Source organism: Mus musculus, chromosome 1, assembly GCF_000001635.26.
Source record: "Mus musculus strain C57BL/6J chromosome 1, GRCm38.p6 C57BL/6J".
In the NCBI taxonomy this organism is placed as follows: Eukaryota; Metazoa; Chordata; class Mammalia; order Rodentia; family Muridae; genus Mus; species Mus musculus.
Window position 1 is genome coordinate 43,744,120 of NC_000067.6, and position 102,040 is coordinate 43,846,159.

The 102,040-nt window shown below is 42.3% G+C and overlaps 1 protein-coding gene and 1 pseudogene across 7 annotated transcripts; one reads left to right on the forward strand and one right to left on the reverse strand.

Moving 5' to 3' along the window:
* Positions 1 to 2,841: 2,841 nt before the first annotated feature.
* On the reverse strand, positions 2,842 to 83,720 carry Uxs1 (UDP-glucuronate decarboxylase 1). Of its 7 annotated transcripts, none has more exons than NR_160749.1 (15): positions 83,496 to 83,720; positions 63,231 to 63,258; positions 61,507 to 61,555; positions 61,234 to 61,277; positions 53,126 to 53,186; positions 46,345 to 46,431; positions 35,946 to 36,050; positions 30,698 to 30,757; positions 27,562 to 27,683; positions 20,771 to 20,890; positions 16,402 to 16,445; positions 12,853 to 12,913; positions 11,580 to 11,637; positions 9,598 to 9,701; positions 2,842 to 6,243 (listed from the first exon to the last, which is right to left on the reverse strand). NR_160749.1 is itself a non-coding variant. In NM_001368288.1 (15 exons), the coding sequence occupies exons 2-15, from the start codon at positions 63,233 to 63,235 to the stop codon at positions 6,112 to 6,114; spliced, it is 1,146 nt and encodes a 381-aa protein (NP_001355217.1). In that variant the 5' UTR covers positions 63,236 to 63,258; positions 83,587 to 83,720; the 3' UTR covers positions 2,842 to 6,111. The 7 variants fall into 7 exon arrangements, 4 of the variants coding, with proteins under 4 accessions (NP_001355217.1, NP_080706.1, NP_001355216.1 ...); NM_001368288.1 differs by having other exon boundaries at positions 46,345 to 46,525; positions 83,587 to 83,720; NM_026430.4 differs by having other exon boundaries at positions 46,345 to 46,525.
* On the forward strand, positions 41,702 to 43,385 carry Gm16103 (predicted gene 16103; annotated as a pseudogene).
* Positions 83,721 to 102,040: the final 18,320 nt, after the last annotated feature.

The window sequence follows — 102,040 nt, forward strand, 5'->3', positions numbered from 1 at the left end:
TAGCATACTAGTATGCAAATATGCATATGAGTGTGGGGCCATCAATCAATGTTGGGTGTCTTATTTGGTTCATTTCCACCTTCTGTGTTTGTTTTTGTTTTGGGTCTTTTTTTTACACAAAATGTCTTGGCAACTTGTTTATTGATGTGATAATACACTATTGTACTGGCTGGTTTTGTGTGTCAACTTGACACAAGTTAGAGTCATCAGAGAGGAAGGAGCCTCAGCTGAGAAAATGCCTCCATGAGATCCAGCTGTAAGGCATTGGCTCAATTAGTAACCAATGGAGGAGGGCTCAGCCTGTTGTAGTGCCATCCCTGGCTGGTGGATATAGGTTCTATAAGAAAGCAGACTAGCAAGCCATGTGAAGCAAGCCAGTAAGCAGCACCCCTCCATGGCTTCTGCATTAGCTCCTGCCTTCAGTTTCCAGCCCTGCTTGAGTTCCTGCCCTGATGGACTGTGATCTGGAAGCGTGAGCTGAATAAACCCTTTCCTCCCAATTTGCTTTTTGGTCACGGTGTATTTGTTGCAGCTACAGAAACTCTTAAGACAGCCATGATCAAGGCAACTTATAGAAGAAAGGGTTTATTTGGAGCTTACAGTGTCAGAGGGTGAGAGGCCATGACCATCATTGTGGGGAACATGGCGGCAGGCAGGCAGGCATGATGCTGAAGCAGGAACACATTTAGTTCTCTCTCTCTCTCTCTCTCTCTCACACACACACACACACACACACACACACACACACACACACACACACACACCTTGAGGCACAAACACAAGGCAGAGAGAGTTAACTGGGAAAGATGTGAGCCCACATCAATCCCAACCCCCAGTAACACGCCTTCACTAACAAGACCATATCTCCTAACCCTTCCCAAAGAGTTCCACCAAGTTTGGGCTAAGTATTCAAGCTTGTAAGCCTATGGGAGCCATTCTGAACCAAGAGCTCACCAATTAGACTGAACTTTGAGCCCCAGAGATCTGCCTGTCTTTGCCTTCATCCCTTACCCCTGTCCCTTCAGCCCAGGAGTTTACAGACATGCACTGCCATGCCAGACTCTTTACATAGAGATTAGAGATCAGGAACTCAGGCCCCTTTCTTTGTGAAACTAGCACTTTATCCTACTAGGCCATCTCCTCAGACCTCTGTATAATGTTCCCGGTTATAGCATATACAACTCTGCATTAGCACCAAACTAAATAACAGTCTTCCTTTCAGAGTAATTCGACAAAGGGAGCTCAAATTTGGATTCTCCACTGCTCTCCCTGTCTCTTCTGTTTACCTGTAGATTGTGGTCTATGGCCTGCCTGTTGTGTCTCTGGTATGTGTCTAATATGTTTCCATATTGTCACTCCCTAGCAAAGGGTCTGCTCTATAGTTATTGAGCAGGAAATACAATACAGGGAAGGGGTGTGGCATTCTTTTTACAGAAATAGTTAACAGAGCTTTACAAGGGAAGAAATTACTTGACTGACCCAGAATAGCATTCAAGACCACACATAGATGTTGTCCAACATACGGTCACACGTTGCTGTCAACATTTATGGTGGATGCTTGTTTTGTTTAAGAATTCTTTCAACCTGTTGGTTGTTTCCAGCAAATGATTAGCACAACACACACATACATTGTTCAGGGTCAGGGATATGGAAGAACACGTGGCTTAACATTAAAGCTATGCATTTAGCTTAAGTTGTAAAAGTGATTACACAAGAAATCCACACATGTAAGACTGGTTACACTGTTTTCTCAAAGGCAAGTTAATCTTAAAGGAGGCTGCATACAAAGTAGGAACATAGATTGAGGATAGTTGTAAGCGGTCTCAAAGGTCCAAGTGGAGCTGCCCAGATAAAACTGGGAAGTTCTGTCTACTTCCCAGCCCATTCTCCTATGATCCTGCCTGCCATGATGGAGCAGATCTACTCTACCAAGCACAATGAACTGAACCCTTTGAAATCCTGAGTCCAAATCAACTTTTTCCTTTAAAGTGCATTTGTCAGATATCTCGGCACAGCAACAGTTTACTAACACACACAGTATTTATCGTTCTGGCTTGTAATTGTTTTAGCAGATAGCAGTGTTTCCTTCTATGCCAAGGCAGAGTAGCATCCCACTGCAGCTGACAGTGCACTGCTCATCCTTCAGCTGTTAACTACACAGAGCTAGGTAACCACCCTTTGGCAACGGTGAACTAGCGAAACACACAGGAATTCCATGTTTAATTTTTTTAAAAGACTTATCACACTCTTTTCTGTAATATAACAGTTCTGCTATTTTACATTTGTGATTTTTCTTTTCTTTTTTCTCTCTCTTTTATTGAGCTGTCTCAAACTCCAGTGCAATGCTAAAGAGGAGGGAAGATGGGTCACTGTACCAGAAGACATCTTTGCTTGGTTCTTGATTTAAAAAAGAGTGCTATTTTTTTTTTCATTAATTATATTTTCTGATTTTGGTAAATGGTCCTATTAGTCAGGATTCTCTAGAGAGCAGAACCAGTAGATTAAACTTATTCATATAAAATATGGATCTTTTTAGATTTGCTTACATAGGATGTTAGGCTAGCTAGCTGCAGGCTGAAATGCTACACAGGTACAGCCAAGTTCAAGAAGCTTAAAGGCTTCCAACCAAGGAAACTGACAGTACAAACTCCAGTCCCACACAGAGTGCTCACAGTCTACCTGCCCCCCAGCCCCTGAGGAGACACTGACACAACCACCTGAGTCCAAACAGCCAAGGAACCTGGACTCCATTGTCCATTTTGTCGTCTTCTCTCTGTAGAAGGAAAGCCTTTGGGTAGGTGTCTCAGCTTTAGTTTAATTGATGCGAAGTGACACCATTACCAAGGTAACTCTTAGAAAACATTTAATAGGGGCTGGCTTACAGTTGCAGAGGTTCAGTCTATTATCATCATGGAGGGAAGCATGGTAGCTTACAGGCAGACATGGTGCTGGAAGAGCCAAGTTCCACATCATGACACCTCCTTGGAGCACCATCTTAAGAAAAAGTTTCCACCCTCTCAGTACCTCAAAAAATGGAGCTGAATGTTGTCACATGAACCTTCAAGCTCCATTCCAGCTCCACCCACTCCACAGCTTAAGTTTCCTGATGAAAAATCTGTATTTTCCTTCCTATAATGTAATTGTAGATGAACATGGCCCCATCTCTATCATGGTAAGTAAGATGCAAACAAGACATGTATGTGGGCTATCCTTGGTGCTGAAAATAGTAAAGTCTCGTTTGCCTTCTGATACTGTGGTATCAAATTTTCAGAATTACAGAATTCTCTAACATCTCATCAAAGGTACCAACCAACCACCAAGAAAGGCTAGGTCAACTAAGCAAGTTATTTTGACAGACACATGGCAAAGTTAACTCGCAATTCTTGTTTCTGAAGAATCTCTAAAGAACCTCCAAACTCCCTACAGTCTTACGAGACAAAACTTGATGGCAATACAGGACTCACCCTAGCTTCTATCAAGGTCACATGACTGAGGACCACCAGGGTCATAATCAAAGATAATGCAATGAAGCTCTACCTGACTAGAAGGCTGGGCTCAGTATTCAGTTCCACAGCTGCAATCCAGTACACTTAGTCTATGGTTTGTACCTTGCTGGAGCCCAAACTGTAGCAATCTCTCCCCTGTAAGCAACAGCAGTGACGTCCCAAAGGAAGCCACTTCCAAAATGCAGCTTCCAGTTGCTATTTCTAAAAAGTTATAGATTCAGTAGTTAATAAACAGTAGGGATTTATTGCTTATAGTTCTGGGAGCTACAAAGTCTAAGATCAAAGTGCTGACAGATTTTGGAGTGTGGAAGGGCCACGTTCTGGTTCACAGATGGTGCTTTCTCAGAGTAGCAATCAATAGAAGGAGCAAGCAAGAGCCAGGAACTACAGAAAGGGTCCCCCTCTGCCTTCATCAGTTTGTACAGATACCTCATCTTTCGTAACACTATTGCACCAAAGAGTAGGTACCTACATGTAGATCCTGCTGGACCACAGCCGCCATCACCTACCTACCTCTCAGCTTCATTTCCCTCTCTGCCTAAGATACTATCATACTTAATTCAAAACTCAGTGTTTTCTACAATGCATTACTCACTTTCTTAGAGGACGTTATACACATCTGTTTCTCTTCTACTACTTTGAAAATACTCTATGGATACCAGAAGAGTGAATCTTATGAAAGAATTCCAGATATTAGTGTGCAATAAGCTAAGGGAATTCTGGGTCTTCAGACTTTTCGATACTCCTAATTATACGTAAAGCTCTGAGCTATTTCTGTCCACATTTTTCTTTGGTCCAAATTTAGCATTACTAATTTCCAAGCAAGCTTCTGCTTTTTTTTTTTTTTTTCTGTAAATGATGTGTCACTCAGTTCAGACCAAAATAACGGGGCCTAAGAGAAAGAGGCTGGGGGTGTAGTTAGTGACCAAGTAAGTGCTTAGCTAGTGTGTATGTTTGTGTAGGTTATTCTTGATTCTTTTTTCTTATATCATGTTCAATCTTTGGTTCAGTTTCAGAATCTTCTGGTAAATTTAGCATGACAGAGTCAGAGCATCTTTGCCTGAATTCTAGAGCCTTTCATAAAATAAATATAAATACACACACACACACCCTATTTTTTTTTTAAAAAGCAGCCCAACATGGTTTTGAAAAATAGACCAAGCTCAGATATTACATGTGCTCCTGTTTCTAGTTACTTCTATCACCTGGTCCACACCTTTATTCCTTGGGCATTTGTAAGGGTTTCTGCTGTTACCATGTAAGGCTAATCTGGTTGGAGATAGACTGCATTTTGTGCATTGTGTTTTCCTCCCATTTATTTTAAGGTACAAAATAAAATCCTAGCACACACCTTGAGAAAGTTCTTAATGAAAATAAAAACTCCTAAAGTTTTCGTTTGACTCAGCAAAACTTGTTTGAATTCTACACCAGAAAAATGGAAGTTTTTGTTCCACCTGGTTTGTGCTGCTACAGGACACAAAACTTAACCCAGGCTGAGTTCTGAAAACTTCACACCACAGTTAATTTGGGCTCCAAGCTCCAAATCCCCAGTGCTGAAGAGACACTGGGATTTGAGACTTCAGAACACTTCATCTTTGGGATTGAGGATGCTCAAATTGCATAGTTCAGGAAAATATTCCCGAGTTAAACAAAATCAATCCTGAAATTTGAAACAGTTGGTTTTAAGTATTTCAGATAAAGACATATACACATGTGTGTATCATATGCACAGATTCAGCCCAGAGAGCACACAGATGGTTCTAACAGTTACATATCAAGTTAAATATGGTATAAACCTGGATGTTCTCAGAATTCCCTTAAACTAAGATCTCAAGTGTTCTTCTCAGCCACCACACATCTGATGTAAAGCAGATGTCAATCTTTGTAGCTCAAAACCCATGTCTGATGAGTTTCAATATTTTATTAAAATAGCATATTTAACCATGGTTAACCAAGAATATGTTAACGTTGTCCCCCCACCCCCACCCCAATATGCAGCACAACACAGTAGTGATTTCAAATATCTTTGATCAAGAACCAACAGGGATGTTTCAAAGTCAAGTTTGCAACTGAAAACTAGACCTTCAGAAAACTCTGAATTAAAAGAGAAAGACAAAGCTTCCCAACTGAGTCCTTTCATCTGTCCCCAACAAACACTGGTGCCCCACCCACCCGACAGTACCTCTAGGATTTTTATTCTTTATGCATAGTGTAACATCTCATTTATAAGTACCCACTTTTATAAATAAAATTGACATTTTCCACCCCATTTAATGTTTCTTTTCAGCTTCACAAAGAAACCAGTAAATAAAACTGTCAATGACAGTTACAGCATACACTCTAACAGAAGATAAAAACCTGAAAATAGCAGAGATGCATCTAGGCTGTTGTACATAACAAAGACAGATTTAAAAGTGCAAGGCAAAGTCTGCAGCTTTCAAGGGAGCGTTTAGGCACATCAGTGTCTTTAAAGCAAGCTTCAGAATAAAATTCCAGTTTGTTCTTCATGACACCTGTTGAAGTCTTTAAAAAATAAAAAAAAAAATCCCACAAAAGTCCACCTCATACGGGTAAAACAGAGTCTCATAACCTAAGGCTAACTAACTCAGCTGTGGCGCGTCCGGCCCTTCTTCACTCTGGCGGGCTTGGGTTTGGGGATGTACTGGTTATTAGCCTGGTACTCTAATTCCTTCCGGAAGTAGTGGATGGCTTTGTTCAATCCTTCCTCCAATGGAACCTGTTGGAGAGAGTAAGAAAAAGGAACAAGGTACCATTAACAAACAGACTTCTTGAAGCCAACAGCAGAGTGCCTAGAGATGAGAGACTTCAGTCAGTTTCCTGCTTCACGAGGACACCGAAAGCCTCACTCTGGACAGAAGTGCATCAAGGCCACTTCAAAGATGCCTAGAGTTAGTTAGAGCTGCTTTTATAACACATACTGCAATTTAGCAAGTGACCTCAAGCCCTTGGAAGTTCCTGAGTCTCCTCTTGCAGGCATGCCTACTACATACAGTTAATTGCAAAGACTGTTTCTGAAGCATATGTAAGTCCACTCTTTGGAGGAAATCCCTCAGGGAAGATGCTCTGAAGAGCCTGTCCTCACTTGCCTCACTGGGCCTCCCCAATGACACACCTGGACTTGTACCAGCAACATAGTTAGGGACATTTAAAGCAATCTTAACCAGGAGCTAGAGACAGGAAACAGAAGTCAATTAGCTACTGAGTTAAAGGCTAAAGAAAAAGCAGTGGAGGGAGGCACTGCCAAGAACTAGAGTAAATTTGCTGGTATGTGTCTGTCTTCATTGTGATGATAGTTTTATAGGTGTCAAAATACATCGAAACACATCATAATGTAAGCTTTAAATATGGGCATTTTGCTATATATTTATTACATGAGACCCTAAAAGCAGAGGGAACATAATTGGACAAATTAATCAAATTAAAAAGCTTCTCTTAGTAAAGTAGATAGTAAGCAGACATAACCTACAGAATGAAAGAAAATACTTGTCAACTACATATCTGGCAAGGGGTTAAAAGTAAGCATTTATGAGAACCCCAATTCAGGAAAAAAAAAAACCAAAACAATAGGTTTAAATAAGCAGTTTTTTAAGGGAAGGCACAGAAATGGTCAACAGGTTTATGAAAATGCTCAGGACCACCAAATATCAGGAGACACACATGAGACCTTTTCACCCAGTTAGGAGGCCTCCTCAGTGAGTTGTCCACACTCACACGCACGCTCACCAAGTATGTTTGCGATGAGCATGTGTCTTTGGATAAGACTAATATATTTCCTATGAATTAAGACTCTTACTACAAAGAATTCAATGACAAACATCTCATATTCTATATCTCCATGTCTTTCAGATGATGTGTAATAAGATACAAGTTCTAAATACACATCCTGGCTATATATACATCTCCAAAACCAGAAGCATTTATTTGTAAATATGTATTGAATATTTTCCAAAAACGTTTTGTTTAAAACACATGCTTTGCTAATAATAGGATAAATGATAAATTCCTTCAAAGAATTAGAGAACTTGAGGCTAGAGAACAACGACGGCTCAGCTGTTGAAGCCATTTGTTGCTCTTGTAGAGAATCCAAATTTGGTTCCCAGCACCTACACAGTAACTCCAGTAGCAAAGAATACAACAATGCCCTCTTCCGGTTTCTGTGCAGGCAAAACACTTACAAACATAAAATGAAAATAAACAGCAAACTAAGGGAACCAGGACCTCTGCTTCTGGGCTTTGCTTTGCTCAGATGGGACTATTAGATTTTCAGTCTGAGCAAACTCAGTTTTATTTTATTTACCCATTTTCTGTCCTTTGCAGATCTCTCAGACTAAGGTATCATACACCAGCACAAGAGTTGAACTAAATGTCTAACATCCCAACAGACTCTGACATTCCTGAGTCTACCTCCTCACATTTACTGTGCCGGGGTTAGCGGAGCTCTGGGCAACATTCTGCCTCCTGATGAGTCCTCTAATGCTCATATAATGACAGCCCTGTCTACCCTAAGTTTATCCTCCATTTAATACATCTCTGCTTCTGTAACAGCTGTCGGAAGAGCTGCCATATGAGGCTACATGCTTGCCCAGAAAAAAATCTCTCTCCAGAGGGTCTCATTAAAGAGCAAACAACCAGACACAAGATGCATCTTGCTCCTGCAACCTAGTTGGCCAGGGAAATTTTCAAAGAAGATAAACCCATAAAGGACACACACATACAGCCTGGTAGATGGGTGTTCAAGGACAGGGGAGGGGCTCTCCACTAACAGATGGAGGAGAGACTGGGGGCTTCAGAATATGAATGCAGTCTGGCAGTGAGAGAGAGTTGGATAGATTTCAGTGTCTAATACAATGACCTAACGCTGTGACCCTCATGTTGTGGTGACCTCAACTATAAAATTATTCCATTGTTACTTTGTAACTATAATTTTTCTACTGTTGTAATATAAATACCTGATATAGGACCCCCTGGGGAGGTGTCTAGACACACAGATTGAGAACTGTTGGCCTAGTAGGTCAGACCATGAAGAGCCTAGCAGTATAGGAGTTCCAGGAAGGTATGGAAGTCCACCTTCCTCCATGTCTTTCAGTCTTCACACTTCCCAGTTGGAGTTCCATCAGCATGGGGACTTTATGACTAGACCACCTTTATTTACATGAAATCTCACCTAATCCATCTCCAGACACTAGGGCCATGCAATTATGCTGCTGAGACCTTCTGATTATCTGCATTTGGAATGTCACCCAGCCAATGACTCTCTTTCCAGGGCAGTGGGATCTTTGGAGGTTATATTTACCCCTGGCTCCTTGCTTCCTATTGCTCGATGTGAGCAGCAACTGCCACAGACTGCAGCTCTGGCTGCCATGCCTCCCCTGCTGTGATGGACTAAGTCCTATGACACTGGGAACCAAAATAACCCTTTTCTCCCTCTGAAGTCGCTTCTCTAAGATATTCTGTTACAGCAATGAGAAAAACAACATATACACCTTAACACTGTGTTTGGAAATTGACGCAAGTCCTAGTTAACAGTAACTTTGAACCTGACCGACTAGGACTACCTGTAAGATAGATAGATAGTCTCAATACAGGAACTGTCTTTATCAGGCTGATCTGTAGATACTACCTTGGTTGTCATAACTGATGTAGGACAGTCCAGTCTACTGAGGATAGCACTGTTTCCTTGGCAGGCTATCATGAGATGTATAGGAAAACTAGCGAGCATGAACCCATGAGCAAATCAGCAGCACTCGTCCATGGTACCTACTTCCAGGTTCCTGTCCTGACTTCCTTCAGTGATAAACTATGACCTGGAAGTGTAAGCCAAATAATCTCCCTTTCCCTCTCCAAGGTGCTTTTGGTCAGAGTATTTTATTGCAGCAACAGAATAAAAAAGGACAATGTGTTTATATAGAGAGGCCACATAGGAGGTCCAAGCCATTTTCACTAACAGAGGATCACATACCACTGAATGGCCTATGGAGAAAACCTCCTAACAAGGGCCAAAGCTTAGGGGACGGACAAGGGGGTAGGGGAATGCCTTTCTCCCTAGGCAGTGGGCCTCCTTCAAACTTACCACAGGTTCCCACCCCAGCATCAGTTTTGCTTTTTTGATGTCTGGTTTTCTTTTCTGTGGGTCATCCTGGGCTTCAGAGAGAAACTGAATTTCACTTCCACTACCTGAGTTATTGAAAAAGAAGAAAAAAAAGAAAGTTTAAAAAAAAAAAAAAAAAAAAGGTAAGGCGAAGCGCATCTAGGGGGCAATGTTTTACCATCTATGACAGGGAAACTAATCTTACCTGTAAGCAAGGTCCCTTGTGGCTCTCAAAGCCACATAGGGCAGTCCTCGAAAACCTAGAGTGTGCCTGCATAGCTATTACTAAGCAACCACATGCAGGCACCAGGCTTGCTTCTGGTCCCACAAGAGCACAAGGGCTTGTGCCGAAGACACACCTCCACCTCAGGTAACAGGTGCACATGTGCCTAAGGGAACATCTACAAACACAAATATATAAATGTGGGCTGTAGCCATATTGGAGATGGATGCTCCAAGTGGGCCACACCTGGGTGTCAAAGGTCTAGGAATTCTCTTTCATGGGGATCAGGTGGCTTATACTGTTCTGTTCTTAATCAACAGCATGCAGATGGTAACTAGGAGCCCATGAAAACCTAGTCACCAATGTTCTAGCCAGAGAAAGCACAGAACCAACTTATGTCACATGAGTTGTCAGCTCTGCTGACACACAGAGATGTCAGCTCTGCGGCTGCATAGACTATGCAAAGGACAGAAAAGCCTGGCTTAGCACCCTGGGGTGGGGGACTAGACCCCAGTGACCACAAAAGAGAGCTACTGAGTGACCACCAGGCAGACCTGCATAAGTTATAACAGCACAGTCACACACACAGAGTCACAAAGCAGCAAGATGGAAATCCTAAGCCGGCTTTAGTGTGCTTGTCACGGTTTTCTAAATTCTGAAGTGCACATGGATCACTGTGCACACTCTGATCCAAAAAACGAGCTCACACCCACAGTGCTATGATACCAAAGCATCTGGCCCATGGTTTCCATCTGGACAGCAGAGGTTTCAAAGGCACAGTGACTGGAGGCACATGGTGAGTGGAGCAAACCTTCTCTCAACAGTGGGAATGCGTAACTGGGAAGCTAGTCTGAATGGGATTACTGGAACCACACAGTGTTTGTTGTGCTTATCTGGCAGAAGGATTATAGCTGTACACAGCTGCTCACCACAGCCCTGAGCCAAGAAGGAAGAGCCCATTCAGCCAAGGGTATCACAGGGTCAAGTCAGAGCAGCCTAAAGCACACGTATCATATAATGGTTCAGGCCAGACTGGCATATCCTGAAATCAAATTTCTGGATTGGAGACCAGGTTTCCCAGAGCTCCGTCAAGCCTGAGTATGAGGCCAGGAAGTACCTTCTTGGCACCTGCAACCCAGGAACCAGGCCAGACCCAGGGATATCCCGCTCCCTGATGGAAACACTGTTCCAATGTCACACAGCCTAATCCAGCCTGGCCAGAGCTAATGTCACTCTCCCCATGCTCCTGAAATCTGGTCGCAACAGGGACAGTGTTTATCACACCTGGAGGTCAAATCTCTGCCCCACACTCCATCAAGACATGCAACTAGACCTGGAAGTCAAACCCATCTCATTTCATCCTCCCTCTAATCGCCAACTCAGAACTGGAAGTGTTCCTCATTAAAATTAATACTCTGGGGCTGGAGAGATGGCTCAGCAGTTAAGAGCACTGACTGTTCTTCCGGAAGTCCCGAGTTCAAATCCCAGCAACCACATGGTGGCTCACAACCACTTGTAATGTGATCGGATGCCCTCTTCTGGTGTGTCTGAAGACAGCTACAGTGTACTTACATATAATAAATAAATAAATAAATAAATAAATAAATAAATAAATCTTTAAAAATAAAATAAAATTAATGTTCTGGTACAATTAATCAGCTTCTACTTTCTAAGGAAGGTGCTACTAACACAGGGTAAATAAATACAGATGAGTTCTTTCAGAGTGGTGTAGCCTACTTACCAACAAGGTTTTTAATTAACTGAGCAAATTCCAGGATTGTGTGTTCTTCTGGATTTCCCTAAAAAGGAAAGGGATTCTCTTATAAATGTCATGACAATGGCAGTACTTCCCTACCTGGACCACATGACTTCAGACACATTTGCTGCATCAACCATCAACTCCCAGACAACCCTGTCTCCAAGTAACTTCACCCCAGCTTTTTGTCCCACTGGCAAATTCTGGAACGGTTTTCATCCTGGCCAGGTACAAACATATACTACCTAAGACCTTCATCTACCTGCTCTGAAGAAGGGCCTTCAGGTAAGGCAGGGTTATTTTAAAAGGGGGCACACACATTGGGTGAGCTTCTAAGACAAGTAACCTTAATCTACCTTTTCTTTCACTTTAGTGATACTCTGTATATCTGGTTTCACAATACTGGCTCTCCTAAGACAACATACTTCCTCTACGAGAACTATGCCAATACCTTCTCCTACAGAGAAAGCTCCTGCAGCAATGGATGATGTCATAGACCAGTGTCCTGGGTGAGCCACAGGAACAGTCTCCATGAGCTTGATGAAGTCAGCTTATTGGGGTGGGATGGGTAAGTAGTTAAGATCTGTTCTGCCTTTTTCCATCACACTTTCTAACAGATGTTGCCTTCAGTTGTGTAGTGCTGAAGAAGGGGAACGCAGGACTTTGCCCACACTAGGCAGGTGCTCCACCATTTCTCTAACCTACTACTCTTACTTCTAGTATACTGCCCTAGCACAGACACAGAAAAGCCTGGGAGCTGTGAACCTTAAATCTGCCCCCCAATCCCCAATTTCCGAGGCTATCCTGGAACCAGGGATCAAAGTTTCAGGAAGGCCCAGGCTTAATTGTAGACACAAAGAAAGGCAAAGGGGCAGAGCAAAGTGATGGAGGGAGACATGGAGAAGGGGCTTTGGGAGGCTCCTTGCAATTTTGTGATTTGAGGGAAGGCAAATTTCTAAGCAGATACAGTTCCTAAATGTTCCTGTACAAAAGCTTCCTAAAAAGAATAAGAGAACATGATGTACAGAGAACCTGTAGGCATAAACAATGAACAGGACTTTTACCATAAGCCTTACCAGGCAGAGGAAGTTCATACACTGCTCATGAATGCCTCACAATTCTCTCCTCTCAGTCTCTTACTCTGCTTTGTTTCACTTGAGTATTTAGCAAATGCCCTACACAAGCTAGTCATGTGCAAGGACAGTCCATCACAAAAGACCCTCCAGCAACTGCAAAGCAGAAGCAAAATGGTACTTACCAAGTTGACAGGACTGCTGACATTGCTGTTCATCAGTGCTACCAGGCCATTCACCAGATCACTGGGGACAAAAAGGAGAGTTAGGTCAGGCCCTGCCCACCAGAGTGCGGGAGTGCTGAGGGCATGGACCAACCCTTCCCAGACAAAACAAAACCCAAATGGAAAACTGAATGTGGAAATAAAAGCCTGTAAATTAAGATGGTGCCTGTAATGCTAGCATGTTCATGGATGGAATGAGTCCTGTAACACTGGGATTTGCTCTTAGTGGGTGTGGTGGGGTGGTGGACACAGGGAGGATGGTAATAGGTTAAATCTACCCTTTCTGTACATTTCTGAAAACAATCAATGACCAACAAAAGTAAGCTAATGTAGTATATATACCCCCAAGATGGCATTTGTAGGGTCTCGATGAAACCTCATGTTTAACATGAACCCACATTAATTCACCGAAACAAAAGTTGTGATTGTTTTATAAAATAAGCTTCACAGAAATGAATGGACTTCAGTATGCAAACTCCATACTGGCAAATCACAGCGACAGCCAAACAAACTGAGCACTGAAATCAATCAAAGCTGCTGCCCCTCCCCCCACCGCCAGCAGCCCGCCCTTCACACAGCCTAGGAAGCTGTCAGGGCATCGGGATGTTTCAGATGAGTTGTGATCGGCTGAGCCATGAGGGTGAAGAGAAGTAAGCAAACTTCCGCTTACCAAGGTTTGGTTCTTAGTTTCAGAAGCGTTAAAGTGTAGCTCTGTTAAAGAAAAGTTACTTCGTAAAAATGACACCTCATTGGGAATGTGAGCGCTTGCTCTACGCCCATGCCCGGCAGCAACGGTTCTGAATGAAGTCCACTTGGAAACCTCTCCCTCTTCCTCCAGCTTTACCACAGGCGAAGGCCACTATGGCTCAGGATGGGCTTCCAAAAGAAAACCCAAGATTGTTTTGTTTTTCTTTTAATTGGAAAAAACTTTTTTTTTTCTTATGTGTCACTTAGTAAGGTTACTTCTGCTTTTCAGTTTTCAACCATGGAAGTTTTATATGAATATGCTTAATGTTCTGTTCTCACAGATCAAGTGCAAACGCAAACCACCATTGACCTTTAGTGATTTTTTTTTTAAAAGAGAAACTGGCAAAAAGTCACTTCATCACCATGGCGTAGTCATTGAACCCACGGCACATTCTTCTGTGTGTCTGTAAGGAGACATTAAAAGCTGCCATTCAGTAGCACCCGAAATGCCTCTTAATGTTAATAGGGTAGGGTCACGTGGCGTTAGAAGATGGCTGTTTCTTAAGCAGTCACCCTCTTTGGGAGAGGAGGGAGGGCCATGCACCTTGTATGTAACAGGTTGGCAACTTTTAAAGTCAAAATTGTGTAAGTCATACTCATTCAGCCTGAAGCTCTTAAAAGTGTCATTTTGACAAAGTGACTTTTAAGAAATATATAACATGCCTTTGTTATGTGAATGAGGACACAACCCAGCTATGAAAGTATCAGACATGTCATGCCAGATGCGAATGCAGGTGACCATGTAGGCCTTAGGTCCCTGTAGTGCTGCTGAGGCAATTGTGGCTCTGGGGACAATTAACCAAGGACAGTAACTACAGATTGAACACTGTACTCTTTTACTGGGAAGTTTAAAAAAAAAAAATCAGTTTTTTAAAAGGGTAGGGGATATGTCAAAAATAGCCAAACTTTGGTCAGTTCTCTACTAAACAGTGTTCATCAGGAAACTGACCTACAATGTGCCTACATCCCGGTGATCTCAGATACCAAGACAATGGCAGCATTGCAGAAAAAGGCTCTGCTGAAAGAGTTCACATCTATGAAGAGGGAAACTACTTACATCCTCTTTCCAAGGTATCAGGTAGGTATAGGAGGTGACCATGCAGATCACAGCTACTAGGTGTGTGAGCTGTGGCCATGAGGCCTGGTGCCAGGTGTTTTGTTCCAGCTGGGATGGTACCCAGCATAGGCATTGCTGAATTCTTAAAGTATTTTAATCATCTACCTTTTTCCCCCACCAAATGTATCTGAGGCCACTTAATTTTGTATGAGAGGCCACTGAAACCAGGAAGGAGACAGGGTTCTACCCAGTGTCCGCCCCGTGCATTACATCCAGTCTTATGGTGGGAGAAGATGAGAAAGTCTGAGGCCCTGAGTTCAAGGTTGAATCTCTGTACTTGAAGACATTAAGATCTCCTTGGAAGTGCATGACTGAGGGGTGGGTGAAGGGGGATGGGATGAAAACACATTGTTATTATTATTATGAAGAGATGGTTCAATACACAGCTACAGAAATGAGCCCCAGTAGATTTCTCCAAGCACACAGTCCAAGCTTTGCCCTCTAAAACAGAAACTGTCCTGAGGGAGGGATAGACAATTTCTCCCTGTGAAACTGTCTCTTGGAATAAGCTAACCTATTGGGCAACACATGATCAGCTAACTTTCACTTCAGGAAATGAACACTGACTGTGGTATGCATTTATTAACAGCTTCTTCTGTATCTCATTTAAGAGTTTGCGTACTTTTTTTTTTTTTTTTTTTTTTTTTTGGTTTTTCGAGACAGGGTTTCTCTGTATAGCCCTGGCTGTCCTGGAACTCACTTTGTAGACCAGGCTGGCCTCAAACTCAGAAATTCGCCTGCTTCTGTCTCCTGAGCGCTGGGATTAAAGGTGCGCACAGAGAAATGTCTACTCTAGTTATTTTAACTTTCGAGAAAAAAATAAAGCAGGATTTCCATTTTTCTAAGTGACTTCTATTATGCTCCTTATCTAATGAGACATGGTCGCTCAGGCTGAGGCTGGAAGTTGCTCAGACCTGCACTGATAGCTAACACCTTACTCTACAGTACCCTGGGAAGGCTCTAAGACACCTGGGGTGGCATTTCCTGGCCAACATACATTTGAGGTATTTGCATTTAAGAGCAAAAGTACATGTGTTAAAATACAGAACTAGGTTTTACAATGACCAAGGATTTGGAAATCTCCATGGAGTTCGTAACAGCTATGTAAATGTGGAAGGTGCTTCAGTGTGGTAAGTGGATATCATTACCAACTGTGCTGACCAACAAAATTCTAGGTAGAATTCCAAAGACAACAATAAAAGTCATCAAGCAAAAGTATTAAGGAATATGAGCCTGCCTCAGCTTCAAGACAGGATCACCATTAAGACACTCTTACCTTATATTCTTAAAGACTTCTCCATGATAAAGAGCTATGTTTTCAAAAGTTGGTCAGACATCTGAACCTGCAGGTTTGATGGGTGACTAATTGGCCTGCAGCATTAATTATTCAAGCTCCCCTCAGTGCTGGATAACTTTTATCTATGCAACACTAGGTGGCAGTAAAAGATTAGCCAGGAATCACAGAAATAGTGGATCAAAATCAACTTTATCTTCTAAACAGAGAAGCAAGAAGTTCCCAATCAAATATTAAAATTGGCTTAGTGCACAGGTGAGCTGTGGAAGTAACCAGCATGTAGAATACACAGTACAATACACAGTTACTGCTGCCTTCTACTCAGAACCAAGGACAATGACAGGAGCCTTACCTTACGTACTGGAATGCCCGTGTCTGAGACCCAGAGCCATAGACCTAGAAGGAAACCAAGAGTTAGACTTGAGAAAAAACACCCTGGCACTATTAGTAGGGCTCCTTGGAATCCCGTGGGTCTGACTTCAGAACCCGTCCTTGAAGAAGCACTGACATGGGCTTACAACAATTTAAGGTTTACAAACCCTCTAACTTTCATACCTCGTCAAAGGAGCTTCTCATTGCATCAGACAGAATCTATCCCAGAAAACCACAAGTGGCCAAAATACAGAGAACTGATCATGGAGTGCTCACCCTCACCATACATCTACAGCACAATTTCTCTACCCAAGGCTCAGGGAACATTATGGACAAGAGGATGGCAGACTTCTGAGAGCCAGAGGAAATCTGCTGTGAGATGAGACTGTGTCTCAAAGAAATGACAAGAAGATACACCCATAGTACTGCAACAGTGTGGCTGCTGAACAAGATCCAGTGACAACATGTTAATAAGGCTTGAAACCTAGAAAAAGAACGACAGGTAACTAACAACTACTCAGAGAGGGACAATTAGTCTTCCCAGGGATGGGCCCCTTAATTAGTTACACAATACCAAGTGATCAGTCAGCTCTGAAATCATATACACATAAGCAACACGGAATGGACTCAGAAAGTGTATTTATGTATTTAAATGTTTGTATGTTTAACAACAATAATAATAATTAATAATAATAACAACAATAAACATAATCAAAGGAAAAGAGGCTATAAATTTAAAAGGGAGTAAAGGGGAATGGGAAATACTGGAGGAAGATGATACAGGAAGGATTGAGGGAAGGGAAAGGAAGGAAATGATATAATTGTATTTTAATTAAATTATTAAGGAAAATGAGAACATTTTGAGCACATCTTATATTCTGTACTTCAGCACTGATACTTACTATGAGTGTGTACACATATATCAAGTTTTTCTTCAAAAGACTGTGTCCAAGAACCGGCTTCTATCCATGTCTTACTGTTTGTCAGGCATGTAAAACCCTGGGAACTGCAATCCTGGACTCTATTTGTGCAACAGACAGACCTTACACACAAATAATGTGACGAATATTCAGTGGAAGCTCTCCAACATGGATGACTATTATAAGTGGTAGAATTCTGCCTAGATAGGCTGGTAAACTGTGGGCCAGACTTGTTCATATTTGTACAGCTGGCTCTGAGGGACTTCCAACATATAGCTAAGATCAAGCTAAGATCCTCTAGATGACTGATAGGATGACAGATTTAGAACAGCCTTGGTCCCTCTAAACCAAGAACTCAGTCAGAGGACCTGAACACTCATAAAAATTCCACCATGGCAGGAATCAGCAGTTAAATCAATTTATAATGGGAAGCAGGTGGTCCTGGTGAGTAGGATAAACTATTTCTTGTGAGACCACCAACCCTTCCTATCTGACTAGGTCTGTCTGCATAACGGTTCAGTCTAGGGCTATACAGTTGTATTTCTACTGCCCTAAAAATACCAATTCCTGAGTACCAGCCACAGCTGGATTTAGTTGATGTGGGGGTGGGGGGGACAAAGCTTACTACTTTCAAGCTCCTGGAATGATTCTGAGGTGTAGCCAAGGCTCAGATCTATGTAGTACACACTCAGAGAGACTCCCAAGTCCCCAGGATTACTATCACAGATATTTCACTTCTGATCTGCAAGATCTTGGTTCAAGACTGAGAATTCACCCAGACTGTCATGCTGTCGAGACGCAATTTAAAATCCTGCTTGCTCTGTTCAACACTGACCATGCATGCCTAGCTCAGAGATGTATGTTTTTAGGTTCTACCTGAGGATGGAAGGCTCACGAGAAAAGGCAAAACAGTACTACATATCGAGATGTCTGCTGACAGGATCCAGAAACTGCCGGAGCAAATCTCAGCAAAGGAGCAATGAGGACAGAGCCTTGAAAGGCACTTACTGCCTTGATGATGAGAGTGAATGTGCCCTCTTGGCTCACAGACCTGCCTGCCTGCCTACGGGGCAGAAGCTACTCCTTGTCCACAGGCCAGGCAGAGTAGGTGCTCAGCTATACTCTTGAGTCTGCACAGCATTACACTCTGGTGTCTACATGGTCCCTCTAGCTGCACTTTACAAGATGAGAGAGATTTAAGGAGATTCTGGAGACTCAAAATTGCTCTCAGGGGATTAAGTGCTGCATATGTTCAGGTCACAGCAATATGGTGACCTAGGAGTCACCAAGATGTCCAGGGAGGAGGGGGCAGCAGGAAATCCAATGGGAGCTGTCTGAATGCACGGCACTGCCCTCTACAGTGTGCATTAAGTACTTAAGCTATAACAGCCTCTGCTAAACCAAGTCAGTCTCTTGTCCTAGTTGGATATTTCTCACAGAAGTCAACAAAAAGCCCTGTTTAGTGAATCCGACCCTCATACCTGCCTCTGTTTCTCATCTCTTTCCAAGCCTTCAAAGCTGTGGGGCCATTTGGCCTCCTTCAGCAAGAATCCTGTTAGGTCAGTCCCATCAGGGCCCTCTTTCCCAAATGTTTCTTCCTCTTTGTTTTTTCTATCCTCTGCCTCCCACTCTGCTCCTTAGCTTTGAGTTTCCACTTGCCCTCTATGCTCAAAGTTGTGCTCGGTCTCCAGCACACTTCTCCCCACACCACCCTGCTGACTTCTAGACAGAACCACCTGACAAGGGAAAGATGATATTTTAACCCAAGAGAAAAAGCACAAGCAATTCATCAGGTCCTTGATGGGCAATACGATTCTTTGGAACAAACAAATGTATAAAACCCTAAAACACTCTAAATGCCTCCATGGGCCTTCTGCCTGGGTGGCTAGGAAAGAGGGATGTCTGACAGGCTATGGATTAAAGGCTTTTGGATGGCGCCAGTGATCTCTCCTTACATCTCTGGGAGAGTCATGCCGGGCCTGAAGACAACACATGAGACATGACCTGTGCCAACAATTTGTGCATTCTTAAGGCTGCCAGCGGACTTGCTTTCCTTCTTAATATGGAGTCCTTGAAACAGCCAAGGCGGCAATAAATTGAAAAGCTTTTTCTTCAAAAGCTGTTAACAGTTTTCTCTGCAAACAAGGTAGCTTTGACCCTGGGTAAGTCACTGTACATGGTGGCTGAGAAGCCATCAGGAATCTCTCCCTCCCCAGTAGAGATCATCTGAACCCCAAATATAGTTAGCCCTCAGTTTCCTTGGGGATTGGTTCCAAAGCACTCCACAGATACCAAACTCTAGGATGGCAACGTCCCTTTTGTAAAATGGTTTAGAATTTGCATATAAATCATGAACATTCTCCATATAGGAAACCAACATCTGTCCATGTTATCACAGGAACCATATTTCCAACACTTTAACTTTGAGCTGGCTAAAAGTATCTAGGAAATCTGTGGGTAGAAGCCAGATGAAGCAAGAGAGGATATGAAAGACAGGTTTACCCAGCAGTTACAACTAAGACCCCTGGCCTCTGTGGCTAACCCGTAAGTCACTTTTCACTTACTGCAACAAAAAAGCAGCCACCACATTACCTGACCATTAATTCAACCAATATTTAGCTTATATTGCCTATGTGCTGGGGCCAGATTAACAGCTATGAATCAAAGGAACAAAGGTCCTTGTTTCCAGAGTTAATGTTGTGCTGGGGTCCTGGAAATTTAGCATTGCACTGGTTCCAAGTGAAATGAAAAGAAAACTATTTGTGGAGTGCAATGGTGCCTTCATAGAGAGTGGTCCAGTTAGTACTGTCTACAGAGAATGGGGAAAATGCCCAGGAAACACTCCCAGAACATGCAAGACAGGAGCTGAAGGAGTCAGGAGTGGGTTGGATAGGGACCTAGGGAAAGGTCTGTGGCATATGCTGTCCCTGAGATGAGGATCTTTGGGTTTCTCCTCTTCAGAAGGTTGGCTCTAGGATAAGCTGAAAGAACATAGCTAAAGAACAAGAATGGGACTACAAAGATAGGACACTATGGTGGCAGGGTGGATCCAGAGCCAGGCCACCAGGAAGAGCTGGTGGAGTCCATAAATGATATGGAAAGACAAGCCAGGTATGACCATAGAGCCTCCATCAAGGGGCAGCAAGGTAGCACTTAGGAGAGGAAAGCAAGCTTGGGATCCACGGGGAATGTGCAAGCAGGCCAGCTGGCACAGGCAGTCCCTGTCCAAGGTGAATGAGACAGGACCCAAGGTTCACTGTAAGGCTATTCCCGCACTGTGTTCCACCCACATGCTTCTCTTCCTTTCATGAAGGTAGCAGAGATACACATGGAAATATGTCACCTGGGAAACATCAAGGCCCTGAAGCAAGTCACCTTTTGTTTACTGGTGTGAAGAAAGGTTACAGGCTGCCTCTGGGCAGTACTCACTGTGAGTGGCTCCCCTTGTAGTGCTTGTAAGATGAAGTTGCTGACCACCCGCCCATCATTCATGTGCATTCTCGGCCCAAAGGTGTTGAAGATCCTTGCCACCCGTACTTCCACACCTTCCTAGAACAGAGAGAAAGCATATGAGGTGCGCTTCTCTGCAGTGTGCAGCGCTCTTCTGCATTTCCAGGCTCCTGCAAGGATGGAGACCAGGATTCTTTCCTCTTTCCAAAGACAAGACTTCTGTTCTGATTCTGTGATGTGCTCATCATAAAGCAACTTGGTGATGCAGAGCTACATCACAGCCAAAGCTGCCTCAGATTCCACTCTGGAAAGGCCAGGAGTATGGGCACTCTGGTGGGGGAAGCTGTAAGACAGTTGTGTGAGGGTAAACTGCTTATATAAATTGTTTCAGGTGCCTATTTTCCCATGTGTGGCCATGCTCTAAGAGTTATTAGAGAATCTTCTATCTGAGAAATCGGTGACAGAAAACAGATATGTGCTTGTTATGCACTTCAAGTTAACAGCCATGATGCATGCCAAAGGTCTGGTTAAGGTGAAAATGGCATTAAACAGCACAGACTTGTCTGTGGTTCCAGGAATCCACCATAGATCTCAGAACCCATCCCCTGGGGATGGCAGGGGATAATGCATTAAAGAGGAGAACAGAGGGAAGAGCAGAGATGCAGCTCTCAGTAGAAGATAACTCAAAAGCTTCCATTTGCATTTAATTGATGAGACAAAGACCCAGAAGAGGATGAACATGGCTTTATTCTCTGAAGAGACTGGAAACCTTCAGAAATTCTACAATACTCAAACAGGCATGCCCAGCAGAGGAAAGCTCAAATCAGATGCTTGTACCCTCTTGTTCTCCCCCTTCTCAGGAACAACATTCCAAAGCATGGCCTTATTATCAACTGACGTCTGTAAACATTTACTGCCTAACGTATAAACAGGCAAGCTTGCTGATTTCTCTATTTGTACCCGAAACCATTAAGCAAGCTAACTGGAATGAACTAAAAACTAAGAGGCCACATGAACTCCTGAAGTAGCTGTAGCTACTGCTCCTACCTCTGCCCACAGCACTCTCATGGCTTCCCAATGGACACTCTCGAGCCCAGATATCACACCAAGATTAGCTACATGGAAAGACATAAACCTGAATCTTTCAGCTGAGATATGTTCTCTTCTTAAACACTGGCATCTTCTGGAATTAGTATGCCCAGCTCTTTCTTCAGTGTCAGCAACCCTTTGCCCTGACACAAAGGCAACGCTGGTTTATCGTGTACAGCTCATGGCATGCATCCTCAACCCTCACAGTGGGATAGAAAAGGTGTAGACGAGAGGCACCAACAAGCTACTTATGGTGGCAGCTGGGCGAGTTTCCATACCAAGCTTGGAAAAAAGGGACAGGATGAAAATTAGGAAAGTGCCCACTAGGGCAGTATCGTATTGAAAGCAGAGCCAATCTCTGAAGGACCTAAGCGCATCCATATGTTGTAGAACATGTGACATCAATCTGCATGGCCAAGCCCTGCAGAGTTTCCATCATGCTGTGGTGCAGGGACTCAGCATGCAAAAGGCCAACCTTCACAGAACTAGTGACTCATTCTTAGCCACAGCTTCATGTCACTGTGTGCTCTGTCCTTCACAGGAACCTTGAGTCACTCACCCAAGACTCTGAGCACTGAGAACAAGAACATCTCAGCATCTCTGAGTCAGGTCAGCATAAAACCAATGAAAAGTTCAGAGGAGAAAGATTGGTATGAACCCCCATGCAGAGAGTACAAGCTCATGGGCATAGTGGGAACACTCCAGGTTCACCCAGCAGTCTCCAGTTATACTTAATTTTCTCTTCTCTTCTTTTTTTTAAAAAAGATTTATTTATTTTATGTATGTGAGTACACTGTAGCTGTACAGATGGTTGTGAACCTTCAAGTAGTTGTTGGGAATTGAATTTTTACAATAATACACTGTAGCTGACTTCAGATGCACCAGAAGAGGGCATCAGATCTCATTACAGATGGCTGTGAGCCACCATGTGGTTGCTGGCATTTGAACTAAGGACCTTTGGAAGAGCAGTCAGTGCTCTTAACCACTGAGCCATCTCGCCAGCCCTATACTTAATTTTCTAAGACTTATGACTCGGTGGAATTTTTGTAGACTTTTGTTTCATATTGCTTTGTCTAGGCATTTGGGGGGGTGCTTACTAGTCTTTTGCTTGTGCATTATGGTTTTCAATTTTGTGTTGATGTTTTTTTCTCTGTGTGTGTGTGTGTGTATGTATGTATGTATGTATGTATGTATGTATGTAGTGTGCATGTATTTGTGTGTGTACATGTGTGTATGAGTGTGTATATATGTATGTGTGGATATGTGTGTGTACGTGTGTGGATATGTGTGTGTACATGTGTGGATATGTGTTTCTTGTGCTTTCACTTTGTTATTTTTCGTTTTTAAAAACCTGGCTGTTTTGTTTTGTTATGTTTTCTAATGAGAAAAAGAAGGCATCGAGCTGAATAAATAGGGAAGAGCTGGGAAGATTTGGAGGAGGAGAAACTATGATCAGAATATATTGTTTAAAAAATTATTTTCAATCTAAACAACAGTGATCATGTACAATGTTTCTCAGTATCTGTTCCCCACCAGAACGACAGGACGATATGGTGGAATCCCACAGCACTCTGGGGAAGATTAATCACAGGCTTGAGGGAGAACAATGGTTGGGACTAGTGTACCACCCACAAGGGTAAGGTGCCATCGGATATCCCATTGCTTCTTTTATAATGGTCAAGTCCTGAGGTAGAGAGTAAAATGGGCTCTCCATTAAGACTGCTCTTAAACATAAGCTATGCCTTGAACAGTGTCCTATTAAGTCATAGATGCTGTGCTTTGATCACTGCTCAATGACAGGAAGTCCTCAAAGGACAGAGGAACGGGTCTACGCAGAAAAGTGTCACTCTCCATTACACAAAGATCGCCTGTCCTGCAGGAGAAGCCTGAGTTATACTGACCTGAAAACTATATACAGTGCTCCCATAAATGGTAGCCCTACTCTGCCATATGTCCAAGTCTTCTTGTACCCTGAAAATGTGTGAATCAATGGGGAAAGGAGGTTGAGTCATCTCATTCTCTGATGCTTCTCACACACCGAGGTCTTGCACTGAGGAGTGCAATTCACTAGGCTGAGGGATGCTCACGTTCATTCTGGAGGGTGGCAGAAAAGCCACATAAGGCTGGGTGAGGCAGCTGTGCTGCAGCTCCCTGACAATCCTCTTCAGCACATCTGCTTTAGTGAAGTGGATCCACTAGCCATGGTTTCAGTTACCCACAGTCAGCCAGAAGTGAGTGTAGCATTGGGAGATAGGAGGCAGCCTGTGCCTATGAGTTTTACCACAGCATATTGCTACAATTGGTCTGTTTGTAACTGCAAATAATCTTTTACTATGCCTAACTTATAAATTAAATTTTAACATAGTTATACATGTTCAGAAAAAGCATAACATATATAGATTCCTGCACTTTTCAGTCAGACATCCCCTGGGGTGTAGAAGTGTATCTCCCTCAAAAATAACAGGGACTACTGCATTAATAAGTAAACTTCTTACGGTTGCTATGTGTCTGGATATGCTGACAGCACTGCAAAGCTAGTAGGGAGGGAATACCACACTGCAGATGCCTATGTGGGGTAGCAGGATGTGGGCAGCAGACACCCTGGGAACAAGGCCAGGGCCAGCAAACACATCAAGCCCTCTAGTGTCATATACATAGCAACTCTTCTTTTTTAAAGTATGCTAATGCCAAAAAGTAAATATGCCCTCAAGGCTACTGCCCCAGGTAACTTCTAAGTTCTCTTTCTGCTCTGTTGGTCTGCGGTTTTATGAATGGTAGCCTGTTATGCAGACTCAGTTCAGAAAGTGGGTGGGCCATGACTTCAGAGGTATACTCACAGAAGGCTAGGAGTACAAACGTGCCCTAAGCCCTGACTAACAGCCCCAGGGCAAACCCCCACATTACAAAGACTCCGTGCCCACAGGCACACAGAAGCACCAACCTACTTCCTCTCTGACAGATCCAAACTATTCATGAAGGGTGCTCTGTTTTGCCCTTCGATCCCCATTAAAAGATGTGCAATGAAATAAAACTTTATGTTGAATATATCTGGGTATTTCACTAATTATGAGAATCTTGAAAGAGAATTGTTAAAAGGCAACATTTTATTTAATAAAAAGGCAATGCAGACTTCTATTTATCTTGTTTACATTTTCATTCCTTACATTAGATTTATTTATTTACACTCCATGTACAGCCCTGAAAAAAGATAATCATTAACAAAAAGGATGCATTCTTGTATGTAAAAATCTGTAGTGACTAAAATAACCAAATCAATACTCTGCTAATATAAACATGACTCAGGATTTTCTAAAAGCATAAATCCTAACAACTAAAATACTTTTCTCTAAAACTACCTGAAAAGGCTTTATATTTAGAACTCAAAATTGATGCTACCATGTAGCAACTTGGTACTAAGCTCTGGCTAAGGAACAACTGATACCTAGAGTAAACAATGCATGGGCTGCTGCTCTGGGCATTGTCAAAAACTGTGCTTACTGCTAGACTTGATGCCCTCGGCTTCAGAGCTATGCCACCTCACTGGATACTTCCTTATTGCAGTGATTTGATTATGGCTTGGTTCAGGGAGTGGCACAATAGGAGGTGTGGCCTTGTTGGAAGAACTGTGTCACTGTGGGGGTGAGCAATGAGACCCTCCTCCTAAACACATGGGAGCCAGTCTTCTCCTAGTAGCCTTCAGATGAAGATGTAGAACTCTCAGCTTCTCCTGCACCATGCTTGCCTGGACACTGCCATGCTCCTGCCTGGGTGATAATGGACTGAACCTCTGAACCTGTAAGCCAGCTCTAGTTAAATGTTGTCCTAGTAAGAGTGCCTCAGTTATGGTGTCTCTTCACAGCAGCAAAACCCTAACTACGACACTTATCCACAGCAGCCTGTCAAGACAGCAGGGCAGAGCATGTTGTATATAGGTATCTCAAGCTCCACTTAGGAGCCAGGAACCTGGGAGCAAGTTTGGAGCCCACTCTCCTTACCTCAAGCATGCTAGGTGGAAGGAGGGAAGACTAAGGAAACCCAGCCTCAGCAAAGCTGAGGCATGCTGCTGTCACTCTAGCCCCAGCTCCCGAGCCTTTGGGTACTTACCCTAAGCATGCAAGGTAACCCCATGTACTATGTCACCTCTAGCCAGCAGCATATCCTGACAGGCAGGACACCATGGTGCCCAGCAGGGCAGGGGGCTTGGTAATCAGGCTATGGGTTCCCTTCTCTACAGGGGTTACCTTACACGCTCAGAGTAAGTGCCCAATGGATTAGGAGGTAGAGCTAGAGTGACAGCAACATACCCCTGTGTGGGGGCCCACTATTTACAACCCGGAGAATAGGGACAGAAAGCTGGAAGCTCACACCATGACTTATGCTACATCTGTAAGAATTCATGTCTACCTCTGGCAGAGAAACAGAGCAGAGAGGTCTAGAGCCTGATACCCACATAAGTTATTTTGCATTAAAAAGCTAAGGAAGCTAAGTGCTCCAGGCCCATCATAAAAAGGGAACTGTAGCTTCATGTCGTACTATCATCCACATAAAAGAATGACTGATGGTCAGAAACAAATAGTCAGGGGCCAAGAGAACTCCCATATTGCCCACAGGCTAGATGTGGGCCTGGCAACATTGCTCCCAGGGTGGGCAGCACATCTATACATAGTTGTCCTAAAGCTACATTCCATGTCCATGGTTATTTTCCTACAAGTCCTGCTTCAATTAAAGAAAGAAGAAAGAAGCAAAGGACGAACAAAGAAAACAAGTTCCTGAGAACCAGAGAGTGCTGGTCCCAAGCACAAATTTAGTGAGAAAAATGGAACAACACAGGGCTTTCACCTGACCAAGCAATCTGCCTTCTACTGCACTCCCTAAGGCAACAGCCCAGAGCTACAATACAAGCCCGTCCCAGAGGTCAGAGGTCAGAGGTCGGAGGTGAGAACTGAATGCCCATCCATCCATCTCCAGCTCAGGTTATGGTAGCGCCAGGCTGGGAACCGTGGCCTCTCGGTCTGTGAGTGAGATGATGCACAAGATAAAACACTCATGGCTGAAGCACCCAGTGTAACTATGATTAATAAAGAAAGCACATAGGAAACAGGGAAATATGTTTAAAAAAAAAAGATAATATGGACCTCAAAGAGGATGATTTCTAAAATCTATCACGGCTAGGGAGGTGGCTAGGTAAGTGCATGCTGTACAAGGATGAAGTCGTCCAGAGCCCCTGGACCAACACAGAAACCAGACGGGCATGGCAGCCCACCTGTACTCTTAGCACACCGCAGGAGGAAACAAGTTCCCAATACCTCCACAAACATGTAATGACCCACACTCAGGAACATAAATACACACATACACGTAATAAATAGATGTTAAAAATTAACCACACCAACTTGGAGGCCTTGCAAAAAGAGGCAGACATTAACTGATGGAGGTTAACTGATGGTGGACAATATGACAGTAGGGAAGCATGCTGTTCCCGACTCTCTCACAGTACTGGAAAAGAGCTCATATCATTTTGAAAACAAGAAGATATGTAGAAATGGCTGGCAATACCATTCATATGTAACTGTAAGCACTAGGTCTTCCCAACAGCCACTGGCAGGTGCCAAGCACTGAAGTTGATTCCTGTACAATAAATGTGCACATCTGTGTACAATGCTCTGTGTATGGACCAATACCTGCTTCATGTAGGCATAGCACATGGTCTCTGCAACACGTTTGCCCTCATCATAGCAGGCTCGGGGTCCTATGGGATTCACATGGCCCCAGTAGTCCTCACTTTGAGGGTGGACCTCAGGATCTATGAGTAAGCAGGAGAAAATAAGACTTAATTTATATTCCCTAACCAGCCCTCACTTTGTTACCAGAAACAATGTTTATTTTTGATGGACCTAGGTAAATGTTGGGAATTGCAGGCTGGTCTCCAGTCAAGCTGAGGTCTGAACCCCGATGGTCATAATTCACCTTCATGACATGGTAGGCGTTCCCTCATGCTCCTGGAACTCTGGCCCCTGCCTAAGTTATCGCCCCTTCCCCCCCAAGCCTCCCACAAGAGAAGCATGGTCAGTAGTCACGTAGGCAATGGCCCAAGCTTCTCACCTTCAGGCTAAACTCCTCCCCAGTTACCTAGCAACAGTAAAGACCATAAAAAGGGCTGTTCAGCCCCACCTCGCTCTCTTACTGCTTACTCTCTTGTCTCCCTCTTACACCTCACTCTCCCCTCTCTTTGTCTCCTCTCCTCTCTTCCTCTTACTCTCTTTCTCTCTACCCTTTCCTTTCTCTCTCTCTCTCTCTCTCTACCTTCTCTCTTCCTCCCTGCATTTCTATAATAAAGCTCTTAAACCATAGAGAGTCTCTGCTCCATCAAGATCCGCTGCATACTCTGATCAGTGTTGGGAACTTCTTCCCTCGTCCCTCTCTCCTATAGCCTCGAGGATCCCCAGGTAGGGCTGCCTTTGGCCACCCCCTGAAGTGTGGGATAGAAGAATGCCCACCCAAGGATGAGTAGAAGGTAGTTAGCAGCCCTCCCACACCTGACTAACCAGAGAATAGAGAAAGCTCTGGCGGGGCGTGGGTCTCTCCCCCTCCCCCTTTCCCCAGGGCCCCCTTTTTAATTTCCACAGGTAAACATTTAAAGATAGAGAGAAATGCCAATGAGGGAAGCTCAGAGCTCCGTGCCCCTCCTTCCTAAGCTCCAGGGCACCTGGTGCTCCTCTACATATATGTATGTGTCCAACCACACTATAAAATATATAAATCTCTTCCAAGAAATGTGGATAAAAACATACAGCAACTCTGTGTTATACATTCACAGCCAATTTACTTGGCACAAGGTTTGACAGCAGACTTGTATGGATAAGGGAGAGGCACATATGTGGTGGACCCTTGGCACATGAATCTGAGGCAGCCAAACCTTCAAGAAGCAGCTATAACTCTGCCGTCGTGTATAGTGCGGAGTCAGGCTGGTGAGTGGAAAATCCCCCAGTAAGAGGGAAGTTACAGGGAGAGAAGAGGTCTAAGGCAAAGACTCCCTAAAAAAAAGAATATTAATGATTTACATGCACAGAGAGATGACCAAGATCAGGCTTTTCCCTAGCTTCTGACAGGTCAGATCCCAAAAGAGACAGGCAGTTATATATTTCTGGCACACAAGAAAGCCAAGCATAAGCAATTCAGTCTTGGCACCATTCTGGGCTGGAATGCCCAGGGAGCCAAGCTTCTCAAAAATCTCCTTCACAAAATTACCTCAGAAAACCACGGAGGTGGGGTCAATGGGGGCTGGGGGTGGGAATACAGAAGTAAAGGCCAGGATTGAGACGCTGACTCCATAACGTATTCACTTTGCGATCACAAGGACCTAAGCTCTATCCCCAAAACCAACAAAAAGAAAGAAGGCTCAGCATAGTGGCGCCCAGTTTGTAACCTCAGCGCTGAGGCGGCAGAGTCTGGAGATTCCTGGGATCTGCTGGCCAGCTGCCCTATCATATTTAGTGAGCTCTAGACACAGGTGAACCAGACTCCAAAGTCACTCTCTGCCCATTACAAATACATGTGCACCTCCCCGCACATGGAAAACCTATATGTATTCATGCTTTTATCAGTGAGCATCTGTATGTGTCCACATACATAAAGGTCTAGTAAAAGTTATCTCAGAAGTCTGGTGTGTCAGTGAGCATCTATAGTCTCAGAACTTGGAAGGCTGAGGCAGGGGACCACAAGTGGAAGCCAACCTAGGTTATATAGCAAACTGGAGGCCAGCCTGTGCTGCATTCAGTTTTAAAAGACAAAATAAAACAAGAAAAAGTTTTCCAATACTTACCCTCCTCATAAGCATTTTGTGATGCTGCAAGGGAAGGCAGATGCTTCACAAAACCCAAATGTTCTAGCAGCACTCATGCAGAAAGTGCCAAACCACAGGAGTCAACTGGACCACCCTCATTACTTAAAACTCCTAAAGACGACAGCTCTTACAGAATATACAAATGAATGCTGACAAGGAAGCAAAGCTGTCACTGGGCCTTTTAGACAGTGAACACGGTGCGGGCTGGGGCACCTGCTTTGCCATTTCAATTGCCAAGAACCTCAAAGAAGAGGCTGTGTTACACTGTCATGGCACTTACAACTAGTTTCTGTACAATTTGTGTTGCTGTATTGTTTTCCTACATGGCAAACTTACTTCAAAAGTGATCTCTTCCAATTTTACATCTCAACATCCTCACTTCCCTTGTCCAGAAGAATAATGTACAAAGAGAAAAAAAGGACATCACGTCAGGGTCTGGCTCCTCACTGTACCCTGCAGCCAGCTGGAGTTTGGATGGTGTACAAACCAAACATGAACTACAAATCCACGCCAAGCTCCTGGGTACTGAATAGCTCGGGAGGCATCATGATGGTGGTGAGTAGGTAAATGTAACCTGGAGTTGACTGGCACTACCTTTCCTGGTTCTTTCAGGATTCTTTCTGTAACAGGTGAGGAAATGAGCACATGTCACTAGCTAGCTCCCAGGTCACCGTGTTCACTGCTCATGCTGAAGAATTGTACCAGCAAAAGGGACAAAAGCAACTTCATGTTGGTAATCTCCGAGATGCTTTCAGAGCAAATAGGAAAAGTCCACCTCTATGGAATCATAAAAACCTCATCATTATTAGATAGTTGACCTGACTCAGGCCTCAGAGTAGCAGTAAAAAAAAGAGGCTGTGTCAACAGGCTGGGTCCTCTAAGTTGAATCCTGAACTCTGGTTCCCTCTTGCCTACAACATTATACAAACAGTCCCATGGCTTGGTGGGCTTCTTTCAGGGGCTCCATCACTCACCTCCATATACCTCGGAAGTGGAGGCCAAGAGCAGACGGGCACCCACGCGCTTTGCCAATCCTGTAGAAAGTGTAAATCATAAGGGAAACTGTCAGTTTACACAGGCAGGCACATGTGTGTGTGTGGCCAATTTAAGCAATGTTTTAGTCCTGGAAGTGCCTTAGTATCTACCAAATTATCTACTCCTAGTGCACCTGCCACAGAACATGTGGGGGAAAAAACAAAAACAAAAAAACACCAACAAGAAAACTGTAAATGAACCCTTGCGACGAATAATATTTAAGTGAGATATGGTAGCTGCATACAGGGCCAGATCCAGACTCTGTTGAGCACAGTGTGACTCCAAGGAGCTTTGCACAGACTCTATGCCCCCCAAAATGCTAGCTACCTCATATGATTTTTTTAATTGAAAAACAATTTTTATTCATGCAATATATTCTGATCACAGTTCCCTTCCCCTAACTCCCCCCAGCTCTTCCCCACCCTTCCCATCTATCCAACTGTTTCTCTGTGTCTTTAAAAAATAACGCAAGCAAATGAAAAGCAAACAAACCAGAATCTAAAAAAGAAAAAAAACACAGATATTCACACAGAAACAAAACCAATATGAACAGAAAATTGGAAATAATACCCAAGCAAAAGACACGTAGAACATAAAATGCTTAAAATATTAAACAAAAAGTCTACAAAAATACCACTGAGTTAAATTTGTATTGACCTTCTCTGTAGGGCTTTGGGTCTACCCTTAAACGTGGTTAATATAACCATCCAGTGAGAACCAACTGGAGAAGAGTAATTTTTTCCTTTGCAATCAGATGTCAATTAGCGTCCTGGTTGGGGTGGGAGCTCAGTGCTGGGATCCTGTCTGTCTTGAACCTATGCAGGCCCTGTGCGTGCTGGCACAGCAGTCTCTCTGAGTTCATATGCACATCAATCCTGCTATTTTGGAAAACTGTTTCCTCTGAATCATCTTCTGTGGCTTCCCCGAATTTTATTAAGTAACTACACTGGCAGGTTAACTAGCAAGATAAGCTCTCCCAGCTGCTTCTCATCCTGCCTTCCCAAATGGCACACCTATCACCTCTTCTGCATACCCTGCCTGGGCAACTACCTGTATCCTTCTTCTGTCTTCCAGGTTCTGCATACAGGCACCTTCTAGAATGCAGCCACTATAATGCCCAATCCTGCCCCAAACCACTTTCCTACACTCAACACCCACATACGAACAACTAGACCGTTACTAAGTGTGGGCTCAAGCAAACATGGAAAGCCCTCCAGACTTTTCCCAGAGTTCCAACATATAGTGAAGAAGCCCATCACCTTCACTTAACTCTGATACACCCCACTGTACCCCATGACTGCACACCAGGACCATGAGAGGATCTGGCCCTGACATGGAACACAAGTCAACACTGCTGCCCAAGAAGTACAGCCAAGTGGGACAGAACAGGCATCCATGGCCTGAGGCCAGTGCTGGGGGAGTAGGATGAAGGGCAACAGTGGAAGAGAGCCAGGGGTGTGAGCTGTCAGAGCAGCTAGGGAAGGAAGCAGGAAGCCTCTAAGATGGATGTCAAGAACGAAACGGGGGGGAGGCAGGGGAGACTGAGACAGAACGGGCAGCTTCACCATCATGTTATAGACACTGGATGGCAGTACCTTTCAGAAACAAACTGAAAGGAATTATTCAAAGAGTGAGAGCAGGGGATGCTCTGAAGATGAGGACAGAGACTGCCCACTCCCATGTGTTTAAGAAGAAAATGCCATCCTGAGGTTGTACCAGATGGAATTGGCAGACTACCTCCTGGACACCAACTATGGTGTCCTATCACTGTGGAGTCTTACAGAGCAGCTGCAATGAAAGATCCTGAGGGGTTTTTTTGTTTTGTTTTGCTTTTTCTTCTTTTTTTGTTTGTTTGTTTTAAACCCTTTTGATTTTGAGATAATTGTCTATGCAAATTTAAATGCACAAAGGAGAGATCCTGCTCTCTCCCCTCCACACAGCACCCCAATGGTACAGCTAGATGAGATGCCACAATGGCCCTGTGAGCCTGACCCAATCATCACTCCAGTCAGATTGTCTTACTGACTGATGGGTGGGGCCAGTCCATTGTGGATGGTGCCACCACTGGGCTGGTGATCCTGGATTCTATAAGAAAGCAGATTAAATACGCCATGGAGAGCAAGCCAGCAAACAGCACCCCTCCATGGCCTCTTCATCAGCTCCTGACTCTAGATTCCTGTTCAGTTTGAGTTTCTACACAAGCCAAATAAAATCATTCCTTCCCAACTTGCTTTTGGTCATGGTGTTTCATCACAGAAATAGAAAATCTAAGACAGAGGCCAAGGTTGGAAATGTCAATATTCTCCAGTTCTCGGGGCTATGTACTATACCACAGGCTTTCCTGGGTCTCCAGTGTGCCAAAGGCAAATGGTGAGGATGCTTGGTCTCTGTAATCAGAGTCTACTCATAGACCTTTCTATTTGTCTAATTATGCCACACTGCTTCTGTTCCCCTGCAAATCTTAGCTAAAAAATTCTCCAAAACATTCAGCCCACGATGAGACTTGAAACCAACCTCCAGCCCTTGCAGACCCTTGGTTCATGCTTTGCCCAAATTAAGATTAGGGCTGTTTCCAGATCTATCCATACAACCTGTTTTAAACATTTCTATTAAGTCCTATTTTTCCCACCCAACATTAAAATGTGGCTTCTTCCTTCCACTTTGCAAATCACCAAAACACGAATAAGTCTAAACTAAACGTAAGGTCCTAAGTCATCATCCCAGACTCACGATCTAGTATGTGACTCTGCACGTGGCCACCTTTCTTCATACTTCTCCGTCACCTCCTCATGATCTAGTATGTGACTCTGCACGTGGCCACCTTTCTTCATACTTCCCCGTCACCTCCTCATGATCTAGTATGTGACTCTGCACGTGGCCAACTTTCTTCATAATTCTCCGTCACCTCCTCATGATCTAGTATGTGACTCTGCACGTGGCCACCTTTCTTCATACTTCTCCGTCACCTCCTCATGATCTAGTATGTGACTCTGCACGTGGCCACCTTTCTTCATACTTCTCCGTCACCTCCTCATGATCTAGTATGTGACTCTGCACGTGGCCACCTTTCTTCATACTTCTCCGTCACCTCCTCACGATCTAGTATGTGACTCTGCACGTGGCCACCTTTCTTCATACTTCTCCGTCACCTCCTCACGATCTAGTATGTGACTCTGCACGTGGTCACCTTTCTTCATACTTCTCCGTCACCTCCTCATGATCTAGTATGTGACTCTGCACGTGGCCACCTTTCTTCATACTTCTCCGTCACCTCCTCACGATCTAGTATGTGACTCTGCACGTGGCCACCTTTCTTCATACTTCTCCGTCACCTCCTCACGATCTAGTATGTGACTCTGCACGTGGCCACCTTTCTTCATACTTCTCCGTCACCTCCTCACGATCTAGTATGTGACTCTGCACGTGGTCACCTTTCTTCATACTTCTCCGTCACCTCCTCACGATCTAGTATGTGACTCTGCACGTGGCCACCTTTCTTCATACTTCTCCGTCACCTCCTCACGATCTAGTATGTGACTCTGCACGTGGCCACCTTTCTTCATACTTCTCCGTCACCTCCTCACGATCTAGTATGTGACTCTGCACGTGGCCACCTTTCTTCATACTTCTCCGTCACCTCCTCATGATCTAGTATGTGACTCTGCACGTGGCCACCTTTCTTCATACTTCTCCGTCACCTCCTCATGATCTAGTATGTGACTCTGCACGTGGCCACCTTTCTTCATACTTCCCCGTCACCTCCTCATGATCTAGTATGTGACTCTGCACGTGGCCACCTTTCTTCATACTTCTCCGTCACCTCCTCATGATCTAGTATGTGACTCTGCACGTGGCCACCTTTCTTCATACTTCTCCGTCACCTCCTCACGATCTAGTATGTGACTCTGCACGTGGCCACCTTTCTTCATACTTCTCCGTCACCTCCTCACGATCTAGTATGTGACTCTGCACGTGGCCACCTTTCTTCATACTTCCCCGTCACCTCCTCATGATCTAGTATGTGACTCTGCATGTGGCCACCTTTCTTCATACTTCCCCTTCACCTCCTAATTCTAACGTGAATCCTCAGGTTAGTGGGAGCAGGAATTCAGTCTCCAAAACTCCCATGCAGCCCCCATCTCTCCTGACCCCTCCCAGGTATATCAGTTTATCTTCCTAGGTACAAGGCCACACTACCCATTTCTGGACCAGGGCCACCAGCACTCCTCTGCTCGTCTCCCAATAATCCTAGACACTGGTGACCAGCTTCAGAGACAAAGAAAAGGAAAGCAAGCTGGTCCTTGAATTAAGTACCTGTCCCACTCCCTGGAAACTGACAAGAGCCATCCATGAAAGACTGGTTACTACAATTCAGGAAAGAAAGGTGCCTTCCCCATGTCAAAAAGCCATACTGTGAAACTACTGAACAGTACCCACAAAGGGGTAGAGGAGGGTGCAAATACCATAATCAAGCCAGCAGACCATAGGACTGAGCCAGCCATAGGACTGAGCAAGTTCCAATTACCAATGTAAGATACTCAATGTCAATCCAAAAATCTTAAATTAAAAAAATCATCAAAACAGTTGGTATCTGCGCACTGTTATGAAGAACATAATTAACTTGTGCCATCCTGCTTTATAATGTCCATGATATGACTTACCCATTTGTCCCTTTGTCAGACATATTCTTGTGGTATACATTACCCACTTATTAGTCACTGTCATATCAAGGACTGACTGTAATGGCATCAAAAGAATCATGTGTATGTTAAGAACGTGTTAATATCCCAAAGGCCCCAGAGCAGTGACTCTCTGTGACTCAAATCAACAAGAAGCCAGAAAGTGCTCTCTTCAGATTAAAAAGTAGATGCTCCCAACTCAAGAGAGAAAAATAATAATTCTGAGGGTGAAAAGATCTATAGTAAGAATTAATTTCATATTGGAGTAGATATAAAAGAAAAAGAGAGACATACTAGCTCTACTAGTATAAAAGCTAAGTACACACAGTTCAAGTGCTAATGCTAAAGACATCACAGGATTTGGTACCGTCTCATTTTAGGGAATCACAGGAGTCTTGGAATATGCATTATAGGTGGAAGGTCCCACTACTATGCACTTTTGAAATCTCTTAAAATATTTCCACAAAGAGAAAAGAAAAGAAAAAAAGAAAAAGGACAACTTACTGACCCAACATGTTTAGTGTTCCAATTGTATTAGTCTTCAGTGTCTTGATGGGGTTGTACATGTAGTTTGGTGGGGAGGCTGGAGATGCCAGATGATATATCTGGTCAACTAAAGGAAACAAAAGAAAGAATGTCATTTGTAAGAAAATGGTTTTTGCTTCTAAATCATGAGCCCTTGGATACTACCGTGTAAAGCAACTGTGCCAGTTTACCTTACGCTGAAATTCTACTTGCTAATATAGTTATGTTTGAAAACCAATCACATTCTTAACAACTTCAAACAAAGCAAACATTAACAGTAAATCACAAATAAATCATGTATAATTATAGCCTTTACTGAAAATGAAAGCAAATCTAAGATGAATGTGCTTATGTACTGAATATTGCTATTGTGAATACTGAATTTACAGAATTGATGGACATTCTGACTGCAATGCTGAGAGTATCACTTCATGTAAATGTGTAGTACAAACAGTAAAGTGTGCTTAGGAAATTTCAGAAAATTTTAGAAAATCTGGCTTGACTCTAAGTCAAAATGTACTTAAATATACATTATATATTTACAGATGTGTAAGTATATAGAACTATTTGCATAAATATATAACTATATATACACAGTAACCCATCTAGCAATTCTTAAAATCAAACATCCTATTATAACCCCATAATATTTTATAGCTCTGCACTGGAGATAGAAAATATTATAGTGTAAAAGCAGAAACTGAATAGTAAAAGAAACAGATCATAACATACAATACTGTCTGTTCTGAGCATGAGCTGGCATGGCTGGCACCGCAAAGCAATCTGCATGCTGTGTGTTCAGATCAAGGCTACAGTGAGGCTACACAGTGACACATGGGCAAGCACTGCCAGAAATATCTCAGATTCATTATAAATTTGATGTTTGGTTTGCTTGTCTGTCTGTGGAAGGTGTTTGTTTGTTTGTTTGTTACAGAGTCTAGGGTAGCTCAGGACCTTGAACTTCTGATCCTCCTGCCTGTTAACTCTCAAAGACCTGGATTATCAGTTGTACCTCAGTTACAGAAAAAAAATTAAAGTTAGCCTGGGCTGTGTAAAACCATGTCTTAAGAGGGTGGTGCCCGGGGAACTAAGAGGGAGAGTGTATCTTTTGAGCCCAAAGCATTTCTCTGACATCAAACTGAAGTCATGAAGCTGCCCTCCTTCCTGTCACTCCAGCCCATCTTTCTTCAAGGCTCACCCTGATGCCAATTTGTATGTGAAACTTCCTGCTGCCTTTGGTCAGATACAATCCCTCTTATGGCTGGCCCCTCACGCTGCTAGGCTGCTAGCCAGTGACTTGTCATCTGATCTGTCTAGCAATCATCAAGTTACTTGGGCACTGTAGTCTGTTTTCCCACCTCCACACAGTAGTGACCTCAGACAAATGCAAGCTCCACTGCAGGAATCAACACAATCCTTTAGTGGTCCTGAAAAAAGCCAACAGAAAGCAAATAGCCCTCCACAGTGCTTCGGCCCAGAGCTCTGGGAACAGCAAAGTTAAGAGAGTGGAGATACGAGACATAAACTGAGTCTTTTGCACATACCCCAAAAGCTAGTCTACCTGGTTTGCTTTTCTGCCACCTGACAGGTCAGGCCTCCTGTTTTCCTAGAAAGATGAGGAGTGTCATGCACAGTTACACCAGGATTAAGCAGGACGTAGATGCAGTGGCCCATTTAAGGAGACCCTGAAAACTGCATGAAAATCCAGGTTCTCCACAGCCCATTCCCCTGTGCAAACATATTCTGCCTCTCACTTTCTGCAGCACTGCTGCTCCTATCCTAAAAAGGGCATTACACAGACTCTGTTGACTTACTTAATCTGCTAAGGAATTATGAAGTGAAGGCAACTTCAGAGTAGGAGCAAACAAGTACAAATGTGAAATGCCACAAGCAATATTAATAGCTGGCTCTGGAATGTAAATGAAGCTACAAAGTTATTAACGCTCAACGTCCAGAGAAAAAGCCTGAGAACATGTCAGCTGTGAGTTCAAAGCACAGTAAAAATGAGCACGACACTTGGGTTGGAGGTGGAGAGTGGCCTGCCAACTCACCCACTGAATCCGCTGCTCTGTGTTGTCTCTGGGTGTGAGCTGCCCTGTCCGTTTTGCATTTACAAGGCTATGAGCTGTGGTCTTAGCAAGGGAAAAGAACCTGGAAAAAATAATCTTAAGAGACCTCTCTCTGATCATCAGGCCTGCCTCCCAAAGGGTTAGGCTGGGAAGCGTCGAGCAGGAGGGCACTGAGGTTGCCAGGGGATGGGGGAAACAAACGTCAGGAGAAGGAGTTTCCTGCATGTCCTGCAGATGCAAGAAAAGACACTGTGCATCTCAAAGAATACCCAAGAGAACCCAGAGCCATTTTCAGAAGTCACCAGAGAAATCAGGCATTATCTTTCCCCAGAGACAAGTCCTTATGTAGCCAACTGCAAAATAACATGCTCCTCTTGACTGTGCTCAAGTTCCTACTGTCCATGGGGTCATTAAGTTCCTCTGGGACAGTGCCCGTGCTGTAAGAGCAGGACTGGTACACACCAGTTAAGGACTACACCATGACACTGAAGGCTGAGTCTCTCTGTGAATATGTGCATAAGGAACGCTCTCTTTTCAACACTCCAAGTCAAAGACCTGGCAAAAACATAGCCTCATTTCCACAGGTTCTAGATTCACAAATTAGACCAACCATAGGTTAAAACTATCCCCACAACGGCATCTGCACTGAATACATAAAGCCTTTCCCTGCTATGATTCCACTATAGCAACTGATTCACATTGTGCACAGCGTCTGTGTGGGATTTGAGAATCTGTGGCTGCCGTATCCATGGGGATCTGGAACCATCCTCCATGGATACTGTCTGAGCTGGGGTTTCTATGTCTCTATAAAACACTATGACCAAAAGCAACTTGAAGAGGAAAAGGCTTATTTTTATCTTACACTTCCACACCACAGTCCATCACTGAAGGAAGTCAGGGCAGGAATTCAAGACAGGAACCTGGAGAGAGTAACTGATACAGAGGCCATGGAGGAACAGTGCTTTAAGTGACTTGTTCCTCTTTGTGACTTAACTCAGCTTGCTTTCTTACAGCACCTAGGCCCACCAGCCCAGGGATAGTACTGCCCACAATAAGCTGGGCCTTACAGCATTAATCACCAATCAAGACAATGCCCACAGGCTTGCCCAAAGGCCAATTTGGTGGGGAATTTTCTCAAGTGAGGTTCCCTCTTCTCAAACCACTCTTAACTTCTACCAAGCTGACAAAAAACCAACAAAACAGGCACTTGAGGGGTTGGGAGGGGTGGGGTGGGGGCTGTTCTGAATGTGCTCATAACGTCAAGTTCCACAGTGTAGCTCCATCCTTGACAGCACCGCTTACAGTGAGAATCAGGATTCCAGGAGATGCAAAACCTTTCACATTCCTCAGACCAATGAGTGGGATTATGCCTTAATCCCTTACAACTAGAACTTTATATGAAGGCTGCACACGCCAGAGGCCTGGCTGAGCCTGGGGCTGAGGCTTTGCAGGGCTCTCCTCCTCATGTGTCCACAATGCTCTGCAGGAAGCCCTGTGCTGCAAGTTATACAGACAGGGCATCCGAGATCTACCTCCTCCTTCACTATGTTCTCACACTTGAGTGTGAGACCAGAGTTGACACATTAATTCATAAATATAATGAACCAAAATATTCTCATGAGCAAAGCATGCCCCTAATGCTTGCATCACCAAGGAGCCAGGCCCCTCCCTCCGCAAACACTTCCCCAAGCCCGCTTTTCACCCTGAGAGCCCATTGAAAAGTAGCCCAGGTCTCTTACTTCCCCTTTCCTAGCATCTTTCCCATGGTCTTTGCCGGCACCTGAGTGTTTGGTAAGGGGTTGCTGAGGCTTGGTGTGAATGAAGATAACCGCCTCTATCACATGGGCATAGGGAGAGCTGAGCTTGCAGGGCAGGCAGTGCTGGTATTAAGTGCTGCCAATCACCCTGGCCCCTTCTCTCCTGTGCTCTTTCATGGATGCTGCTGCTTTTTGGCCACTGCAAGAAGTGCTGCTCTCTAAATCTGTGTTTATGCAGCTATTGGAAAGCCAAAAATGGAAGAGCTTCTAGCCAAGTCCAGGCTCTTTGCCTCAGTAGCCTTCACAGAATCTGAGGAGGCAATCCCAGAGGCACAAATGATGCTATCCTGAAGCAGGTTTCTGACAGCTTCAAGTGCCAACAATCTAATGCCCAACAGAGAGAATAAGGCTGTACTATATTCACATGATGAGATTTGTAATAACATTGAAGTGGGAGAAGTATGTTTTTACAGAGACGTAGTAAGGCTACACAACAGAACACTAAGCACCTACGTTAAAAATTAAGTAACTTTCTATGTATGAAAGACTTTTCATACATAGGCTGCTTTCTGAAGAAAGAACAGGCATGAAATATCCATTTATATTAGCTGGTCACTAACAGACACAGAATTTTCCAAAGCCCAGTCAGGATTGGAAATGTAAGAGATTGTTTACAACATTTATTTTTAATTTTGCATAAATGAGAAGTATAAATAGGAAACTAAATTTTTGTTTAACACCATCAACTTGTACATCTGTTGCTTGTAATACACAAACATAAGCGTGCAAATTGTGTGTGTGAACGCAGAGGCCAGAACAGGTCCTAGCATGTCTTCCTACATCATGCTTCACCTTACTGCCTTGACTTAGGGTCTCTGAGCATTGTTTGGGCTAAGCTGCCAGGACAGTGAGCTTGGGAGATCTGTCTGTCTCCACCCCAAAACCTGGGGGCAGAGGCGTATGACTTGGAGACGCCCAGGTCCTCAGGATTGCATAGCAATCACTCTTTACTCACAGGCTACCTCCCCAGCTCCAGGTAAATGACCACATTATGAAGATGTGCGTCATTCATCTTTGAGACACTACCTTCCCACATTATCTTTCTGCCTGGTTTACTTTCAGTGTAGTCTCAAACACTGAGTGAGCTTATTAAGAATGTGTTTCCTGCTGCTGTTGGAAGAAACAGGTACTGCCTGCTAGGAAGAATGAAATGAAAATGTAGAGAAAAATCACCAAATCCTGAAGAACAATAGGTTTGGCACTAAGGTTTTAAGCTACATAGTGGAAAATTACTGTCAGTTGTCCCAATCTGAATGAGAATGGGGGGCTCTCAAGATCTCAGCAGAGGACTAAGTCTCCCCTTAAGACTGGCGTGGCAGGTCTCCTTATGACCGTTCTTATCCAGCCTCTCCCGGGACTAGCCCACTTTCCCTTGCTGCCTTTTCAAGATGACCCTGAGGGTGTGCCTAGACTATGGGTCTGCATTCTGTACACGGTGGTTCATAGCCTTTGAGGCAGCAACAGAAAGCCTTTTAAGATATCCTGAGGCACCTGGAGGTGAGTACCAGGACTGACAACTTCAGGAACTCCTACTGCTTGGATGTAAGTTACTCAGCTGACCACAGCCATTCACAAGGAAGGCCAGGGGGAGAGTAGGTCAGCTGATCCACTTTGTAAGAAAGATGAGTCAACCCATGCTAGTCAAACAAGTAAATGCTTTAAAATGATACTCGGGGTGGGGGTTGGAGGGTCAGTCAACAAAGAACACGATGGCTGTTTTAAAACTGGGTCGTATCACATGATCCTATCATCTTGCGGTGTCACCACTTTAAGGTGAAAACAGAGCAAAGGGTAAAGAAAGTCATGAGACTGAATTAAAATGTAAGATTTTAATAAACTGAAAGGCTACAGAGAAAGCTCTCTTCGATGTCTACAGAACCCTCTTTCCTTCCTGCGCAGAGATCCAGCTGCCAGATGTTTACCATGGCTACCAAGTTTACCAAGATCCATGTCAGAGAGATCTTTGACTCCCGAGGAATCCCACTGATGAGGTGGATCTGTACACCGCAGAAGGTCTCTTCCGAGCTGCGGTGCCCAGTGGTGCATCCACTAGCATCTAAGAGGCCCCAGAACTCTGAGACAAGACCTGCTTCATGGGGAAGGGTGTCTCACAGGCTGCTGAGCACATCAACAACACTACTGCACCTGCTCTGGTTAGCAAGAAAGTGAGTGCTGTGGAGCAGGAGAAGATTGACCAGCTCATGATCGAGATGGACCGCACCGAGAATAAATCTAAATTAGGTGCAAATGGCATCCTGGGAGTGTCCCTGGCTGTCTGCAAAGCTGGTGCCGTGGAAAAGGAGGGTGCCCCTTTCCATTACATTGCTGACTTGGCGGCAACCCTGAAGTCATTCTGCCAGTCCCAGCTTTCAATGTGATCAATGGTAGTTCTCATGCTGGCAACAAGCTGGCCATGCAGGAGTTCATGATCCTGCCTGTGGAGGCATCCAGTTTCCAGGAAGCCATGCACATTGGAGCAGAGGTTTACTACAACCTGAAGAACGTCATCAAGGAGAAGTACGGGAAAGATGCCACCAATGTGGGTGATGAGGGTGGATTCGCACCTAACATCCTGGAGAACAAAGAAGCACTGTTGCTGCTCAAGACTGCAATGGCAAAGGCTGGCATCACTGACCAGGTTGTCATCGGCATGGATGTGGCCGCCTCTGAGTTCTACAGGTCTGGCAAGTATGACCTGGACTTCAAGTCTCCAGATGATCCCAGCAGGTACATCACACCCGACCAGCTGGCTGACCTGTACAAGTCCTTCATCCAGGACTCCCCAGTGGTGTCCATTGAAGACCCCTTTGACCAGGACGTCTGGGATGCTTGGCAGAAGTTCACAGCTAATGCAGCCACCCAAGTGGTGGGCAGTGACCTCACAGTGACCAACCCTAAGCGGATTGCCAAGGCTGCAGGCGAGAAGTCCTGCAACTGCCTCCTGATCCAAGTGAACCAACCAGATCAGCTATGTGACCAAGACTCTGCAGGCGTGTAAGCTGGCCCAGTCCAATGGCTGGAGTGTCATGTTGTCCTGTCGATCTGGGGAGACTGAGGACACTTTCATAGCTGACCTGGTAGTGGGGCTCTATACTGGGCAGATCAAGAATGGTGCCCCTTACCAATCCTGGCCAAGCACAATCAGATCTTTAGAATCAAGGAAGAGCTGGGCAACAAAGTCAAGTTTGCTGGCAGGTCCTTGAGGAACCCTCTGGCCAAGTAAAGCTGGACTGGAGATCCCTGGAGCCACCAGCTGCTAGGTCCTCTGTCCCTGATGTCATCCAGGCAGCTCAAGGCCAGCCTAGTGCATGCCCCTCCCAAATCACTGATTCCTTAGATGTCCATGCCTGACCACCAGGAACTCTGCTGGAGACCCAGCTTTGCAATCATGTGATTGGTCTGAATCATTGTTTCTGTCATCTGACTTCCCAGCTAGTGTCTGGAGTCCTCAGAACTCCAGTGTAATCTCTAGGGTGCCCACCATCAAGACTACATCCCCCCCAGTGGTTTACATGCAAAAATAAAAGCCATAGAAGTTCCCCCCCCAAAAAAAAAGACTACAGAGAGCTTGAGGAAAATGATAAATCTCCATTCACAGTTACAAACCCTGTAATGAAGAGCTTGTAACAAACGAAAAAATAAACTATCTGGAATTCTTTTTCATTCTTTATTCTTTTACCTCAGACACATGTCCTACTATATACACAAGCTGGCATCAAAATCACCATCTTCCTGCCTCAGCTTCCTAGGTGCTGCAATTTGACAAGTGTACAATCAGGTCTAGACAGCAATTTGGATTTCTTTAGGGCTTACGTTAGCATGCCCTGCCTCTTTATTAACCAAGAAATTTACACGGAGACACTGGTTTTGCATGGAATTAGCAAAATGCATTTGTTAACACCTTTCTCTAAAGACAATACTCAATTTAGAAGTGAGAGATACCAAGCCACCAAATCATGACTGTCAGGTTCAAAAGAAACTCCACCTCAAATTCCATAAGGCTGAAGGGACAAACGGCTACTTGTGGTGCCTGTTAGCATACCAAAGCACATGCTGGCCTCCTGACTCCCTCAGTCCACCTTAGCATCCTAGCTCTTATCTTCTTTCCTCCTCTAGCTCACTGGCCATCCCATCCCTCTCCATGTCTAGTCTGCTGGCCATATTTGTCTACTACTTTTTCTGCTCTGGACTCTTTCAGCTCTCTCTCTCTCCCTCCCTCTCTCCCTCCCTCCCTCCCTCCCTCCCTCCCTCTCTCTCTCTCTCTCTCTCTCTCTCTCTCTCTCTCTCTCTGACACACACACACACACACACACACACACACACACACACACACACAACCTTCTCCTTGACCATACCATGGAGCAGTATTTCAGTTTATACATGAAGAAGATGGAGTGTCATTTATATAACTCATATTTAAGACTATTATACTAAGATAAAATTCCAACAAAGGTATTTATGAAAAACACACAGGGAGGATCTTACAAAAGACTACATAAATGTTGTACAGACTCAATACACTGCTTCACAGGCAGCAATGTGAAGACACTCAGAGGTGGTGGTGTGGGTGGGTGTGCTGCAGAAGTCTTGGACTCAAACAACCCAAGCAGGACTCTTGACTGTGGTAGGTTCCAGATAGACAGGGTTGCTGTACTGTTAAGGGAAGTGGAATATGACACTACTTAGCTCCTGTGCTACTGTTAGACAGTGGTGGCACACTCCTTTAATCCCAGCACTTGGGAGGCAAAAGCAGGGGGATTTCTGAGTTTGAGGCCAGCCTGATCTACAGAGTGAGTTCCAGGACAGTCAGGGCTATACAGAGAAACCCTGTCTCAAAAAACAAAACAAGACAAGAACATGATGCTAGGTCCCTAAGTGGCAGTTCTCACTAGCACACCAGAGGACTTCAGAGGAAGCTTTCAATAGTATTTAAGCACCTGAACTCATTTCCTTTGATGTCCCTTAAGAAAGGGGTAAAACACCAGATGTTTACTTTCACAGTTTTAGAAGCCAGATGTCTGAGCACAAGGGTCTGGCTAGCTATGTGCAAAGGCTCCAATGGCAAGTCTCTCCTTTTACTCTGGGACTGCACAATGCCACTCTGCCTGGATCTTCATAGGTCCTTCTCCCAAGTATCTGTGTCCTTCATTTCTACTGTAAGGACAGCCCCCACTGAAACTGAGAGCCAGACTGTGATTCTCAATCACCTATGCAAAGACTCACTTCCATAGAAGGGCTCACTTACAGCTTCTACAGGTTATGACCAGTTCCTTTGCTGATCCACCTTTATTCACCTACTGTCCAATGCAATCTTATAAAGTGGCCAGGTTCCCTGAAGGCTTTATACATTTAAAACTGAGATTTTATTATTCAAAAGCTAAAATAATAGCTTTGTAACTGACTCAAAATACCAAAGATAATTAACTTAAAAAGAAAAGGGTTATCTTAGCTGACAATTCTGGAGGCTATCATCTAAAATCAGATGTCTTCATGAATTGAGGCCTCTGGGAAGGGGCCATATCACAGTACAAGTATACAGTGGGACAAAATAGTTTTATTATAAATCCTGGGGCAGAGTAAGAGAGTAAGTTAGATCCCACAATTCCCTATAAAAGTATACTCCTGACAATCTGAGGCAGGGGTTCTCAACCTTCCTAATGTTGCAACCCTTTGATACAGTTTCTCATGCTGTGGTGATCCCTAAGCATAAAATTATTTTCATTGCTACTTCGAAATGTAATTTTGCTATTATTATAAATTGTAATATAAACATCTGATGGTCTTAGGCAACTCCTGTGAAAGGGTCATTTGCCCTCCGACCCACTGACTGAGAACCATTGACCTAAGGGCTTCTGTGTGCTACTAATCTCAAAGGTTCACAGTACTTGCCAATAAAATCACCCTGGAAAACAAAGCTTTATAGATGGATCTTTGGTCCATTTCACAATAGCCAACTTCCTATAAGATACTAAAAGCAATGACATGCAAGCATCAGGCAACAGCCTTATCAGAGAACAAGGACGTTGTCTTAGTTCACTCAGCCTACTGTAATGAAATGAAGCCATATAATGCTGGCTTATAAACAGAAGAAGTCTATTTACAATAGAGGCTGGGAAGTCAGAGACAATGGTGCTTGAAGACACAGAGTCTGAGAAGGACTCATTTCTTAGTTTAAATGGTCTCTCCTCACCAGGTCTCACTGTGTTCTAAGGGTAAAGGAGTGTTTTGGACTCTAAGAGCACTAATCATAAACTGACCATCTCCCAAAGGCCCCACCTCCCAGAACCATTGCCCTAGAAATCAGAACCTCGACATGCAACATTTAGACCATAATGTGCACCTCACAGGTGCTACTTCCACAGACCAATTTCAAAGCTTGGGAAGCCACATGACAGTGGGCAGGTATTCACCTGGCAACAATATTCTTCTTACATAAACTAGGATGCACCTTATATATGATAGAAACACTCAAAATATAAAATGTGGCAACAATCACCTTCTATGTAGAGCGGCTCGACCACATCATGGTTAATCAGCTCGAAGTTCTCATGGCCAATCCAGTGTTCCACATTTCTCTTCCTGCCTGTGAAGAAGTTGTCCACCACGGTCACCTCATGGCCATCCATCATGAGTTTGTCAGTTAGATGGGAGCCCACAAAGCCTGCACCTCCAGTGATCTGTATTGGACATCCCCAGAAAACACAGTGATGACAGATGACACGGAGACACAAGCTTTGATGCAAACACAACTAAAAATCTGGCAGCAGGTAAGGTGCAAACAGGAAAGCTTATAACAGCATCTTGACATACTCACTCCAGAGAAGCCTTAACCTGAATAGTGCTCAGCTATCTCCAACCATGACAATGTTCAGGGAGTAACAAAAAACCTACAGCTACTCAGCTCCAAACATCTCTATTAGCAGAGGTGTGCAATACAAAAGCTTGCATTTCCACAGAAATACCGACCATCCCCCAACATCTGCCCTTCCATAGCCTTAGGGTCCACAGCCATTGATTCAACAGATCTAGACTGAAAATATAGTATGCTTTGTGATGGCTGCATCTACACTGAATACACACAGGTGATTTTCTGACCTCTTCCCCTGAATGATCTGAGCATAATTTACACTGTATTAGGTACGCTGTCTACTGATAATTGAAAGTGCAGAAAGGGAGGTGTAGGCACCCTTAGATTCTGTTACCCTTGAGGCCCTAGAAACTGCTCTTACAGGTGTGGAGGTACAATGGTACACAGCTATAAAAGCACTACTGCTAGGGTTTAGAATCACTCTCTTAAAGTGATCAGCAAAGTACAGAGGATTTGCCTTACTACCAAAAATGTATATGGTATTTCAGTTATACTTGGAAGCTAACATATTCCCAATTACTTCTATGCACAAATGAGAACTACTAAGATGTTCTTATAGAAGAAAGCCATAAGTGGTGTTCCGCTGCCTGGTTACATCCAAGAGGGATCAGAAACATGAAGGCTGCAGCTAGGTCTCCAGAGCGAATGAAGCAGTAAGGGGCCAGCATAGAGGGCCAGCATCAACATGCTTCCTCAATCCTAATCACCACAGATGTGCCATGCTGGTCATGTTTAAAAACATTCTGAAAATGATAATCCATACAAAATGAATGTTAGCATGGGGTGAGGGGAAGCTTCCTTCCGAGCAGAGGACGGGAGATGAGAAAGGAAAGCACCGCTCTGTGCTGTTCCTCCTCCACCTGGACTTTAGCTTCCCTAAGCTCCCTGCAATCCTAGTCCTGGGTAGGCTGAGACAGGAGACCCAATAGTTAAAGGCCAGCCTAGGCAACTTACAAGAGGAGCTAACTGAGGTGAGCTGAGGTAAGGCGAGGTGAGTAAGGTTAGGTGAGATAAGGTGGGGTGAGTGAGGTGGGGTGAGTGAGGTGGGGTGAGCTGAGATGTTAAGTGAGGTGAGGTGAGACAAGTGAGGGGAGGGGAATAAGATGACTGAATGAGGTGAGGTTATATGAGATATGAAGTTGTCCTTCTCTTTACCTACTTTTTCAACCTGAAAGAGTTATCATAAGAAAACCCAATTCTCTCTACAATAAAAGTACACAAATGACTAGAAATGTGGTTCTAAAAGATGCCAGTACCCACGAACCTCTTGTTCCACTAACATTTCACAGAGTACAAGACGCTGCCCACAGGTAAGAGGGACAGACACCAATAAGACTAGTCAAAAACAGCAGCTAGCCATTTTCCTAAGCTCTGAAAATGCAGTGGCTGAGTGCAAGTCCAAAGGCAAGCTTTCGAAGATTAAGGACATTTTTGCACCCCTTTGCTTTAGAGATAAACAGACACCAGAGAAGCTGACGTTCTCAAGATAACCTTGGATAATCACTCACTAGCCTGAAGGACCCTTCCTCACCCCAACCTTGCAGTTACAAGCTCACCCACCACTACTTTTCCCTAAGTAGTCATGGGTTACATGCTGTTTTCAGAAGGGGTTAATGGAGCTCAGGAGATCCTAGTTATGTATCTCAGGTGATGTCATAAAAGAGCACGAGCTTTCTGCCTCCACATCACTGTGGTCCTGACATCCTCCTGCATCACATGTCCCCCACCAGGTGATCCTCAAGAGCACCAAGTGATGGTCAGCCTCCCAAATTAGGAGCAAAACATGCCTATTTAGTATTAGTATTAGTTTTATTAGTAGTATTAGTAGTGTTAGCAATATTATCCCACATAGTAGTAGTAATAGTAGTAGTAGCTGCCCATTGTCAAGTATTTTGTTTCAGCAATATATTTACACTCTACCTATACAGAACCTATCTATAATATAAGGATTTCCTGGGAAAATATCTGATTCAAATGTAACACATTCTAACACTTCTTTCTGAGGGTCCTGGAGGTTAAATCTGGGACCTCACTCATGCTACGCAGATGCTCTGCATGAGCCACATCACAACGCTCTGCATAGAGCAAACACATTTTGTTTGCTGTTTTTTCTTTTCACTTTTTGAGACAGGTTCTCAAAAAGTTGCCTAAATTCACTTTGTAGTCCAGAAAGGCCTTGAATTTCCCGCCTCAGCTTTCAGAGTAGCTAGGATTCCAGGCCAGAGGTGCCACTGGCTCCAGCAAATTTTAATGTGTTTCACCCTGTTACATTTCCCAAAGAGGTCCATGATTACAAACTTAAAAGTGCTCATTGTGTTGGCTGACAGATACTCCACACATCATTGTGCAAATGCTTCTGATGTGAGCTCCTCTGTGGTGTTCTAGTATGTCTGAAGCCAAAAGGCCTGGAGACACGTAAGGGAGCAGAAATGCAGCCGATTAAACTATAAACACCCACTTCTGAGATTCTGACAGCCTGAGCAGGCAGCTCTTGAGGCTTCCTGTGCAGCATGGATTACCTACCATGCATGCCATTCCTTTTGTTTCCTTCTTAAGCAAGTCCACTCCAGTGAAAATACTCAGAGGTTTGTATAACATACTTATGTAGTTATACTTTTCTAATTATAAATTTTATTTTAATCACACAACCATTTTAAATAGAAAACATTAGCAGAAATTCAGCTTTTATACAGCTTTCCCAGGAAGCCTAACAGAGAACCCAAGCATGGCATGGTTCTGAACTTAGCAGCTCATCTCAACGTGCATGGAGTCCATGGGTACTACTGGGCAGCTCAAATAGCCTTGTTCAGGTAAGCATTTAACTTATGCTGCCCAGCAAATCAACAGAAATAAATTTCCAGACATACCTCTTCTGTGTTTAAGGTTCTAAACAGTATGCAAAAGGCCTTAGGTTTTAAACAATATGCCAGTTTAAACCAATATTTAGGCACTAAAGGATGCTGAAATGTGTATAACCTATGAGATTGCAGATGAACCAAAAATCCTAAATGCATTTGTTGCAGTAAGATACAAAGAAACAAATCTTCAAGACCACAGAGTACTTACGTACCAATGTGAAAATCCTTTTGAGTCCACCAAGGTCACCTTATCAGAAATGTGCTCCACGAGGCAACAGACATAGGAGGCCATTAGGGAACTGCCCGCCTAGGTATAATAGTGCCACCATTGTGGCACTTACAAAGCAAAGATTCAGCCTCTGTCTTCCCTTGCCCTCTACATTTGCCACAATGTAACATGGTAACCGAGCCAGACACAGGACCTCAGTCACCATAACCTAAGACATTTTGATCATCAGAAACTACTTACTCTATGCCTTGGAAATTACATGTGTAATGGACATTACAGCAATACAGACACACAACTGTAGTCCTTCAGATCTGTGATAAGTCAGGCACATGGCAACAGAGACACTAGAAGAACAGACTTTGATACTGATACTCTGAAGAAAATCCAGAAACAGACATGATCCCATAAAGAATAACACAGCCTGTGTTAAGATGGCAAAATGGTCCACTATAGATTTAACAGTCTCTACCAGAATCACAGATGGCTTCTTTGGAAGATTTGGCAAGCTGATCCTAATATTTACAAGGAATTGCAAAGGGATCCAGAATAGCTGAAACCATCTTGGAAACACACACACACACACACACACACACACACACACACACACACACACACACACGCACACACTGTGGATGAGACAGACAAGGTGGTATGACATGCCACCCAAATTCAAAACCTACTACAAAGTCACAGTAATCAATACTGTTCTTTAAGTCAGTGGACATGACAGTCCAGATATAAATACTTATTATATTCAATTGATTTCTCACTTTCAGCAAACAGGACACACAGATTGTAAAGCAAAAGAAAAAAGCCCATCACCTAACACTAAACACATAAATTATCTCAAAATAAAATTGTCAGGCCCAAAAGAAACTCAGGATAAATGGATAACTACACTTCTCAATAGCAAATCCAAGTGTCCACTAGCCTCCAGGTTCAGTCAGTACCTATGGCTCCTCTCAGCTCTTATCATTCCACCTCCTACCCTAAATTTCTCCCCTTCCCCAAGCTTCTCATTCCTATGTAATCCTGCCATTTTGTCCATGTGCCCTCTTAGTCCTTTCTGCCCCCTCTCTTCTCTTCATCTTTCATCTTTCCACTTCTCTCTCCTCTCCTGGCCTTGTTCACTCTACTGGCCATGGTCTATTACCTTCTTTTCCTGCTCTGGACTATACTCAACCTCATCTACGATAAAAACCTTCCCCTCAAACAACGCTGGAACAGCTATGCTCTCACTTCATACACAGACCTAAACTTAAGATCCAAATCTAGAAAACGCTTAGAAAAAGACACAAGTCTTTATGACTCTAGATTAGACAATGACTTCTGAACTCTACCAATAGAACACAAACAACAAAGGCAAAAAATAAAATTAGACCATCTGAACACACACATACAACTGTATATACATCTGACAAATTAAATTACTACTCTACTTCTGCGGGCCTTGAAGGGCTGCGGACTTCAAGAGAAGAGATGCAAATGAACTTGTGTGTTTATGCAGGACTCAAACTTGTTTCAGAATTTAGTAGAAATTCTTGCCTAGCAACTTTAGGGTTATGTAGAAGTAGAATGTTTTAAGATAAATAAATAAATAAGTTTTATTGGTATGCTGAAATCTACCTGCTAGCTAAAGGTGCTACTCCTTATCTGGGGAAGGGAAACACTTGCCAGAAACGACCTGGAGGACAGATATCTATCTCTCCTTCTTTGCCAGCTATCTGGACAAATGTCTTATCATAAGAAAGGCATATTTTTATTGCCACCTGCCAAGTTTGTGGCCTTTATTACTGCTTGCAATTTTTTGTGTGCATTTATTGATACCTTTAAAACACCTACCAGCGAAATGTCTGTTCTCACCATTTCTGCTCCTGCAAACACGCTTAACTGTAAGGAAAATTCATTTAGTGGGCAGGAGACTCAGAGATCGCCCTCACTGAGATGTGAGATGGCCACACTGTATCTGGCTGGAAGATACGGTGGAGGGTACTGAACTTTTCCAAAGCATTAGCCTGGGTCACAGCCCATACAAAGAGTTCTCTCATCTATCCAAATGTACTATTGATTCTTCTCTGGTTAGCATTTTTCTAATACAGCAACATAAAACTTTTGTGCTTCAAACACCACCATCAAGAAAGTGAAAAGACCACTCACAAAATGAGAAAACAACATGCAAAAAAAAAAAAAGTCTTAAAAGTCCTGCAGATATAGATCAAAAACACAACTGTGATCCAATGGTAAGAAGGGAAACAAATCAACACTGAAAAAAGTATCCAAAAACAGCCAATTAGCCCAAAAATGGTTCTAATACATGATGAACAAATGTTTGAAACATTATGCTAAGTAAAAGGGCCCGTCACAACTGGATAAATGTGGCAATACCCTATCCACATGATGAAGCCAACAGTGAATTACATGGCACATGACTGGTGCCCCAATAAAGATGTGACTTTAAAAAACAAAACAAAACAAAACAGTAAAATCTCTATGTAATTTCCCACAAAATAATAAGATTCATCTTTTTCCCTGGAGAGCTTGAGTTAATATTTAACAGGGAGACTCTTAGTCAGGGAAGCCCCAGGATATTCACCAGTGTGGTCCAAGAACCAGAAAAGGTTAAAAGCTGCTATGTGAAGTTTCAAGGGTCTCCTCGTAAACTGTGTTCTTCAGCCTTCAACTCTTTGGTTAGTTTTAAGGGGATTCTTTTTGAGCTTTATAAATACAAGATTATGTTACCTTTGACTATTTATAGTTTAATTTGGGTCTTTTTAATGTGGATTCCGTTTATCCCTAACTACACAAGAAAGAAGTCAAAGCCTACATAGCATCATGTATGTTCACAGCAATATGATTCACAATAGCTTCAGAATAGACACAGCTCTAATGCCCATCAACTGAAAAATGGACAAGCAAGATATGGCGCATTCATACAAAAGAACATTGTTCAGCCATGAAAAAAAAAAGGTAGTGAAACAATATTAAAAATATTATTCTCAGCGAAAGAAGCTAGACACAAAGAGGCTAGGTGTAGTGTATCATCGTTCATCATTTCATGCACATGAAAGATTCAAAGTGGGCAAAGCCGTGGGATAGAAAGCAGCTTCAGCGGGTGCTGAACCCAGGAGGAGAAGGCGTCAGTGGCACATGGTAGCTATTGATGGCACACGGTTTCTCGTCAGTGTGTAAAGCCATTAAGACAATGCAAACAAATAGAAAACACAGAATTGGCTACTGAGGAGGTAGAACTTGACAGCATTGAAATCTCATCATAAAACAAATTTCTTAATATTATAAATGTAAATCTGGTATGCAAACTTACCAAAATCCTTTTCCGGTCCTTTTCTGATAAAAACTTTACAGGCGGGTATTTCTGGGTAAAACTATAATATGAAGAGATTTAAAAGGAAAAGTTAGTCCACTGTGGTTCCCCGGTCACTCCCCAGGCTCTGTACAGATGGCACAGCGGAGCACTCCTCAGAATCCTGTGGACAAACTCTGGCTTGACAAACCACGAGGGAAACAGCATCATTCCACCCAGGTATACACCAGCCCTACGTGTTTTGCAACAAACAGATTTGATCTTTTTTGCTGTCGATACAGCAGAAGAGAAGCACTACTTATATTCAGCCAGGTCAAAATATGGAATGCAGTAGACATAGTGGTACCACACATTAATCCGCAGCTGGGGGAGGCAGAGGCAAGAGGATCAAGAGTTTCAGGCCAGCATGACAGTGAGAGACTGCCTTTCCCAAAAATAGTTATAGAAAGACCTGAGAATGTAAGAGTAATAAAACATGGAATGACCTTGAGTTCAATTTTCAGTCTTTCTCTCTCTCTCTCTCTCTCTCTCTCTCTCTCTCTCTCTCCCCCCACCCCCCCCCCCGTGTGTGTGTGTGTGTGTGTGTGTGTCTGTGTGTGTGTGTGTGTGTGTGTCTGTGTGTGTCTGTGTGTCTGTGTGTGTGTAGCACAGGAGCATTAGGAAGTCAGAGGTCCATGTTAAAGGTGACTCAAGACAGTGAAGAAACAGAACGAAACTGTCTCCTACTCTAAAAGTTTTTGCAATTCCATTTTTGTCAGAGTCCCTGGCGCAGTGACTGGGCATCTGCACTTTCTGTCTTCTATTTGCTCTTCCAATGCCCTCCCGCCCTGCAAAGGCTCCATGGGTCCCCAGTGCACACTGACATCCCAGAAGGAAAGCAACATAATTAGCATAGAAAGCAGCCAAAGGACTTAAATGCAGACTTAAATGTTCTCTCTTATTAATGCTTTGGAGCTGAGTGCTTTAAATAAATCTCTGTGCAGCGTGGTAGTTATTGCTTTAACAGGGGAGGAGTGAGGCTGTCTGCACCATCTTTGTCTCCAGCAAGCAGAACTGGTACAGAGTGACATGTTAACGGTCACTGAACTGAACATCACAACCAGTACACAGGGGTCTGTTCCCTGAAAGCAGGAAGGCAGAGATCTTTCTTTACAGTACAGAATCCTCCATATTCTCAAAAGGGCAAGCTGCCTTGCATACTATAGACACAGGCAGATCGAAGGGCTAATGAAGACAAGATAGCAATCCTGGGCACTGAGCTCTGCACTCAGCTCTTCCTGCTTCATCCGGGGCCACCCCAGTCACAGACTGCCTTTGGCATGGACTGCTCAGAGCCAGTCCATGTGTTATGTTCTCAGTGCTGTGAGAGAACAAAGGCCTCTGGGCTCTGCCTTGGGGCAGAGGCTAGGTTGGAAGACCTGGGAAGGTTGGACATATGCCCAACTTTCCAAATGATTCTTTCTCTCTCGACCATCTCCTTCATTTAGGCGTGTGGAAGCTGGAAATACAAAAGTCAAGTGGTCTACACACACCTCATCCATTCGTCTCCAGCTTCTGACTCAGGTCACAAGTCACCTTCCCTTCTCAACCTCTAGGCTAAGTTCTTAGAAGCTACAACCTGGCAGCAACAGACAGCAGAGATATAACCTCTACTAGACCAGAAAAAAACAGACAGAACTGGATATGGTGGCTCCTTCCCTCCCTGTGGTTTCTTCTTCAAGACCCACTCTACTCTGTTGTCATTTTTCAAACGGTATTGGGGATCAAACAGAGAGCTGTTAGCATCTTAGCCAAACTCTCTATACTGTTGAACTACAGACCCAACCCAGGAGTTTTACTCTGTCTGTCTCAGGGGAGTGAGTTGGCAGGTACACACTGGAAAGATAAAGTGGGAGGAGAGAGACATGGTTCAGAGGCACAAGACTGTGAAGTAAACCCCAAGAGTAAGTGCATCCAACAGCCACAGAACACACCAAACCTAAGTTTAGCTTTGGATGCAGCAATATCCCTCAGCATTCTCCGGGGTTACCTCTGAGACCGCAGGAGACCCTAAGAGAAGAATGTTCAAGTCTCTTACCCAAGGGTACTTACACAGAACCTTCATATGTCCCCAGTGTATTTTTGAGAGACTGTTCAGCTAGGTAGACACATAAGAGGGACCACGAATGGATAACAAAAATTTCAAACTTCCTGCTGCCTCCTCATACTCCTGATCTGAGACAAAGGCCTGCAGGCCTGGTAGGATTTTCCTCTCTCGAGTAGGATCCTTTTGCAATAGACTTGTTTGATAAGTTCAAGTTTAAGGTGGAGATCAGGGAGGACATGCTTACCCCAAAGTTGTGAGCCTATCAATTCCCTCCCATTATCAAGCTGACCAACCCTAAATTAGGAAAGTTCCCCGCAAAGACTCTTAAAACCCAACTGTGGAGAACAGGCTGTACCCGAGACCCCTGACAAGGACTGGTAAAACAGAGGAAAGACCAGGGGTTCAAAGTCCTCCATCAGAGGGTCTTCTCTGTGTAGTCACTGTGTGCATGCTATCTCACTCCTAATTAAAGGTACCTGATCTACCCACAATGTCTCAGATTTCCCCTGCTGATACTTACTGCACTCAAGATTTTCCCTGTCTTAAAATCCTTTAATGGGAAAGAGAACAAACCTAATCCAGACCCCTAGACAGTAATGCTTTGGGTTCTCTCAGATGGCGACTGATATCAACATAAGGGACACGTCACATCAATAGTCACTACACCAGATTGTTTGGGGAATAACAACAAAACTGTCTGTGTTTGCTACAGATACAACCCTTCCCCAAATATCTTCAAACTATAGTTGGTAGAAAGTGATATGGAACTGAGAATATGGACAGCCATCTATAGCCCCTTGAAGGAAAGCTGATGTTATTTGACTCAGGAAGAAAATGGCAAACAGTTTTCTCAGGAGTATACTTTAGAAATAAAGCCAATCTGGTGTGCATCCAGAACATAGCACCTCACCAAAAAGCAACTATGTGCCAATTACCACTTTATCAATTATTTAAAGTCACTCTAGACGTTAGCCTTAGGTTTTAGGACACACATGTGAGAATAGTAGCACTCTAGGTAGAAGTCTACGTTACTACTGGGTTAAGAATGAAGCTTGCAGCACATGAAGAAGGCCCTGGGTTCCATCCCCTACATCACAATAAAATAAAATAATCATCATTAATTGATATATTCAAAGCACATTAAAGAAACAGAGATGAATTAAGCAGCAGCATGCAGCAGGCTCTCTGAGTTCCACTGAGTGCGGATCGGAAGTGTTTTAGTATATGGAGTAAATGAAGACTTCTTCCCATGTTATTACTTCCTACTTGCATAGCATGCTCCCTGACCAAAGCAGGTCATGAGAGATGACTTAAATGCTTGAGTTCTATGCAATACTATGTTGCCTTAAATATGGAACATCCAAGGATTTCATTTCTATGGAAGGTACTAGAACCACAAAGAAACACCAAGAATGACTGCAAAATCTGTATGAATAAATGGGAAGCAATGTGCAGGCTCAGGACATGAGCTACATGTGAGACTGTCTCCAGAGGGGAAGCTTCCTCAGATCTCACTCACCGAGGAAAGCAGAGCTATTTTAGCAAGAAATCAATATGCGGACCATTCCTCCAGTCTAAGTCAGTGGTTCTCAACCGTCCTAATATTATGACCCTTTAACACAGTTCAGTTGTGGTGACCCCCAATCATAAAATTATTTTTGTTGCTACTTCATAACTATTATTTCACTCATAGATATAAATATCTAAAGTTCTGATGGTCTTAGATGACCCCTATGAAAAGGTCATTTGACGCCCACCCCAAAGGGTCATGACACACAGGTTGAGAGCCATTGCTTTAAGGTCACTGCTTGTGCCATTCTAGACCTCTGCAGGATTGTTTCTCAGCACACTGTTAACAGTTGCATGAGGAAGCTGCAAATGCAGAGCTGCAACACTGTTCAGGAACCTCTTGGTCGGAGTCTCCAGTCACAGACCCATGCAGAGGTCAAAGCAAAGCTGCAATGGTTGCTGAGGGGTCCTGCTCCTACCCACAGCTTAAGATTCTCCTTTCCTTTGAAATTGGTACTCCCATCTGCAAAATAAAAACTCCCCTTATAGTCTGCGCACTCCATTCTTAGAAGGTAAACAAGACAACAACTCCTTATGATACAAACAGAATTCAAGAACATCAAAAAGATCACTCACCACAGTCAAGTCAAGGAAGGGTCAATACACATATCAATGTAATCAATACACAATAAAAAATATAAACTGCATAAATGGACTCAGGGACAGAGATCACATGATCATAAATGCAAAAAAACAAACAAACAAAAAAAAAACCAACCCTTTTAACGCTTATCCAACGTCCTTTCATATCAAAAGTCCTGAAGACACTCAGAATAGAAGGAACACATTTCAACATAATAAAGACTGAACATGAAACATGAAGCACTCAATCCCAAGCAGGGGATGTCCACTTTCTCTACTCTCATTCAATATAGCACTGGAAATCTTAGCTAGAGTAATAAGGCAAGAGAAGCAGGAAAAGGGAAAACAAATAGGAAAGAAAGAGGCCAAAGTATCATTATTGGCAGATGATATCACTGTAAGATACAAGACACTAAAGACTCCACTAGAAAACTCTTAGACCTCATAAACACTTTCAAGCAAAGACAGGATACAACATCAACAATTAAAAACTCAGTAACATTCCTATATACCATTGACAAATACACTGAGAAAGAAATCAGAATAAAGCTAACCAAGGATGTGGGGAAACCTCGATGACATAAATGTTAAGATGCTGAAGAAAGTGAGAAAGTCAATAAAAGGTGGACTTCCCATGCAGATGGATTGACAGGCTTAACACTGTGAATATAGCTACTCTACCAAAAGCAATCTATAGATTCCATATCAAAATTCTAATGATGTTCTTTGCAGATTTGGGGGGTGGGAAGTCTTAAAATTCATATGGAAGCAAAGACCCAGACAGCCAAAGAAATCCTGAATACTATAGGGTATTACCATTCCTGATTTTAAGTTTCACTACAAAGCCATAGGAAGAAAAACAGCATGGTACTAGCACAAAAACAGACACACAAACCAATGACAGAACCAAGGACTTTCATACAAGGCCACAAGGTACAGCCATTTGATTTTTAACAAAGGTGCCCAAAAAATGCACACCAGAGAAAAGAGAGCATTTTCAACAAATAGACTTTCTACATGAAGAAGAATGAAACTAGATCATTAACTCACCTACACAAAAATAAACCCAAGGCCAGTATAGTAGGGACTAGGAAGACAGTCGTGCTGAGAGTCATCCAGACAGCAGAGGCGGAGTTCAAGAGGCTTCAGAGAAGAACAATATTAGCAACTGGGTTAAAGACTGTTCTGTGATGCTGTGGCAAAGAATGTGACAGCTTTCTGTCCTTGTCCTAAGAATTTGACCATGGTAAACTTAAAAATAAAGTGCTTATATTATTGGCAAAGGAGATTTCAAGACAGCTCTATTATAGATCCTGCAACATGGTCACTAGCAGTCAGTCTTAGATGGGTCTACAATGAAAAAGAGCAAACAGGTCAGAAAAAAATACAAACTGTATAATTTTCAGAGAAAAGGGAGACTAATAATCTTAAAATGGTACAGCCAAAACTCAGTGGAAACGAAGCTGCAATCGTTAAAAAGACCAGCACCTCAATGGAGAAGTTTGATCTGAACTGGAACAATGAATGGGAAGGGTGGACTCAGACTCAGGGTGAGATCCCAGCCAGCTAAGCTTCCAATTTCAAAAAAAGAAAACAGACATAAGATGTTTTCTGCTTGTAAAGGCAATTATAATAAGAAAGAAAAAAAAAAAAAAGGTTGATGTTAATGTGGTTCCAGGGGGCCAGGGTCCATCCCAAGGGGCAGCTGACCTTGACAGTGTTTTCCATACTGCGCTGTCTTTAGAGGCATCAAGAATGTAAGAGTGAAGGGTTTCTAGAACCATCCACTGCAGTTTCAGAGAGCCTCCAAAGCCAGTCAACGTGTGCCAGGAAGTCTCTATGCAAAGGCCCTGAGAAATCATTTTGTGAAGGAAAGTTTGGGTTGTTTTGGAAACCACAAGATGTTGGAGATGCCAGAGCCATGAGGTACCTGCCAAGGGAAGTGGTATACAGAAAGTTGAGCCAGCCCAAAAAGAGGTATCAATGTTGGAGGGGTAGAGCCATCTAAACCCTTTAAAATTAAAGTCCCAAAATTCAGGCATGGAACTACAGGATATGGAGTTTGCCCTGATGGTTTTCTCCAGTATTTTCTCACTCTGCCTTAACCCATTTTAAAACAGTAATGCATCTTCTGTGCCATTATATGTCGGGGTATATAATTTATTTTTTGATTTTACAGAAGGTTGCAATTAAGATACTACATGGAATCTCAGAAGAGATCATGGCCCTTTTAACAGTGTTATAACTGTACAAGACTACAGGGACCTTTAAAGTTCAACAAAATGCATTTTGCATTATGGAGGCCAAGGAGTGGACTATGATGCTTTGAATGAGAAATGTTGTGCATGTTAATTCTTGGTTCCCAGTTTGGTTAATTCTTGGTTCCCAGTTGCTGGTGCTGTTTGTGGAGGTTTAGGTGGTATGGCCTTGCTGGAGGAGGTATGTCACTAAATCAAAGCTCTAAGAGTTAAAAGACACACCATTTCTAGTTCTCTCATGATCTCCCTCCCTCCCTCCCTCCCTGCCTGCCTGTCTCTCTCTGCTTCCTGACTGAAGTTTAAGATATAAGTTCTCACCTTATGTTCTTACTGCTATGTCTGTCATTTGTTGCCATCATGGATTCATATCTCTGGAACCATAAACCCAAATAAACTCTTCCTTTTTCTGAATACTTCAGATTAGAGCTTATCATAACCTTGGCCAGAGTCACCTCTGTTCAAAGTTGGCAATAGTTGATGCACAGACTCAGAAGCTGTCCAAGCACTGAGGACAAATGACTGCTTAGTACTCAGCCTTAATTGTCAAGCCCATGTCCCTACCTCAAGGCTCATCAGAATTGCAGAAGTAGTAGAAAGACTCTAAGAGCCAGAGGAGGAAGAGGAAGCGGAAGAAGAGGAAGAGGAGGAAGAAGAGGAGGAGAAGGAGGAGGAGAGAGGAGGAAAAAGAAGAGGAGAAAAGGGAGGAGGAGGAGGAAGAGGAAGAAGAAGAGGAATGCTGTTATGGGGACACAACATGACCACTGCACCATGAATTCACAGAAGCTATGGTTAATTGCACAAGGTCAACTCAATAAGATCAGTCAGCATTCCAACAAGAATCACTAATGGGACTCAGTGCATTACCAAAAATTAAGAACAAAAAAATCAAGAGAATGTAGGGTGGAGAAGGTGTGTATATAGGGGATGGCTAATCATGAGGAAAAGTATTCTATAAAAACCCAAAGAACTGGGCAAGAGAATCAACTCAACTGTCTCACAGCACTGCAGGCGCTGCACATCTACAGGATTTTCCTGTGGGTTTGGGGGTTTCCACTGAAGGATCTCCCAGGCCTAATTTTAGAAGGATTTTTTTTTTCAAACTTAGGATCTCATTAGGCTTCAGCAAAATCACAGTAAAAATTAACTTCAAACACGTAGCAAACAAACAAAATTTCCCTTTTGTTTTCCTAAAGGAAATCCATTGCTTTCTTAGGAAATAGTCCTTCATAATGAAGGGTTTTAAAATGTTTTAAAGTAATACAACCAGGACCTGGTGTATTAGTACATACTTGTAAATTCAGACATTCAGAAGACTAAGGTAGGAGGACTGTGAAGTACAGGCCACTAAGGCACAGTGAGCTCCAGGAGAATCTAAGCAACAAAAACAGGCCCTGTCTCTAAATAACCAGTATTTCATTCAAATATTAAGAACTTAGCTTCTTACAGAAGGAAAAGATCTCTCTTGAGAATTTTTTATGTCCTCTAAGTTCATATGTAACTTTCCAATATAATGAACTTAACTGAGAGGAACACTCTAAACACCAATATTTCCTGTCATACATCTAAGACATTTTTTTAAAGGCAGAACAACAACCAAAAAAATGTGTACATACCTTTTTTCCAAATCTCTGATTTTCTCTCTTAATGGTTCAACAATCTGGAACAAGAATAAAATCAATTTTAAAGCAAACCACTTTTGTCCTAGCTTAACACTGGAGGGTTGCGTGGCATAAGCAAGACAAATTTTAATAGGGCAAATGATCTATAGACTAACAAACAGAAAGTCCCCTTACAGAAGAAAATGATGTTTGAGTTTCAGAACTAAATAGTATCACAAAGGAAAGGAGATTGACAGACACATAAAGCAAAACAGAAAATAGACTGACCTCTTCAATCTTGCTTTCGATCTTTAGTTCTCCATTTTCCTGGATAGACCTGTTGAGCAGAAAGCTACAGAACTGAGATCAGGTCAAAGGCTTTGTGCCTTCAAGGTATTAGCCCAAAACAAATCCTATTTACAGACCCTCTGCTCATCTTGCTCAAGTACTGGTCACCAAAAAGACAGTATGAAGGAATCTCCTCACAGGTCTATAAATAAGTGGTTTTACCTAAGAGATTATTTCTATTAAGCTAAATTAGCTCACCCATATTATACCCAACAAGAAATTTTATGATGCACGTGTAGAGTATCTATAGGAGTCTGTGTTTGTCTACTGGGCTTTCTCGGGGATTTAAGACAGAATGGAGTTATCCCAAGTAAAAACAGAGCACCTCTAAATAAGACCTGAGCACCCCACCTCTCCACAGACTGCCACCTTTGTTAGGGGACACACATTGGCACTGGCAATCAGATCAACATAGTCCCACCCACTTTACAAAACCAATTCCACAAGAGGCTGCTAGGGGCTGGGGAAGCCAGTTTGTTTCTTGTGAGAAGCTTTAAGATCTCAAAGCCAACCTGCCCATCACAAACAGCTACTGTTCCTGATACTAAGGGATAACAAAGTGGCTCAAATGTTTCTGTAAACAGAAAACTGTTCTATGTAGCAAATCTGCTTACAGGATGAATGCTTATTACTCTTCAGCTGATTTTAGTGTTATTTTTTAATTTGATACATAAGAATTCTTACTTGAATCTTAGATCTTTACAAGTATCCCCCCTGCTTGTTAATTAAAAAAAAAATAGTAATAATAAAGCCAGTTCAGTAATGAATAGCTCTAATCTTGGCACTTAAGAAGCTAAGCCCAGAGTATCATGGACTTGAGACAATCTGAGCTACACTGTAGTAGCCTGTACTTCATTGTAATACCACATCCCAAAAACAAATGAAACAAAACAGAAACAAAAAAGCATGCACACTCAACCTAGAAGGTAACACAAACTTTAACCCCAAAAGAAAGGAGGTCTAGACAACCACATCTAGTATAGACTACACATCCCAGAATACCCTGAAATCTGAAACACAGTAAGCACCAACAAGAAAATTCCACAGATTCCAGTCGGACGGAACACAGGCTCACCAAAAGTATCTATAAAGTCACTTTCAGGGTATTTATGTATAAGAAACACAAGTGAATCCTGTGTTTAAACATGGGTCCTAGCCCACACAATTTCAATTTACAAGCAAAAATATTCCAAAATATGAAAAAGAAAATTTTAAAAAAAGCCTTTAAAATCTAAACACTTATTTTGGAGCTAAGGAAGGCTCAACCTGTAGTTGGCTCCCTGAGGAAAAAGGCAACCATGATTTCTCTAAGACATTATCCTTCTAGAAAAGCTGTGCAAAAGACCCTATGTTCCCATTCAAACCACCCAGAATGCACTCTACATGTGAGTAGTAAAAGCAAGTGTCAACTGTATATATCTACGGGAGGAGGGGGGGGGGGGCAGGCAATACTGAGTGGCCATCTTTTTCATCTTAACTTTGCAGAGATAAACACTAAAATCAGATGTATTCCTTGAGAACACCCACAAAAGACATGAAACACACAGATGTGTAAACAGCGTAACAGCTTCATCAAAAACTACTCAATTAATTCACGATCCAACTGAGTTACAAATGAGACTATAAAGCCCAACCATAATACCCAAGCAATTAAAAACAGTTACCTCATGTTAACAAAGTTGCCCCAAACAGCTGCAAGAGAAAGGAGAAAAAATATACATGTCAGTATTAAATCTACAATATTCAGGGATTCCAACTCATCAAATTTTAATTTTTAAATGCTATTCAAAGTTCACTGAAAAAAATTAGCATTCACAAAGACAATAAAACATATACTCTGTTTTCAGAAAAATGAAGACTATAAAAAGTAGAAAATAAGACTTCCATGTATTCTTGTAGCTCTGGCATTTGGAATTCAAGGAAGTGCTTTGAAAAATATTTTGTCCTCAACATTCTGTTTAAGAAAGATTCATTCCTTTAAAAAAAAGGGAGGGAGGGAGGAAAAAAGAATTGCATGCCTTAAAGATCCAGAGTTCGATCCAAGCTCTCTCTATGCATGCTGTTGCTGCAGCCAGAGCCCACTTCCCTCAGCCCTCACCCTCTCTGATCATAGGCACCGGACAGGCAGATTATCAACCAGGTGCCTGAGCACAGCTGCCTCTAGTATCTGCATAGAATTAGTCCTGACCCAACAATGACATCTTACCATACATGATCTAAACATATAAAAATCTGGAGAATCCCTAATTCAAAATCTGGTATCTGAAATGTGCCCAAATGCAAAACATTGAACCTTGGCATGATGTTACTACAATCAGGAAACTTCAAACCATGAAAGAGTTTCATGCTGAAAATTATTTAGAATATTGTATAAAAAGATCTTCAGACTGCACATGTAAGAAACAAATGAACATTGTGTTTAGAGTCAGTTTCCTTCATAAGACAACTCAAGAACATGCAAATATTCCTCTTAAAAAACAAACCCTCAGGCGGGTGGTGGTGGCACATGCCTTTAACCCCAGCACTTGGGAGGCAGAGGCAAGCAGATTTCTGAGTTCCAGGCCAGCCTGGTCTACAGAGTGAGTTCCAGGCCAGCCTGGTCTACACAGAGAAACCCTGTCTCAAAAAACAAAAAACAAAACAAACAAACAAACAAACAAAAAACCCTCTAGTCTGATCCCAGTTATTTTAGATAAGGGATAGCAAACAAACACAAAACTTCCCAAGCAAAAAGAGGTAGGAAGTAGTAGGGGAAAAACTGAACTAGCAAACTAAAGTTGGAAGAAAGTAAGAAACCTGTAAAATTAAAATAAGATATACTAAATGAAGCATTGATAAAACTTCTGGGGGGGGTTTTGTTTTGGTTTGGTTTGGTTTTTTTTTTGTTGTTGTTGTTTGTTTGTTTGTTTTGGTTTTTCATGCAGGCCTGACTGGCCTGGAACTTGCTATGTAGCACCAGCTGGCCCTGGACTCACAGATCCACTTGCTTCTGGATTAAAGGTGTGCACAACCACCCTCTACTTGAATGGTTTGTTTTTGAAACTGGGTCTTATTCTGTAGCCCAAGCCAACTAGACCCTATGGTAATCTGCCTACCTCAAATTTGAGGGTTAAGATTATTGGTATAAGCTACCACACACACCTTACTTATATTCACTTAAAAACTATCTGCAGAAAAGAATGGCACTATGGTCATTTCCAAAACTGTCCTTGAAGCTAATCCCTAACTCTGATGCCACAAGACAAGTGTTTCAGAGTGTCATTAACCTAAAGGAAGTCCCTGGTGGGCAGTAAACCTACTCCCCTATGGAGGACACTTAGCAGTTCAGGAAGATGAGCAGCTATTGTAACCACTCCGTTTAATTTAGACAACTTCAATTTAGAAACTATTCAGGGGGCTGGAGAGATGGCTCAGCGGTTAAGAGCACGGACTGCTCTTCCGAAGGTTCAAATCCCAGCAACCACATGGTGGCACACAACCATCCATAATGAGATCTGATGCCCTCTTCTGGGGTGTCTGAAGATAGCTACAGTGTACTTACATATAATAAATAAATAAATCTTTAAAAACTATTCAGAATAGAAACTGTACAAACAGAGGGTACCGAAAACTCATTTCAAGTATAACTGGCAGAAGAAGCTCCAGAGCTCATTCCGCTCTGGACAGGTTAGTGCCTGCCTCTAGTTCTTCTGAGTGTTTAGTAAACCAAATGCCTCACCTGACCCAGTGCTTCTGGGAAAGCTCTATGGTATCATTGTGTTTTTAAACAAAGGGGCTGTCTCAGTCACTGTTCTATTGCCTTGAAGCACTACAACTAACCATAACTAACACAACTATTATAAAAGAAAGCATTTAACTGGGGCTTGCTTGGCTTCAGTGGCTGGGTCAATCATCATCTCAGTGGGGAGCACCGTGCTAGAGCAGTAGCTGAACTACATTTTGATCTTTAAGCAGAGAGGAGAAAGAATGGGCGTGGCATGGACTTTGAAACATTAAAACCCATCCTCAGTGACACACTTCTAACAGGCCACACCTTCTTAATCCTTCTAATCCTTTCAAAGAGTTCTGCTCCCTGCTAACTAAACATTCAAATATATGAGCCTATGGGGTCCATTCTTACTCAAACCACCACAGCAACTTACTGAAGAAAGCATTTAAGGGGGCGAGAAGGAGGGGGGCTTACAGTTTTAGAGGGTTAGTCTACAGACCATCATGGCAGGGAGCATGGCAGCAGGCAGGCATGATGCTGAAGCAGTGGCTAGGAGCTTGTATCTGACCCATAAGCAGAGTGAGAAAAATATTAACTGGGAATAATGTGAGTTAAAACCTCAAAGCCCCACAAACAAAATCAAAATAATCTCATTTACCAAAATAAAAAAGTAAAACATAAAATCAAGAAGAAGACTTATATCTGAAAACTATAAAACATTGATGAAATAAATAAAAGATGCAAATAAATAAGGAAAATCCAGATACCTTGTTTCATGAATAGGATGAATCGCTGTTTAGAAGGACTGCTGATTGTTATATTTTGATTTTATGTTGTGAAATAACTGGATTCTTAGATTCATTTTAATGTTGTTTTTGGTGGAGTTTGGGGGTCTTATATGTAAGATTACACTGTCTGCAAACAGTTACTTTAAACTTCTTTTTTGACTACAAGGAGAGCAGAAGTGACTTCTGAAGCTGGGCACAGCCAGCCTGGTGCTGCCTCACCTGCTAGGACAGTCAGTCTGGGGCCAGCAACCATGGAAGAAGTCTGGACAGGGAGTGCGTGGGCACACTGACCGCCAGTGCTGAGTGTCATTCCAGAGTTAGCCAAGTAGCCCTGTGCTGGTGAGTCTTCCCAGTGGCTGACTTAATCTGAACAAAGCTCCAGACATGAATTCCCAACCCACAAAGGCCAATTCAATACAATGGTAGTTAAAGTGCTGAAACTGCCTGAATCAGAGTAGAGCTGGATCCATCACCCCCTTTAACTCACAGATATCAGATATCATTTCCAGTACCGAAACAGAAGCAAATATGGGCTGCATTCCAACCAGTCCACCTCCCTCATCAAAAGCAACCAATTCGCATAGGCAGACCATCTTTAGACACAGGAGGGAACAAGCCATCTCGACCACCAAGTGAATGAGGTTGCTGACAACCTGACTCATTACTCCACACTGCCATGGCACATCAGCTGCTCCTGGGGGGAAGGGGCCTTGCATAGTTTCAACACCCCAATAAGGCAAAAACTGTATAGTATAAACATGTGATTAAAACCATGGGTAAGCTCTAATGGCCCAATTAAAACCCTCCCCCGCCTCCAGCAGAAGAAAACATCCAACAAGTAAGAGCAACAGTGAACTTCTGGTCTACCTAGACAAAAGGTTCAAGACGATGGTTTTCATCCTTCAAATTGAGAAGGGGAGGAGATATGCCGAAACACAATAGCTTCCCTTTTCTACTTCCTACTACAGACAGAGTTGAGGTGCTAAAGGTCAGGCAACAGGAACTGAATAGGGCTGTCCACACTCTAACTGCAGTCTCCTCTATCCTTACAGAGCAGGTCTGTGTGTATGTGCAAATAGGTTACCTCATGACAATGATAACTGAAAGCTGGTATGTTCTGTGTGTTTTCTGCACAACAAAAGACTTATCAGACTTCCCTGTGTCTCTAGTCTGGCCCTGTAGGTCCCAACCCCAAGCCAGCCCCTGCTGATAAGTCCTGAATCCCAGTTACAAAACCTATCAGTAGCTCATACCCGCTATGCTTACATCATGAACTCCTACTGCTATGGTTTGAATTTCCCTTCAAAACTCATTCTGTAATTTAACTATCACTGTAATAGCAGCCTCTCTGAGAGTACCTTCTGATTTCTTCCATCATACTTGCACATCCCATCCTCAAATGAGCTGTATCTCAACACAGGTGGGTCTTTCTAATGGAAAGCAGGGAGATGCTGAGGCAAGCTCATCCTGCACCATTCCTGAGTGCTAGGCTGTGCATGATTTAAGGCTGCTGATTATGTGAAACCACTGTCCTACACTCAGCACAGCCAAGTCCTGCATGACCCACTGCAGGCCAATGTTCGCTCCAAACTCAGATTACTCTTCTGCTGCTGTGACAAAGCACCATGCCAACTTGTAGAACTAAAGGTTTATTTGGGATTACAGGTCCAGAAGGATAAGAGTTCACTAGATGGAGAAGAGGCAAGCATGTTATCAGGAACTGAGTACTGAGAGCAAACATCCTTTCTTATATGCACCAAGCAGAGAAAGCAAACTACACCTACCACAAGACTGCAGTGACATACTTCCTCTAACAAGGTTACACCACCCAAATTTCCCAAACAGAATCTCCCAATGAAGATGAAGCATTCAAATACTACAGACTATGTGGGAGATTTCTTACTACACAGTTAAACCCCAGAACTCCCATGTCCCCTATTCCTGAGCATTTGTAATAAAGCTCTACCACCCACTTCTCTGGCCTAATCGCCAGGGTATCACACACTGAATACTCTCTTCAAAAAAGCCCACCAATCAATCCTTTCTTGTCCTGCCTCTGGAGTCCCCAGATCCCAACTGACTGACAGATGTTCTGTTTGGGTCCTTCTTCTGTTCCACTGTACAGCCCTCAACTGCACAGGAAAGGCAGGTCCTCATCGAAACCACCGGCATATAATGTAAATTACATTAGCAAAGAATGAACCTGGTGTGACCACTGCTTTTCAATATCAACTTCCAAAAGTCCTACTCTGAGCAGAGTGTCAATTGAGGAATTGTCTTAATTGCCTTTGACTAGCGTGGAAAGACCAACCCTAAATATGTGTGACACCTTTTCAACCTAGGTAAAGAGATTATGGAAAAGGAAATCATTTGCCTTTTGCTCACTTGGCTTTGCCTCTTGCTACCCAACTAATTTACTTTGTAATGCTGCTGATTTCTTCTCAGATGTTAGAATGAGCATTTCCTGCCTGCCAATGTGGGCTCTCCAGGAATCTTCCATGTCTTTGGCATCAGACTGGGATTGCTGAGGCAGCAGCCTCAAGAACTAAGCAAATACCAGGTCCTTGGTCTTCTCTAGTGTGATGCACCATTTCCAGAGTATTGATTGAATAAGCTGATCTAATACATTCTTTTTATAAATATAGTGGGGGGTGGGGGACCTACAAAGAACCCTAATTAGTACAGAAAGAACTTTAAAACAGCAGACCTTGGAACCCCTGAGATAGGCTTTAAGCTACAGTTCCAATGCTGTAAGAACCAGTTTACAGGAGCAGAGCTCTCATGCTGGAGCTCCACTCATGCAAAGGCTTCTTTTCATTTAAATGAGGCTACAGTAGGCTGTATATCTACCTGAACTCTGCAACCAAGAGAGGAATGAGATGCGCTCTTCATGGAAAGCTTTTCTCCATATAGAAAGACGGCAAATCTCAGAAAAGCTGATGGTCTAACACCATCAGCACATTACAAGTGTTTAAAGGTTGTTTAGAGACACAGAATGCAACGGCTACCCGGGTGACTCATGCAGATGCCTATAGGGAAGGCACCTGGGTTGGCTAGAAATGAAGCAGACTGTCCAAGTGTCCTGGATTACCTGAATATTGACACTGCGAACTAAAACTAAATGTCTGAAGTAGCCAGGCAGTGGTGGCGCACACCTTTAATCCCAGCACTAGGGAGGCAGAGGCAGGTGGATCTCTGAGTTCGAGCCCAGCCTGGTCTACAGAGTGAGTTCCAGGACAGCCAGGGCTACAAAGAGAGAAACCCTATTTGAAAAACCAGAAAAAAGAAAATTCTCTGAAGTAATATAAATTTTCCATAAGCCCAAAACCTTTCTATCCAAGCTGCAAACTGCCCTTAACCCTTAGGAGCCTAGCTCCCAGACTATGCAACTTAACTTTGAGCTCAGCAGTAACAGGCCTATCGAGAAAAAGCTTGCTGGAAATGAGCCTTAATAACAAGTATGTAACTAATTTTTAGATCTGGAACTGAGCGTCATTCTGTCTGCAAATCTTGGCCACAAAGACACATCATTCCTGCCATCTGCAGGAGGACATGCATGGGTCTTAGGTTCATTTCCATCCTGTGTCATACTCAAAATTCTAGTCTGTGGAATCTCCTCTTAACACATACACATCCCAAGTCTTTACAATCAAATTTGGTGAAGACAGTAGGAAGAAACAGAAAGGAATACATCTAACAGCTTTTCATCTCCAAAAAGCAAAACTACTTTGAAGAACCAGGTCTGGTGGTTTATATCTAAAATTAGAGTCCTTAGGATACTAAGACAAGAGGATCATAAATTTGTGACCAGCCATGCTATATAGCAAGTTTCTGGGCTACATGGTGAGACTCAGTCTAAAACAAACAACAAACAATTGATTTTGCAAATATCGAGACAAGTATCAAGTGATAAAGAATATAAACTTCCCTTCATCCTAACCAAAGTGCCTCAAATACCAGCACAGATCTGGGTGGGTCAGGAAATGCAACCACAGAGTTTCTCTGGCTTTTGCTGGTTGAGCAAGTTGTAGGATAACCCTAGGACATGAGGCAATATTTTCTCTCAAAGAATGAAAATATACTTCCCTTGATGCTACTAAAGGAATATTATCTCCTTAGATTTTCTTATGAAACTAGAATTGTTAAAAAGAGAATGAGAAAGGAAAAAAATTCTGTACCCTAACAGAAGAGGCACCCTAGGCTCATTTTCCACAGGGGTGGTCATCAATATGAACAGACCCTACGTGACACAGTTGTTCCTGGACATCAAGCTAACAATGTGCCCTGAAACTCACTAATAAGTCACGGGGGTAGGGCAGGCAGAGTCAAGTATGCATGGAGATAGGAGTGTTGCAAGAGAAGGGGTGAGACCAAGAGTAAGGAATAAAGGAAAGGGAAAGGGACGGATGTGAGTAGTGGGAACAGAAGGCTGCAGGGGGGCGGGGGGGGGGGGGGGACCGGACTCTGAAGAGTGGAAGGAACTGCAATCATGGGGCAGAGCAAAGGCGGCAGGAATGAAGGGGAGGTCTCTGGAGGAGCCAGCCATAGTAGAACACAGCAGGGTACATGTGTACAGCAGGGCAAGTATACATAGTAGATTTAATTTATCTCTTTAAAAAGCAGATTCATTTCCACCATGCTCAGAATAGCCGAGGGTCCTGCAGATGTAGTGCACAGTGGCTGAACAGATGGCTACTGTTTGGTTAAAACAAAAACAAAAACAAAAAAAAGTCAAGCATGATGAATAAGGAAAAAAAAAAACAGGAATGGTGAATTTCACTTCTTTAGGAGGGAATCACCAATCATGTAGAATTTGAGCAGAGTAGATGAAAAACAGAAATCTGAAAATAACACTCTGAAAGTGGCATTTTATGGAACTATCCTGAAATGAATGAACGTGGTAGCACTGGGGAAAGCGAGAGATTAGGTAGGCTTTGTAGAGTTTTTAAAGATTATTTCATTGAGTTCTCAACTCCATCCAACATGGCATTCATTATCCTTACAAATCTCTTACCCTTTTCAAGGACTCACTGCCTTTTAATCAACTATAGTATCTGTAGGATCCTTCAAGAAAGTGACTTTCAACCCGTGGGTCACAATGCCTTTAGCAAACCCCTATCTCCAAAAATATTTACATTATGGCTCATAATGTTAGCAAAAGAGTCATGAAGTACCAATGGAAATAATTTTATGGTTGGGAATCACCAACACATGAGGAACTCTACTAAATGGTTTCAACATTAAGGAGAACCACTGCTTGGGATGGCAAACAACATTTGGGTTGTTAAAACTAATTAATTTAAGAGAGAGAGAGAGAGAGAGAGAGAGAGAGAGAGAGAGAAGGGAATTGTTTCTATACCAGAAAGTTAATTTCCCTGACATACTACTGCTTTGCATGGAACATAGGTACTGTACATACTTGTAAGATGAATAAATACATGCTTGCCTCTACAATTTTCTTTTCATAATATATAAAAAAAAATCAATGAGTTATTTTTCTAAATATGTTCTAATGGCAAATGTTTACACAATTCATCAATGTATCATTTTATTTTCAATTACACAATAGACAATAGTAAAGATCTATTTTTTTATATAGGCTGTGGATATGGACATGAGTGCACACATCTGGTCGTTTTCTTTTAATTTTATGTATTTTTAAAATTTAGATACATTTTACAGCACATATGCTATGCGTGAAATGGATTGTGGTATAATAGTGTTTGTGTTTAATCCCTGTCCATGATAATAAATGAAGACAGAAAACAATACAGCTCCTGACAATATATGTACTAGGTAAATAAATGGACTAAAGTACAAAGTTATTGATACATGTTGAAACATAATTAGCCTGCCATATTAAAGGGAAAATAAAAGATTAATATCCCTTAAAAAAAAAAAAGAATATGTCTTCCATTATCCAAACCCAAGGAACTGAAGCTATGGAGAATCTGATCTGGACAAACTGACAATAGCCCACCCAGGGCCACCACAGCGTGCAGCTCCCTCCTCCCCTTTAACCATGTCAAAAGTCCAGTGAAGGAAGAGGCTGCTAGACTGCCCACCATTAAGAAAAGAACAGGTCAGCCGGGCGTGGTGCCACTCGCCTTTAATCCCAGCACTCTTGACGCAGAGGCAGGTAGAGTTCTGAGTTCTAGGCCAGCCTGGTCTACAAAGTGAGTTCCAGGACAGCCAGGGCTATACAGAGAAACCCTGTCTCGAAAAAAACAAAACAACCCCCCCTCCCCAAAAAAAAAGAAAAGAAAAGAACAGGTGAAAAAGAAAATACCTTCAAACTCAATTTAACCAAATCTAGTTCTCCCTGGTATCCATGGTGCTAGGGTTTCAGGACTCCTCTCAGGCATGGAAAATTCACAAATGTGCAAGGCCCCCACCCCTTATATTTGTATATAAGATAACATACACTTTAAATCATCTCTCAATAACTTAATACAATGTAAATATTAAATATTATATTTATTCTTTTTGCCTAATCAGAAGAAAAATATATGTATATTCAGTACCATTTTTTAATATCTTCAATCATGGTTGGTTTGATCTCTAGTAGGAATCCACAAATATATACAGCTGACTATACCCCCTGCTCCCTCCTATACTATCTGCATCCCATTAGAGCTGCCTCAAAGTTACATTTCTCTCAGGATTTATAACATTAAAAGCTTACACACCTACCTCAGGACCATTGGGATGGCTGCCATAACAAAAGAATGAGCTATGGGTTGGTTGTCTATCTCAGTGGTGGGAAGAATACAATACATCTGCTGTGGGGGAAAAAAAACAAAAAAAAACGACGGTTCCTTAAAAATTCAAAACACAGTATGACCTGGACTAGAGAGATGGCTCAGGAGGTAAAAGTGCTTGCCACACACACTCCCAGGAAGCCACTTTAAAAAGGCTGGGAGGGTGGCACACAGCTGTAATCCCAGCGCTGGGCAGAAGCCTTGACAAAGCTCAAGGCCAGTTAGCCTGAAGTACACAGCACAGCAACAGAAACAACAAGAGGACTTTAAAACAAGCTAGAAAGAAGACTGACTCCCCAAAAGTTATCCTCTGACCTTCATACACATACCAGATTGTGTACACAATCACCAAAATAAGTAAAATTGTATTAAAAGAAAAAAGAATTACATGGAGGAGTGGGAAGTAAGCATGATCAAATACATTGCATGCGTTATGAAATCTCAAATAATTAATAAAAACAAATTGAAAGCAAGTATGCTCTTGCAGCATCATATTCCACAGTTTAAAAGTGGAAGCAACCTGCGTATTTGTGATCTGATGAATGAATAAACAGAATATGATAAATAAACACAGTGGAATATCACTTAGACTTAAGAAGGAAATTCTAATGCTACAATGTGGATGAACTTAAGTAAATATGCCAGGCAAAGATACACACACATTCATACACACACTGTGTGAATACATGGAAAGGAAGCTCTTTCTATGATCATATTCACATGATAAAAAGCACAACTTCCTGAAGCTGGAGAGAGGGCTGTGGGGGCTGGGGGGGGGGGGGGGTATTAAACAGGTTTGCAGCATAAGTTAGGGAACATAAAAATGTCCTGAGGACTGGATATAAAATCATGTGAAAATATATAGCATTGCTGAACCATATATTTAGAAATACTTAAAACCTAGGCTGGACCAGATCCTAAAAGATAAAAGCACAGCTATAGTGGTAAGTTTTATGTTATGTAGTATATTTTCTCATCTTTTTAAAACAATCCTACCTAAAAGTTAAAAAATGTCATAGGAATTTTTTGGTCCCTACATGATGCAACACAGTCACTGCCAGTCTAGGCCAGAGCAAAATATATAACTGCTGTATGCCTCAGTTTCCCCATCAGTAAAATAGAGTACAGCCCCAATCCAACTCCTCACTTTAAGACACCCAGGTGACTCAGTGGGCTGTCACTCCTTCTCCAGAACCCATTACTGCAGCTATAGGGGTAAAGAACACAGCAGGGCGGCAGAGAATGCCTCACTGGGGTGCAGGGAGATATTGTACCATATGAAGAACCTGAGACAGCCACTGTGGCTTTTTAAGTAATTAAGGTGCACTGGAGTAAAGAGAACAGGGAATTAGAAGTAAACTATACAATCACAAAGGAAACTAAGAGAAAGAAGAAGATCCCAACTTGGCAGAGTCTCCTTCAGAGAATCCTTTACAGTTAGTTCATGGTCTTCCCACAAGACCTGCCTATCATTAGCTCCAATGGGCATCTCGTGTATCGGATTAAAGCTGAGCCACCTCTATACCTATGCCTGCTGCTGCTGACGTAACCTAGCTGCCTTCTCCCTTCTTTAAAACAAAGACAAAAATGAAACCCCACCACCTACAGTATTTATGTCAATGAGAATAGTCATGTTCTGTTTCCAGTTTCTGAAGATGCTATAAAAATGCTCAAAGATACTAAAAATTCCACTGCAAGATCTCAACACCCGGACAAAACTGTTCTTCTTTTCTAGCACATTCAGATTCCCTTTGAAAAAAGGCTGTTTGAAGAAGCTGAATGTTTTCAGTTGTTGTTCTATTTTACTTATTTATTTTGGTTAAAAAACTCAAAATAGCTAAACGAGTAAGGTGAAGGTCAATAAATCTGAAAGTCCGTCTATGCAGAGCTTCCCCTTCTGGCCTGCAAATCCCTTCATGTGAAACCCACCCCAGCAAAGCCTTGGTTTCTGTGTTACTCATCAATAAAAGCCTTCAGTTCTTTAAACATATTGGCCTTTTCTGCACAATAGGTTTTAAGTATTTATTTATCCCTGGAAAACATAGAGCATAGACATTTCATTTTGTAAGGGAAATAGCAAGGGTTATCCTGAAGGACAAATGAAATCAGTTTCCAAAAAGAGACAGTCCTAAATGACTGCTCTTGCCTGCCCTTGACGCTCAAGTCTACTCTCACAGGTGTCCTTTAAACCATCACATTTGCAGAATATAAAGACATTTCTTAAAAGGCAAAGGTGTGTTCAGTGCACACAGAGAATCTGGTAACTTGTCTCAATAACTAGAAGCTTACTCATCAGAGCCCTGTGTGACTTCACAACCAACATTCCTGGATTTATGAGTCAGCTCAGGCAGCTGTGACCAAGTTCCACAGACTTTATGACTTATAAACAACTTAACTGTGTTTCATACAGGTCAGAGGCTAAGAACCATGAGGATAAACGGGCTTTTGTCTTATGAGAGTTCACAGATCATGGATAGCATGTTCTTAACATATAGTTACATGGTAGACTTGCAAATCAGCTCTCTGGGAAATCAATATTCATGAGACATCCAATGCTATGACCCAATCACTTCCCAGGGCTCCACTTTCTTATTTGAATTCCAGTCCATATCAGTCCACAGCTATGGCCTGTAGTGCCGGGGCTAAAACCCTCCAGTAGGTCTACCACTACTACCAGCAGTACCCACAAGCGGAAACATTCAAGACAGAGAGGCCAATATGAGGTTCTTGACCAAGCCCACTGATCTTCCATGTGCTACCTTTGTGGACCCCAGAACTGAGACTCATGTCCTGGCTAGTATCCAAATGTCCATCATCTGAAGGTTGCCCTTGAACTGAGAATGCACTGTTTCTCTGAGGCACTTGGCACTCTATCTTAACCAAGTTCTAAAGAACGACATGAGAAATAGGAACTATTGATAAAACCCTGCTTCTGATATCAAATGCATGGACTTTTTCTACTCCAGGAAACCACTCACCAACTCTCTAAATGCTAACCTGGATTCCCAACAAAAGAATTTATTCTGCCACCAGGACCTCACAGGCAAAGGGCTTTAGACTATGGAGCTGTTCTCATCTGAAAAACCTTCTTCGATCTGAGGCTTTCTGTACATCAGACTAACTGCAAACCAAGAGTTCCTGAGAAAACATTCCTGTCACTCAGAATTTTCCAAGGGTTTATTTAGGACAACTGTGCTGAGACTCCAGAACAAAAACAAATATATCCTTGTATTCTATCACACCAAGCTTGAGACACTGTCATTTACAACACAAAGGGCGGTTAACACCCCAATAGAGAGACTCTCAACAAATGAGAGGAAAGTGTATTAAAAACTCAACGGAAAAGGCATATCAACAGATTTCAAACATCTGAAACAAAAAAAGTACGGATTAAAACTATGAGGAATAGTGTTAGGTGGTGTCTTAATTAGGTGTTCTATTGCTGGGAAAAGACAACATGACAAAGGCAACTTATAAAAGGAATCATTTAATTGTAAACTTATAGTTTCGAAGGACGAATCCACAATCATTGTAGGGAGCATGACAGCAGCCAGGCAAACATGTCCCTGAAGCAGTAGCTGTTGAGCACTTACATCTGATCCACAAATTAGAGAGCAAGAGACTGGGAACAGCTTAGGCTTTTGAAACCTCAAAGCCCACCACCAGTCCAACAAGGCCACACCTTCTAACCCTTCCCCCAAGCAATTCCACCACCTATATGGGAGCCACTCCCATTCAAACCACCAAAGGTAGCTAGCTAGCTAGGCAGCACTCACAGAACAATCCCTGAAGCCAAGAGAAGAAAGTTTAAGCCCCATCTCTGGCTCTAGATAGAGACTTGTCCTTCTAAACATCTCCAAATTATACATTACAAAGACACTGTGGCTTGCTTAAGAGTTAATTCAAATGGGCCTGTCAATCACCTGGCCAGAAGACCACCCCTTCACCCTTCAGGAAAGGTGACAACAATAACTCACCCTTTAACGAGATGTATGTATATGTATATCCCAGAGTCCTTCCCTCCAAGCAGGTGCTTACGCAACCTTACAGCTAAGCCCTCTAAGCTTGTTGGAGTTCTAACTCAAGTGTAGCCTGTTTTCTCCCCCTGATTTCGGGATACTGGTCAAAACCGGGACACTCTGGGCCTTTTTATTATCTCTGAAGAATCTGCCTCTGCCTCCTCACTCTCCTCAAGCTGCTTCATTACTAAGCCTGCCTACTTTCTGCAGTCTAACTCATAAACTGTAACATCTTTCTCCCCCAGATCCTAATCACCTGAAGATCCTGTTCACTCATTCTCTAAAGAAACCCCAGCTCCACAGTGCAATTATGTACAGCCTCCACCACTGAGCTTCTCCCTACTTTCATGACTTTCTCTTTTCCTCTTCTCTAGTCCCCTCTTCCCAGTTGCTGTGAGGATTTATAGCTTGCCTGCCTTGTTGTTTTCCTCTCTCTAATAAAATGGTCCAGTCGGGCAGTGGTGGCGCACGCCTTTAATCCCAGCACTTGGGAGGCAGAGGCAGGTGGATTTCTGAGTTTGAGGCCAGCCTGGTCTACAAAGTGAGTTCCAGGACAGCCAGGGCTATACAGAGAAACCCTGTCTCAAAAAAAAAAAAAAAAAAAAAAGTCCTTGAACTTCTTTTTGAGTCTATGTTAAGTACTTTTATCAGTGAATCTAAAAGCCTACAAAAGGAAACTATGATTCCCATTTTCACACTTGCATTTAAAAAAAAATGCAAATATGCCCCTGAAGTTAGGGCAAGTCTCACAGAGCTGGGGGAAGCCTGTACAGAAGTCTATCAGCTGCAGCAGCATTTGGAACCCTACCCTCTCTGCTAGGATACAAATAGAGTACTGTTCAGAGGATTACTACACATCAATAAAAACAGGTGGCCTCCACAAATCCTCAAACATCTTTTTATTACCCTCTCTCATCTTAACAGGATGGCAGAAGACATTTCTCTTGCTCTAAAGCCAACTAAATTTTGGCAACAGCAGTCACTTACTGGAAACTAAAACACAGAGTAAGAGAAAAGGGAAGGACACAAAGTTTGTTCCAGGAAGATAACAGTAAGTGCAGAAGGATTAACTAAATTAGAAAATCACCACCTGCAAACCTCCCATGTAAACAGTAGACCAGGCAGGAGAACCAGATACTTGCCGCCTCAAGAATCACCTTACAGTGATGTTTGGGACATGCACTTGTAAGTGAAGTCATGTGACAGCTAGCCCTTCCAACAGATCACCAACAGAAGAACCAACTCAACACTACTTGTCCCCTGATAGATATCAGTTAGCAAGCATTAATTTGGAAAACCGTTTTTGGTGCTAGACAACCACTATGCCACTGAGCTATATTCTCAGTCCATAATAGAATGTATAGCCAAATTTAATAACAACAACGAAGCAATCAGATTCAAAATTGAAGTGTTGTATAGGACAAATGATGTGGGCTTTAAATTTCAGAAATGGCAAATGTTATAAGAAATACTTGTGTGCACGCGCATGAGCGTATGAGTGAGTGTGTGTGAGTGTGTGTGTGTGTGTGTGTGTGTGTGTGTGCGTGTATAAGATCATTCCAGAAATTTATGAGACACAGCAACCAAATGAAATGCAGAGGATCCACAGACTTGCTGGCCAGCCAGCCTAGCACATCAGTGAGAGGCCAGTCTCAAAGACAAGATGGAGTGGAACTGAAATGCTCCATCACCTTAGCCATGCCTAATTGCCAAACCAGATGAAGAGAAACCCAGAGGAACAACTTAGCTTACGTTCACATAAGAACACTGTCCCAAAGGTGAGGCTCAGCATGCCCGCCTCGTCCCTGGCAAGCTGTGGGCGTGGCCACTACTCAAGCCCATCAAGCAGAGAGGGCACGAGGTAGACCTTGACATTTTCCAGAAACACTAGAACTGGCTGCACACTTCTCAAACAATACTAGAAGCTGGGAAGGAATAGGAAATGCTTTCAAATCCTTGAAATAAAAAAATTCTTTTCTTTTACCTTTACTCAGTCTCTAAAGTGTCAAAGTACCTGATTAGAGGCAGAGCCAAGCAGATGGGAACATTGAGGCTGGCAGCCTTTTCCCATCCACACTTCCGGAAAGTGCCAATACAAGGATGCCTAATACTGACAGTCTAGACAAAAACAACTGGGAAAAAAAAAAAAAAAAAGTAAAATCAGATCTTACACGGAGAGAGAAAGTACATTTAAAAGGGCAGGAGAGATAGCCAAGAGCAAAACCACAGGACATGGCTCTCCAGCAGCATTCAGTCACACACACAAACACCAAATGATCAAATACACTGTGGACATGCGGATAGGGTGAGCAAGTACATGGTGGAGGGAAAAGAAAGCAAACACCCGATCATTTTCCAAAGAATGAAGTCATGAATTTCAGCTTCATCTGAAACAATCAAGAAGCATAAAATACAGAAGTATAATAAGACCAAAACCATAAAAATTATGAGCCAGAAGTAGGGTGTCTATTGCTAAGTGCAGGAGGATGACAGCAGATGAGGCTGTTGACTAACACACCTTGCAGAGATTATCTGACTACAAGCCTTGCAAAAACTTATCAGATCTTTTTCAATTCTATCCAGGCCAAAAACCAAAAGCACTATGGGCAAGCATTCTGAACCTGTGCCAGCTACATGGAAGGTTGCAGTGAATTTCAATTCATTCCCTTAGGGAGTTACGGGGCTCTTTCAATGTGCACTGCCTTAAGAACTACATGGCCTGATGCAAAGGCTAGGAAAAGAATTAAAGTGCAATGCTAAGTCAGCCTAGGGTGACATACATGAACTACCCTGACACATAAGCTGCATGAGAGCAAGGACAACACATCTACTACAGCAAGAGCGAAGGCTGGGAAAAGATGACGACGCAGACAACTTGAGCTCTGCTGGAAGAAAAAAAACAGTTATAGAAAGCAGACTAAAGATGATGGTGTTATAATTGGGAGTATTTGTATATTGTTACACAGAGGTAACATCAAGTTCTATTTTAACAGAAGGATAGGATTATTAGTAAGGAGAAACAGAGATTAGAAAAACGCAGGCATATCAGAACTAGATAATAAAACTTCACTGCTAAAGACAACATGCTTTGGCTGCAGAACATAGAGAAATCAAGCTGGAAATGATGTGAAGCCATCCCCCCACCATTCCCTGATGGCACATGCCTTTAATCCCAGCACTTGGGAGGCAGAGGCAGGTGGATTTCTGAGTTCGTAGGCCAGCCTGGTCTACAGTGTGAGTTCCAGGACAGCCAGGGCTATACAGAGAAACCCTGTCTCACAAAAAAAAAAAAAAAAAAAAAAAAAAAAAACACCAAAAACGAAACCATCCTCCCTGTTAACTACATTTCATAGTGGCAAAGGGTGTTACACAGGCTCATAGATGGTATCCTTGCAAGAAACCCTCATGCTATAATACCAACCTTCCATGTAAGATGTGTCAGTGTTGCAAGGTCACAAAACTTATAGAGAGCAACCCAACTGCCCTGGATTGGTTTGAAGCCTGCCCCACAAGACTGGATTCAGACCTAGTGCTATAAACTTGGTTAAAAGGCCATGGCTCAGAAGCAGGCTCCTAATACTGTGTGTGGTACTGCTCTGCTAAGAAAGCACGTTGTCCAATTGCTTCTAAATATGTATGCTCAGACCCACAGGTTAGTGTTGCCCTCGACCTTGGCCAGAGTAGCTTCTCTCTGGCTCAGCAGTTAAGAGCACTGACTGCTCTTCTAGGGGTCCTGAGTTCAATTCCCAGCAACCACATGGTGGCTCACAACCATCTGTAATGGGATCTGATGCCCTCTTCTGGTGTGCCTGAAAGGTGCAACAGTGTACTCACATATATAAATAAATCTTAAAAAAAAAAAAAAAAAAAAAGATCTGTCACTGTGCAGACAATCAGTCCCTCCAAGTGCTCAGCTCTAAACAAGTCTCTATCATCAGGCAATATATTAGAGAACAGGAGGCCAACCAAAGGGCTGAAGGGTGGGGAGGAGCACTGTGAAACACTGTCTTTAGGAAACAACACAACCACTGTAACCATGAACTCCCTGCAGCTGCAGTTACCTACGCAAGATCAAGTCAACAAGATGGGTCAGCATTGAATGAACTCAGTGGGTTACTAACAACAAAAAAGAAGGGGCTTGGGGTATCTAGAGGAGAGGAAAGGGTGAGTTGGGGTGTATATGAAACATTGTTTACATGTGAATTTGTCAAATAATAAAAGGTATTTTATTTAAAGAGAAATCACAGGTGCCACCAGACTACATTTCCAGCATCCTATTATGACCAATCAGCAGCTCTGTAACATTTTCGTGGCAAAGCAGCTCAGACTTACTGCTACCTCTCATTACTAATATTGTCTCCAACCAGCCTTTAAATCCTCACAGTATACTCAACACCCATTCTCTGAGCTGCCTGCTCTAGTCCTTGCCTGCCTGGGTAGCATCATTGTTGTGCTGCGATCTGACACTCCCAGAACACTGCTCTTCCATGCATTACTAGACTACTACTATTTGATCTTCAGTGCCAAAGGACCTCCGCAAGTGCTGCTCTTTCTGGAGCATTCTCTCCTGTTAACCCCTACATATCCTTCATTCTCAGCTCACATCCTGGCTTCTCAGGGAATCCAACACACTTGATTTCTAACCCATCCCCTCCCACCACATCAGTTTGTAAACTTAACCTTTTTTTGACATGAGTACTGGACTCAGGACCTTCTCTTTCCAAGCAAATGGTTCTCAAAGCGCTGTCTCCCTCAGAAGGACTTCTGGGTTGCTGAGACTCTGAAGCCACCCCAGACTACAGAGTGAAACAAATATAAATAAAAGACAAACAAGAAACTACTCGATAAACCAAGCTATTGAAAATGGAAATTATCAGGCCACATCCCAGAACCGCTGAACACAGAACAAACTGTTTTAAAACCCTACTGGATGACTCTGATGCACTCAAGAGTGTGCTGAACTACTGGGTCTATGTTCTGTACCATCAAGGCAAAACCCTGATGTTTCTGCACTTCATGCTGTGCCCTGTTACCACTGTCTACAACTGACAATGTTAACAACTGAGAGAAACATGATGGTCAAATGAAAACTCTTGCTATAGCTTCATAAATTCCCTATTATCAATTCTAAACACCTATGCCTCACTTCGGTATCCCTCCCTAAGTAAATCAGCCCTGAAATTGCTATCCAGAGACCTGACTTCTAGACCCAGATCACTGCCTTTCGGGCTGGAATGAATCTTGGCCCTCTAAGATTGATAAAGGTGCTAATCCCTCATGCTTTTAATTTTCTCACCCATAAAACACTATTACTATTCATATTTACCTGTATTACCCCTGGCAGGATAAGGATCATACCTATACATACAGTTAAGCACTCAGCTAACTTAGGCATTACTAATAAAACAGTAATAATTACTCAGCTGTAAGGGGTCTTTTTCTTGAATAATCATCTTCTTCAATACAGACCACACTTGAAGTTAATTCTTCCTTCCTTGCTGAAACCAATCAAATCTACCAAGCCACCCAGATCTAAAACTTCTCCTAGCAACCAGAAGCCTTTCCAGAGCTTCCTGGCTGCTGCTGCTGCTGCTGCTGCTGCTGCTGCTGCTGCTGCTCCTCCTCCTCCTGCTCCTCCTCCTCCTCCTCCTCCTCCTCCTCCTCCTCCTCCTCCTCCTCCTCCTCTTGCAACAGCTGAGCTGTAGCAGCCAGTCTGCATCCTACTAACACCATCATCCCATCAGTTGAACCCACGTTCCAAAGTACCTACTCACCTGGGAATCAGACCCTGGAAACTCAATCACTTAGCAGTTTTCATTCGAGTATGTTTGCCTGGGTGGCCAGGATTCAGAAGGAGCTCACTCACTCTGAGAGCTATTTTTAGCCCAATTTTGGTACTTGGTAAAGTAGTAATAGCTGTTATATCCAGTTGCACAGAGCAAAAACAAACAAACAAACACCAAAAAACTAGACTTTGCCTTCTCTGAGAAGCTGAGGGCCCCTCAAGATAAACAGGCTAAGGATCCAATTGACACCCGCCCCGCCTGCCCCCTATGCTGTGCCTCCTTCCGCGACACGCTGGAGGAGTACCTGGTGGCGCGGGAGGAGAGTGGGGAGCGGGGAGTGTGAGACAGGATATCAGAGCATGGCCACACAGGGCATCCACGGAGAATGGCAACACTCAGCTGCTGAGTAATTTTCCTGCGGAGCAAACAGTCGGAGCAGGGACCCTGCCAATAGCTATAATATTTTTATCCTACTTAACCAGCACCGTCCCCAAGGATGTCCCCGCGCCGCACTCTCCAGGTTCACCCTAACCCTAACCCTGGGTGCTGTGGACAGCACAGCACAGCGGTTCGGGTCAGTACGAGCTGGCGGGCGCTGCGAGGTTGGCCGAGTCCGCAGTGTCTACAGCTCGGGGAACGTGTCCACCGCGTCCCGGGCAAAGGCCCCAACACCGGCCACCGGTCCGACGCCGGGCCTACGCGGAAGCGGGCAGCAAGCAAAGCGGCCAGCGGCTCCACAGCACAAGTTCAGCCTCGTGGAAGCTGTGAACCGGTCCCCGGCCCTGAACAGCCTGCTGCTCGGCCGCAGCGCCCGCTCCCCGCCGCGCGGGAATGAATGGGCTCCCGCCCACCGCGCACGCACTCACAGGCGGCGTAGGCGAACAGCGCGATGCCGAGCAGAAGCTTCATCCTCCTGCGGTTGACTGAAGAGACAAGGCGCAACAGCCCCTTGCTCACCATGCCCGGGAACCGCTCGGGTCCGGGGCCTGCCGCGCCGGCCAGCCGCAGCACAATGCGCGGCGGCCCGAGCCCCGCCCCCGTGCACCAGCCCCACCCCCGCGCGCCCGGCTTCCTGCCGGCTAAACCACTGCGCTCGCGCGGCTGGGTCCCGGCCTCCGGCTCCGCCCACAGCCGTGCCCCGCCCTCATCCTCCTTTTCCCCGCAAGCGCAGTGTAATCCCTGAGTTTTCAGGATGGTGTCAATCAACCAGGGATGGGTGGGCACAGTGGGTGGCTCGGAGCGCGCATGCGCAGCCCAGTGTGCTTGCCCCCTTTTCGCTGCTGGGGTAGCGTTCGACGTTTGGCGCGGATCTCGGAAGTTCGCCTGCAACTTGCAGGGCGCTTGCGCGTTCTTAGTCCTACACGGCCGGCTGGGCTGTGGCCTCGCGCTGTTGGAGATGAAGAACTGGTTTGCTGTAATTGGTGTGTCTTGACAGTGAACAGTTGAGTTTCTATGAGTGCGGGGCTAGTAAGTTGCCTTCTTAGCTGTTCTTTTTGCAAGGCAGGAAAGTGATAAATCCCAAACGCGCCGGTGAATCGACAACACTTCTCTTCATTTTCTTTATTTTAAAGATGAAGGGTATATTATCATGAAGAGGTTGTTAATCGTTGGAATTTAGGACAAACCACACTGCAGTGGGAACAGCAGAAATGAGCAGGGATCATTTCTGGTACAAAGTGTATGGGAATAATTTCAGAACAACAGACACTTTGCCTGATCATAGTTACCAAAAGCGAGACAGAATGCTCTGGTTATGTCTTCTCCTTAAGCATAGCACAATGAGATCTGAGGTACTTTTCCTCTCAGATGTTTGAATATTAATGAGACTCAGTGTTGGCAGACAGTTTCACATTCATAACAACCCTGATAAAAGATAGAAACATGAGGGCTGCTTGAAGACCTATGAAGAAAGGGTTGCCATCTTCAGATTGTATGAGTGTACTGTAATGTTGGGATGTCTGCATGGTTAAGGAGGGAAGAACATAGACCGGAGACTGTGACTCTGGATTTTCATGTCTCCATCTGTAAGTCATTTCCAATTCAGGAATTTTCTGGTGAGTTTTAAGAACTAAAAACTATCCATTGAAAGGACAATTTAGAGCAAAAGCTCCACATCCTATCAAATAGGCAGACTCTTGTCAAAAGTAACTACATTAATAGTGTAGAACACAGAGGTTCCTAAAAGTGACCCATAAAACTTTGCTTTGAGCAATAGTGATAGGAAATGGTGAATTAATCAGTTGATTTTGGACTGTATCACCCAGTACTGTATTGTACCTGTCAAGCTATATCCTAAGGGAATGCATACAAAGAGTCTTCAGAAACACATGTTCTGCTAGGCCTTAGGGTATTTGATAGAATCAGAAAAGTCCTCTTTCCTTAAGATACCTTCCATCCATCTGTCAGGAAATTGTCATAATAAATGCATACCCTTTTGTCTGTAACATTGTACAGATCTATGGTGTATATCTTAAGTGCATCCAGGAAAGGAAATGGAGTTGAATGATATTCCCTGTGCACTAGGGGCTGTGGAGCTGGGTAGGTATATCTGCTCTGATGGGGTTTTCTGGAGTGCAACTGGATTATAATTACTACGAGAGCTCCAAAGAAGCAAGCTGCTGAAACATGAAAAACCTCCATAAAATAGTCTCTCTCCTCATGTTCTTCCCTGTTTGTCTCCATTGACAAAGACACATAGTCAAGGGCATAGACAGGGGAAGGAGATGGTACTGAACTGAGTCAAATGGAGGGAGGGAATCACCATACAACTATACAGCTTATAACATAGTAAGAAACATCAAGTCATATATAAAAGAGAGCATGTGGGAAGAACAGCAGATTGTTCATTTTAAGGTGATAATTTTGAAAGACAACATGTATGTGGACACATACAAGAGTAGGTACTTTACTATCATACTTCCTGTGCTTGCAGGTGACCAGCATAAGGCAAAGGAAGAGTTAATGATGTGGTGGCAGAATCTGCTTTAGAAGGTGGTGTGCAGATCCAGCTGGGTTGTGTGTGTGTGTGTGTGTGTGTGTGTGTGTTTGTGGATGGGGGGGGGGCGTTGCTTAATGTCAGTGGGAAATAACTAAAACATCTCAGCAGAATGAAACATAGAGTCTGGAGGGAGATAAAAGCAGAAGACTCCATGCAAGGATATCAATTTGTTCATATTAAAGCACAGAGGACCCAGTTTAATATGCAGGACTCAGCAGAAGCAGAGTAATTCAGCGAGACAGCAGCTCTAGAAAGCACAAGGTCTTACTTCATTCACATGCTAAAAGAAGCTATTCCTGAATCAACGTTGGCCTGCGGAAAATTTGCAATGAAAATGGGGAACGTCAAACAGCATCTTTTCAATAGCATATATAAATAATACTAAGATAAGGTAGCATTCCCTACATGGTCCTCAAGCATTGAAAAAATGCAACATAAGTACACAATGGACGGGTCAGAGAGAGAACTCAGGCAGTAAAAGTGTCTCTTGTACAAGCCCAAGGCCCTTACTTCAATCCAAGAACCCTTGTAGGGACAAAAGCAGCAGGCATCCTGGCCATGGTGCAGTAACCACAGAGTCTTCCAAATGATCAAAATGCTGAAAGGAAGTGGCCACTGAGAGCTCAACTGTAGGAGAGGCATCTGTGTTGGCCTCCTAAGCTGGGGAAATTCTCAGGGAAAAGAGGGGAAGAGCACACTTTCCATTCTAACTTGTTGAACTGTGCCAGCAACCCATGCCAAAGTCCATGACTTAGACACATAAAAGAAATAGAAAAATCTGATTTTAAAGGCATAGAAACCACCTTCTTTCTTTTCTTAATTGACTAATTTTTATTATAGTCAACACAATATGTATTTTATACCAATCATAAAAATGATGGACGTGTTATTAAATGAACATAGATAAAGTCTTTTTGTTTGTTTTGTTTTTAGTAGAGCTTTAAAATCTTGGCTCTTACTATGGTACAAACCCAAAATAAGAACAATTTTTAGTTATTGGAGCTCACTGTATTCAGGCTGTACTTCAGTGTCCCTCTCGTCAGCAAAGGATTTTACCTCCATAGTAGCTAAGCTAAGCTAAGAGTTGACAGTTCTGCTGCGCCAAGGAATGAATTGTAGGTATGATTGTTTGGATACAGATTTCCTGTTATGGTCAAAGCTATTTGACTTGAGTGACTGTCACATTCTCAACCTGCAGGGAACAGGTTACATTCATTTAAGAAATGGTGTGTGAATTAAGATGGTCTATCCAGGAAGTCGTTCATCAACTGTTTCAATGAAGAATGAAACCACTTTCAAAAGCATCATAACTTGTCCAGTACAAGAGATGCCAGTCCAGATACAGGACAGGTTCTTCAGAACACCAAACAGAAACCAAAAGACAGCTCTTCTATCATAGTATAACGAGAACACTAAATATGCAGAACAGAGAAATTGTATTGAAGCAGGAAGAAAGAAACATCAAGTCATATATATGGTCATATCAAGGAGAGCATATCAGAAGAACAGCAGATTAGTCAAGGATCCTTAAAAAGCCAGAAGGACTTGGAGTGGTGTTCTGGAAGAGAACATCTCCAAGCCAGACATCAATACTGTATCCAGTAAAGCTGTCACAGCTGAAGGAAAAACAAAAGCTTTCCATGCTAAAACAGACTACGGGAATTTATGACCACTCTAAAGAAGGTACTTGGAGGCATCTTTCAGACTAAAGGCAAAAGCAAACTCATCCAGAGGGCCACATAAAAAAGGTGGAAGTCACACCTTTAATTCAGAGGTAGGAGGATCTCTGTGACTTCAAGGGTAGCCTGGTGGTCTTCATAGCAAGATCCAGGCTAGCCAGGGCGGCATTGTGAGACCCTGTCTTAAAGAAAGGAAAGAAACAAACAAAAAACTATGCTAGAGTAAAAGAAAGGAAGGACAAATAAAACCACTACACAGTAACAAGAATCAGTACACACCTTTGAATTAAAACTCTGAATATTAGTAGTGTCAATTCCTCAAAGACACATATGTTGGATCAAAAAGCAAGAATTATCTATGTGTTGCCTCTGAGAAATACACCTCACCATGAAAGACAGGACGGGAGAAAAATTTCAATCAAATGGAACAAGAAAAGAAACTGATGTTCCTGTTCTATTATCTGGCAAAGTAGACTCAAACCAACACTAATGAGAAAAGGTGCTAAAAGCCACTTCATCCTAGTTAAGAAAACAGTCTAACAGGATCACATGAAACATGTATGTCTCAAACACAGGGGCAAACAATTTTATAAAGCACATACTTTTACATGTAAAGTCACAGATTAACCCCACACGGTAGTGGAGTGGCTTCAGTGTCCCCACATTCCCCAATTAACAGATTCCCCACCCTAAAAAACATTTGCATTAACAGACATCATAGATCAAACTGATTTAAAAGACATGTACAGAATATTATTTCCAAACACTGTAGACTTTTATCAGCAGTCCATAGAACATTCTCTAAAATGGAGCATCGATTAGGAAATGGAGTGAGCCTTAACAAACATAGGAACATTGAAATAATCCTTTGTGTTCTATCTTTTCACAATGGAACAGGGCTACCAATGAACAGCAAGAGAAACTTTAGGACATTTACAAACTCATGAAGATTAAACAACACAGCAATGAAAAGTGAATGAGACTTTGGAGAATCTAAGAAGAAATTTTAAATACTACTGGAATCAAATGAAAATGAAAAAAAAATAATAACCCCAAATCTATAGGCTACAATAAAAAATAGCCCCTAGGGTTTGTATCTCTAAGTGTCTACATTAGGAAAAAAAATAGATTTCTCAAAGAAATAACTTAATGATGCTGCAAAAAGTATACACCAAACTCCAAATAAATATATGGGAGACATTGCCAAGATCAGGGCAGAAATGATTGCATGCAAACAAGAATGCCAACAGGAAAACAATACAAATATTCTGTGAAAAAGGAAGTCAGTACTGTAAAAAGATGATGAAAATTGGCAAGACTTTAGTCAAACAAACCAAAAGGAGGGGGGGGGGCGGGGAGCATGAATTTGAGGTAGGAAATGTGAGGAGCTTGAGTGGGGAAAGGGAGAGGTGAAATGATATAAATACAGTATTCACATACAAAATTCTCAAAACAGTTAAATACAAAAACATCAAGGTGAAAAGACTCCAAATAAATAAACTGGAGGGTAAGGAGAGTTATTACTAAACACATTAGTGAAATTCAGAAAATTATTAGGTGTTACCTTAAAAATCATATATTCCAATGAATTGGAAAACCTTAAAGTAAAATACATAGATTTCTAAATATATATGACCTACCAAAAGTAAATCATAAAGATATAAAAAAAAGAGCAGCTTCGTTGAAAGCAATAAAAGTGAAGCAGTAATCAAATATCTACCAATTAAAAAAATTACCAGACCTTCAATGAAATACTAATACAAATGCTTCTCAAATTATTCTATTAAAAAGCAAAGCAAGGGTATCTTACCAAACTCTTTATGAAGCTAGTACTAGCCTGATACTAATACCAGATGAAAAACAAAATAAAAAACTACTGACCAATCTCCAATACATATATATATGCAAAATTTCTATAGAAAACTCAATTCAATAATATATCAAAAAAAATCACTCACCATGATCAAGCTGGTTTATTCTAGAGATGTAATGCTGGTTCGATACGTCAATCAATAAATTTTATAAATTTCACAAATAATCTCTTGGTTTTGATAGAATAAAAATCATATGGCATCTTGATAAACATGGAAGGCTTTTGACAAAACCAACATCAATCATGTCAAACACCCCAAAGAAACTCAGAATATAAGAAACATATCTCACCATAATAATATATAAGGCAAGAAACTCAGAATACAAGAAAAATATCTCACCATAATAATAAATAAGACAAGAAACATATCTCACCATAATAATATATATGGCAAGCCTATAACTGACATTATATTAAATTGAGAAAACAAGAATTTCCACTTTCCCGACTCTTATTCAAGATGGTACTGAAAATCTTAGCTAGAATAATATAAAGCAAATAAAAGAAATATAATACAGAAAGGAAGAAGTCAAAGTATCTCTATTTGCAGATAATATAATTCTATACATCAAAGACTCTAAAGACTCCACCAGGGGAGCCGGCGTATGACTTTAATCCCAGCACCTGGGAGGGAGAGGCAGGCGGATTTCTGAGTTTGAGGTCAGCCTGGTCTACAGAGTGAGTTCCAGGACAGCCAGGGCTACACAAAGAAACCCTGTCTTGAAAAACAAAAATAAATAAATAAATAAATACTCCACCAGGAAACCTAAAGAATGGATAAATACTTTCAAAAAAATGGCAGAACACAAAAATTACATATAAAAGTCGGTAGCCTTCTTATAAAACAATGAAAAATATACTTAGAAAAAAATTAGAGAAATAATCCCATTCATAACACTTTTTTAAAAATCCAAGCAAAAAAAAAACCTCTTGAATTAAACCTGACCAAGGAAGTAAAAGACCTCTATAATCAAAACTTTAAATACTGAAGAAATTAAACAAGACACAAGAATATGTAAAGAACTTGCATGCTCATGGGATGGCCACACATCCAAAATCAATCTATAAATTCAATGCAACCCCAAGAGAAATTAAGGGGGTTGGGGAATATTGTCAAAATACATTACATACATTCATGAAAACACTATAATAAAGCCCATTATTCTGTAGAATAAATATTTATTAAAGCATGTTTGAAAACTTTACTATATAGATCCAAGATGTTTTTAGAAGCACACAATCACACACACACACACACAAAATCACACACAATCACACACACACATGACAAAACTCCAAAACACCAGTCAGGTATATGATGTTCTGCCAGTAATACCAACTCTGGTGAGGTGGAGACAGGTGGAGCCCTGGAATTCATTGTCAAGACAGCCTAGCCTAAATTATTGATCTCAAGTGAGAGACTTGGCTTCAAAAACAAGGTGGATATTACCTGAGGGACAATACCCAAGGTCAGCATTTGGTCGAGAGATGCATACAAGCATACATGAGCACACACTGTATACAAATGGAAAATGATTCAGACTAAAAGCTGTGGCACATGCCAGAACATAGATGCCCCAAAGATTTTACACAAAAGAACCCAATTGCCAAGAGACAAATATTATATGGTTTTATTTGTACAAGGAGCCTAGAGACATCAAATTGGTAGCAATGGAAAGTAGCATGGTGGTTGCCAAGGGCTATGAGAGGGAAAAGTGAAGAGTTAGTATTTATTGAGTATAGAATTTCAGTTTGAAATGGTAAACGAATTCTGGTGATGGGTGGGAATTAAAATCCCACAATACTGTGAATGTACTTAATGCCACTCAACTATCAACTTATTAAAAAAATAAGATTATTAAAAAAATAAAAATGATAGCTTTAATATTACATATATTTTACAAGAATAATAAATAAAAGGTCTTCTCTCACCATAAAGTGATAGGGAAGGCTGGGCCCTGTATAGCTGCCACTCAGTAACAGCAATGTTAATCTACTTTGGTCAATTTCCTAACTGTTTCACTGCATTTACATAAATGTATCTTAAAAATAAAGTAACATTAACATGTCTACCAAGGTCTTTCTAAGGTATCTGTTGAAATCTCAAAGGACACTCCTTTGAGTGAGTTAATGCAATGGAGGCAACTGATGGCTCCGAAGTGCTGAGAAGGCAGAATCCTAGTGAAGCCTGAGTGCTCTGCACCACACTAACTCCCAGGCAGTACTTAGTTTACAGCACTAACTCCCAGGCACCACTTAGCTTACAGCACTAACTCCCAGGCAGTACTTAATTAGTTTACTTTCCTTAATATAACTCTACAGAGTAGAATTTTATGTCTATCTGTTTGGGTTGATTAACCACGTGTACTTTCACAAGAAGTCTAGCATTAGATGCTTCATTTGTCCTCAAATGTCTTTTTTTTTTTTTTTTTTTTTTTTTTAGGTATGTCGCTGAGGCTAGAGTGTGTGAAACTCCTGACTACACTGGTGGTGGCCTGCAACATGCAAAGATTTTTTTTTTCCTTCACTAAAGTTTGTGTCATCTTTGGCTGTGGAGAGATGTTTAAATTCATGCTGGCATAAGAAAATATGCTCAGTGCTTCTTTAGATATTTAGACTAACGTTTCATGTAACAAACATCAGTTTATTACTCCTAGAATGGTGAGCCACCTCAAGACAGGATAAGCAGTAAACAACACAACACTTAGCAATCACTATTGAGTGGCTCCGATTCCAGCTCTGAGCCCCAGACCAATGGAGTGCTAGACAGCATCCTCGAACCTAAATCTGTAAAACTGACTAAACAGCACATACCTTTCAGGATTTCTATAAAATTAGGGGTAGAATATGTAAAACTGTGCAGGCGCTGTCACCGAATGGACACTAAATAAACAGACATTAGTTACTGTCTCCCACATTGGTGTTAGTGTTATTAGAGAGCCTATGCAGGGTAGATGACAACAGTAAATACATTGTGTACACTTCACATCATTCAGAATTCACATCATTAGGAATAACGACAGCTTGAGACTAGGACAACTCTAGCAATTAGCATTTCAGGTTGACTTCAATGACATCCCTTTCACCTGGTCTTGCTAACTCTGAACTTTGCTAATATTCAACCCACCTTTTTATCTATTTTTAAAAACAAAAAATCATATAAAATGAAATAGTAAGGCAGGCTGACAACTGCTTTTTCTTTTTTTAATTATTTATTTATTTTTAGTATGTGCGTGGGAGTGTGGGGGCACCCTCAGAGACTAGAAGTGTCTGATCCCCTGGAGCTGGAGTTAGAAGCAGTTGTGAACCTTCCAATATGGGTGTTGGGAACCAGGCCTTGCTCCTCTTAGTCTGTGCTCTTAACCACTGAGTCATCTCTCCAGCTCCAGAACTGCTTCTCTTAGTGAAGAAAAGAATACCTGTTTTAGCCGGGCGTGGTGGCGCACACCTTTAATCCCAGCACTCGGGAGGCAGGCGGATTTCTGAGTTCAAGTTCAGCCTGGTCTACAAAGTGAGTTCCAGGACAGCCAAGGCTACACAGAGAAACCCTGTCTCAAAAAAAAAAAACAAAAAACAAACAAACAACCCAAATACCTGTTTTAAAATTGTATCACATTACCTGGTAAGGACTATCATAAACAACAGATGCTATTTTTAAAAGATACATGTTGAGATTTAGCAATTAAAAGCTAGAAAACATGCACAGTGCAACAGGTGTCCCTCTTTCTGTCCTCAGCCTTCTGTCAGATTTGCATCTGATGTAGTAATGGAGCCAACCCTTAGGTGGGATGTGCTCAAAGACTGGACACAATATTGCCCACCATATTTGCAGAACTAATACATGTTATCCCAAACTATTGTATATTCTTCAAGCCTATGACTTTCCCTAAATGAGTTTTACTGTTTGTCCTAATTTGTTTTCTATGATGTGGTGAATGTCATGATCAAAACCAACTTGATGGTTTTATTTATTCCCTCTCACAACTTATAGTCTAACATGAAGGGAAATCAGGGCAGTAACCCTGGCAAACAGGAACCGGGAAGAAGGAGTTACAGCAGAGACCATGGAAGAATGCTGTTTTCTTGCTTGCTCCCCATGGTTGGCTCAGCTTGTTTTTTTCATATGACTAAGGACTACCTACCCAGGGATCACATTGTCCACATTCCATTGGGCTTTCTCACATCAATAATTAATCAAGAAAATGCCCAACAGATTTGCCCACAGGCCAGTCTGATGGAGGCCTTTTCTCAATTAAGAAGTCCTCTATGAAGATGAGCCTCACTTGTGTAAGGTTAACAATAAAAACAAAACAAAACAAAAAAGCCCAACAACAAGAGAAAAACCCAACATGCTGTTTTCTGACATTTTCTGTACTTCACTTCCCCTAGAGAGAGTAGGGCCCAAAAGCTTCTGAATTATGTTGGGCTGTACTTAAGGACAGTAACGCATTTACATACTTTTCTCCCATTTAATTTATCTTAGACATTTTATTCCAGCAAACCTTCAGAGGGCAGAGGGAGAATTCCATTCAGCCCCATTATATTCTACCCTGCCCTGCTGCAATCAGCTCAGTGGCTTACCAATGGCAAAGTTTTAGTGCAGTTTTTTTTTTTCTTTTAAAGTTCAGAGGTACAGTGTTTCTAAACAAGAAGAACTTCACTAAGTCCATTATTAGATACCAAATAGCTTTGAGAATTATCTTTTAAACTGGTTTGATGTTTCTTTTTTTATAAAGAACATTTTTAAAGATGTATTTATTCATTTTATGTATGTGAGTACACTGTACACTGTCTTCAGACACACCAGAAGAGAGCATCGGATCCCATTACAGATGGTTGTGAGCCACCATGTGGTTTCTGGGAATTGAACTCAGGACCTCTGGAAGAGGTCTCCTAACTCCTAAGCTATCTCTCCATCCCTTGATAATACTTCTTAATGAATCTATCCTAAAATTACAGGGTAAAACAACAGTTGCTTTCAAAACTTAAACAATTGTGAAGCCATTCAATAACAACTAATATTCCAAACATGGTTTGTCAAGCTGCTTGTGCATGTCTCATGCTGCCATGTTTAAAAGAAGAAAAGATGTTTGTACTTCCATGAAAGTTGTAGTGGATACATTTTTTTTGAACTGAAGTTCTAATGATGACTGTTTTCATCAGACTTCAAGGCAAGGGAAAAGGAGACTTATAGCTTTCAAATTCTTTTTAATACTAACAACTAAGAGTTTTAGTTTAGAAATGGTTAACATATTTCAAGAAAAGACTCTGATGGGTTACAGTGAGTGTTCCCTAAGAAATGGTTAATCCCATTAAAGTCATAGGCTCATGGATTTATGTCAGCATTTTATAGTACCTATCTGCATAAAATATATTCTAGTGATAAAATGCATGTCATTATCAAGTAAGTATTTGCAATTGAGTCATGTTTTGACTTTAAAGTAAGCAAAATAATTAATAATTAAGAGTCCTGTTGTAACCAGGTGGTGATGGCTCATGTCTTTAATCCCAGTACTCCAGAAGCAGAGGCAGGTGGACCTCTCTGAGTTCAAGGCCACCATGCTCTACAAAACAAGTTCCAGGAAATCAAGGTTACACAGTAAAATCCTGTCTTGGAAAAAGGAAAATCCTGGTACAATAAAGTGTTTACTCAGGGACAGCAAGGTGGTTCAAGCTAAAGCCACTTGCCACCAATTCTAATGACCCGAGTTCAATTCCTGGGACACTGGAAAGAGAACTAACTTCCTCAAGTTGTCTTCTGGTCTCAACATGCACTTTTGAGGTTTACAGATACACATACACACACAGAGAGAGAAAGATAGATAGATAGATAGATAGATAGATAGATAGATAGATAGATAGATAGATAGAGAGAGAGAGAATCATCTTTCTTAGTCAATCATAAGGTTGAAGCTTATGATTTGAGCTCATTTTCCAGTCAATGGAAGCTTGTGGTTTGAACTTGTTTTCCAGTTGGCATGGCCACAGCCTTGAATAGGCCAAAACCAAAAGTCATGTACTGTAAAATGCTTGTAAGAGGCTCAACATTGACAGTAGGAATTATAAAAATACCTATAGCCAATACTCACATGAAAACTTAATATGAAACTGGAAACAAAAGTAGAAAAATTAATGTTATTGAATGAATACAGTATTGCATGTGCTTTATGATACAGTGTAGCTAAATCAATAACTACGTTTATTAATATTGTTGAGTTAAACATTGCATAATAAACTTTATGCATAATAACTTTAAAATATTTATTTACTTGTGTAAGTGGATGTACCTACTTGCACACATGCGAGAACAGTGCACATGCAGAGACAAGAGGAAAACATTCAGAAGTAGGTTTTCTCCTTCCACCACATCTATTCTGGAACTAAAACTCAGATCATCAACCCACTAAGACATTTCACTGGCCCTAAATAAATTCTTTAAATCTGTATTTATATCCCTCAAAGTTTCTATACTCAAGTTGACTAGAAATCAAAGCAAAAGATACTATCTTAGTTATTTTTCTGTAATTATAACCACATGCCACAGCTCGGTTAATTTTTCTTTTAAAGAAAATAGATTTGTTTGGCTCAGGACTGTGGAGACTGGGAGTTTCAAGAACACAGTATCTGATAAGGGCCCTCTTGCTACATCATAACATGATGAGGGCATCACCTAGTGAAACAGAGCAAATGTGGTAATGAGGTTTCTCTACTTATCCTTATGAAGCCATTTGTGACATCGTGGGGATTCTACTCATGATCATATCTAAACTCAAGTTACTGGGCAGGTATTGAAGTCACTGAACAAAAGCTCTGATTTTTAGCATACAGCAATAGATGTTTTATTGCGTTGAATAGAAGGAACCTTGCTTCATCAGATGACCTATGACAAACAGAAGTGGATCCCACCTTTCTTCCTGTGTTCTCCCTTGAAAAGTACTATTGTGCCTGTGAGTACCGGTACTTGCTGTACACAGAAGGGGAGAGGTTGGTCAGTTTTATGTTAGATGCTATTTAATGTACTTCCTGTACGTGGCCTCCCTACAGATATCTTCAGAAAGAAGTTAAAAATCAGAGAGTACTGAAGGTTATTATCTCTGGATTTTGCCTTCTTTTTTCTCTGGACAACTCTTGTCATAGAACAGGTTAGTTAAGAGACAAGATAGGAGGGCTCTTGGTGATCACTGTTTGACTCTTTGCCACCTCCCCAAACACTGACCCTGTGTGGGGGAGACGTACATGGGCCAGACTCATCTGTATTAATGAATCTTTCCCTAGATTCATATTATCACCTTGACATTTTCCATAAGGTGTAGTTACACAGTCAACATACAGTCCGTTCTCTGTATAAATGGGACTTTGGTTCCAGGTCCACTCATCAATATCACACCTAGGGATGGCAAGGTCTCCTATGTAAAATTGTGTAGTAATAGCATAGAACCCAAACACATCCTCCTTATACTGTAAATCAACTTAGATGTTTTACAATATTCAACATCAGTGTTGACTCTAAGAAAACACGTCGAATTATTAGGAAATCATGATAAGCAGATAGAAATCTGCATGTGTAGCACAGAAATAACATCTTTTAAATAGTCTCTTCTTCCTTCTCCTCTTCTCTCCTTCCACTTTTCCTCATATATATCCTTCTATATTTCCTTTTCCCTTCCGTTTCTTTTTTTTTTCCCATGAGAGCAATGATGTATTAAGATAGAATCTCACATGTAGCCCAGGGTAGTCTTGGATTGAAAATCCTCCTATCTCTATCTCTTGAAGGCTGAAATTATAGGTGTATATATCATGCCCAGGTTTTTCAAACTGAATCCATGGATGTGGAACCCTGAACTGTCTAGTCTTTGGGAAACTGCTAAGGTGATGACAATATTGAGGAGTAGACTCAGAGAGTACAGCCATGTCTCCACTTTTGTTAGCTCCTGGAAGGCTATTACTACAGGGATATGGAGTAAGCCTAGGCATTCATTCTAAAGCACTCTGTTTCACTTGAGACAAAAAAGAGGCAACAAAATGACCAGGAGGGACTAGAACTTAAAGCACAATAAAGGCCCTCTCAAGTCAGACAAGGACTCCAGGAGATGCTCTAACAGATTTAATGATCCTTGGCCAAAGAGGACCAAACCCATTGTGTTATGAGGTGTAAGAGAGGGTTCCAAGGTGCTTTCTTCTAACTTCAGATAGTGTTTATTTTATTTAAACACAGACACATTGGGTAGGGTAGAGATGAGTATCTTTAAGATTCACATGGCAGTCTTTCTAGAGCATCCTCCATGTCCAAAAAGCATCAGAACATGGGATCTGCTGTTGACACACTGAAGCAGTTTCAGAAAGATCACTGTTATGTGACTATTAATTTTTGAAATGTTTACGTTCAAATTTCTTTAGAATTTGGAAGGCTCATAGGAAGAACACACAATGACCAGAGTGCCTTTGGCTATGTTAGTGATGGGCAGGGAAGTCCTGCAGGTTTTTTTTTTTTTAAAGATTTATTTATTTATTTATTATATGTAAGTACACTGTAGCTGTCCTCAGACACTCCAGAAGAGGGAGTCAGATCTCATTACGGATGGTTGTGAGCCACCATGTGGTTGCTGGGATTTGAACTCCTGACCTTTGGAAGAGCAGTCGGGTGCTCTTACCCACTAAGCCATCTCACCAGCCCCCCTGCAGGTTTTCCTTAAAGCTTTCCCTCCTGTGTTCTACATCATGCAAAGCATGAACTGTGATTGTCTCTGAGGTTTTGCACCATTTCTCCTTGGTAATGTCTGATGAACAGGTATTGAATTCTGGTCTTTAATGTCCATGCAGAGACCACGATTTCCTAATAATTCAATGTGTTTTCTTAGAATCAACATTATATTGAGTATTGTAAAATGTCTAAGCTGATTTACAATGTGAGGAGGATATGTCTGGGTTCTATGCTATTGCTACACAATTTTTTACTACACCATGGGTTATCCTCAGCACTATCTTCCACTTGTGTCCTGCTTAAGATGTTCTGGACACAAGGTGACACTAGAAAATAGACTTCTCTAGGAAGGCTGCACCCTATTAGACAACTTCAACAGGAAAAAACATAAACTTTAACAAAGAGGAAATGAAACATTGCATTGAGTGTAGTTTAACTCAACTACCTTGTTGTGGCTGCTCAGTATTACTTCTTGACCATCTAGCTCACAGGGAGCCCATTATATAAGAAAACCACCTTTTCAATTTGTTATTTCATGAAATTTGTACTAGCAAACATTAAATTAAAAAAATTTAGTTCTCTGGAGTGTGCCCAGCAATTAATTTTGTAACAGCAAATTAAGAGAGCATCTTTCAGATGCACACATTCACAGTTTACAGAGTCCGCTTTTGAAAACTGTTGTCAAGTGCAATGCATATTTCTTCCATCTAGTCATCTTGATCTACTCTAATTTTGTTCATTATCAGAAAATTAAATGTAAGTACATTAACTAAATTATGGATATAGTGATACTGGGAAATTGTATTGAGAATAAAAGTACATAGGCCTGGCCCAAAAGAGGGATAAGAATGCTCATCTCGCCTCCCTAAGAAGGTAGGTGAAATTTATTTGAGATGGCAAAAGGCTCTACCTAGATGCTTTAATTAGCACCTGAACTGTAGATCAGAATATTCCCTTTTGTGTGGGTGGACAGTCATGTAAAATACATGTAGTTGGGCAACTTTGCACAGTCTGTCCTTCAGCTAGAGTACTGATCACATTGAGACTAAGCTATTGAAAATGTGCTTCAAAGATTCAATCACCTGGAAACAATTTTTCTTTTTAAAATTAAAGACCATGAAAAGTTTTTAAATTTAATTTTTACTTTAAATTTTTTATTTTAAAATTTTATTTATATATAATATGTAACATAACTATTAAATTAATTTAAAATTATTTTTAAAACTATTATAAAATTTTTCAAATAAAATAAGCATCACACATGAACATATGTTTAAAGGAAATTTGCTGTACACAGTATAGCGCCTTTCTCAGAGTTAGTCTTTCATCATTATCTCATATGAAATCGGTTAAGTAGAAGCCACCACAGGTTATCCTCAGCACTATCTTCCACTTGTGTCCTACTTAAGATGTTCTGGACACAAGGTGACACTAGAAAATAGACTTCTCTAGGAGTGCTGCACCCTATTAGACAAGTTCAACAGGAAAAAACATAAACTTTAACAAAGAGGAAATGAAATAGTGGGAATGAGTCATTCAGTACTGGGGAAGAAAAATAGAAATAGGGACTCTGGTGGAAACAAGAGACTGCAATTCTCTCACACCTACCACCCACCAACAGTCTCTTCTACCACATCCACAATCTGTGAACAATCTGTGAACCTATGTGTAGAGTGACAGCATGACATGTCACTGATACACCGGCTGCTGGTCTATGTCTTACGTGTGAAAATCTCCTTCAGTCATGAGGAAGACTTTTCTTTAAAATAACATTCTCAGGAGGAACAGAAATGACCAGGCCCCATGACACTCCTACTGTCGATAATGGGCCTGTTCTCCACTGGCAGCCACCACGGCCCTTCCTCCTTCCTGCCTGCACCCGTGTGATGTCAGAAGAATCAAATGCATAAGTCTTCTCTCAGAAGCTGAGATTTAAAGGATGTGGCTGGAAGAATAAGAGAAAAGGATAGGCTAGGCAAGCATCTACCACAAGTCCAGCACTGAAGTAGGGGGCTTTAATTTCTCTAGAATCTTGATTAAATGTCAACTCTGCATTCTAAAGGATAGGGACAAAGGAAAAGACATGTGGACATTTGAGCAAACTATTTACTTAAGAAAGTATTTCTAGTCTTGAAGTCATACCTGCCCAGAAACATTCAGTCTGCACATGTTCCAGGCTGCACCTACCTCCACTACCAGGACAGTTGGCTAACAATCAACACATATTTTAAGCTGTGCAGTTTCTTCCTACCTGTGACAGTCTGAATGAAAACAGCCCCCATAGGCTATTAGGGGGGTGTGGCCTTTTTGGAGGAAGTTTGTCTCTGTGGTGTGGGCTTTGAGATTTCAGATGCTCAAGCCAGGCCTAGTTGCTCTCTTTCTCTTCTTGATGCCTGCTAATCCAGATGTAGAAATCTCAGCTACCTCTCCAGCGCCATGTCTGCCTGCATGCCACCGTGCTTCCTACCATGATGATAATGGGCCAAACCTATGAAATGTAAGCCATCCCTAACTAAATATTTTTCTTTATAAGAGTTGCTATGTCCGTGGTGCCTCTTCCTGACAGTAGAAACCCCAACTAAGGTACTACCCATTTGATTTGGGAGATCTTCTTAGTTAGGATGTCCTGGGATCCAAACTGAAGGCATGGGAAAGTTCCAAGGGCAAGTGGGCCTCTTGTCTGTTCCTATATTTTATTTTTTGAGACAGAGTATCACTATGTAGCTCAGGATGGCCTCAAGCTTTCAATCCTCCTGCCACAGCCTCTTGATTGTTGTTATTATAGGTAGGCAGCATCGCACCTGGATAGACTCACAGACCTCACTCTGGAAACTTCAGGGTTTCTGAAGAATCAGGAAATGGGTTGAGGTGGGTTAAATAGACCAGTCCTTGTTTGTATGTATTTCCAATATTTAATTGGCTTAATGTCTCAGTTCAAAGATGCTTAGTGGTAGGAAATTGTGAGGTGAGAAATAGCCAGTGTAGGCACATTGACAGCCATAAGAACTGAGAGCTTGATAGAATGAGTAGTCGTTAGCTGACTGCCAGCCCCACCATTAGCTATCCCTCACATTGGAGCTGCTTTGTGCAGGGGCCAGCAACCCCAGAATTCCTGGTAACTTCCAAGATGTCCTTGTGCTCATAGCCTCATTAAGTAATTAATATTTATGATGACCTTGGGCCATCAAGAGAAGTAATTATACTCTGTTTACTCTGATTCCTAAGGCAGGCACTTACATAATACACTTAATTAACATTAAAAATTACTAACACTTATTGAACTTTATGTGCCAGGACTTGTGTTCCATGCTTTATAGGGATTATCTCATTGTAGAAATATTTCCATATAAAACAGCTTTAACTAAAAATATTTTGGTACTTAAGCTTTACTTGGCTGAAAGTTGTACATATATGGAAAACACATTTACTAAGGAGGCTTTGGTTAAATGATGGCTTCCATGTTCTCCTTTTGGACTGTGTGTATGTATAAATATATTAAGTCTGGTGAGAGTGTTAAGTATGCATCTTTGTACCGTGCTGTCCTTCAGTAGTACTAGTAAACCCTTATCCATGGGAAATACATGACAAGTCTCCAGTGGAATAGCACCAAGCCTTATGCATACTGTATTTCTGTACATGAATGTGGATAAACTTAGCCTATAAACTAAACACAATAACAGGTTAACATCAATGTTTAACTGCATGCTACAGTAAAAGTAACACAAACTGGCTGTTTTACCCTTAAAATATTACGCGCACTGTTCTTCCTGTGATGGTATGAGATGGCAATGCCACTCCATAGTAAGATAGAGGTAGCCAGAAAACACAAGCACTGTGGTAGCAATGATCTTCTATGAAGAATTATCTGAACACAGAGCTGCAGTGACAGTAGATTTGAGACAGAGACAGTGATGAAGCAACACATGAGTGGGCGACATATTCAGACAGGATACAAGACAAAGGGGTGGTTTACACCTTAGGTGAGACCAAGAAAGACAGCACAAAACTGCTGAGGGCTTTTCTGTTCCTAAGCTAGTCACAGTACAGATCTCATACAGCTTTTCAGGGAACACCTACATTGCTCAGGTTGCCTTTCACATCTACCTTGGTCCTATGTCTCTTCTCTGAGCTTCTGCAGCCGTTGGGTGCCAACTAGCTCT

Coding starts and splice junctions, on each gene's coding strand:
- Uxs1 (NM_001368287.1), bottom strand. CDS start 83,589: ATGGTGAGCAAGGGGCTGTTGCGCCTTGTCTCTTCAGTCAACCGCAGG. Junction 30,758..35,945: donor TGGAACACTAAACATGTTGG/GTCAGTAAGTTG, acceptor CACTTTCTACAG/GATTGGCAAAGCGCGTGGGT. Junction 6,244..9,597: donor TGCTGGGGTGGGAACCTGTG/GTAAGTTTGAAG, acceptor TCTCTCCAACAG/GTTCCATTGGAGGAAGGATT.